General features: G+C 33.8%; 11 protein-coding genes and 1 non-coding gene across 13 annotated transcripts; 7 read left to right on the top strand and 5 right to left on the bottom strand.

Moving 5' to 3' along the window:
- Window positions 1-2,334: 2,334 nt before the first annotated feature.
- LOC130614297 (zinc metalloproteinase nas-30-like) lies at window positions 2,335-6,058 on the top strand. Its single transcript, XM_057435724.1, has 7 exons — window positions 2,335-2,873; window positions 3,165-3,326; window positions 3,403-3,526; window positions 3,817-3,920; window positions 4,495-4,566; window positions 5,195-5,431; window positions 5,868-6,058. The coding sequence occupies exons 1-7, from the start codon at window positions 2,804-2,806 to the stop codon at window positions 5,972-5,974; spliced, it is 876 nt and encodes a 291-aa protein (XP_057291707.1). The 5' UTR covers window positions 2,335-2,803; the 3' UTR covers window positions 5,975-6,058.
- Window positions 6,059-6,734: 676 nt separating this feature from the next.
- LOC130614294 (xaa-Pro dipeptidase-like) lies at window positions 6,735-21,177 on the bottom strand. Its single transcript, XM_057435721.1, has 16 exons — window positions 21,053-21,177; window positions 17,388-17,559; window positions 16,394-16,521; window positions 16,195-16,258; window positions 15,153-15,200; window positions 14,979-15,040; window positions 14,786-14,830; window positions 14,258-14,333; window positions 14,005-14,051; window positions 11,408-11,476; window positions 10,939-11,016; window positions 10,125-10,273; window positions 9,358-9,539; window positions 8,975-9,082; window positions 8,185-8,268; window positions 6,735-7,648 (listed from the first exon to the last, which is right to left on the bottom strand). The coding sequence occupies exons 1-16, from the start codon at window positions 21,061-21,063 to the stop codon at window positions 7,517-7,519; spliced, it is 1,455 nt and encodes a 484-aa protein (XP_057291704.1). The 5' UTR covers window positions 21,064-21,177; the 3' UTR covers window positions 6,735-7,516.
- Window positions 21,178-23,996: 2,819 nt separating this feature from the next.
- Window positions 23,997-29,416, top strand: LOC130614298 (cilia- and flagella-associated protein 418-like). Its single transcript, XM_057435725.1, has 5 exons — window positions 23,997-24,277; window positions 24,678-24,750; window positions 25,807-25,937; window positions 28,059-28,210; window positions 28,423-29,416. Exons 1-5 carry the CDS (start codon window positions 24,012-24,014, stop codon window positions 28,524-28,526), a joined length of 726 nt encoding a protein of 241 aa, XP_057291708.1. The 5' UTR covers window positions 23,997-24,011; the 3' UTR covers window positions 28,527-29,416.
- A 927-nt stretch (window positions 29,417-30,343) lies between these two features.
- On the bottom strand, window positions 30,344-30,415 carry Trnag-ucc (transfer RNA glycine (anticodon UCC)). Its single transcript has one exon. It is a non-coding gene; the product is annotated as a tRNA-Gly (tRNA).
- A 1,449-nt stretch (window positions 30,416-31,864) lies between these two features.
- Window positions 31,865-34,324, top strand: LOC130614299 (basic phospholipase A2 nigroxin B-like). Its single transcript, XM_057435726.1, has 3 exons — window positions 31,865-31,970; window positions 33,164-33,465; window positions 34,177-34,324. The coding sequence occupies exons 2-3, from the start codon at window positions 33,171-33,173 to the stop codon at window positions 34,299-34,301; spliced, it is 420 nt and encodes a 139-aa protein (XP_057291709.1). The 5' UTR covers window positions 31,865-31,970; window positions 33,164-33,170; the 3' UTR covers window positions 34,302-34,324.
- On the bottom strand, window positions 34,252-39,504 carry LOC130613583 (uncharacterized). Its single transcript, XM_057434907.1, has 8 exons — window positions 38,107-39,504; window positions 37,039-37,164; window positions 36,288-36,404; window positions 36,172-36,233; window positions 36,034-36,082; window positions 35,252-35,772; window positions 35,035-35,094; window positions 34,252-34,952 (listed from the first exon to the last, which is right to left on the bottom strand). The coding sequence occupies exons 1-8, from the start codon at window positions 38,711-38,713 to the stop codon at window positions 34,755-34,757; spliced, it is 1,740 nt and encodes a 579-aa protein (XP_057290890.1). The 5' UTR covers window positions 38,714-39,504; the 3' UTR covers window positions 34,252-34,754.
- A 3,773-nt stretch (window positions 39,505-43,277) lies between these two features.
- LOC130614296 (saccharopine dehydrogenase-like oxidoreductase) lies at window positions 43,278-52,696 on the top strand. The gene is made up of 12 exons (XM_057435723.1): window positions 43,278-43,553; window positions 45,790-45,902; window positions 46,066-46,146; window positions 46,504-46,633; window positions 47,840-47,889; window positions 48,009-48,130; window positions 48,817-49,051; window positions 50,099-50,155; window positions 50,621-50,685; window positions 51,624-51,676; window positions 51,820-51,895; window positions 52,352-52,696. Exons 1-12 carry the CDS (start codon window positions 43,388-43,390, stop codon window positions 52,440-52,442), a joined length of 1,239 nt encoding a protein of 412 aa, XP_057291706.1. The 5' UTR covers window positions 43,278-43,387; the 3' UTR covers window positions 52,443-52,696.
- A 9,075-nt stretch (window positions 52,697-61,771) lies between these two features.
- On the top strand, window positions 61,772-68,259 carry LOC130614290 (hemicentin-1-like). The gene is made up of 13 exons (XM_057435717.1): window positions 61,772-61,929; window positions 63,273-63,387; window positions 63,732-63,940; window positions 64,033-64,215; window positions 64,300-64,470; window positions 64,776-64,946; window positions 65,064-65,153; window positions 65,281-65,477; window positions 65,638-65,899; window positions 66,105-66,437; window positions 66,730-67,194; window positions 67,373-67,567; window positions 67,779-68,259. The coding sequence occupies exons 1-13, from the start codon at window positions 61,875-61,877 to the stop codon at window positions 68,147-68,149; spliced, it is 2,817 nt and encodes a 938-aa protein (XP_057291700.1). The 5' UTR covers window positions 61,772-61,874; the 3' UTR covers window positions 68,150-68,259.
- Window positions 68,260-76,228: 7,969 nt separating this feature from the next.
- Window positions 76,229-114,477, bottom strand: LOC130614292 (hemicentin-1-like). 2 transcript variants are annotated; one of them, XM_057435720.1, is made up of 9 exons: window positions 114,415-114,477; window positions 112,562-112,732; window positions 111,552-111,641; window positions 111,215-111,411; window positions 78,503-78,764; window positions 77,932-78,264; window positions 77,225-77,689; window positions 76,852-77,046; window positions 76,229-76,640 (listed from the first exon to the last, which is right to left on the bottom strand). In XM_057435720.1, the coding sequence occupies exons 1-9, from the start codon at window positions 114,467-114,469 to the stop codon at window positions 76,270-76,272; spliced, it is 2,139 nt and encodes a 712-aa protein (XP_057291703.1). In that variant the 5' UTR covers window positions 114,470-114,477; the 3' UTR covers window positions 76,229-76,269. The 2 variants fall into 2 exon arrangements, with proteins under 2 accessions (XP_057291703.1, XP_057291702.1); XM_057435719.1 differs by lacking the exons at window positions 111,215-111,411; window positions 111,552-111,641; window positions 112,562-112,732; window positions 114,415-114,477 and adding exons at window positions 78,925-79,121; window positions 79,221-79,310; window positions 82,440-82,503; window positions 84,828-85,483.
- LOC130614295 (von Willebrand factor A domain-containing protein 7-like) lies at window positions 94,509-98,451 on the top strand. The gene is made up of 4 exons (XM_057435722.1): window positions 94,509-94,873; window positions 95,112-95,441; window positions 96,389-96,868; window positions 96,980-98,451. The coding sequence occupies exons 1-4, from the start codon at window positions 94,645-94,647 to the stop codon at window positions 97,228-97,230; spliced, it is 1,290 nt and encodes a 429-aa protein (XP_057291705.1). The 5' UTR covers window positions 94,509-94,644; the 3' UTR covers window positions 97,231-98,451.
- Window positions 98,992-104,934, top strand: LOC130614291 (hemicentin-1-like). Its single transcript, XM_057435718.1, has 13 exons — window positions 98,992-99,100; window positions 100,774-100,888; window positions 101,049-101,257; window positions 101,346-101,528; window positions 101,725-101,895; window positions 101,966-102,136; window positions 102,221-102,310; window positions 102,389-102,585; window positions 102,659-102,920; window positions 103,113-103,445; window positions 103,572-104,036; window positions 104,207-104,401; window positions 104,499-104,934. Exons 1-13 carry the CDS (start codon window positions 99,046-99,048, stop codon window positions 104,867-104,869), a joined length of 2,817 nt encoding a protein of 938 aa, XP_057291701.1. The 5' UTR covers window positions 98,992-99,045; the 3' UTR covers window positions 104,870-104,934.
- Window positions 108,992-110,232, bottom strand: LOC130614301 (uncharacterized). Its single transcript, XM_057435727.1, has 2 exons — window positions 109,888-110,232; window positions 108,992-109,717 (listed from the first exon to the last, which is right to left on the bottom strand). Exons 1-2 carry the CDS (start codon window positions 110,084-110,086, stop codon window positions 109,497-109,499), a joined length of 420 nt encoding a protein of 139 aa, XP_057291710.1. The 5' UTR covers window positions 110,087-110,232; the 3' UTR covers window positions 108,992-109,496.
- Window positions 114,478-119,136: the final 4,659 nt, after the last annotated feature.

Here is a 119,136-nt window from a genome sequence, read left to right on the forward strand (position 1 = left end):
CTGCATGAACATTGATAGCATCCAACCAAAGAAACTGCAGGTTATCTCGCTTAATATAGCCGTTTTACGTGTTTTGTGACTCTAAATATGCGTTGGCTTCCAGGACCTTCGCCCTTAGACCCCTGGAACTCAGCTGATTCAGGAACTTGCTTCCCTCGTTGATTGTCACTAAAATCTCAAAATCTACCAATGCCTAAGCCCCCCCCCCCCCCTCCACTTTGAAAATTGTGGCGCCGCCCCTGATATGGTTCTTTTAAACAGGTATTATCTTGTCTGGGGGGATAATGATAGTCGTGTTGGAATGGTGTTTGTCATATGGAGTAGCAAATGACCATAAACGCTTTGGGGGATCCAAATGTGATCGTCTATGATACAGGTGGCTGTCTTATACAGGTGGGTGTTATATCAGGTTTGACTGTATGTTTTATATATATATTTTCGGAAGGGCTCAATGAGGGCCATTGGAAGCTGAAATGCGTAAAATAACCACATCCAGCCTCAGCATATTTATTTTTGATGTAATTATTTGGTTCAAAAATGTTTTTGGATGTGAAGACATTAAAGTTTTTATAAAAGTAATACAGCAGCGTCATCATTAGCTCTTTTATTTGCACAGCAACTTTGTGTCTCCGACAGCTTACACAAACTCGCGCCAGCTTTAAATACACATCAAATCACGTCGAGTTGGCTAAATAACAAACGTGTAAATATTTCAATTAAACATTCTTTTTTTAATTTGTAAGCAAAAATTTTGGGTAAATATTTTAGTTCTTTAAGTTAAAAATAACTTCTCTACTTGAGAAAAAATATTCGTGAGCCTTAAAAATCCATAATCCTATCACCCGTCATCAGTGATGTTAGCATGAAATAATAAAAATACTCTACCGTTTTTTTTATTTATTTATTTATTTTTTTTTGTTTATCAAAGATTTTTAGCTGATTATTTGAAACGGTTTGTCTTTTTCTTCGTCACGCTGACACAATCACGATCACAATACAATCACAAATATATTTTTATCGGGATGGTTGAACAAAATAAAAGAGACAAAAGTCCTGGGGACGAGGTGACGGGGTGGTGTATAGCAAACTGAGAAGGTTAATTAAGATAATTTTAATTACGTTTTAAAATCCGGGTTATGGTGGCAATTGATTTAATTTTTAATCATAAATGTATGGTAAAGTGTTCACTACCGCATGACCCGTGTTTTGGTGACGGATCAGATAAACAGTGACACACAGATCGAGAAAGTACATGCCAAACTTTAAATTTAATTAGGAAGGAAGTTGGGAAGGGAGGTTGGAAGGAAGGAAGGAAGGAATTATTTCACGTTTAAATATTTCACACAATGAAACATCGTTTTTTTAGAGAATAGAAAGTATTTGGAATTGGTCGTCCACACGTGCTTGTGGTTTCATTGTTTGACTATAATTAAGTTTAGGGAAGAAAGGGAAAGGATGGTGCATAGACTTGACGATTTGCGTATGCATATCGATTTGTGAGTTACCCGACGAATTTACTGTCATCACATCATGATTCAGAATCGTTACCACAACTTTCATCCAAACAACACTTTAATTTTTGTTGTCACACCTGTCGCGTAGAACTTTTCGCGATTTCGCGATTTTTGACCCAAATTTCTACTTATTTAAAACAGGCTTTTTTAGTTACACTCCGAGAAAGCTTCAGAATGTCAAAGTGTTATTTAGTAAGTTTAGATTAGGGGAAAAATATCAACAAAAAGTTGCTTGAATTAATTGGCCAGAATTTTTTTTTCCATCATGACAAAAAGAACAGTAAATCTCAAAAAGAACAGCAACCTCGTCCCCAGGGTCTTGTGACGCCTGAGCCGTTATTACCGTTATTTTCGCTGCTACCAACTTATCAACAAGGCAAAATGCCCAGTGAACGAGGTTGGAAGAACAGCAGCATGTGTTATAATGAGTGAATTTGATCCCCAGAGTACTGTATCGGAATGTAACATTAATTCTGGCAATTTTTGAAAAATAATAATTAATTAATCAGTCCTTTCTATAATATATAAAATGTTGTTATTGTAGGTGATTAGGGTCTGAAAGTACAGCCTTGTAAAGCGGCGGCCTTTCGATATAGAAATAGAGCAAATGTTATTAATATTAGGAGATCTGCATACATTCAGTAACCAACCGTTTACTTCACTTTTATTTAACATTCACAACATCAAATCTATGACGCGTGACCCCTTTCCCGCATCCTCGTTGGTCACCTTATAACATCATTAGGAAGGGAAGGTTAATTTTCAGTAGACTCCGATTAAAACGATGAAGGAGGAAGGTGTAATCCAATCAGCCAAAAGAAATTGTCAATCATGGTTAAATGGAATAGATTTGTGCAGAAAAAGCGTTTTTTATCCAATCTAGGAGATCAAATTTTAAAATTTACCCCTAATAACCTTTCGCAAATAATAAAGAAATAAAAAACATTGTTGTATGCTACGGCACTGTTGATCATTGACCTAGGACCATCAAATTAAAATTATATGCACAAGTTTCCTGAGCAAACAAGAAAACAACATTATTCTTGTTAATTCAACTTGTTTACGCTTATAGTTGATTCAGTTGTTTACATCAATTGACAATAGATGTGTTTGAAACTTACTTCACTGAGCTTACCTTCCTGTTCCGATTTTAATAATTACAAAAAGCGCTTTTGTTTACCAAACCTTTTATGCAGTGCCAAATGAACAAATATTTATTAGTTAGTAAATGTATATAAGGCGTTCTCTACCATCCTTCATCCCACAGAGCGTCGAAAGTTCTTATCAAGATGAATATCGCATGTGTTTGTTTACTCGTTGCCATGGCGACGTTTGCCAAAGCCAGTAGTCCGGAGGAAGGTATGAATAGGGATATATCAAGTTCGTTCTGAGAACATATTCTTTTTTCTAGCACTAACTAGGAAATAAAGGAAGAAAAAACTTTGTTTTCCTTCCCATTGTCCACCCTCCTTAACACGATGTGGATGCTTTTCTTATAGTAACTTGCTGAATCAAAGCAAAAAGAATTAGGGGCTTGCGTTTTAAAATCTCAGAATCTTAAACACCTCGTCAAACCTGTAATAAAATGCATGAGTTACTCGTGAAAGCTATTCAAAACACAACCAATTAACCTTTTTTGTTTCTTTTTAGGAGACATGTTTGAAGGAGATATGATTCTCTCACCTGATCAAATGGCTGCACTGCAAGAACAAAACAGAAAGAAAAACTCGTTCGCTTCGATCAAAGCAAGCCACTGGAAAGACAAAAATGGAAAACCCGATGTGATCAAGTTCTACGTTGACAACGCAATATGTATGTATGTTTTATAGAATAAAAATATGCACGCGGTTAAGACCCGAACCAACGACCGCTCGCCATTTTCTTTTAGCCAAAGCACGTGGTGTGATACTTGAGGCTGTTGCAGAATATCAAAAACATACATGCATAAGATTTCAAGAACTTGGTTATAGACCAACTAACGAGCCGCATCTATATTTCGCAACTGGAAGAGGGTGAGTATAAAATTTTTTTTTTAACAGCAAAGATACACGAACTGTTCCATGCACTCTCCTCCTGGTGGTTATTTTACATTGGTGCGAAGAGTTTATCCTTTTCATCACTTTTTTAGACATCTTTTGAGGTAAAATAGAGTACTTATGTATTATTCTACTTATTTAACTTTCGTGTAAGTCGCTAAAATCAGCAGTAAAACTCCGTTTCGTACCCCTTTCTGAATATGTGAGATGACATGCTTTTGTCTTTTCTTTGTTGCTTACTTGCTTATTTATTGTTAATTTTTAAGTTGTTCTTCACCTGTGGGGAGATGGAGAAGTGGCAACAGAATTTCTTTAGCTACAGGATGCTGGACAAAGGGAATTGTTATGCACGAGATGGGTCATAGCTTAGGTATGATATGATGATTAAAATTGAGCTCATTTTTGGGCGTTTATGCTTACCAGCCTAACTTTTTACAATTCAAGGTCAATCAAAAAATTAAACCTTGTGAAATTAAACTAACCGTCTATTCTACAACCATCTACATAATCTTTGAGACAAACTAGAAATTCTATCAAAAAACCAGAAATGGCCGTTGACGCAAATGTCCATTTTTCCAACTGAGACGGTTTAATCATGTAAAAAGCTATAAGAAGCCTATAGCAGCACTCTAAGCTTCGCACTAGTGAACTTTTCGGTCTTACTAGTTGAATTCAGAATTTCTTAAGTCGAAGCTAAAGTTGAAGTTCCGTGAGCCTGGAGGCATTACGTCGAGTTTAAGAAGACTTGTGGTACGAGTTTGTGAATTTTTTTTTTGTCAAAAATCGAAAAGTCTCAATATTTATGTGGGTGATTGTAGGTATAGAAGTAAAAGACCCTGGAAACGAAATTACCCTGGGTGTATAAAAAAGCACGAAAGCAGTTTAGTTTGTAACTTGGATACATTTAATTGCACACATTTAAGTAACAACATATCTATCTTTAGGATTCTACCATGAACAATCCAGACCTGACCGTGATAATTACGTTTATATCCACTTGGAAAACATCAACCCTGGTAAGAGTTTCTAACGTGCATGATTTTCATTATAACATCGAAACTTCGTTACCAGCCAACTAGTTTCTTTTTTTTTAAATGTTATACTCTACATTCAACGCGGTCAAACTTTATTACACCTTTCCCGAGACCATGAGTCATACTTTTTTTAAACTCGTAAAATATGAATACCATATTTGAATTCAGCATAGTTTGTTTAATTTATGTGTAAAAGTTTAACTTGATACGCCAACAGAAAGTGCTATTTTGAGGAGATATATATCACAGTTAAAGTCTTCCTAATGCTCAAGTTACCATTGATCGCCTCGTTTTCAAAAAGAGGTTGGACATGCCATAAATCTTTTTAATTAGAATAGCAGGTTGTTTACTTGCTGCATTATTTCGAAATTTTCTTTGTTTATCACATTTTTGATAAGAAATTCAAATCTGTTGCCCGTTTTTCATAAAACTCAACAGAAAAAGTTGCGGAACATCAAAAGAATAAGTCTCGGGAAAGGTGTATTGACCGAAAAATGATTGTGTACGCTGCGTTAAAAATAAAAAAACACAATATAGCCGGATTTAAAAGGGTAAGGTACAAAGTTTATGTTTAGAAACTTTTTTAAATCTTTTTTGCTTTTTTCTGAAGGTTCTCGGTTTAACTTCAACAAATACACAACTGATACAATCGATTCACTTGGTACTCCCTATGATTACGAAAGTTTGATGCATTATGGGAAGAAATATTTCACCACTGATTGGAACAAATTAACAATTCAAACACACGATCCAACTATGCAAGATAAGATTGGTCAAAGAAAAGGTTTCAGTAAGGGTGATATAATTCAACTGAACAAAATGTATTGCAATGGTAGTGGAACTGGAAGTAAGTAGCATTTTTTACGTAACCAGCAACCTCATCCCCATCGCAACTTATATCTTCTCTGACATCATAATTGCAATTACTGGTAACGAGGTTGCTTGATCAGTTCTTTGTTTTTCGGGGTTGTTTCTTACCAAAAGATCCGTCCAGATCAGTTCCATACGCTCCATCACAAAATTCAGCATATTTTTGCGGTTAATTATTTTAAATTAGGCATATCTCTATCTTTATTCTTGCGACGTTTTTAATTTCCCAAGCATCATTTTTTGGAAATAACACTTTTTCCCCAACCTCGATCCCAGGACCTGTTGTCTCTTTTTGCATTTAGTTCAGACCCATCATTAAGCGCCGATGAGAGATAAAAAGTCCTGGGAACGGGGTTGATTGTTTTGCCAATTCCTTTTATGTTTGTTTACTTATATTTTTTAAATCTGTACAGGTTCGTCTTGTCAAGATACAGACAATGGATGTAAAGATTGGAAATCATTTTGTAGTTACGACCCATACACCATAAAACATTGCAAGAAAACATGCGGAAAGTGTTGATCATGTGATCAGCTTCAATTTCGTTCTCAGTACTTTTTGTTAGGTACAAAGGTGTTTGGTTTTGTTAAATATATACTTCATATTGCTTACTCTTGTATTAATTCTTAAAACTCTTCTCCAGATATTTAGGACGGCATAATTTTACCAGGAAATTTCGGAAGCAAGAAAAATTATAAAAAAAAATTTCAGAGCATTTTATATAACGTAATCTCCTACTCCCAACCTCGTGCCAAGGCCCTTAATATATTTTTGGAGACATTTTCAAGGTAGCCGTACCCTTATTCAATGTTTATGTATCATAGTATGGTGTGATCCACGAAGAGGTCTTTGTGGATCACACCATACTGACATAGACCGTCTTGCAAGAAAAAGGTTAGGGTGAAGCAGTGGTCACTTATTCATTCTCCATGGACGCTCGAAAGAGTAAAAGCAGTGAACCCCATTGGTGCAAAGTCAATCATTTCTCCAGGGTTCAAATCTAATAAGCACCAGGGAAGAGGATAGCAGTAGTGATATAAATAAAAGCATTGGATCCATTACCTTATTGATAAAAAAAAGTCGGCAAAAAAATTAGTCGGCAAAAATGTTAGTCACTTGGACAAAATTGAGTCACTTTTTGCCAACTACATTTTTGAATTTAGTCACTATTAAAAGTGGAGGGTTCAACATTGTGGAGAAGAAAACATCAATTAGTACGTGATTGTGTGGCATGCCCAACCCTGGTTTCGTCGTCACTGGCTAACAGATAAAATAACCGATCTTGTCTAATTACTTTTCGTCACCAACTAAAAAATCAAAACTAAAATTCTCTTTACGTACATTCTCAATTAAATTTATATTATAATTCTAAAAAGTATACAAAATTTGTTTCGATAAATCCAAGAGAACGAGATATGCACTCGAATGCTTAGTAATTTTTTTTCAAAACAAAAACAACGACAAGGTAATATTCAAACATTTAAAGACAGCTTTTGTTGGTAATATATATTACTGCTTTTTTATATTTCCAGAAAACTATTTCATCAACTTATTTGATAAACGAATTCCCACGTCTTCGTTCCCAGGGCCTTTTTGTCTCTCATTGGCGCTGCGCTTATTTATGTTCGTCTCGCCGTCCGATATGCAAAAAGACAACAGGTCCTGGGACCAAGGTTGTGAATTTGCTAGAACACGTTACATAAAATTTTAGATTCGAAAAAATATATCGTATGATAATCAATTTTTGTGTCTGTAGTATATGCTTTAAGGAAAAAAAGTGTTTGGGAAAAAATTTCCACCCACTAGCTTTCAATACATTTTGTCTTGCAGCTGCAAAATTCTTAGAGACCATTTAAAATTGGCACATATCGGGGGAAAAATTTTCGCGGTTCAAAATTAATCTTACTTTTTTTGCATCATCGTAAAAACGTAATATAGAAAATTTTGATTTGGAAAATATTAATTATATTGTAGGATATAATTGTGATCAAGTTGCTGGTTTTTTTTGTGTCTGTAACAGTACAAGATTTCGACAACATGGCATAAAAAGAATACGTCAGCTCGTTATAAAAGAACCTTTTCATTCGCATTTCGACCTGCAGCCATATGCGTCTCGATTTCTTCAACAGTACGTGGAACATCAGTTAACAATCTACAACCAGTTTCAGTGATGACGATATCATCCTCAATTCGAACCTAAAATTCGAATATACACAATTAGAATCATAAGTGATGCCTCTATAGTGTGGAGAACGTCAAAGGTGAATTTCAACTTAAAAATTAATTAAAACGGTAGGAACAAACAATTTTGCTTTCTGGAATATGATTTGTTAATCATTTATTAACCAATCAATTCCAGAAATCACCTTCCCAATCCTTTTCGATCCAAACTGAAAGTTGAAATCATATCAACTTTTCAGACAAAAGAAAAAAGGATAATGGAGTTAGCTAATCAAGTTTATGTTCTTTTACGCTCTGAAACAAACAAAACTGCGCATGCTCTGTACATTTTCGCCGGCGAATTCGCCGTTTAAATCGCTTCGTGAAAATCCCTCTTAATATGTAGGATGTAGATATGTACATTCGGCAGTATCTGTGTTGCAGGTTTAGCTTGGCAGCAAACATCATTTTCAACAACCAATCAAATTACCAAAAATGCTACCATCTTAACTATTATGGTCAAGGTATGTATTTTACCGTCTAAGGTAAGGTAATTTAACGTTTCAACTTACCCCGCCAAATCCGTAGTATTGTTCCACTGCTTCTTGCACGATGAAACATGCTCGCGTAGGATCATTTAAAGCTTGTCTGATGATCTAAAGAAACGAGGATATTCAAATATCTGTTTCGTTTAAAGGTGTGTTTACATCAGGGCTTTGAATTTCTTACGTGGTTCATTTTCGCAGGAAAAACATTTTGCAGACAACAACAAGAAATTCAGGTCGAATGAAAAAACGACTATTGATTGTTATTTTGATGAACGACATTTCGTTTTCTGTTTTAAAGTGTTGCGTTTAGAACATACCTGCTTCAACTAGCTAAATATCAACAACAAAAACCTACTTTAGCGGGGGTAGAGATAAAGGCGGAAAAGAACAAGAACAAAATTGAGTTGTGTGTGAAAGATTAGAGAAGTGACTTTGGATTACTTAAATTAAACCCTTTTTTAGGAGAAGGTACTGGGGTTAAGTTTTGGGAAAAAATACTAAGAAAGATATATAAAAGATATATAAAATTAATAAAAAAAATTAGTTTGCCACAATTTTATGAGGAAAGAAAGAGTTAAAATTTAGAAAAGAATATTTTGGGTCCAAATTTTTGGCCCCAAAATCACTCCTCATAATGCAAAGGAGGGAGGGGTGGACAAATTCTGTAAAATTCAAGCTTATGTACTTTTAAATGCTGCACAGTGGCGGTTTCAAGTTTTAAAAACAGATTTCACATGGACTTATTTTCGCAAATAGTAGCTTCGTAAAATTCGAAAAGAGAATTAAAAAAAATATAGTTCGAATTCTCACTTACAGCTTCAATAAAGTAAATTCCAGGTTCAATAGTTAAAACCATGTTTTCTTTTAGATTTCGAGTTGTACGAAGACTCTTCAATCCATCTTCTTTTTTGCGTTCAACTCCCTATCAAAACAACAAAAACAAAACAAAAATAATAATCGTAGTTTATCTGAGAATTTTAATATGGAACAAAAAATTGATCTGATCGTCAGTTTACCATATAAATTTAATAGATAATTTTAATATTTATTTATTGTAGAACAGAAGATCAAGCAACAATCAAATATTATAAGTCAACCTCATATTGTGTCTGATTTACAATACCCTTCAATCCAATCACCCTAAAACGTTTTTGAAAGATTTCAAAGATGAGGGTTGTGAGTGACAACTACACTTACCAGGTAACCACCAACATCATGAACGTCTAAACCAAGAAAGTGTCCCAATCCATGTGGCATGAACAGTGCACCTAACCTGACTTTCATCATTTCTTCCACATCACCCTGCAAAATACCAAGTTTCTTCAACTCTTCCAACTGAATGCGATCAGCTAACAAATGCATATCAACCCAACTCACATCTACAACAAAAGTAAGCTTATCTCCTTCAAGAAACAACTACCAACAAGGTTTGGAACTTACACACAAATATATACAACATCTTTCGTATTTAGGCTGGACAAGACATTTCAAAAAGACTGCCCAGGACAAATTAACTAATGTTTCAAGTAGGTCTTGATGTTTTCAATGATAGGGTTAAAAAATGTTATGTACTAGATGAATCAACACCTAATTAAGGCTGTAATAATTATATAATGGTTTTAAATTACAGGAGTATACGTAACCCATCATAAGCCAGTAATTAGCATTCAATAGCACAAAAAACAAAATATTGAGAGGGACTTTTGGCCAGGATTATTATTGAAAAAGGTCTGTTTTCACATTTTCTAGGACTAAATACTATATTCAAAATTTTCCATGGTTTACTTACGAACCTGATAGCATTCGTTTCTCAACACGTTATGTATAAACAAATCAGCCAGGATGGATTTGGCTGATTAATTTTAGTATCTAAGACTAGATGGGAAACCACAAAAAAATAAAAACAAGCTTCACTGCACCATATAAAGATTCAAATTACACGGTTTTAGTAAAAATACACTTACCAGGCTTACAAGCCTCCATTACTGCTCTGTTTGATTTCAACACAGCTTCATAAATACCCTTTTGTTGTTCCGTAAACACGCCATTGGCGGGGAATGAGCAAGTTATATCTGACGTGTAGCAATAATATTCACCACCCATATCGAATAAACTAAACAAAGAATGAATTCTTTCTAGACAGAAAAGCTTCATACAGAGCACAAGCAATATTAGAAAACATACAGTGATTTTAGGATGATTTCATTAAAGATTTACTCGAAAATCGTCCAGAGCTCAATGTAATTTGGGGACCTTGAGAAGAGGGTGTTTATTCGAAGAAGGCAATTTTTCAAAAGAGGTAGTCATTAAATAAATTGAGGAGAAAAACAAACCAAGAAATAGCTTAATTTAGAAATTTTAGGTTTGGCTGAAAACCTTTGCGAGACACAAAAAATGGTGGATTAATTCGTTGGCTTTAAATGAATAGTTCTTAACATGCATTCGAAGCACTATTTAATTGAATAAGTCATCAAAAAAAATTTCAGTCACTTGCTTAAATAACTTAATTCAGCATTTTGTTAATTTAAAATTTTTTTCTATTTCCTCTATTTTTTTTTATTCTTTGAAATAACTGCATACAAAAATAAAGCCTGATTAGTTTTGAATTTTTTAAAAGACCTGCCGAAAATATCAAAAATAATTACATCAAAGATCAATAACTGTTATTAAATTGCTTTGCAGCAACTTCAGTTAACTATTTAAAAGGTTTCTGAAAAGCTTTTCACGTTTCTTTAAAGGAAAAAATAATTTTTGGTTTTTCAAGGACAAACTACATACCACATATCGCCATCATCAATGGTTTTATCATTTGGAGCACCAGCATGTCCATAATGTAATGTAGAAGCGTTATCTCCACTAGAAAACGTAAATAAATGTTCTAATGATCTAAAGCCGAAAATTACCCCAATCTCCTAGCTAGAGCTTTTGATATTATGGCGAAAAAATTAATGTCACTAAATAGACAAGATTAAACATTATTTTAACCACCGAAATACAATATGAAAAAAAGATGGAAGCATAGGACATATTCTGTAAGCAGAAACAAAACAACAACTTTATTTTACTAAAATATTTCATAATAATGCAGGCTATAGTTTTCGTCTATCTAATAAAAGTATCGGTACTGAAAATGAGAGACAAACTATTCCTGTAAAAACATATAAACATCCAGCTACTGTCAGAAACCTTTCCCTATCTAACTTCATTTAACGTTGTAATATAATTGATGGGTGCATTAACATCTTACCTAGCAGCAATGCATGTATAACAAACATGGCGGCAGCCACCTCTTGCATATACATAGTGTTGAAATAAACTGAAATAAGAATATATAGAGAAGAACATAAGGTGAAATTAGATAGGTGGGTTTACTTATTTAAGTGTTGATTGGTTGATGGATTTATTGATCAAACAATCACACAGCATCAAAAGTTGTGGTTAGTAGTAGTATGCACATTTGTGCAAGTTAGTTATTTTTAATTTGTGAAAAGTTGGCAATTTTAATTAAAGAACTGTGAGACAATATCACAATAACCTTCGCACTTTACTGGTAAGAGAGTTGCATATTGTCCTATTAGTGCAATTGGGGACTACTTGTTTCAGTCCGATTGCGCTGTATACGCTGCATATGCTGCAATCTTTCTTTTTACAAAAACATTGTAATCATAACCCATTAAATTATTTGTTTGATTCTTGTCATGTGCACATCATCATATATCAAGTTTGTTAACAATACGGTTTTAAAGGAATTAGTGATAATTTCGGCCTGGCATTGAAGGCCCAGTGCAGTGCCTAATAAGAACCGCAAATGTTTTAGTGCAATTATGCAGTATGTTGTGAGTCTAGAAAGGCGGCCACAACATTTTAGTGTTTCGGTTGCAATGCACTTTTTAAAATACTAGTCGTTAGCCCGTGGAAAAATCCAAGGGTTCACCGGTCCTTTTTATACAGCATTGCGTGCGATTCACTAATTGCGCAGCTAAGCAACCATTTTGCGTGACAGACAGAGGAACAGACGTATACGGGTATTATAATATAGACTAGTTGTTGGTCCGTGAAAAAATCCATGGGTTCGCCTGTCCTTTTTATACCGCATTGCGTGCTTCATGCTACTTGGGCAGCTCAGGTACCATTTTGCGTGACAGACAGATGGACAGATGTATACGGGTATTATTATATAGTTCTTTGTATATCGCATTTCATGTTTCCGTAACAAAAAGACAAACGAATGCACGGACAGACAGACGGAATACTGCTATTATTAAAGAGACTAGATGTTAACCTGTGGAAAAATCCACGGGTCGCCGTCCTTTATATATCGCATTTCGTGTTTCCGTAACAAAAAGACAAACAGACGCACAAACAGGCAGATGACGGCTATTATTATAGAGATAACTCTAGCCAAAATCAAAACACAGTTTACAACTCATTGGTACTCAGTCGTAGCAGAAACAGTTGGCCAATCTTTTTTATTTTTCAAAGAATGTTGCTGGTGAAAGTTTAAAAATGAATTTTACTTCAGGCTGAGCACTGAGTACAAATAAATAATGTTGCACATCCATAAAGGAGTGATTTCCTTTCCCGAAAAAAACTTTAACGCAACTTCAATAGTACAGGGAAACCGTGTTGCACACGGTTTATGCTTAATACCCCTTTAGCACAGTTAACAACCCGTTGTTACGCCGTCATACCAAAAAAATTTTTCAATATTATTTTATTTTGCAGAATAACTTTCAGTAACCGCTGGACTGAGCACCTAAATGTGTCACACAAAAAACTTATCACAACTGCAAATTAAATAAAAACACACAAAACAGCCCATTGTTAACACCAGGTTGAACTTTTATTACAGGTAAACCATGTCACACATGAGAAATAGGCGTAATACTATTAATCAAAACACTTTAAAAAAAAACGGTTTAAATAAAAACACAGGAAACAGCCAATTGTTACCCTGTCCAGGTAACAAAATTTACTTCAAGGAATAAATTTTCATTGCAGTAGTAAAATGTGTAGTTAGTTATCAACTACATAAGCATCAAAAAAATTATTGAATAAATTTGTTTTAGCTAGCTAAAAACTGCATTTGGCTACTTTCACTTTTTAGCCAGAGGTAGCTCAAGAGCTAGCAAGATAGCCACAACCTCCACATAAAAATAGATATTAATATACCAAATTGAATAAAAACTTTAAAAGAATGGGAATTAATACAGCCAGATATATAGAGCTAGCTAGCATCAGCAGAATGCTGCCTCAAAATGTACATTCCTATCTTAAATCATAAAATTGATTCATGATTTATACATGGCTAGGTAACGTTCATCATATTCCTCTAGAGTTATGTGATAAGCAGCTATCATGGAAAATATAAAGGGGTGGAACGTTAAGGTGTGGCTAAGTGCTTTAAAGGAAATAGGAAAAGAATGGAAAAAGATGAAATGTGTGAAGCCATGTAAAACCAATCCGTCCTCATGGCTGCACATGTAGAGTCCGGTGCAAAAGGGTTGATAGACTTGAAAGATAAAAGGTGAAAAGAGACGTGATTTTAAAAAGATGTATAAAAAGGTTGGTAGGCTGATAAAAAGGTTATGAAAAAACCCGAATACTATGGTTGTTTCAGCATTGTTCAGCCGTGGTTAGAGGGAGTTACCATAAATATGAATGTAGAAAAAAAAGTAAAGATTATTTTACACTTGGTCAGCGATTCATCTGTTTTTTTGAATTAATCGTTTGGTGTTACAAAAAAAACAAAGCTTAAAAGCAGGATTGTTAATTATTAAAAAACGATTATGATTAGATAAAGACTAGATATCAGTTTTTGTTGGGTCAGAAAGTTGAGCCTACCTTTCCAACTGATATTCTTTCATTCCTGGCCTGATATGCGTCATGATCTAGAAAAGAACAAATGTGTTAATTCCATGTTTTTTTATACACACTGATATGTTTATATAGATAAAAGGCCATAAGTTAAACATATATGTTAACTTTTAGCTCCTGTACTTTACAAGCTATATAGAAATGATTTTCATCATTAACGAGATAAAAATAAGTTAACATAGTGTGTATTCTTAACCGTAATTCTTAATGTTTATATTACCTCTTTATGTGCTTCACTACTGATTTTGTTTGCATACTCTATAACATCGATTTCTTTTGCTGTCTTTATCACACGACTAAAAAAAAATAAAATGATTGTATGCACATTGTAATTTCGTGATGCATCTGCATTGCAGAATTTGTCTTATGATAGCATTTGTGATAATAGAGTACTGATTATTTCAAAAAATCCATAAGTCATGTTAAAAAATTCAGACTTGGCCAAGCTAATTTTAATAAGTAAAGCTAGGCAGCTCAAACGTTTTCAACAAGCTCACAGGCTATCCACTGATGGATTATAAAGTCTACTTTGCGATGGAAAGAAATGTGCAGGAACAGATTTTTACTTGAAGAAATTTAAGATAAGACAAGGTAAACAAATAATGTGTACAATTTTTTGCTGGTTTTCGAATCGTAAAATTGTGTACTGCTATGATAAATTGCTTAATTTAGTTCAGATATGGATGTTATACTATAAATTAATAGGAAAAATAAATAAAAAAATGGATGCCCAGTGGAAAATACTCACAGTTCTGTGATGATGGGAAATAATATTTCATTATTTACTGTAAACCTAAAAAAAAAGACAAAACACAAATTCCCATTAGACGTTCTTTTCTCGATTTAATTAATTAATCTCGCTTAAAATTTTTATTTATTCCAGGTACAATTTTTATTGAGTTTGTAAGTCTAATGTAAACTTGATACAAGCAGAGACTTACTCACTAATTCCATCAAATGCAGCTTCTCTTGTGTGATTTCCACTATCTGTATTTAGACCGTGCTATAATAAATATAAAATTGTTATTCGAACAAGACTTTGTAAGTGCATTATAACCGAATATCTGACCACATTTCACAAATTTCATTCAACTTTATATAATTTTTACACATACCAAAGTTAGCAGTGATTTTGGTTTAAGTTTTTCGAGTTTTGATGCTATCTATAATATAACATGAAGAAAGTATATAATGAAATGTTCAAAATCAAGTTCTATCAGATTACCTTTAATAGAAGTGTTTATGACACAAACAGACTATATTAAAAATTGTTTCTAAACATAAACTTTCTAATGTAAAAACATTTAATAATATAAAAAACAATTTAGTCTAGATTCTGAAATAAAAATGCATATAAATAATTTATATAAAATTGGTTATGAACATGATCATTAAAATTAGGCAGCAATGTTGCAGGTTAAAAAATCACAAAAAGTCTTTTTTGCCCATAATTCTGGTTGTTATTCCCAAATGTTACACGATCTGGCGCACTTGACAAATATGTCAGTTTGTATGGGCTAGGTTAAAAAATTTTAGAAAGCATCAATTCATTTTACATAAGTTTATGATAAAAACACAACATTGCTAAACAACTGCTTCATTTTATGATTGTTTGAAGATTTTTTTTTAATTTTGCTTTCCTGATAAATTTTCACAGATTAAAAAGTTACCATTTTATCACTTTCCTGCTTTAAATAAAATGAAAAAAAAGGTTTGTATTAAAAATTCTAGCTTTTAAACTAATTATATCAAAAAATTAAAAAAAATGATAGTTTTCGTTGTTTCATATTACTTTGAAGATGACATAATATAAAAACTTATTCTTAGAATGTGTATATTTTTCACTGTATAATATCTTCATGTGCAGCATGTATGAGTTTTGTCTCATCTTTTTTTATTAAAATGGACCCAGAGATACATTTACAATGTTCTCCTTTTATGATAAATTTTCCTAGATCTTTGTGAAATATTCACAAGACCATTTATTCCTCTGAAATGAAACTTCTAGATTTTAGTAGATTTTTTTTACATTACACTTGTAATGTTGGTCCCAACTAATAAAAAAATAAAAATAAAGGTGTGGTTTGCAGCATCTGCAAAAAACTGCATCATTCTAATGATCAAGCTGTTATAAAATAAGACATTATATGCAATGACCTGATGAGTGTAGTGAACTTCATCGACAGAATACAATTCTTTAAAATGTTCACATGGATGTATTCTACAAAAAATCATTTAATACCAAGTCATTCAGAAGTTCAACGCGACATTTTGACTATTTGTAGCCGCAAACTGATATCAGTAACAATGAATTGAAACAAAGGAAAGATTTATTTCAATAAAAACATATTCTTACTTTCCCATCCACACAAGATACGATTCTGGAAGCTTTGGAACAAACAAAATAGATTTTCCTGTGTTGATGTCTATTGCACCATAACAGTCAGGTTCTTTCACACCAAACAACCAGTGAAAATATGACTCCTGCATCAAAAACAGAAGGCTCATAAGATATAAATAAATATATAAATAAAATATATAATATACATAAATAAAATATCATATGCCAAAAGGCTTTGACTGTTAAAGGTGGCAATAACCCTTTTTAGCTGTCAAATCAGTCGCATTATTTAATCAGTGTTTATATGTTATATATATGTTTATGGAATACACAAAATTCAGGAACAAAGTTACATTATTTTAGGATTTTATGGACTAGTTAGATCAAATACCGAAAAAAAATTTGTTGCGTTAACTTCCCTTTTGTTGAATATTGTTAAAACTGAATATTTTTGCTGAATGATAGTATAATAGCTATAAAATTGTGACAAAAATACTAAAATCGCGACAAGAGTGTTGTAAAGAAAGATATGATATAGACTGATAAAAACAATTAATCAGTAATTAAAAATATCCAATTGGGTCGTTATGCCTGAAAGACTCTCACAGAGGATGACACATGGTGGCGTCCTAAGAAAAAACTTTGAAGTAACAACTCAGCTTAGAAGAAACTTTCCCACTGTAATTCTTTGTCACATCAATTAAAGAATTTAAATCATTATCAAGGTTGTAACTCACCTTCAATTTTGTTTTTAAATTTTGTAAGCAAACATATCAATCTTCATAATTTTATGTTTAACAGATGCTTTATTTTTGCATGCTTCAAATGAAAAATAGAATTTCTGGTTCACTTTGTCAGGCAGGTTTCAAAAATGAACAAATCAGCTAGACAACAGGGGAAAATTGGGGAGTCAATTAGTATTCTTAATTGGTAACTGTATCTATCTAAGAGACGAAAAAAACAAAAAGTTTTCCAGAATAAATAAAATTTAGCACAAAAAGGTGCTTACTTGTCGAAACAGACGTTCTCTGTCTGTACTATGCAATGTCTCAGACTCTCCACCTTGGATCAGGACAATAGAGCCTGCAGCTTTGGATTGAAGCTCTGTCACCAATCTTTTTCTGTTTTCAGCATGTAAAGACATTGGTACTTTCATGGTTTGAAGACCAAGGTGAAAATTCCTGAAAAAAGGGAAAATATTAAATATTGAAGGTTAAATATTGGAAAGCAACTTCTAGCTATGTATGTCCCTAAAATTTCATATTTCTAGCACTCTATTTTTTGAGATCTACTTTACTGTATTTATGCAGGTTTTGACTAAACATGCATTTGTTTAGTTAAAAGATAATTAATAAAATTATGAAATTAAAAATTGTAAGAACCAAAAAATAAAGATTCCTATACAACTTTTCAAGCTTTTTTATACACCAATTGGCTTGTTGACAGCCATTTCAAATTTCAAATGATGAGAATGATTGGAGCAAGGAGTAAAAATACACTTTCTTGTAAACTTTTTAAAGCAACTTCAGCTATACCATATTTCCAAAGTTGAAAAACATGCTCTACTGCACAACTATTTAGAGGCAGCCAAAAAGTTTGGAGAATAAAGCCTTTGTGTGCCATTATTGAGATTTTTGGTTACATATAAGCTTTAGTCATAATAGCATTCACAAATACCTACTACGGAACTCCTACTTTAGAAAATTGGAACTTTGTGAAATAAAATAGTTTAGAAATGACATTGTTAAAGGTGCGTTTTATCTATTGGCCAATTTTTTTGAGGTCCCTATTTTATTGTAAAAGCTGAATAGATAAGAAAACATTATCCTGAAAATTTTATTAAAAACTAAAGATCAGAACATGGTCAAATGTTTACTGAAATAGTGCTACATTTTATAGTGCTAATTCTTATTAATTCTTAGACATTTTATAACTATTTACAAAATTAAACTTTGTCGTAATAATTTACTTTTCTACTTTTTCTCTTAGATTCGTTTAATGAGTTTTGTGTCAATATGTTCAAGAAGATGACGTCGTTTAATTTAAAGAAAAGATTACCAAAAATAGAAGAATACAGCATGTTGTAAACACAAGATAATGTGGCTTTATATTTGCTCTATTATTTTGAATTATACTTAATAAATATTAAATTACTAATTCTTAATATATATAGTACAAACAGGATAAGATGAACATTTTTGTAAAGGGGATACTTTAAAGCCCTAATAATACGACTACAATTATATCTTCATGAAAAAGAAAGAAACAAAAAGGGTGACAAGACATTCATTTTGCAGTGTTGCGTCCAGCATACGAAGCTAGGTTTCAACTAGTCTTTCCATTGTTATTGCTGTTGTGTTATATTTGTGTTTATTATTTTAGTTTAGTTAGTAATTTTGGTTTAATGGTTTGATCACACGTAATAGTCATTTTGACGAAGCTTTGTATTGACAGAACCAGCAAGACATTGTTATTGAAATATATATTCACAATTGTCTCACTTTATATACAAACTTTACGATTTTCACACGGTTTGTAATGGTTCCCAGATCTTTAAAATTGACAGGTACCCAAAAATTTCCATTGTATGGGATATTCTCGTTTATATTTATAGCTCGTATATCATATTATTGTGAGAATGATTATTATGTACATAAACCTACAAAAAGTGTTTTTTATTATGTTAACCAAGGAACACACCACAACCATTACTATCATCTAATAAGTCAACTTCAGTTATTAGTATTGTGGTGTTCAAAATATTGAATTTTTGCATTTAACAATTATAATACATGATCAATGTGTATCCGGACATTTGTGATTTGTTGTGATCAATCCACCTTAAATGGTGATATTTGATCCTTTCCTCTTGCAAATTCATGAATATTTAAAAAAGTTCCTCTTGCAGCAAATTCTTCCTCAATTAAAAATCCTCTATCCGCCAATACCATATCTCAACAAGCTAACAAGTTTAGAAAATCACTTTTGATAGTGATCACTTTGTCAGAGACTCTTTCTTTCCATCCTCCTAACAAAGAGCATACCAAACCGGAGGTGTATGCCCAACTAAGTATTTCATGGTGTTAGTATTCTTATGGCTAGACAGACTTAGCATTAAAGCAACAGCAACTTCCTTAAATCTACATCATTGAGCAATTTCTTAAATACGGCTTGTGCTTTTTCTTTCTTTTTTTGTTATCCCTTTTCCTCTATAGGTAAATACAGAGGGAACATAATCTGGGTTTGTGTGTGTTGGTTCTTTTGACTTAGCACATACAAAAACAAAAGTTTCGACAAATGAAAACTCTATAACTAGCTAGTTAAGTTAAGTTTTATGATATTATAAATTAATATTTTAAATTAGAAAGTTGAATTATCAGGTAGGTAGCACAATTTAGCATTTTTATCAGTTTGTCTGACCATTGGATTCTTTGGATTGCAGTTCACCCTCTTGTGCTGGGAATTTTGTAGAATCCACCACTATATATCACATTTTCTTTATCTGTTAGTGCAATTAGGAACACAGTAGCAAAAATTGTTATAAAACTAACAGTTTTTTAAAAAAAAATAGGATTAATATAGCTAGTATCACAAATTTGATCCATATTCCTACAGTAACTCTTTACAAGAAGAAAAAGAAGAAGAAGAAGAAGAAGAAGAAAAATGTATACATTTCAGTAGTTAACCATGTTACAAGTACCATATAATATATATATATTAAATTTATATAATTAACTATATTTTGTATATCTAACAACTATAGAAATATAACTTTCACTATAAAAACGTATGACCAATTCTATAGGATAAATATACACTAGAAATATTTAGTTCAAAGAAGACAACATATTTAGGCTGTTGATACTGAGAAAAATCTTGAAAGATTAAACAAGCTCAGTACCAATTTGTTTTTTTCATGCATGGCGCAGCGAAAGCGGTTGTGTGATGACATGGGTCAAAGACTGACTCTAGTAAAAGTCTGTAGTAGTGTTTTAGAATGTAGAAATATGTTAGGAATACAGAGTAGTTAAAATGAGTGATTACAGTGATATTTGGTTTCAGGTTTTAATTGATTTTAAATCGTTGTAAGAAGATGTTGTTTGTAAGATTTCTTAAAAGTTTCAAGAGAATTTGCAAAAGAAAAGTGACATGGAAAATGTTTTGTCTGTAGACTTTTATGCATGTGCACAAATGCCACGAAAATGTAAACATTAAAGGTGTCGTAGCTTATCCCTCTGCCTTTTTTTAAAAATTTTGAGTTTAACTTTTTTTAACATTTTTTTTTTATATTGTTGTTGTTTTTGAAAAAGTTTGATTTGCCCCTGTGTAGCTACCCAATATATAATTATCCCAATATATAATTATCCTGTACTACTGGCTAAATTATCCTGCAACAAGCTAATATTATTGGTTCAACCTGACAGTCTGACTTATATATATAAAGAATAAAAAAGACGTTACTTCACCTAGTTTCTGCATTTTTTTGCTACAATGGAATGGTAAATCTAGGTATGTTTTAACCTGAAAAACGTAAACATTGTGGTATAGCTAGCTAGCTGGGCTTTCTAGCTATGTGTTGGAACTGCAAGATATTTTCCTATACTTTTCCGATAAAGCATTAAATTAATACCCTTTCTTTAAATTTGATAGCGTAAAAAATTTCAAGTAACTCACGCCTCTGCCATTTCTGTATCTTTTCTCTCTGTTGCTGTTTTGGCTGCACTTTTGCACCTTCACTTTGTCCAAAAATTCTCGGAAAAGAAGTTAACTCTGGTCACCTGACAAATTCATGTAATCCTTGAGTACAAAGCGGGGGTAAAATACTTAAAACATTATTTTTGTACATTATTTTTGCACATATATTCTAAACTGTATTTTCTTTTAACTTTAAGCTTATTAGTTTTTTAAGTAAAGTTTAAACTTGCAAGAAAATACTTTTTCATAAACTGTGGTAGTCACATTATTATTTATGCTATGAGCCCCCGGGTAAAAGTTATCGGTGTCCCGTCTTTTCTATCGGAATACCGTAGCGAAGAAAACGGGATCCAGAAAACAGAGAGAAACGAAGATAGAGATGAGTTGGCTATAGTTACAAAGCTGCATTCCCTTTTAGGCACTGCCGGGCACAATGCAGCGGGTGACTTTCTTTAAATGCATGTGATGTGATATATTGAACAATTAATGGTTTAAAGCTTACCTCCCGTCTTACTTTTTTGAAAAATCTTGATTGATTCTCAAACATTTTGACTTAAAAGCTTTGATTATTATGCTTATTAATGTATCACGTCATGTATTTGTAAACGAAGTTCTGTTTTAATAGTTTGTTGAAGAAAGGGGTGATGTAATATGTTTTTACCTATTCAGTATTTTCTTATATAATAATACGGAGTGTTTGTGACGGTCATAGTGGATATTGTCATTTTCCTTTGATGTTGCCGAAATTTTCTTTCACGTTGCCAAAAAAAGTATGTCTCAATTTTGTCCTCAAATTTTATGACGTTATGGCGTGACGTCAATAACACTACTTTACATCAATAATTATTTCATGGCTTTTATGGCTTCATTAAGTTAATAATTATTACCTTAATGAAGCCATTACAGTGCACTTAAAATTTTGAGGCCAAATAACTTGGAAACGAGGTGGTGACGTCAATGATTTTTTACTGCGTGGATAACTAGGGACGACTCAGGACCAATTTGGGTAATTTCCCCAAACCTGGGTCCCCGAATATGTTTCATAATAAACGGATTGATGACGTCATCAAAAACATTTAAAACCACAATATTTCTTTAACCGTTTGTCAAAAGTACATGGTCATATACATTTTTTGATCAACGTTTCAAGATCTATAGCTATAAATTTTTTTGTGTTTTTACGGGTCTTTGCTGACATCAGCAAAGTTTTTAAACCCTTATTTCTCCTGGGGCGTTTGTTGAAAACAAATGATCTTATACATTATTGTGATCAGCTTTTCAACCTCTACACATTACAGGCAACAGTAAACTAAATTTCACCATTTTTTTTGCATCTCTACTGCTGATGTCAGCAAAAAATCTGAAACATCCTTTTTTTTTAATTGTCTGTCTGACTCAGCCCTTGAAATTAGAATTTTTTTACGTCGGCAATAAAACTGCCGACGTGAGATACATTTCAACTGATTTGCGTCGGCAATTTTTTTTTAGTGAAATTTTTTAGCTGGCAATAACTTTCGTCATTCACGTTTTAATAGAGGTAGACCTCTCATAATTTTGATGCATTGATCTCCTCAGACAGTGAAAAACAGGAATTGCCATCAACTTCCAGATGGTGAACTTTGTTAGTTTAGTCCACTGCCAACTGGCTTTTTATGTTTCGAGATAAATTCCAAGGTTAGAGCATCATTAGGTTGTATATCGCAGAAGTCGCCAGTGACATGCTTCAAAAATGCTTGTCAGCGGCACAGTTTAACATGAAGCAAAACTGTACAGGAGACTCAATTGTTAGAGTCTTCGCAGAACATCTCTTCTCACAAAACCAAGGGCAGGGCTGACTTATTGCCTGCTGTGTCTTGTGGGAGAAAGAACTTCTGGACTTCTTTTTAATACGATGTACAATTTTTTCGATTATTATTACTAAACATATTTGATTTCTCTTTCCTCTTTTAAAAGGGTTTTTTAAAATTTATTCAACATTTTTTTTTCTTTTTACATCACAAGAACATTCGTCCGAAAGCTGTATTAAGGTACACGACACCTAACCTCTCCCATGTTCTGGTTATATTTAACTTGCATGGGTGCGCACTTTTCTCGCAGTATTCTCTGTGATGATGAAGGTCGGACTGACTTGTGGCATGGTTCCAAATGGTCTTCCGTCTTTCGTTCGAGTCTCAGTGTAATACACCAGCCAAGCATAAGAGTGTCAGCATGAAGGAAAGGGGCCGCAACTTTAATGTTCTCTATACCTTACGTTCTTCATAATAACACCCACCATTTTTAATTTTGACATTTATAAGCTTTTTGATTTGAGTGAAAGAAGCTCAAACAAAACCAAAATTATTGTTATTTAAAAATTTCACAACAAAATTATGTCGGCAATTTTTTTGCCAACGCAACAGCGGTATCTTCGTATTTTACGTCAGCAATTACGGCGGCAGTGCCGAATGCTGACGCTAATTTTAAGGGCTGCTGACTAAGTGGAGTTCTCCACGGGTCTTATCGACTAGTAATTTAATAATATTTTGTTATCCAGGTTACCATTTGTACTAGCAATTGTTTCTCAAGGTATGTCATAATTTTGGATAATACACAATTTACAGTTTTAGTTAACCATTATTTAAATAAATCTCACTTTTGTTACAATGCTCTTATTGAGAATTGAAAAAAAGGAAGAAACTGTTTTAATTTAAGAAGGCTCTAGCTTAAAGAAAAGTGATATAATCTTTTTTTTTTGACAAGTTTTGAAAAGAAAACAACAATTGCATAACAATTGCTTCACATATGTTTTAAGTAGGGTTTTCAGCATTAACAACGAGGGTGCCAACTCTCTGTATGTTATGATGCTCAGGGTTTAAAATAGTGCTTTCAATTTCATTGACTTGGCCACAAAAATGGCAACCTATAAAGTATTACAGAATCGTGTGACTTAATTAACTACATGTTTATCAATCAAATTGTATCAAATGAAGCCTGTTTGAAAACTCCATGTCAACAGTCTTTTGACAAAGCTTTTTATGATACCATTACAGTATATAGCCGACATTTAAATTACAGTAAATTACAAGCTTTCCTTCTTATAAACAAGATGGGTGATATTGATGATCTTCTTGATGAGGTAGAGTCAAAGTTTTGTTCAGATGGTCAATCCAGCACTAGTAAAGTTAAATCAATAAAGCCAAAGAAATCCTCAACATCCTCAAATATGTAAGTTCAGTTATTAATAACTTATCAATATATATACTACATGCGTAATATGTATTTATTTAAATGTCAAATGTTCCATAATAAAAACATTTGTATATATAATAAGACTGGACATTAAAATGGCTATAGCTGCTGCAAATACGTAAGGCTGGTCAGGATTTTTTTTTATATTTATATATAAAATATTATTTTATATTTGTAAGTTAGAAACATTTTTTCAAAGTGTATCTACCAAGCACTCCAATTTTTCTTTTAATTCAAGGGTAAGGCATTTTGAATATATAAAGTAAAATATTTATTAATAAATATTTATAAATAAAATTTATATTCTTCCACTTTTCTTTAACATCTGATATTTAAACTAGTAGTGTTTCTTAAATATGTTTAAATTTTATTTTAGAAATGCGGATAATCTTGATGATATTATAAATGACATTATTGAGGATGATGGTCTGGAAGCAGTTTTGAAAAGGGTATGATTTTTTTAGTCTGTTAATATAGTGTTATGCAGTATTTACTAGTGTTAATTTGGCTAAAAAAATATAACATATATTTAAGCCCTGGGAACACAATGCAGTAATTCTCTTTCTTATAGTTTTATTACTTTTGTCAAAGAAATTTGATATATCCATCAACCCCTCTGTAAAAATTAAGTCAGAGAAAACACATTTCAACATTTTCCACAACTTCGCATATTTTTACAACCACGTGTGAACTTACTTGCTTGCAACCACTCATAGTTTGTTTGGAAAAAAAATATTTCTATAAATGTTTTATTAAAAATATTTTTTTAATAATAAAAATATTATTCTCATTCAATTGTATTTAGAATTAAAATTTTGGAGAATTTGTTTTATCATTAAAAAACTCCAAATATTTAACTTTGCTAAAAATGGTCTTACAGTGCCCTAATACTTTTCTTCTTTTGTTTCCAAATTTCTAATGAGCCATGCACAAATACTCTTTTGTGCTTAATTGTAGGGGGGGGGGGTGAATAAGCAGAGGGGAGGGGGTACTCCTGGGAAAATTTTGGGGGAGGGGTCATAATAAATTGACCTAAGTGGTTATTACGAAATTTTCTGTAAAATGGGGGGGGGGATAAAATGACTAACTATAAATAAACTAACACTAGTGTAACAACTAAAAATAAAGATAACAATGCTTTTGACATGTTTAAGGAATAAACTGTGGTGACATTTTGTTGATATTTGTCATTTTTAACCTGTAAATAGTATTTGTTCTTGAGATTTGTTCCAAAAGAGAGTTGTGTTTTGATTATAAGAAAAGATGCTGCTTTGTGATATCCAAAAAACTTATTATGGAGGGGGGGGGGGGGGGGTGATAATAAAATGAGGAGGTGGGTCTCATTCTCAAATTTAATAAAAGAGGGGTCATTATAAAATGATTTTAGGGGTGAAAAATTCGAAAAAGTGCAATTTGACCCCTCTACAATTAAGCACAAAAGCACAAAAGAGTAAACTTGTCTGTACCTACTGCATTAAATAGTTTAAATATTTTAATAATTTTAGAATCGAAGCGATTCAGCATTATCTTCCAACAATAGTTTAAACTGTAGTGTTGATTCAAAGTTAAAATGTGTCAGTATTTACATTGGTGGTTCAACAAAACGTTTCGGGGCTGCTTCTGGTGCACATCAAAAGTAAGTGTTTTTCTAAATAGTAAATACACAGTTGCGTTATTATTTGTTTAAATCTTGATTTAATAATAGTATGTGCTATACATATAAGAAATAAAATTGCACTGAAAGCAAATTGGAACAGAAAAGTTTTTCGTTTTTTCTTATTTTACAAATTTTTTGTCAATAAAACAATGTGCAATAAAAATAATTATTTTCAGGAAACATTTTTGTGAAGGTACAATTGCTGAATTTTAGATAACTGGAAGGGAATTGATTAAGATATTGTTGCAAACCGTTGATATATTTTTCAGACAAACATAACTAATCAAAAAGCCAGTCATGTATTTTCAGCAAGCAATCCAAAAAACTTATAAATCATGCTTCATGAAAGTTTATCTGGCAAAAACTTTCCAGTTTTTTTTCGCGAAAGTTTTCATCACAAAAATTATTACTTTTTGAATTTACTAATGTTTACCTAAAAAAAAAATTTACAAGTAAAAGCCTATTGCAAGGTTTGGCCATCCTTGTCTACAACTCTTTGGAGTGGAAAAGGGAAGTTTCATCTGTTGTGGACTTGTGCACATTTTCTAGTAAAGAAAGTTGTGGATATTCCGAAGGAAAAACTTTAGTCATTTTTATTTAACAGAGCACCTCGTTTAAATAATTATTTGAGAAAAATTTTTGTAATTGGAACAGAAGATTCAAATTAATAATTTGAGGAAACATTTCTGTTATTGAAACAGAAGATTAAAATTAATTATTTAAGGAAACATTTCTGTAAATGGAACAGAAGATTCAAATTAATTATTTGAGGAAACATTTCTGTTATTGAAACAGAAGATTCAAATTAATTTTTTGAGGAAACATTTTTGTAAATGGAACAGAAGATTCAAATTAACTATTTGAGGAAACATTTCTTTTATTTAAACAGAAGGTTCAAATTAATTATTTGAGGAAACATTTCTGTTATTGAAACAGAAGATTCAAATTAATTTTTTGAGGAAACATTTCTGTAATTGGAACAGAAGATTTAATTTAATTATTTGAGGAAACATTTCTGTTATTTAAACAGAAGATTCAAATTAACTATTTGAGGAAACATTTCTGTTATTGAAACAGAAGATTAAAATTAATTATTTGAGGAAACATTTCTGGAAATGGAACATCATCATCATCGTCAGTTTAACCTTCGTTTTCCATGCTAGCATGGGTTGGACGGGGTATATTAATGACCCTCTTCCAATCTGATCTAGACTGTGTTAAATCTAAACCCAACTTCCTCTGTATCAAGTCTGTCCTTATAACCTCCTGCCAAGTCTTTCTTGGTCTGCCTCTGGGCTGTGCCCCAGGAACTATCAAGTTTCTACACATTTTTACCTCATTTAAATTATAACAGAAGATTCAAATTAATTATTTGAGGAAACAATTCTATAAATGAAAGATAGCATTACACAAATGTTTGACAAGGTTTAATGGGGCGTCTGAAAAGGTTCAATCCAGCTTTGTGATAAAAGATGACACACAGTGGAGTGGAATACCAATAAAGCAAATATTTTTTAAGACGTCTCCGCACAATGAAAACCGTATGCTTTGCTTTGAATCTATCTTTATATTCTTATCTTTTGAAATTAAAACATTCGAAATTTATGCAATTGTTTTTTATGTTTTCTTTGCTTCATCGAAGCGTTTATATTTTTTATTAAAGAAACGAGAGAAAGCTAAACAATAAGATGCTGCTTTGCGTTTTGTTTTGATCAAGTTCCATTAATTTTTTAAAAAATTAATCGTCCCTAAAAAATGTTTCCATTTCTTGTATCCACAACAGTTTCAACCACAAAATATTTCACCTCCTTAATTTGTTTTACGACCTAACGTTTTGAGGTCTTTATTGTTCATTTAACATGAGCTTTTTTACTGAAAGCTGTGGTGGGCACGCAACTGATTTTAATTTTATTAAAATTGCTAAATATAACTAATAAAAATTACTATTAAATTTTGCAAAAATATCTTGTGCTTATATTTTTCCCCGTAAGGTATTGCAAAGAACGAACGTTTTATTGAGAAACAATACATGCTAATTAATAATTATTTAATTATTCCATATGAAACAGGCTCAAATTATTTGAAACAATTTTCTTTCAGTCCATGCGACAGACTGCATTGCACATCATGTGATAATAAGATTGTAACATTTGATGATTTCAAATGGGCGGAAGCGGACTGCAATTATCTGGTATTTCGGAATAACTATCCAGACTTCAGTAGATTAAAATCTAAACTTCTACCGCGAAAAGGTAAGTTGTACTTGTGTTTTTTTGTTGGAAGTGAGAATTGTTAATCTTGTTGCAATAGAAAATTTTTTCGAGAGTCAACAATTGTGTTGGAGATTACTCTCAGATGATATAGTTAATTTTCTTCATCTAAGTCTTATATCGTTTTAAATCAAATTTTTTATTCGCGAAGACTGAAATAAAATGAAATAGATTATGTGCTTTTATGGTTTTAGGTTTTCGTTCCTATTGCTGTCAATGTAGCTGGTTGTCCGTAAAAGATTTACTTGAATTGAGATCATACAAGCCTGATTTTAAGTGGGTTTGTAGAAAACATTAGACATTTTTGTCTACTCTGTACATATTTTGCATGTTATATTTATCGTGTAGTATACTGTAAAATTTTTTAGATATATACTGTAGATTTTTAGCAGTTTATTAAAGGAGTAAAAAGTGAAACTACGATTTAGGGTTATTTTCAGTGTTTTAGACCGTCTATATAAAAAAGTGACCGAAAAAAACGTTAATGGAAAAATTTGTAGAAGGTGGCATTAAAATTAATTGAAGGAAACAAATCTTGTTTTGAAAATTTAACTTCGCGTTAAAAATAAGAGGAAAATTTGACCTTAGTCGCGCTAAAATAGAGGGTGGGGGAATACCATTTTTTTAAGTTGTTTTTTATATTACTTTTATCTCTTTTTTTGCATTGATTTTCGTTTTTCCTTGGGCTTATTTACTTTTGTTACGACTGCTTGTGCCATTTTATTAAGTAAACTTTGATTCGAACTCGAGGAAATAAAGAAAAAGAAAGTAACATGTTCCCTAAATTATCTGGTTCGCAATCTAATAAGAGACAAATCCGACCTTAGTTGCATTAAATTAGAGGAAAAACAAAAGTAAATTTAGAGAAATGACGCCTTGGAGAAATAATGGTATAAAGCTTTGCTAGAACTTTCGTCTTCGCAAAGGCCAGTATCACGTGGTACAACTTTCTCTGGAGTTTTTGATTAACACCGGTCGTGTAATGGAAGAAATTATAATTTTTACATCACAAAAATCATCCTTTACTTTAATGTTTCCCTTAAACCATACTGGCTAACTTAAAAATATGAACCTGTGATTGATTTACAAGTATCAGCCGATCTATGTATATTTATATTTATATTTTAATTTTAAATCCAATGTAAATCAGGATCCAAAGCTGTTATTGATCATAAAACTATATAAATACTTTACGTTGTTGTTGTTCACCCTGGATATTCCCGTACCCTCTCTGAATTCTTTATTTTAACAAGGTTTTTGAACGAAATTTCTTTAGTTAAGAAAAAACTTTTACCTCATGTTGATGAGAAATTACAGGCATCACGATTGCGCCTTAAAATTATGGTTTAAAACGTTCTAAGTCAAAAAATCTCGAAAAATTGCAATTAATCTCTCAACCCAAAAACATGATGTAAGAAGAAGTTACTAAAAGAAACGATTGATCTGTTTAATCATATGGAAGAAGTCATGAAGCCAATCTTACTCATCTCAGCGCCTGTGCCAATGTATAGCTAATCCTCGATACAAAAGGTTTAGGATATCAACATGATAATACTTGTCCTATTTCAGGCACTTTGCCAAGAAGTGATGTTTTTTATAAGGTTATTATGTGTTGTTTAATCAATTTTTAATTGTCTATATATACGCATGCTCTGTGTATGAGATCAACAATGCTTCCAGCTCGTTTCCCTTCCACAGCGATTCTCAATTTCCACAAAGTTAGGACTGACAAACTAGATCTGATCGAAATTGCCAACGCATTTGTTCAATCGGTCGACAACAGAAAGCGAGTATTCGGAAAATTTACAAAGGAGGGCTGGTAGTTGTCATTTTACTATAGCCTTTCTCTGCATGATATTTATTTTGCCTTCTATGTTAATATTGCTTATTTTGAAAATATTTCTTACATAAAATTTGGCGTTTTTATATTTATATATATAATCTCCTGCATTTTGTGAAGGCCTGGAGCGCAATATTTCGGAATTTGAATTAGCCAATCTAGGGCCCGAAAGTTAAAACATTTTCTTAGACCGTCGCCTGGTGGGGCCTCCTTTGATATTAAATTAATTAGGTCTTTCTTTATAAACGACCCGAATTAAAAAAAAATAAAAATTATGCGTCAGCCGGGAATCGAACCCGGATCTATTGCTTGGAAGGCAACAATGCTAACCTTTACACCACCGACGCTTGTTGTAAAAAGAAAAAAAAGTAAATATAACCGGCATTCATAAATCAGTTCTTTGTTTCCGCAGTAAAGAGTGTTTTTATGAGCATTATCTTTATGAGCATTTATAATAAGTTAGTATTATCAGCAAATAGAATAAAAGTGTCGATGTATAAGGCAAATCATTAACATATATTGAGAATATATGCTATTTTTAGTGGTTATTTTGTAAAAATTGTTAAGAAAATGGTGGAGAGGAAAAGAACGCAATGTAAAAACAAGAGGTTGTCATCAATTACAGACTTTTTAAACATGTTTAATTTTATCAAGCGTAACGATCAATAAAGTAAAGAAGTGAGCCGGACGGCGCCATTGGAACAATGCTGGTGCGTGCGAACGCGAATAGCGGGCACGAACCAGCGATTTTACGGAATGTGATCCATCAATAACGAAGTATCCAATTAGCTAAGCCAGCCCGTTGTAAATATGTAAAACACTTGGTTTTATAATTTTTAATGACCTGGTTTCTACATGGTGCAATGAAAATAACATCAGTATATTCGTATCTTCAAAACGATGTTCTGTTGTGCTACAACTTGTAATATAAAGTCCCTGGAAATAAGCACACCCAGAAGTACTTTCTTCCTTTTTGCGGTGACACCGGCCTCAAGTACTTTCTATGAGCGGTGAAACGTAATTATTTAAACGAGGACATAAATATACCCTCGGGTGCTTAATACAAGGGGGGGGGGGGGCGGTCTTAATAGCTGGGGGGTCGGAATTTTTTTGGAGAAACAATAAGCAAGGGGGTGGGTTAATAAACAGGGAGGTCAGAATTTTTTGTGGCTTCCTTTCAAATCATATTCGCCCATACGACAAAATTATGTGATACAAAGTAGATACAAATGCAGTGCGTAACAATAAATCAATTATGGTAAGTAAATACCAGCAAACACAAAATGCATGGACGTTGAAAACAAAAAATAACTTCCCCAAAAAATTTTTGGAACATCAGGAGCTTATTCATTGGACGAAATTAAGCGGGGGGGGGGGGGGGGGGGGGCATAATAAGGTGTGGTTGTTGGGTGGGAAAAAATCAGAAAATTAATAAGCGTCCCCCCCTTTGTATTAAGCACCCAAGAGTAATTGGTTTAAAAGTTGACGAAGGGAATTTGTCCGCTGTTTGACTCTATTATCCTCTTCTTTACTTTGACAAGAAACAACGAAAAATTTCACAAAGCTACGTTATTCGGACCAACATTGTTATCATAAACAATCACACACGTATCTCGTGTCTCCATCGTTGTTTGTCAGTTGCTATTTCTTCTCGCGAAAGCTGAAACCGACTATTTAAAAGTGGAGAGAAACAAGGGTAATGTATGCTTAATAAACAATTGACATTGTATCTTAACTCCCCCCTTCTTGTTTACACAATACAATAACAGCGCACAAGAACAGGGATTGTATCCAGGGGGTTCGTTAGAAGTAAATAATTACATCCACGAGCGTGAAGTATACACGCTTTATGTGACAAGCATATCGAACGTCAAAAAGAGAAGAGTCATTGTTTTTAGAAGGGTGATAATTTTTATTTTACTCACATTTTATTAATTTATTTATTTCTTCCCTATTTCTTTTTTTAAAATTTTCACATCAAATATATCATATTCAATTCGTTTTAAATCAGACGCATTTTTACCGTTAATTTAATGTGTTTTTGTTACATTTCGTCAATCTTGGGTGTCGCTGAAAGTAGTAGGTATCGTTGAAAGTAAAAAGCTCTCTCCCGTTCTTTAAACTAGGAGAAATCTTGTACAAACTTCAACATTTTTTAACAAGATTTTATTTTTAACAGTTAACAACGTGTTGGCTTTAACATTTTAACGAATTATTAACAATATCGCAGAATGCTGGAATTCAAACTTAGTAGTCGCTAAGACCTTCTATGATCCTAGCTAAGACTAAACAAAATCTCTCGATACTTTTTGAAGTCGCTTTACTAATAGTTTAATTCGATCTATCTTGATTAAAATAAGTAAAAAGACTAGCTATATAGCCCAAATTAATAAGCTTGCCGTCACATACATGTCCTACTAACAAACTTTAGAATACACAAATACAGTTGTGCAAATATTAAAATATTTGTTCATGCAACATATACGAAATTTCATTCGTGAAAACAAGGTTTTTTTATGAGTGAGACCATTAATATAAGAGGATTGTTTGTATAAAAAGAAGATGTGTCTAAGAAAATAATGACATCGTCATTGCAGCCTTAGGTGTTGATGTGTTTTGGTTTATGTTGAATAAGTTGCAAGAAGGAAAAATCCACTTCCCGCGTTTCCTGCGAAATTACTAAAACGCGCTTTTGCTGTGTTTTTAAAAACCCAGTGTTGCGCGCTGTAGGCACTCTTAACTGAACGCGGGAAGTGTTATAAAAGCGCGTCTGTGTCTCACTCTGATCATAAGTTTTCTGAGTTTCATACAAGAGATCGAGGGAGTGATGGTTATTCTATAGTCAATTATACATCAAATTGCATTTCTTTAAAGGATAAATAAATGAAAATGGAGAGCAAAAACGAGAACGATAAATGGAATTATTAAGGAAACGAATTTGTAGTGGGAAAAAACATGTTTCACGATAGTTCTATAATTCAAAACAAATCAAAATAATAAAAAAATAAATAAAAAAAAAATATTGATCTGAGAAAAAATTAATACCATTTCCTCGTTTTTTATGTGGTATTCACCACACCATTGTGATTTTTTAGACAAAGTATGATGCTGGGAGGTGTATTTAGTCTTCTTTCCATCATTTTTCTCTTCTCTCCGACAAATGGTGGACTGAATCAACTTTGTGAACTTATTGATTTCTATGACAAAGCAAAGCATACTGCTGAGTGTATTACCTACGATAATTATGGATGCTGGTGCGGTTCAGGTGGGTCGGGTAAACCAGTAGATGCAACAGATAGATGCTGCCAAAGACATGATTTTTGTTATGACAGAATACTTCAAAAGAATGAATGTAGTCCGTATCTACATCAATATGAGCACAGCAATGGAACGTGTTGTAAGTCTTGATGGATCATATTTTGAAAGCTTTATTTTTGCATATCTATCCAGTGATTGAAATTTCGTTCTTTACTAATTCTTCGGAAACATATAACATCTAAAATAAACAAAAAATATTTCCTTGTTTAGTGTAGTTAAGGGACAAAAGAAAGCGAGTTTTAACTGGAAAAATCTAATCTGTATGCAATGCAAGTTTTCGTTTAAATATGGAAGACTTTTGTGTTTGACTTACTGTTGACACTGTTTCAAATCACCTCGTGCATAACAATAATGCATTGTGTTGTCATGCCGCTACATCAGCAAACGGTGTCACTCTTTCTTGTGACTTTGATAGTCCAATATGTTAATTGTAATGAATATTCTCCTCTTACTTCCACTTCCTTGTTATTCAGTTGTATTTGTTTCTGGATAAATTTAAAGTGCTCAGTACTGCAAAAAAGAGGAGATAGGGTGGCTAAATTCTCAATGAAAATAAGTTATTAGGTAGATAGCAAATTAAAAATTAGTAGGCGATTTGATCAGGAAAAATAAGATAGAGCAAAGTAAATAACAAAAAGTACAATAGCAGTAGAAACAATAAGAAAAACTCGACTTTCTAAAATCTCTTATCGAACACATAAACAAATTCAAAATTAATCATTATTTCTTTATTTCGGATTATTTCTTTTATTTCTTCTAATATATTTAACATATTTTTATTTATTTTTAGATGACCCTGCAGGCACCTGCCCATACAATACATGCGAATGCGACCGCAAACTTGCTATGTGTCTCAGTAAAAGTCCTTACGAATGGAGATACTGGGGACATCGTTTATGGCCAGGAAATTGTTGAAAAAATAATGTTATTTGAAAATATTATCATTGTTTTTATTTTCTCCGTTCGGATATTAATGATCAAATGGATGTTTCTTTGTGTACTAGTCCCTTCTTATGACAACAACAACTACGAAGATAGCTCAATAATTTATGTTATGTTCATGGGCGCTATTTTCACTATATCAGGCACTGGTTCAGCATCAATACACATATAGCGCTTCGTATATTTCTATTAGTGAATACCCATCTCACAATTCTTCTATGAATTAATTAATGCGCTTAAACTGTTTTTCTTTGTGACAGTGATCTTTTCGTTATTATGTATCTCAACAATTTTCAACCTGCGCTCACTGTGCGTTCTTGTTCTTGCACCACAGCATAATCAGAATGTCCTGTTGTTATTCTTTTTCCTGCAAATGCTAGCTGGTAAAGCTATGCACATCACATATTCAAAATCAGACGGAAACCACTACAGAGGTTGGAACACTCTTTCTAGCTGCACCTCCATAGGTCTCATCACGTGGTACTCGTAATGAACAGGATCAGTACGTGACCTGGCACTTCCGGTTCCAAATGGGTATGAGTCCGTGAGAGGATAGATATCCAGCACATCGATACCAGCTTTGCAGAATTCATTTGTAGCATATGCATTGTACAGTTGGACACGCTAAAAACAAACGTATCAAAATAGCTTGTACTAACGTAATAACATTCTGTCACAACGCTTGTTATCTTAATAGCTATGTAACGTCAATACGACGTTGAATCAACGTTGACGTGCCCTGTGGGTTAACTGTGTAAATATAAAACTACACCAAAGTTAAAAAAAAGTTAAAATAAATGCCAGAGTAGATACTGCGAGGTCGCAATTGATTTGATTAAAGGATCAACGTGCGTAGGGAATTTATTTCATTTACAATACCTTTCTTGTACATGAGTAGAATAAGAGACCTGATATCGACCTACCTGTGACGTCATGAACCTTCTAGAATGCAGGTTCGGCATCGAATATTTATGTCGATTTAACGAAGTCGTCGTCCGCCATATTATTTTACATTTGATCTGATCTTTTAAATTAACGACTTCCTTTATTAACTTTTTAAAGTTTGTGAAATTTGTGGCTTCGGTAAAATGCAGACCGTAGTTTAAAAGAATCGCACTTTTTGAGTCCATAGAAGGATTTAAAACAGCTTGTTGTAATTCCTTTATCACTTTTCCAGCATCAAAGTCTAGATCGTTCCACAATTTTTTCTCAACCGTACTATTACGTCGAACGTATCTCTTAAGAGTGAGATTGTAGTTTTCCAGGCTGTAAATCCAGTTGTATGAATACATACAATTTTTGAATATCTGTTTACAAATTCTGTTTCGTTTAATACTATGATAGAACTGTGATGAAACGGAGTCGCCAAATATCCATAAAATTCCTTCCTTGTGTCTGGGATAGCGAGGTATTGCTGCACCTTTGAAACAAAATAGAACTTTGCCTAAGCATTTTTTTAAAATGTAGGAAATACTAAAAAATAACATGGCTTGTATGAATCTGTCAAAAAATCCCTGGGAAGAAACTTGTGAATTTTTATGTTAGCTGAAGTAATGCATACAGTCATGGTAAACAACCAATCTCGTCTCCAGGGCTTCTTACGGTTTTTTTTTTATTTAGACTTCGTCCAAAAATAAACAAACAAGCTCTGGGGACGAAGTTGGGTGAACAACCATTTCCGTCCACAGAGCTTTTTAAAACAAACCTCGAAAAATTGTAAACAACGGCATATTAATTTGCAAAATATTAAGCAGCTGTAAAAATACAAAAATTTGGTGTGAGAGAACATATTTTCCTATCTCTTCCATCCGAAGCTACGATTGCACTGTCTTGTTTTTATTACGCATAAAATCATTCTGCATCTTGTATCCATCATTTTCATTACCATCAAGACACACAGAGAAACTACACAACACTCAGACAAGCTACGTAATTCAACCTATTAGATTATGTACTCACCAAAACACAGTGGTTGCCATGTTGTTTTATTCAACCATCCACCAAAACCATTCCATAAATACTTACAACTACTTACTTCATCTGCAGCACACATTTCGTCCATTAAAAATGATGTTTCTAAGTGAAAAAAACAATTATTCAGAATGTCTACTTACTTATTGCATTTCATTGCTGGTCGTGAAGTTTCGTCACAAAGTCTTGCAAGCAAGGTTGAGTTTATTTAGTACGAAAGTCATTAGTATGTGTAGACTATCTATGTTTAGACTAGCTACAATGAGTCAGCTAGTCTACAATAAACAGGTGACGAGCGACGAGCCAACCTCGTCATGTTTTATCTCACTGTTAAAACTATGTGAGAACAGCCAAATTAATTAAAAGAGGCAATTTAATAAGAACTGTGTATAAGGATTTGTTTTTAATAATTTTCTCAAAACAGAGGTTATAGCGTTAGATTACACTAACACAACATTTTATAATACAGTCCAACTGTAGGGACAAGTTATGTCCGACTTATCGAAGAAAATTTCACCTCGTTTGAATTTTCATTTTTTGTTGAGTTGATTATCTACTATCGCATATTACCTTGTCGTAAGTGTTGTAACTCATAAAACAAATATATTCATTTTTAAAACCATGAAAAACAAACTGTCCTGCCTCAACCGTGTCGACGGCCCTCACACATCACATGGATGTCGGTGATCCTCTGCTCAAAATCCCTAGTCAGCAAATTTTAATATAGTTAAATGCATACCTTTTGCTAACAATCTGTTTGAAGGAACGTAAAAGTTGATCTCTGTTCCAGACCAAAGTGTTTTGTTGATATACGGCATATCGTGGAATAATATACCATGTTTTTGTTCTTTTCCTTGAACATTGCCTTAAAAAAATTGAATGCATATTATATTAAAAAAACATTGATAGTTGGTTCTCTTTTCGTATATCCATGTTCGACATTCATGTAACTCATTGAAAGGAAAATAATCATCCCGTTTCGCCAGCCCTTCAAAATAGACTTAAACGATGAAACACAAAGTTCAATGGATGCCTTGGTAGCATTGGTTTTTGCGATATTTTATTCAGAAATGTTTACAAAAAACTCAAGACGGTTTAATAGACCTTTGACGCGTGATTTCGTCTGGAGATAGTTATAAAAACAGTTACCAATATGGTTCAATCAACGCCTGGAGCGAATTTTAAACTCGTTGATACCTTTTGCTTACAAAGTGTGTATTGTAGATCTTATCTATATTATAATACCCGTATACGTCTATCCGTCTGTCTGTCTGTCACGCAAAATGGTAGCTTAGCTGCGACAGGCGAACCCGTGGATTTTTCCACGGGCTAACGACTAGTGTATCATATAATGACTATTTCTTACGACAGATTCTAATCACATGTAGAGAACTTATATACAATTTTAAAGTTTAAAGAAAGGTTCTTATTTAAGGGTGCTTAAAAAAAAAATGACTTTTTACAATCAGATATTTTCATGCGTGAAATATGCAGAACAAATCACAACACCATAAAAAGAATTGAGTTCAACTTTGTTTTTCCCGCCAAACTTGTCATGCTTTGCATCTTTTTACAATTTTGCACCTCATTCTCGTCCCCAGAACCCTTTAAAGTTTATCTTAAAGCGCTCTGGGTACGAGGTAAATTGCAACGTTTATACCATTTTGCAGTAACATTAGTTTTTAAATGTTTTTAATTAATTAGTTCTATTTTTTTCAAGTTTACACTCCACAACTTGGTTTTAGCGCCAACACAAAATCTTCCCATTAAAAAAAGTGTTTAAATCAAGCTGATTTCAAATAGAGACCTTTTCTAAACCAATCATCTGGCGGTTCTTTTATACCATCGCACAATGTGTATTCCAAACTAATATCAAGTTTGTAGGAACCACTTAAAAGAGGAAAAAATTTGAATTCGTAAGAACCATTTCCTAAATCGGTTTTTAAAACTGGAACGGACGAACTTCCTCTAACATACACTCTCCAATAATCTCCTCCATAGAGTTTAATAGTGCCATTAGTAAACTGTGTTTGCAATACTACCCTGCTAAACTCTCCAACAGGGTTGATATTCCAGATTGATATAAAACTTTTATCTGAACAAGTTCGTTCTAATTTTTTCATCCATGGTATAGCGTTTTGCTTTTTCCAAGTCATGTTACAGCCATTATGAATTCGTGTAAAGTTAGTCCTCGAATTTATGAATTCTGTCCAATCAGTTATGAACTGTAATTTCGCAGTCATAGCATCGCGCTTTGACAAAGTTTTATGTTGTCCAGTGTAGGTTGGAAGATAAAATTGCGTATTCAAAAAGTTACCACGACTGATCAAAATTCTGTATGATAAACCTACAAAAACACCGATTAGTATAATGGCAGCTTTCCTGCGAAGTAAATCTCTTTTTAAACACAGCATTTGAGCTCGTTTAAAACTAAACTATTTAAAAAATACTAATGCACTACTTTCCCACCATCTTTAAAAAATATCATGCTCAATTATACCTTTATTTTTTGAGCTTTAGATTATCACACGCATCGACGATTTGGCGGTATCTTATGCATACTGAGCAGCCATATTTTTTTCTAAAGCTTCACTCATGCAAAAACCCGTTTAATTTTTACACAACGGATAATGCTACTCCCACCAGTGCAAATTTTTATTAAGAACAACAATTTGCGTCACCGAACTCAACATTCATAGTTCTAAACCTTTAACGTATTTATTATTAATATTATGGGGATAATTTTATGGTATCGCTTGGGAAAAAATATGCTTCTAAAATGTATAACTAAATCCCATACTTTAAAACAACAAAACAGAAAAGAAGGCAAAAGCTGTGTGATTGCTCTATAACAGAGAATCTGATTTATTTTAAGTTGCAAAGAGAAACAATGAATTTTTTGAATATATTTATTTACTGATTTGTCGTGCGTTTTTCGCACCATTTTTTAAAACGGTGTTCTAATTTTTGCATATACACTAAATTTAAATGAGTTGATCATTTCTCTAAGTCTTCATTCACGTCCAAGTAATGACGAGACGTAGAGCTGGCCTGACAGTTGATAGGACGATCGTGGAAACGGGATTTAACATTTGATTTTGTGTTACAAATATAAGAACTCAAATCATTTACTGATTCAGAATAATTAATAATATGAACTCTGTAAAGTCATGCAAAGTCAAATATGCGAAATGGTTGTCTATGGAGCATTCTCTTTTAATGTTTTTGTTCTTTTTTTGTTAATTCAATTCACACACTTTTCCCCCCGAATTACATGTTTTTTACAATTTTGATGTTTTGCCTTAAAGATCATATTCATTATTCCTGCATTGGTGTGTGTATAAATTTTGAAATTAACCCGACATGTAAAAATGCTGTTTTAGTGAAATTAACGCTTGTACTAACTAGCATCGGTTTTAAACAGAGATCAATTAGCACAAAATTAAGTTTCAGCTGAGGATTTCAAAAACAACATTCATTCTGTTCAAAACAGTTGAGAAATAGCAGTGGTACATGAAAAAAAGGTGTATTGTGACAATGTTGTGTAAGATAAATCAAAACATAACACTGAATTTTTTTTTCGGTCGTAAGATTACATCTTGTCAAAACTTTGATCCACGGAAGATAGATAGATAGATAGATGTGCATATTTTACATGGCTAGCCTCACAAATATCGAGGGATATACCCTGTCTATTATTTCCAGGAGGGGCCATGGCTTAGATGGAGAGTCCTAGAGTATTTAATGCTCATTTTGAGCGACGCAGACCCAATTAGGGCCCGCGCTCTACTAGACAACTCCCGGCAACATCCAACGGCCCACACAGTGTGCCATCTTCCCAATTTCCCTCACATGGCTTGGGTTAACCCGGGGCTATGGTAACATTCACTCGCCCATGTTGAATCGCCGTCAAGAGGAATCGAACCCCGGTCTCCCGCACAGAGTACGAGAGCTATAACCACTAATCTACGGCGCCACATCTAAGGCAACACAATGTCAGTATTTTCATTAAAACTTTGAAAAGCGCAAAAAGATTTTTGTAAACGAACTATTTTATAACAACGTAAAACTCCCAGATTTTGCCGAAAAGTAAAAAACAAAAGAACAATCTCGAATCAGAACAGATTGAAATCTTTGATCTCTAAACTTGAAACACTCAAGTTTGAACGTTACGATAACATTTTAATCATTCAGTTATTCTGTTAGAATTATATCTCACACGAAGATACCTTTCTCGGTTCCTTTCTCAGCTCAGCCATTCTTAGTTTTAATTTTTTTAGTTTTATAATAGGAAAAACACGATGTGTGCCATCATCGAAAGGGAAATCATCAAGTTTCCCATTTAGCATTAGAACATATCTTGTTCGAAAAATCGTTCGAAATAAAGAAAGAACGGATAACAAAAACTCTTACTTGTTTGAGAATGTCGACACCTTTTTGCTGGAGTTTTTTATTTTTATTTTCAGTTTTATTTTGCAGCAGAAATGTTTTATTTCAAGAAGACATTGTGAGTTGTTCTTCTTCAAATTCCATTCAAGAAAAGACGTTTAAATTGAAAGAATTTCAATACATGTTTACATATTGCTGGCGAGATCAAAAGTTATGTAAAAAGTTTAGCTCTTTTCAAATGAATGCACTCATATCAGGTATATATGTGTTAAAAATCACCGAAAAATTCGTGAAAGTTCACCTTTGTCCTCTAAAATATTTTTTGGCAAAAAAGAATTTTTTGTTTTCAAGTATAATCATTGCAAGTATACATATTTTAGAAAAAGCAGCACGAAGGTTTCTGCGCTACCGACACCCAATAAGTGATACGTGCATGGAGGGTGGTTATCAAGATATTGAAGACAGGGAAATCAAAATGAAGAAGCCTTTCACTGATCTACATGTACATATTTGTGGTAATTTGTTTTGCATAGAAAAATAAAAACATTAAATTTATGAGCAATACTTTCAATTATTAAGCCAGATATACAGAAATGATATTTTGTTACGCCTGTAAAAAATCAGTAAAAAAATAAAATAAAATTGGAATCGAAATCGCGCCAAATGAGGGCAACGCTGAAATTAACCCTCTTTTCTTGTTCGCGTTTTTGGTCATTTTCGCGAAAATAAAAAATATGAATCAGCGAAACGTGAGTTTTTTTAAGGCGAAAGATTTTCCCTTTCAATTGAATTAATTTTTGATTTTCGCGAAAGTTAATTACGCGCAATTCGTCTAAAACTTTGTGCCCCAAAAGCATTCTTGTCCCCAGAGCTCTTTGTGCATCTCAAAGAGCTTTGGGGTCGAGAATGGCCCCAAAAAATAGTTCGGAATTGAACAATTAATACATGTTTTTTTTAAATAATAACAACTTATAAAACCTTTAAAGCGAAGCAACTTTTAGGCCACATCCAACTCGAAGCAAAAATATATACAAAAGAAACGACCTACCTCGTCCCCAGGGTATCTTGTATCTTTTCTGACATCGGACGGCGATACTAATGTTCGTCTCGCCGTCCCGGTTATAGAAAAGAGACAACAGGCGCTGGGAACGAGGTTGAGAAACAACAAGAATTTGCTTTCAGACACTTTTCTTGTCCCAAAAATCATGCGAGTTTCATCTAACAACAAATGTGATGAAAAGTTACATTTCTGATTGGTTGCACAGACCTAAACTAAAAAACCAGACATGTGAATTTGTTCTTTCCGGGAGTAGATATTCAACAATTGAAATTTAATCATAAAAAGGACAATAGATTTTAAATAGATTTAAAAACTGGCTATCCTGTATAAATATATTTTTTGGACAGTTACAAATTAAATCCTTGAATAAAATCGAATTTTATAGCTATTATTTCATTCTCGTCCCCACACGTTTTTGAAATTAAAACCCAGCTTTATCTCTTAAGAGCTCTGGGGAAGAGAATGCTATTATCTGACATTCACCCCCGTCCCAACATTTTTTTTGTTTTTTGATTTATGGGAGAAGACGACGAAAAATATTTTTTGACGCCATCTTTTATATCAAGAAGGCAAAAACCTGGGGACGAGGGTGATCTGACATTATGAAAAGAATTAGGCAGGAGGTTAGTTAACTTTTTGTGAGCAAAACAAAATAACACTACTCTCCTCATACAAAAGCACATGTTCAATATTTAAATTTCCAGGGCTCTTTTTTCGCTTTATTTTGATATGTGGCCTGGCAGCAACCTCATCCACAGGAGGGCATCTTGTACCTTTTCTAACAAAGGAAGAGACAACGGGTGGGCTGGGAATTAAGTTGGACAGCTTGATGTCTAAGGCACCCAGTAATCCACACTCGATCTAAAAGCCCAATGTGTTTTTCGAAGAAGGTTTTCACGCTAAAAACGACAAAAAGTTACCAATCAATGATCTGGTTGTATTCTGACCGCAAAAAACTGTTTGCCGTTTTAATCCAACCCTTTCATGAGGCAAAGAAATATGCCAGTGGAAATGCGTTTTTTAAAAGCCCCTTTTTTCCATTCGAATCAGCTTTATTCACGAAATTGAAGCGTGGTGTGTGGTGGCTTGGTACAAGCCCTAGACAGTTCATGTTTGGTAACGTTAAATAGTGCAATTCATCCAACCTCGTTCCCAGGGCTCTTTTTTCACTTTTTATGGCTGAGAGCGCCGGCAGCCATAAAAAAGTGAAAAAGAGCCCCGGGGGAACAAGGTTGCCAATTTATCCTTCTCTTTCTTAAACATGAGAAGCACTCTTCATTTCTCTTTTCCTCCAGGAGCTATGGCGTTCCAACGATGGGAATGTTTTTGTCCGACTATCGCCCGGATAATTCTAAGACCCGTTCTTTAAAGGGTTGAAAAAGTTCTAAAATCGCTAAATCTGCATATATCGAACAAATTTCGCGGAGGTCAAGAAAAAGCATGATGACGACCACGTTTTATGACGTCATTGTCTCGCTTATCTGTAAATGATACAACGCATTCACCTGAAAAATAGAAATAAGCGAAACCGAAAGTGATCCGTATTTATGTCGCAACAATATCATTTGATTCCATAGTTGATGCATTTTGCATATCGTCAGATTTGAAAACTGAAATCTCCTGTGAATTCATCCAAAGAATGGATCATCGACCATACGACATAACTATCTATGGAGCTTCTGGATTTACTGGTCAATATGTAGCTGCGGAGGCTGTAAGGACATGCAAGGAAAAGAAAATTGCAATTGCTGGCAGAAAAAAAGATAAATTGGAGAAGGTTCTAGAATTTATTAGGAAGGAAATAGGTTTGTTAACTTTATAAAGTCTTGATTAATTGTTTGATGAAGTATGTAGCTATCTAACTGTAATTATAGTTTAGTTGGTTAACCACGATCTGGCAGCTTTTGGCTTTTCACACATTTCCAAGAAAAAATCGCAAAAAATCTTTGTTCAGAATGGATAGTCTACGCGACCATGATTCCAAAATTATCCCTCGTGCCTTGATATGTCCGCACAACTAAGAATTATGTTAAAATGAAATATATAACCTAATTAGGTTAAGTGTCGCCTATTTAGGTGACGTTTTCGTCCGCCATATTTATTTTTTCCCTGCGGCATGAATGGCTGAAATCCATTATTTATAGCAACAAATAGTGCCACACGAGGTTTGGGCCATAAGTTACCAGCGCGATGCAAATAAACGATAATTGGTCAAAATTATCTGCAAAGTTGACAGATTTGATTCACATAAAAATTGTGGTGCGAAATGCAATGATTTCGACGTATTTACAAAAGAAAGTTTTCAATCGCCTAGTTAAACTACGGTAGCCTAATTAAACTATATCATGTCGCCTAACTAAACGACTCGCCTAATTAGGTCATGCCGCCTAATTAGGTGTTTACCCTGACTGGGAGAGAATAGTCTATTTAGAAGATGGAAAATTTTAATAGACTGTAATAAGGTTGCAAAAATGCCTGTGAATGCGACAGGCCTTTGCATAGGATCGAGCAAAAAGGAATCAGCTGAATAATGTTGTAGTTGTGTGATTTGTGTCTCAATAGATGTTTGAGAACTCATAAACACTCCTATTCACACGGGAACAAATCCATGTGATACTATTTAAACTAATCACAAACTGGTGCACAGAGATTTAGTTGCCGTTCTGATTCATTGCAATATAGGTGTCTTCATGCCTTAAGCGTCAGGTACGTTTCCAAGATTACAATGATTTGTATTAACACATTACTTGCCTAAACGGCTGACAAAGGAGGCCCAGCATACCCAAATTTCTCCATATTGAGAAAAGGAACAAAAAGAAATCATTAATTGTTACAATTTTCCATTATGGCATGATATAATAACACAATAATAAATTCTCATATGTAATTGACTGGCAACGGCCATATCAAATTGAACTGCAACGGTAGTTCTAAGGTACATCTGAAGAACTAGTGCAGTGTGAGGTGTTGGGGTTTTAAAGGCAGGTATAATAAATCAAGACAAGAGTAGGGTCTAGTTTCTTTGCAAGCAAATGAGACTAACCTCCCTTGCAACCTTTAGGATCAGGTCTAGAAACTACCCCCCCCCCCCTCCCCAAATGTGCAAGGCTCTACTAGCCATTTCCAATGACTAAGGTAAACCTATTGTATACTAATCACAAGTGCTAAAGAACTATACTTCTGTCACCACAATTACCATGAGCAAAACTGGCAGTTTAGCGTCAACTATTGCACATTTATACAAAGCTATTGTGTATGTTTAACAAGTTACAGCTTATGTGCAGTCTGCACAAGCCAAATATCGAAAACTTAGTTTCATTGCAGATGGAAATCTTTTTTTGGGCCTATCTTGTTTCACGTCTATGTAAATCCTGAACTTTAGAGGCTTTGATTTCTGAGGCTTTGATTTTTTATTTCTGCAAATTAAAATCTTTTCCGAATCAGAGGAGTAATTTTTTGCTGTTGGTATAAATTTTTTTCTTGACACAATTTTATTAATGAATCATTGTCAATAGAGGAAATATTATTTCCAGCATTTTGGTTTTGACTAACTCTGCTGTTAGTTAGTACTTCTTTTATCCGTAGAAATAAGAAAAATAATAGGCATTGCATGCACTTATTTTTCAAATTCATTCTACAGGGTTTGAATTAAAAGAAGAAAAAAAAAGTCAGTTTGCAAAAATTTGCAGACTGTAGAGAAGAAAACTACTTTGCAATTGTGTGGGAGCACTGTACACCACTTGCTATTGATTTTTTGATAATGGTTATATTTTGTTGCAGTGATCGTTATCGAAATGGTGAAACAAATGAATGTTTTAACATTTCCTTCATAAAGTAATTTGCAAAGTGGGCATTTTGATTCGCAAATTGTGAAATGTGACCTTTGATATATATCGTTTTTTTTTTATCTCTCTTGTAGCACTTTTATGAACATTGTTTTGATTTAGAAAATGTTACTGTTCACGAGTTATAAACATATCTTACAAGTTGCTTATGCATATTGAGATATTTTCAGAAATCTAGTTTATTATTTATTTGAAGGTACTGATGATGCATTGAATAATGTTGGGATTGTTATAGCAGATAATTCAAACAATGATTCTGTAATGGAAATGTGTAGACAAAGTAGAATTGTAATCAACTGTGTTGGTCCTGTAAGTTGTATATTTTTCCTTGATTTTAAAAGTGATTAAAACATTAGAAAGGCACTCTTTCCTTTTTGATATTGTGGGAAAAGGAATTATCCTGTTTTATCTCCCTAAATGGCAGAATTTTAGCAAAAATAATTTTACATTTTAAGGTTATTCTCCTATTTAGTTTCGTTGGTATGGTGAACAAGTCGTACGATGCTGTGTTGAGGCATCGTCAAATTATGTGGATATAAGTGGTGAACCAGAGGTAAATATATTAATATCATAATCAAACTTATGTTTGCTACTACATATGTTAGACTGTCTGTTGCACCTAGTAGAAAAGTCTTTTGCAAAGCAGATGTTTTCAATTTTTTTGCCATTTTACTCATTCTCGGTGGTCTCAACCCATTTAGGTGTTTGCATATTTTGATGTCAACGAAATATATTGTTAACTGGTCTCTAGTTTTTTAAATTTTTTGCCTTCTTTATTTTTATGTGTTGATCATTTTCATTAGTTTTATATTTAATGTTTGTTTTATATATTATATAATAATCAGCCTACAAATTTATTTTATTTTTATCAATATTTTTACTATGACAATAACCTATTGTATCTTTGCAGTTTCTTCAAACTTGTCAAATAAAGTATCACGAGGAGGCTAAGGAAAAGGGGATCCACATAGTTGGTGCTTGTGGTTTTGACAGCGTTCCTGCAGATTTTGGGCTAGAGGTTTTACGTGATAAATTTCCAGGTCTGTTATCCTTCCTAATCCAGAGGTGTATAACTTGGGATGTGTAACTTGGTTTGCAAAAAAATTTTCTGTGTCAGCTTATATAGGCCCTATATGTTTACTCACAAAATTTAATTGCAAAATAACATGCAGATCCTAAGTTATGGGGTCATTAAAAAAATTAAAAGGTCTGGGATGAAGAAACAAATGTCACTTTCTTAAAAAAAATTATGTTAATTAATTCATCTTTATAATATCTATACATTAATAAAGTTTGATTGTACATACCTTAACAGGTCTAAAATTACTGATGACAGAAAATGTCAAAATTTGTTATTACTTAAATATGACATCATAATATATGCAACATAATTAAATCTTAAATTTTTAAATGTGAATATTTTAAGAACGAAAAGAGCTTTTTAAAAAATTTGAAAAGACGTTTTAAGCTCTATAATATTAACCCAACATTATTTTGTACCTCGCGTTCCCTTTAAGTAATAAAGCCAAAAATATCAGGAACTATAAGGCTATGATTAATATATCATTATTTCCCACACAAACTCTACTACTGGTCATGTCACAGGTAGCCTGATTTTAAATATTATTCACTTATTCTGCGAAACAAAGTATGAATGTTTAAGCAGCAAAAATTGCCTTTGATGGTACTATAAAGACGGTAACAGCAAAAATGTGGTTTATAATTAAATAAGAATTTAAAAACTCATTTATCGTAATTTATACAATAAATGCAAATGCCTTTCGCAATATTATTTAGGTTGGGTTATTTGTAGTTCAAAGTTTATGTTATGTATATACATAGTCAAAATTAATTAAAAGCATAACTTATGCTTGAATGTAGTTTTGACTCATTGAGTTTTGTTTACTGCCATCACATAATTTTTTTACAAAAAAATCTTTGATATTCATTGGCTTGTGTCTGTCCGACTTTTAGTTTTTGCGAGAGATTCGTGTTTGAAACACTCAAATAATGGCAGAATATATAACGTTTTCTGTAATTTGAATCTTCACCAGGCAAAAATGAAAGTCAGAAACGTTTTTTGGCTTTCCACACCTTTTCTGTTGGATACTGACTTAGGTTACTAGTGCGTTGGGTGAGTTTTAAAAACAGTATGACTGTTGAAACTGTTGAAACTGTTGAGCTTTCTTGTTTTTAACATAAATGCTGTAAATGTTATTAAAAACCAGTTAATTCTTATATTTTAGGTGAATTGACTGCAGCAGAAAGTTACATACATTTGTATGGTGCAGGAAAGGTATAAATACACAGTAGTAGAAAATTAAAATCTTAGTCAAGTTATCTTGGTCCTTAACACTTTGTTGTTGTTGTTTTTTAAAAAAGGGCATCTTTCAAAAAATGATACGTTTTTCTCAGGGAAATTATGGTACATACTTAACAATTATTCACAGCATCGTAACTCGTGCAAATGTCAAAGCCCAACAGAAAGTTATCTTTAAAGAAAAGTTGAGTTACACTGGACCCAGATTGAAACTAAGGTATTAAGTTTTGCTGCACAACTTACTAAGCTTCGATCTTTTTTTCTAAATGAATGTTTTCTCCCTAACATGGAAGGGTGCGATATCCCTAACATAGTGGGTTTTTCTGTCCCTAACATAAAATTGGGAATTCCCAACATGGCAGGGTTGTGTGTCCATCACATGGCAGGGTTGGATTTTCGAACATAGGAAGGTTGGGTCTTCTTAACATTGCAGGGTTGTGTCTCTGACATAGGAAGGCTGAGTCATCCCAACATGGCAAGCTGGAATCTTCCTAACATGGTGGGTCTCGTGTTCCTAACATAGTAAGATTGGGTCTTCTTAACATAGCTAAGTTGGGTCTTCCTTACATGGCAGGGTGCGATTCTCGGTTTTGTGTGTTCCTAACATAGCAAGGTCGGGTCTTTCTAGCATGGCAGGGTCTCTGTAAATTGGCAGGGTTGAAATTAGCCACATAATTACCTGTGGTTCAACAGTTGTTTTTGATTTTGATTTGGTAAAAAATTAGCTAAACATATAGCAAAAATCTATCTGATACAGGTGTATTGCATGTCAAGTGTGGATAATGTATATAAATTTTTCTGCGAGCTAGATTATTGTATAAATAAACAATATTAAGTTTGATTAACATAATTATTTGTTCATTATTATTTGTTCTTTGTAAAACTATTTCTTTTTTCTTGAAGAAATCCTGGTTTCAGTAATTCCGAGAATAAATGGTTTGTTCCATTTTTGGGCGCTGATGCATCTGTAGTGAAGCGCACACAGTTGCATGAATCAAGCGTGCACAACAAAACACCAGTGCAGTATGCAGCCTACATGACAATGGGTTCCATACTCCACCTTGTATGTGGATTTTTGTTTGCATTAGTGATGTTCGTGTTAACAAAATGTGCATGGGGAATTAAACTTCTTGAAGATGTAAGTGTAGATTTACGTAAAGACAAAGCGTTAGCAAATATTAAGTGTTGTCATTCAATTATTCACTAAATATATACTTTGATGTGAGGAATTTTGTCAAGATTTATTTTTCTGTTAAAATGCAACTTTACAAATCATTTCCAACAAATTGATAACATTGATTTTGTTGATAAGTTGTGTTTCGCCAACAAATTGATAACATTGATTTTGTTGGTAAGTTGTGTTTCGCCAACAAATTGATAACGTTGATTTTGTTGGTAAGTTGTGTTTCGCCAACAAATTGAAAACATTGATTTTGTTGGTAAGTTGTGCTTCGCCAACAAATTGAAAACGTTGATTTTGTTGGTAAGTTGTGTTTCGCCAACAAATTGATAACGTTGATTTTGTTGATAAGTTGTGTTTCGCCAACAAATTGATAGCGTTGATTTTGTTGATAAGTTGTGTTTTGCCAACAAATTGAAAACGTTGATTTTTTGGTAAGTTGTGTTTTATTGCCAATCAACACATGCACTTTATACGCTTTTTACTGCAATAAGTCTGACATCAAGGAAATATTTTTTGCTCTTTTGAACTGTTGAATTGGTTCAAGATATGTTCATGGTCATCCATACTTGTTGTTCACTTATTACGTGCAACAGATATGTCTAAATGTTCATTGAGAAGTGACAGTTCAATCATTAAGGGTTATAATATTTAGGTTAGCTAAATCGTTTTAATAAAAAGGCGTGCTTAATTATTACAAGTTTTTATTAATTTTTATTAATTTAATAACTCGTGAGGAAAAAATCAGGCTGGTATATCTAACAAAATCAGATTAATATATCTTACATATTCACAGCGGTTCTTATAATTAGTTAAGATTTCTAGTACTTAACGTAAATGAAAAAAAAATTAAAGTTTGAGAAAAAAGCGTTCATTCAAGAGGAATTAATTTAACACAGAAAAAGATCCTTTAAGTGAAATTTGTTTCCATTAATTTTATGAAGACATTTTATTATATCAACTGATATTTTCTTCTTCTAAACTTTATGATTTTCTTATATTCAGTACCCGAAATTATTCTCGTTTGGTGTTTTCTCCAAAGATGGCGTCACTCCAGAAGAGGTAAGTGAACTTCAAGTTATAATTTTAATTAATTTATCAATATTAGCTACTTCTTTTGGTATTGCTACTACGGAGGGCACAATAAACAGGCTTCAGTCACCAGGATTGCAAAAAACTGCGAGTAATAGTAACACCTTAAAACTAGCCAAAATATTGAGACATTTTACAAAGTTCGCAAAAAAAAACATCAACTCGTGATTTCTAACCTACACATCTTAAAAAAAAAACTTCTACAGCCTACCACCGGCGAAGAATTCGCGAGTTGATGCTTTACGATCGAAATCACCCAAATAACCTATGATCCTAAGGCCCCTCTAAACATTGATAAGTGGACTTTACAAGTTCAAATTGCGTGAAACTAGTATAGAAAGAGCCTATATAATTATTTGTGGGCACGAACTTTGGACTCTGCCAGCTTGTCTCTATATTTTATATTAAAAAAGTGTTCCATTTTTTGTTTTTTAGCTCGCTAAAAGTGGGTTCAAAATGGTGTTTCATGGAAAGGGATACAGTAAGAAGCCTGAATCGAGGTAAACGTGTTTTACAAGCAGGATTTAATGTTTGATGAAAAAGAGAAGTTGTTTTTCATCTTTCGAACTGATTTTTTTGTAGTTTTTTAAATTGAATACAATCCCTTGTTTTTATTGCCTCCATGTGCATGCGCATATCGCTCTCTCTTTACTCCTTTCAGCCTGGTTTTAACTATGAATAACGAGCCAACCATAGTAAGCATGATACGCTTAGACATTAGCCAATACTGTGAACGTAAAAATACCTGCTTAGTCCACACTGTGAACGTAAAAATACCTGCTTAGTCCACACTGTGAACGTAAAAATACCTGCTTAGCCCACACTGTGAACGTAAAAATACCTGCTTAGTCCACACTGTGAACGTAAAAATACCTGCTTTGTCCACAGCTGAACTCATCGTGAGCTCATCGTCAACCAAAAAAAATACAAAGAAAGTTTGATTTAAAAAGATCGGCTAACGGCAAACTTTAAAGGAAGCCGACAAAAATCGTGCTGAAAGTGATTAATGTTTTTAAAAATATTAGCATTCCTAGTCGGTGTCCCGTGAAAAATGCACGGGTTCGCAGGCAGGTAGGCAGGGCAGGCAGGCAGGCAGGCAGACGTATACCTAGATTCGTTGTAAGAGGTCATTAAAACGGCCAGACAAAATTAAAAAAAATGATCTTTGAAGAACAGCTGCCCAGGGTGAAGGAATTTTTTATCAAATTTTTAAGAATGGAAAGTGCAAATTGGATATAATATTTGTTGATTTCGGCTACATAATGTAGTGTAAACGGGGAACAAATACATCTGTAGCTCTAAAATTAAATTCAGCTAACTTATGTAAATGGTTCGCTGATTGTTAGCCCATAGTTAAATCCAGGCTATAGAACCTACATTAAACGTTTTTCATAAGCCTTTTTTGTTTTTATTGTTTTTTCTGTATTAACTTCTGTAGCACGTCAGCTGGTCGTCCTGATCGAAGCATGTCAATGAAATTTTGTGGTCCAGGTATGTTCACATCTTCGCTAAAAAACTTGTTTCACATTTTTATGGTCAAGACTTTTTCGGTTTAGTGAAGAGGCCCAGCAATTACTTGTGTCATCAATTTTAAAAATTAGGATGGCTGAGTTAACAGTGCTAAATTCTTTTAGAAGTTGGATATATATTTACATCCATTAGTCTTGTGGCTGCTGCGAGTACCATTTTGGATGATTCGCTAAGAAACAGGTAAGACAAGTCAGCATTTTTTCATGATGTAATTTCTTTGTTTGAATGGCAAGTCGGGATTTTTTTGCGATCTGATCTTGTAACCTTTGCGAGTTTTAAAATACCTAGTACGCGTTTTTGTAAGAAGCCTCTTGACAACCAAATTTGTACTAAAATTCAAAAAATAAAAAAAAAAGAATTAGAATCCACAAAAAAATAATTTTAAAAATAATTTTAGTCATTCTTCTTATGACAAAAATTTGTTTTTTAGTTTACTCTGCCAATACTTTCTAAAAGAAAAGCAGTAATCTGACACAACCAATTTGCGAAGGAAGACAAAAATATATTTAAAAAGCTCATTTACCAAAATTACAGGATAAAAGAAAGGGTTTTTGGAACTAGACCTCTTTTTGAAAAATGTAGGTTGTACAAAGACGTATTAATTCATAATAATATAAAGTTTTTTTTGTTTTTCAGTGGTGGTGTACTCACTCCTGGGTCTGCATTGAGAGAAACTCAGTTTTTGGAGCGATTGACTAAACGAGGCGTTAAGATTGAGATAATTTGAATAACAGAGGCAAATATTTCTACTTAAATTATTGATTTATTTTGATATATGTGTAAACCGTACTTAACAAAATCTGGCAGCTTCCAAACTTCTCACCAGGGCCCATCATTTCTTTTATATTGGTTCAAGAAGTTTGTGGGTTTGGTTACTTCAAAACAAATTATTTTTTATCTTTTTCTTCTTATTCTGTGCTTTTTACAGTTCTATTTTCTTGTAGGACGCGATCACGTAATATATATTTCTAATATTGAAAATTTGTGTTCTATTTTCTTGAAGGGGTGGGGCGGGTGTGATAAATCCTCAGATTTGCTCGCACCTAGAGCAAAAGTACTGATACAAGTCTTCCTCTTAAAGACAGTGCTTCAAGGACTCGAAGATATGTCGTGAAGTAATTTGTTTAAAGTGTAAAATTGAGTTTAAACCAACACAATTGCAACAAATAGACGGTTATCTGTCTGACTTGTGGCGTTGTAGCGTACTATAATGTTTTTGATTTCCGCCAGCGAAGACGGAATTAAAAATCGACTGAGGAGATAGATAGAGAGATAGATAGGTAGAGAGACAGCGCAGCTAGGCTGGACGCCCGAAAATTATCCAGGCTAAAGCCTAAAGTTTATATGTTATCAAAAGTTAAAGCTCGTGTAGTGTAGCATAATGAAGATCGTCTATATTGCGCCATCTTTGATGTTATTAACGTTTCCCTTTAATAAATACGTCTTTTTTTCAGCTGTTAAACAAGGTCTGCTGGATCTTGGAGGAAAATTTTTTTTCTTCAAGTCCGCATATAGATGCTAGACATCAATTACTTTAGTTTATAGTATATATAGAAGTATATAGAAGTAGTCAGTTTCTTGAGTGTATAGTATTTTTAGTCAGTTTCTTTTTTATCCCAATAGTGTTTAAGTACGTGTATGTTGAATCAGTCCCAATTTCGATTTCATTATCACTCTGTTGCAAATTCTTCTGGATAACACAAAATGATTAAAAAAAATTATGAAATGACCAGCAATGAATGCTTATATTAATTTGTCATACATTTTGATATAATTTATACAATCTTCAGACTAAAAAGAGTTAAACATGATTCTAAATATTTTTTCATTTTTAATTGACTCTCGTTACAATTTTTTTTATAGGCAACACTTTAGAATTAGAGATTTATTTTTGCGAATTGGGCCTCAGGAAGTAAATTGCGGGATTTAATTTTGCGAATGTTTATAAAATGCAAAAAAATACGATATTTTTTTGCGAAAAGGAGGTTTCAAGAGTGTGCTAAACAAAGATCAAGGGTAACATTTATTTTTTTGAACTGTGTTTTCATAATCTTAAAATTCACATAGAGTCATCTAGAATTACAAAAATCTTATCAATTGGGGGTTTCCCGTCTCTTCGCCCGTGGGAAATTAAATGTCTGCCCAAACTGATTTATTATAATCGAATCTTAAAAATCCCTATTGCCGGAACCGACAAATGTAAACATAAGACTATTTATAAAGGCGGACACGCACAGTCCCTAACATTTCCCCTTTAAAGTCCCAACCCAAGCGTGTACTGTCCAAACATAACCCAGCACGTCCATATTGAGTTTCAAACGACCCATCCAGTTCATAATGTTCAAACAAAACTTGACACGTCCATTAAGTTTTAACACGAGAAATTTATAAATTTTCGTAATCCACGGGTATTTTCTTCTTCAGCGTTCGCCCGTAACGTGTGACATATTCTTTTACGACTTCTTCTCGTTCGTTTTTGACCTCGTTCTCTGCTCTGTCTTCCTCTTCTCCTTCAACATACGGTATGGTGTTGTCAGAGGCGTCGCTTTCATTCCCATCCTCGTCTGTGATTGTGTTGTCCGAGGCGTCGCTTTCGTTCCCATCCTCGTCTGTGTTGGGCTCCACGGGCGGGTCGTGGTTTATGATCCTCTGTGGTGGTTTGTTTGGAGGTTGGTACGCTGTAATGGTGTAGACTTTACGCAAGTGCTTTTCGTTACGATGTATCTTGTTGCCGGTGCTCAGTCGTAATTCGTACGAACGAGGTGCAACTTCTTTAATGATAACTGCTCGTTTCGACCATTCTCTGGTGACTTCATCCTGAACAGCGACGAGTTGACTTTCTTTAAAATTGGCTTGTCGACTGTGTCTGATATTTCGGTCATACCACTGTTTCGTGTTGAGTCTTTCCTGCTGCAAGTCCCGTGCTGGAATTGTCTGCTCTCTTCTGCCTCCTGTTACGTATCTTGGTAGGTTGTCTCGGAGCGTGGTTTTAGAAGTCTTTTAGAAGCTGTGCTGGAGATTGTCCACACTTCAGCGGTGTGTTTCGTAACGTCAGGAGGCCTTGCGAAACATCTTCATTCGAACGGATGCACTTTTTCAGTAAGCGCTTCACAGCCTTCACGGTCACTTCGGCTAGTCCGTTGCATTGTGGATATCGAGGACTGCTTGTCTTGTGTGTAAATGACCAGTCTTTGGCGAAGCGTTTAAATTTGTAGGATGCGTACTGGCTTCCGATGTCACTGATGACGTACTCTGCGATGCCATGTCGAGAAAATGCATCTTTGAGTGACTCGATCACTGTTTCCAAGTCCGGCCGTTTTAGTTGATAGACTTCGGGCCATAAGGAGTAATAATCTACGATGATCAGGTAGTTTCGATTTGCCAATGGAAAAATGTCTGACCCCACCTGCTGCCACAGTTTGGTCGGTAGTGGATGGCTCATCTGTGGTTGTGACGGTTTCGACGGTAGTAACTTGCTGCATTCTTCACATTTCCTGACCATCTGTTCGATGTGTGAATTTATACCCGGCCAATATACGGTAGATTGATGGGACAGTGTTGTTGTCTGGCTGGCCATCCCTCTCTTATGATTCTTATTAAATCTGATAGGACTGGATCCTTAGTGGTTTCTGTGCGAATTCCCTCCAAGCGTTGATCAGTTGCTGGTAAGTTTGTTAACACCAAAGAAACATGTGCGGTGATGTCCTTTTCGGCGATTTCATCTTCCAGTTCCGGCTGGCAAGATGGTGATCGTGATAAAGCATCTGCGTCTGTCATTTTACTTCCACTGACGTGTTCAGCATAAATGTCGTACTTTAGTAAACGCATTCGCATACGCTGGTTCCGTGGAGACATCTCGGCTAATGGTTTGTAATTCAAGATAGGGACTAACGGCTTATGGTCGGTTTGCACTAAGACCTTCGACATTCCATGAATGTATCGAGACATCTTTTCGCAACCCCATGTAACAGCAAGCATTTCGATTTCAATGTTGTGATAGTTTTGTTCCGCTTTAGAGAGGTACCTTGATGCATAAGCGACTGGTTTCCATTGCTGCTGTCGGTGTACATCATAGTGTGCTAACACTGGTTGGGTCGATAATGTGTCCTTAATGCGGCTGAATGCCTGCTCATGAACTGCCGTCCAGGTCCAACTGTTCTTTGTACTTAACAGGTCCCGTAATGGTTCTGTGGCTTGTGCTAAATTTGGGCTGGATTTAGCCAGTTGCTGCGCCATACCCAGGAATCTTCGAAGTTCGGTAATATTTGTTGGAGCTGGGTATTTCTGAATTGCCTCTACTTTATCCGGTACTGGCTGTATCCCTTTTGCTGTGATTCGGTGTCCCAAAAATTCTACCTCTGTTTTCCGGAACTCACATTTGTCAGTGTTGAGCGTAACACCTGCCTCTGTCAGTCTCTTTAGTACGGCTCTCAATTTCGTATCGTGATCCTCTAAATCTTTACCGAAGACTAGTAGGTCATCAGTGCTTTTCACTATCCCCGGCAACCCTTCAATGATTTGGTCGAGACGTTTATTGAAGATCTCTTGCATTGATGTTAGTCCGAAGGGACCTCTTGTTGGGCAGAATCGTCCGAACGGTGTGATGAATGTTGCCATCAGTTGGCTGGAGTATCTAATGGCATCTGCCAATATCCCGAATCGGCGTCAAGTTTTGACATCACGTGGCATTGACTTCCGAGTTTCGCAAGAGCCTCATCAACACTCTCTAGTTAGTGGAATTCTCGCTTGATAAATGCGTTTAACTTTGTGAGGTCAATGCAAAAGCGCATACTGCCATCCGATTTCTTGGTTAAAGCAATTGGGTGGCACCAGTCTGTTGGTTCTGTAACTTCTCGTATGACTCCCATACCCCTCATTCGCTGGATCTCTGCTTTTAAGGGTTCCAACAGTGGTAATGCTACATGCCGTGGTGCTGTCAAGTGGTAGGGTACTGCATCTTCGGTTAATTTGATGTTGATTGAGTCTCCGGTGATACATCCTAATCCGTTAAATAGTGTTGGGAATTCTTGAATAATGTCTTGATTGTCCTCAGATACTTGTGACACTGTGCTATTGACTGGCTTGTTGAATGTGAGTATCTCTAAACGTTTTATAGCCGGTTTGCCCAATAAGGGCACTCTCAAGTTTCTTCAAACATACACTACCTCGTTTGACTGTTTATCACCCCATTTTAGCAGCGTTGTTATATATCCAAGGCATTGTAACTTTTCTGCTGATGGACCGGTCAGTGTCTTTCCTGTGCGTCTGATGTCTTTCATGGTTCTTCCGAATTGCTTTAGCTGTGGTACGCCTACGGGTGTGACATCCGCTCCAGTGTCTACTTTGAATTTTTCCATTTTTGACCGTTATATCTGTTTCCCATGGCTCATCCTGAGTTGACAACCCTTGCGTACCCTCCACTGTTCCAAGAAAAAGGCTGTTCATTGCGGCTTCTTCTGCTTGCATTTCCTTCACATTTCTTCCTCGGGATACTTTACTCTGTGCATAATGGTTTAAGTTTCCACAGGTGTTGCATCTTCTTCCCCAGGCTGGGCAAAAATTCCGTCCAAATAAGTGCTGTCTCAAGCAGAACTTGCAGTTGGTCCCGTTGCTCTTTGCTGCTGCAGATTTCTGCTGCTTCTGGTCGTATCGTCTTCCTGGTGGAATTGGTTTCCCCAATATTGCGTTGATATCACCCTGTCCCTGGTCAACAGCTGTGGCTGTCGTCTTGTATGCACCTATACCTTCTGTCGCTTTTTCACTCGCTCTACACATCTCTTCCGCTGTTTTTAAATCTAAAACCTTTTTGCTGAGCAGCTTTTGTCGTAAATTGTCATCCAAAATACCTCCCACAATTCTGTCTCGTATTATTCCTTGAACGCAATTGTCACAATAGTTACAGTTTTTGACCAAAACTTTAAGGTCTGTGCAAAAATCATCGAACTTTTCTCCTTCCTGTTGTGGTCGATGATTGAACGTATGTCTCTCCATGGTTTCATTGATGGCTCCCTTTTCAAACACTTCTAAGGCATCGATAATGCCCTTTGTAGTGGCCGCTGCTTCCGGCGACAAGGTAAGAGATTCGTAAATGTTACTTGTTTCTGGAGTAAAAGTGAAACGTAGCATCAGTTTTCCAACAATTTTCAATTTTCCCTCGTGGTGCTTTCTACTCGCAGCGCCATGTTATAATCGAATCTTAAAAATCCCTATTGCCGGAACCGACAAATATAAACATAAGACTATTCATAATGGCGGACACGCACAGTCCCTAACAGTTTCCCGTCTCTTCGCCCGTGGGAAATTAAATGTCTGCCCAAACTGATTTTCCATAGCCAATACACCACTCTGGAGGACAGAGAAACGTCGAGTGGCGAAATAAAATTTAATCAGCCTGTTTAAAAAAATACTTTTTTGCGATACTTATTTTTGCGAATGCAAGTCCACAGATATTTTTGCGAATAGCTTGCCAAATGTTTTTTGCAGGAATTAACTAAGGAGCAAAATTCGCAAAAATTCATTCTGAAAAAATCAATTCCGCACAAATATACGAATATATCTCGCATTAATAAATAAACAAGGTATGATACACAAAACAATTTTGAAATATAAAATATATTCATTAATATCACACGACTGTAACTCAGTCTTAACGCGATGCCCAGATCTTCACAAAACGAAATTATTGCTAAGCAACAGTAATCCTAAAGTGGCTAAATAAAAAAATCAAACAAACAAACAACAGGATTACCAAAACAGCGATAACGAGTTTAATTATCGCATTTGCTAGTCGAGCAACTAGAAAATAAAATGCAGAACTTAAAGGGGAGGCGAACAGAAAATTATTTTGTGGCTACCAGAAAATAAATTTTAAGCGGGAAAATATAATGATTTCTAAATCTATATTTTTTTTTGCAGAATTTTCATGATTTTATAGAGTGAAAATAAATAGGTTTTTGATTTACTTACCAGTAAACATAAAAAAGATCTTTGACTGGAGATATATATAATATATTTGAGAATATTTGACGTGCTATAAAATAGTAGCAGCATTTGATAACTTGTTTAAAAACTTTTTGTAACTCAAGAAATATTTTTGCGTAAACAACAACAAAAAATTTTAATACTACCAGCTTCAAAGGCTAAAGTTTTTTTGTGATGAGATGGCGCCAAATTTGATAAATATACAGACCGGAATCATTGAACAACAAATCGATTTTTCCCATGTCGGATGAAAAGTCGGATCGGTTTGCGTATGTACAAAAAAACAAATTTTTTTAACAAAAGGCAAAAATCAGTTCGGATGAGGTCCGATAAAAGTTTGTTTCAGAACAAAATTTTCATCTGACTTTATCCAACAAAAAAATGAATAAAAGTGTAATGGATAGGATTGGTGTACCATTTCGTCCGTTTTTTGGAGTCTTTCTGCACAAAATCAAAAAATTTGCGTTTCAAACGATTTGGTTGATTTTCGAACGCGTGAAAATTTGAATTTCTTCAAAATAAAAGTCTTTCATCGTGTTCACAACGTGAAGAAAACAAAACGTCTAGTAGTTCACGCTCCTTTATCCAACTTTATGTTTTTCCTCTGCATTATTTTTCGTCATCAGAATCTGCAAGCTCGTTTATTTTAATACAATTACCGTTGCGAGCAAAGTGCTGTCCTCCATTTTGAAAATTTAAATTACTAAACTCACGTGTCGGATAAAATATGATAACGTGAAACTCAATTTCATCCGACATTCGAATTTTTATCCAACATTCCATCCGACCTTCCATTTCTAAGTCGGATAAAAAGTCGGAACAGTTTGCGTCGACCTTTACGAATCTTTACTTATCTTCTTTATTCCAAACTTTGTCTAGCAATTTAAGTTGTATAAAATAATAAAAATTGCTCGCCACATGTTTTTCAACATTTTTGCTATTTTGATCTTTAACTTTCTTGTTTAATTATTTTGTGTGTATTGACCAATTCAGCACTCACAAAGATGTAAACAAATCTGGTATTTATAACAGACTATTTTTTTTTTTATTTTTTTTAAGATCTACGGTTTTGTTGCAAATTTTTTAGGTGAAAATTGACCGTTTTTTAGATACACAAATATCAAACTTTTATTTTTCTAGAATATTTTCAATATCAAAACAGTCTTAGTCTTTGGTCCGGACTTTTTTCTTATCATGATAGCTGCTACGTGCAAAATAATAGTTAAGACTTTTTGACCAAGCCAGTCCTTCTTCAAAATCAACACTGGTATTATAAGCATTTTTTCAGCATCCGGCGCCTCTCCTTTAAAAGCAGTATTAAGTCTCATCCAAAATGTTGTGTTGCTTAGAAAACTCGTCTGTCACTGCTATTTTCCAACGGCGGAGAACTGGAGTGATTTTAATAACAACTCAATAAAATGTTTGTTGACAAAACTCATAAACTTTACTTCTTATTGATCTTTTCGAAGCTAACTGTAAAAAAATATCGGAAGGATTTAAGAACAGCTGTGGAAACATGTATTGATGTTTTTTCTTTTTTATTGACGTTTAACGCATGGTTTTGATTGCATGAAAACAAGATTTAAGTTTGATGTAATGATATCAAAAGTTCATGTGAAAATGTAGACAAAATGGCCACTTCTTTCTTTGCGTAATGTTACCGCCATAGTTTGTATAGGTTTCATTACACAATTAAATTGAAATTAAAAGAAATCTCATACACCTGCTGGATGAGTCTTGTTGTACTTTAATCTCCAATATTATACAAGTTCAACTGTCGCTTCATTTTTGGTTGAAAATTAATTTCAAGTATTTGCTTGCTGAGTTAAGTCACGGAAACACATAGCAACGTGTTCAGCCGATAGTAACAAATGCAATTTGGTTTTTATTATAGAAAATCTGAATTTTTTTTTTCGAAAAAAAAACTTTTATATTTAATTCGCGCAAATTTTTAACTGGGTACGTCCTGATCAAGCACAACTTTTATTGTAGCATTGTATGTAGAATTGTCAGTTTAATCTATAGTTGTTGGTGAATGGGGAAAATGTAATGGGCACGGTGTACTGAACTTGCAGTCGTAAGTTCATAGCCTCGACCGACACTCTGGCTTACTTCTAATGTCGCACTGTGTAGTCTGTTGTAAGTCATCAAGTGCATGTTTTATGTAAGCAAAGACACTGCTTTGGCGCTCATAAGCTTCTATTTGTGTTCTATCTGCCAGCGTACCTTATTCTTGAAATTTATTGTTTTTCAAATCATTTTTTCAGTCAATAATAAAATCACTTTTGTTAGTTTTGTTCAAAAAGCGAAATGACGTTTTAACCCTATTCCTGCTGGCCTTTTAGGGGCTCTTCAATGCTGGGGGTAAGGGGGGGGGGGCGCTGATTCGAAACAAATACGTGACACACATCCATACACACAGAAAGCGTGTTATTTTAACCGACTAGCCTTAAATCCGTGACCGAATTTTTAATTCTTAAGCTGCACCAAGTGAAATTTAACCCAAGACAAATGGTGAATTGACTACGTCTAGTTGTTGCTGTTTCCATGTAACAGCCTCTCAAAGTTTACAAACAAATCATGTCTGTTTGACTAATATTACTAAGTTAGTGGCGCCCAGGGAAACATTCTTTGCATGAGAGTGTGAATTACTTGGAAACTAAGTGTTCCGGGTCTGTCTGAAATTTAAAACATGTCTTCTGTTTAAAAGTGTATTTTTTATTGGTTATTTTTTTACTACATTTAATACCTTCTTTTGTACGTTACGTGAATTTTATACTTGATTTTAGAGATGGAGAGTGCCTCGTTTGCATCATCTCATAGAAATCAAAGTAAAACGATTAGAGAATGCTAATAAAAATGGATTTGTTTACGTGTTAAAAATAATTCAGTCAATATTTATTTTGCGTTTGCAATAAATTAATTCATTCTAATTTCTTGTTGCTATCCTTGAAAATTTAGTTCCTTGGTGATAAGACAAGCAACGGGGGTAGTAATGGTTTGCTTAATAAGATATCACGACATCTAATGGCACTATGTATAAATAAAACAGAACTTGTTCCTTCACCATAACCCCCTGGAGGATGGGATCACAAATGAACAAGCCAAGCCCACTTTTCCACGCTTATATAAGGCGTGAAGCAAACGGTATCAAGTACGTTGTCGTTCGGAAGTCAACATGAAGTCTACACACTGCATCATAGCTACCTTAGTGCTGGTGGCAGTAGTCTCAGGTAATATTTTTTATACAACTCATTTTTAAGGGAATTCCGGGCAAGGATGTTGCTTTTAAGCATTTTTCATTCTTTCTTTTACAGTAATTATAACGTAAGGGAAATTTATAATAGAGATTTTTTAGTAACAAATCCAAAATATTTTCTTTTATACTTTTATATATCTTTTATTTTAGCTATTATTTTCTTTGTAATATATAATATATTTTAATGGCAAAAATTTTATTTGCGTGAGAGTTTTTCGTGAAATTGTTTTTTGTGGAATTTTCATAGCTTAAATAACGTTTTGAAGTGGATTACTAAACTCATTTTGCTTTTGGAAGTCACGTATGCTTACATATTAAGAAACCTGACCGCTTAGAGAGTTTTTGCGGACTCAACAAATGAATGCGTCTCTGACTTTTCAAAAACAAGTTTTAAGGAAAAGTTTTCATCGCTTGTTTTAAGTTTTTTCTACTTGTTTCAAGTTTTTACCGCTTGCTTTAAGTTTTAATGCTTGCTTCAAGTTTTTGCTGCTTGCTTCAAGTTTTTACTGCTTGCTTTAAGTTTTAATGCTTGCTTCAAGTTTTTACTGCTTGCTTTAAGTTCTAATGCTTGCTTTAAGTTTTTACTGCTTGCTTCAAGTTTTTACTGCTTGCTTCAAGTTTTTACTGCTTGCTTTAAGTTTTACTGCTTGCTTTAAGTTTTTACTGCTTGCTTTAAGTTTTAATGCTTGCTTCAAGTTTTTACTGCTTGCTTTAAGTATTAATGCTTGCTTCAAGTTTTTACTGCTTGCTTCAAGTTTTTACTGCTTGCTTTAAGTTTTACTGCTTGCTTCAAGTTTTTACTGCTTGCTTTAAGTTTTAATGCTTGCTTCAAGTTTTTACTGCTTGCTTCAAGTTTTAATGCTTGCTTCAAGCTTTCACTGCTTGCTTTAAAGGTTCACTGCTTACTTTAATTTCTTACTGCTTGCTTCAAGTTTTTATTGCTTGCGTCAATCTTTCACTGCTTGCTTTAAATTTTCACTGCTTACTTCAAGGTTTTACTGCTTGCTTCGAGATTTTAACGCTTGCTTCAAGTTTTCACTGCTTGCTTCAAGTTTCTATTGCTTGCTTCAAGTTTCCACTGCTTTTTTAATTCTTCAAAGCTTGCTTTGAGTCTTAAAAACTTGCTTTAAGTCTTCACTGCTTCTTTGAGGGTTTTACTACTTGCTTCAAGTTTTTTATGCTCTCTTCAAGCCTTTCTTGTTTTTTGAAGTTCTTACTGACTTTCTACTTGTTTTCTGCTTGTCTTAAATCTTTCACTGCTGCTTTTACCATATGATAATTTTATTCTAATCTAACCTATATTTCTATTTCCCTTAGGATGCGAAAAAAAATATAAAAGCTTAGGCTGTTATTGGGAAGATAAAGATGGAGAAACTCTTTTCAACGACAGAGATAACATTGATTGGAAAGACTTTTCTGGATATTTAACGAGGTAAAAACATTAAAAATGTATGGAAATGATTTTTTTTCTTATTCATGATTCACCAGAAATTACAACACACTCTGCACATCGGCAAAAAGCAACATATTTCGTCCTAAGCGGGAGATGTTTAACTATGTGTTTTTTTCCTTTATTCCTGCGCAAATAAATGTGCCTAACGCAACATTTGTATATCATATATCATATGATAGGTGCACAAAATTCGAAAAATTCCCTCACGTACCGAGTATCGCTTTTATTTTTATGATATCAATTGCGGATTCCTTTATTTAAATTTATTTAGTAACGTGAAAGTATCATATTGGTGAATTGAACGATATGTTTATATTTTATAGAATCGCATGCAAATGCGACAAAGCCGCTAAAGAAAAAGGTTATGACTTCTTTGCTCTCCGATATTATGGTATTTGTGTTGGTCTATCTAAAATTGGTCATATTGAAAAACGCAAAGGAGCTTGTATGAATGCAAAATTCAAAGATTGTGATGATGCTGCACCAGGCGAATGCATTGGAAAGGACTTTGCTGAAACTATATATGAAATTGGTATGTATTGCAAACTCTACCTAAACTTTCTCTTTTCCATGCCATACAATAAAGTGTAATTCTATCATACGCCATAATGACCTGTTTTTTAGGCGTCGATGGTGGTTACGGAGAATGGGAAAAATTCGGAAAATGTAGCGTATCTTGCGGTACTGGCCAACAAACAAGAACACGGCCATGTAACAATCCTAAGCCCATTGCAAATGGTAACAAATGTGATGTTCTTGGTCCTGCTGAAGAAACAAGAGAGTGCGACGCCAAGAAAGATTGTCCAGGTATAACCTTTTTTGTTTCACCTACTTTCATAAAGTTTCACCTGCTTTCATAAATTTGAAATCCTCTAACTTTTTTATGTTTAGTCAATGGTAAATTTGGTGAGTGGTCGTCGTACGGACCATGCAGTGCTAAATGTGGAGGAGGCTCACAAACAAGAACCCGAGAATGTGACTCACCCGCTCCTGCTGGAACTGGAAAGAAATGTGTTGGTCCCACAACAGAATCACGAGAGTGTGGAAAGGGAGATTGCTCAGGTGTGTAGCATGTGCAGTAACGACAATAACATTTTATGTTATCCTTACATTAAGGTTGCAATTAGAAGCACTCGCTCAAGTTTTTTAAAAAAACTAGCTTCTTTAGCTATGAAATGCTATTTTGTGAAGTGATAGCTTAAATGTAAAAAAAAAATGTGAATAATGTACGACAATCTTAAAGTAGTTTGCTTATCAAAAAAATGACTTTACGCGCTTGTGCCAATTTAAGAAGATCACCTTGATTACTGCTTTTGTCTAAAATTTCAATATGTTTTATTCTTCCATCTACTATTTATTAACTTTAGTTGATGGGGGTTTCGGTGATTGGTCAAGCTACAGTTCATGTTCCAAAACATGTGGTGGAGGTGTCCAAACACGTACCAGAGAATGCAACAATCCAACTCCACTGGGAAGTGGTAAAGACTGCGCTGGTGCGCGAGAAGAAACCCGTGGTTGTGCAAATGACTTCTGCAAAGGTGAGCAAGTTTACTTGTCAATTTTTCTATAAAATGCTGAATGTCGATACACGCAATATGCTGGTAATCTCTAATTAAAACCTTGTTAAAGTAATTGCGTTCTTCTTCTGTTTACAGGACCAACTGGTGTTGCAAAAGCTCAGGAACTTGTGGAGAAGTTTCTCAAGAGTTTTCATAAAACTGAATATCCTGACAAGACACCATCAGGTAGCTAACAATTCATATCATTTGATTAATTGTTCTCAAAAGCGTAATACTAAAATTTAAGATTGATATTTATTTCCAATTTTAAAAGATCAAATTAGAGGAACTATGAAAATTACTTTATTCGTAGGTAAATTTTACAAGGCAATCTTTGATATCCAAAAAGCAGTTGCTGAAGAATTCATTTCAGTTGATCCATCAACAAAAGGAAAAACAGTTGAGGAAAGATTGAAGGATTTGGAAAGCTTCTTGAAAGTGGCTACAGAAGGTGGCAGCATTGATTTTGCTCGTGCTACTTTAGGAAAAGGATTATTCACTTTTATGAAGGTAGGACGGTGTTACCAAAAGCTTTCTGTACTTGTAAATTTACTAATTTTATTCCTCTCTGAAACAGAACATACCTATTTGAAGGATAACGGAGAGTAATTTTGTGACTGCCCTACATTGGACATAGGAGAATACAGCATATATTTCTTTTTCGTTATAGAAAAAGATCAAGGACGGTCTTCCAATTGACGAGATCGATAAAGCAGCCGATGGTTATCTGAAAAGTATTAAAGATGAAATTGGAGAGCAAAGTTATAACCAAATTATCTCTAGTCAGGGAGACAGCACATTGATGTTTGCCATGGATACTACTGGATCAATGAAAGATGAAATCACAGCTTCTAAAGCCATTGCAAAATCTATCATTGACGCAACTCGTGATTTTGAAGTTGACTACATCTTGTCACCATTTAACGATCCTGGTAAAATTTATTTCCTCATTTGGCCCTAATATGACCTAAAATATCACCAAAGTTGAATTTTGTGAGAGGGTAGCTATGTATGTTTAATAACAAATAAAGTAAGACAAACTGAAAAAAGCGACAATTTATATAATATATTACAAGAGAATCAGATAGATGTGCAATTCACATTAATCAAGCTAATTTTAAAATTAATATTTTTTAGGAACTGGACCAGTCACTTACAAAAGTGAGAAGGAACGTGCTGGATTTATCACTGCCATCTCGAACTTACGTGCTAGAGGTGGAGGAGATTGTCCTGAACTTGCTATCAAAGGTATGCTTAATGCTTTGGATCAAGGACCTAAATATGGAAGCCCCATGTTTGTGTTCACTGACGCAACAGCTAAAGACGACTCAGCTGAAAATTTGGAAGCTTTGAAGTCAGCTGCTGATATGAATTCTGCTACGATTACCTTCTTTACAAATCTTAATGGTTGTACTGGAAGTGGAAAAACAGGAATTGACAGTTACAAGGATATTGCTTCATACACGTCAGGTACGTCGAGAATTATATAGTGGAGATCATTGCAACATATATGATGGTTTTATTAAATGCGTCACATAAACAGCAATCCTATTATCATTTTGGTATATGTTTCCAAAGGATAGTTTATTCGGAGATACACAAAACGTTGCACAAAACTGATGATACTCATGGAGTTTCATGATTTTATATCAACACTCTTTCTGTTTTTTTTGAAGACTTACTTTCAATAATTTACAAACACGTTACTAAACTTAAAGTTAAAAATGTATAAACTAACTATTGAAAGTATTTTGTTCAATAGGTCAAATTTTTCCCCTGAAAAACGAAGCTGAACTTTTAAAGTTCAAAGACTATGTTGCGAGCAGTTTGAGTCGAGACACAATGATTGCATCAGGAGGTACCATCAAAAGCAAATCAAAACGATCTGTTTCGCCCGGACAAAACAAATTCTCAGTTGACGATGGCATTGCGAAGTTAATTGTTTCAATAGCTACCAGCGCTCAAAACACAGCACAATATGTTACACTGACAGACCCAGCTGGAAAAACTGTGACTGCATTGAACACAATGTCAATGATCCGTATTTTCCAAATCGACAATCCACCAAGTGGTGTATATAGCTTGGTGTTCCCATCAGGAGCTGGAAAGTATGAATACACGGCGGAAGCTGTTTCAAAAGATGCTATTGAGTTTGCTCATAACTTTATGTATCAAGAAAACCCAAGAAAAGAATCTCCACCATTCTCATTGTATAATCCTATTACAGGTAAACTTTATCCCCAGGAGCCAAAAACATTTTTAAAAATAAGAACAACTTCCATCAATTAGTATTTACAAGGTGCAACAATTCTTAATTCATAAATTACTTTATTGTCGAACAGGATTCTACACCATTTATCCTTAACAGCACAATTCCATAATAACATATTGGTGTCATTTTATAGGTGTTGAAAACCAAATGATCATTCGCCTGGGTGGTGTACACAGAATTGATATGAGCACAATTCGAGTTGATCTTGTGGATCTTCATGGCAAAGCTTTGATGTCCAACTTAAAGCTGTCAGATTTAGATGCTGCTGATGAAGTACTCAGCACGATGCTGACACCACCAACAGAATCATTCAGAGTCAGATTAACTGGTAGGCTATTGATAGTAGTATTATCTACAAAACTATAGGCGACGAGAGAAAGTAAAAATAGATTAAGAAACATTAAGACAGGTTTTCAGAAGACATTTAATTGCAACAATTAAGAAAGTTAAAAATTCAAATGGAATTTGTTATTCTATTTAATATTGCATTTCGCCTTCATGAAGATTAGTAAAATCTGTTCAAATTTTCAACTTTACAGGTCAAACAAAGACTGGTGCGCCATTTGAACGAATCTCTCGTGGGGTATCAAAAGCTTCTAACGTATTCGTCCGACCAATGTTTGCTGGAGATGAGTTTACAGTTACATCAGGTGAAAGAAACGTAGCTGTTCAAGTTCAAGCTCTTGTTTTTGGCTCAAGTGAATCTCAACCTTTAACATTCACAGTAAAGGCAAGACGTGGAAGCATCACAAGATCTGCATCTAAAAATATTCGCAAGATGGGTTACGTGAAGTTGATCTACAACGCACCAACTGGTATGAAAGGAAAGACGGAAACTATTGGAGTCACTGTAACCAACACAAGAACAGGAGAAAAATCGACCAATCTCTTTTCCATCTTGTTGAAATAAACAACGAACTTTTTACTTTGGTTTAAACATTATAACCTTTATTTTCGCTTAATTTTTGTTTATGTTATGTTTGTCTTTTAATTTCAAAACAATAAAAAACTGAAATGAAACTGCTGTATTTTATTTAAGACGACATCCCAAATTATACCCAAATTATGTCGTAAATGTATTTCGATCTTTTGCCAACCAAGTCGGTTCTCTTACCACCAAATATCTATAAGTGAATTTTTTACGGACCATATACCTAGTTCATACGATAATAATACGTTTTATTAGGTCAGACAAGTTGAGTTTATCATTGTGTGAAATCCCTCTATAAAGCACCCCAGCTCTCGTTTAAAATCTCTCGAACCTTTAATTCCGAAACACGCCAACTGAATTCATAGAGCGAAGTTTAGAAGCAATTATTAACTCTGCTGTAAACTCATTTTGTTGACGTGTACTTGTTAGGATCTCAGGCTATTTGGTGACTTTCAAAATCTTAACCTATGCTAAATATTACTGTTAGCCCGGCCTGTACCCTGAGGTTTTGAACCTATTTGGGCAATGGAGCAGATTATTTCATAATGCGGATATAACGGAAAGTGAAGCTGGCGCATTTTCGGCGTTGTTTATCTGGTAAAAAATGTAGGCTAATGTTGTATGAACTAATATACTTTTTTGTGACCTAAGAAGCAATGCAGAATGTCAAGAATCAATCTATAATAAATAATCTGAGTGGAATAAAACTTGCTTAAAAAAATTACTAGTAAACCTCCAGCTAGCGCAAATTAAAGTCTTCGTGAATATCTTAAAGTCATATGCTTACACTGTACAGTATGGAAATTTTGTAATAACCTTTTTCTGTATGACTTGGCAATATATGTTGGATCTTTTTAATGTCTTTTATAATTTTTTCCCTGTTGTGCTTCAGGCATGGCAAATCAAGTATAAATTTTAGCAGATTTCGTTTTTTACGTAACGGTCGTTAGACGCCTTTGATTTTGTTGGACATTTTGTATCTTAATTTTACTTTTTTTGGTGCACCTGCTTATATTTTTAAACGTTTTGGTTTCAACGGGTATAAATATAAAGTAATGCAGACTGTGAGAAACCTCGAGCTTTTTTTCTCTTTTTGCCTCCCGTTATATAAAAGAGACAAAGAGCAGAGACTGAATTGTGAATTTTGAAAATTTAAATTACTCTGCTGTTTTTGTTTGGTATCCATTACATGCATTTAATGATAGATTCAGTGGATTCTTCCACAGGAATTCAGCTAGTCTACGTAATAATTCGTTCTTTGTGGGGTAAAGCGAAGTTTAATAATCGTAGTAAAAAACTAATTAAACTTTTGTCCAGAGAACGATAGCTAGCGAACTTCCGAGAAAGCCAAAGTAAAGCAGGTGCATTGTTTAGAGTATCTGGTACAAAAATAAATTTAGGTGTATAACGATTTTTACCTATTTTGACTTTTAGAGCTAAACTTTCCCTTAAATATTAGGTTCCTTGCTATGTCTTTAGCCTGAACATATTTTCTTAACTCTCAAAAGTGAGTCAGAACCTAAGAATATCCTAAGAATGTCCAATCTTGAATGTTTGCTCTAAATATAAAAAGAATTTGCCGATAGCTATAGCAACTTACAGGAAGCCTTACTTTTTAAGGCATATATTTTCAGACCATAACCATGTTACGCATATACTAAGAATAATGAGGATAGGATTTGTCAAGAAAGTTGAGAACATGTAGGCTGAAACACACTATTCCTATAAAAAAAGCGTGTATATCCTAGAGAAGAATTTATATAGCTTAAATGTAAAAAGTAATTTTTCTGTTGTTACTGTTTTTAACGCTACGAAGTAAGTTATTCACTGTTGATGTCGTTATAATACACCTTTAATTGCAAACGAAGTTAAATCAATATTACCATCTGATACGTTACAATCTTTTGAAATATATTCGATTCTTAAATTCGAAAACGCTGCATTGTTATCACGCACGTTTTCGCTGTTTTCTTAATACATGAAATGAAAAATAATTGATTTTCTTGATTATGAGTTTAGGTCTGTTAGGCAAAATGCTCTTTTAATATTTTGAATTGAAATATTACAGGAAATGTACATATACCGAACTGAACCAAGTTTTTATATTTCTTTTTTATTTGTTATTAACTATTGGTTATTTTGTGTAAAACATTGAAAGGGTTGCTCTATGCCATAGGCTTAATAGCTAATTTGGTATGAGGCATTACAAACTGTACATTGTGGAAATTTTACAATAACCTTTTTTGTGTGACCCAATTATGGTAGCTGGGTCTTTCAGACAGGAAACAAAAAATCCAACCACACAGCTGATTTACTCATGTCATATAAAATAAATACAATTGTAGACGATAAAACACAATCATGTATAAAAACAAGAACTAAGAACACAGAAAAAAGTAATAAAAAGGAAAGAATCGAGTAGTATTAACACAACTGAACACAAGAATTAAAAACTAAGAAACAATATACAATAACTTACTAAATCGCTTTGTATGAACCACAAACCGCACAACTATCCACACGCATGCACACAGGCGATAAATATAAGGAACAGACCGCAACGATCGAAGAAATTAAGTTAAAAAAGCAACTTACTTTTTAAAATAATTAAAACCTGTTCTTAAAAAGAGGAAATGATAGTTATGAAAAAACAATTCAAGCTTTTTTTAAATCGTTTATTCCTTAAATCTATAAATTAAAGGAAATAGTCAATTTTCTGGTCCTTCTTTTATTGTCTGTAAGTAAATATAAGGAACTTTGTAAACATTCGCAACTTACCTATATCTAGAGCTAGCTAGCGTGGCTCTAGCTACAGGTTAAATGTTAGCCAATCATCGCTGTGGCAAAGGTTAAAGCTACCGTTGTAAAATTGGAGAAGCTGGACAGTAATTGTTTTTCTGTTTTTCACACTAATTTACGTTTCATACCAAATCTTTTTTTGATAATTTGTATAGACTAATCCAGTCTCTAGATTTCAAGTTTGATGTGTTAGGACTTTCACAAGCATAACATTTAGGTAAGACATTTAACTCTCAAAGTCTACCAGATAATTATCCTTACGAATACATAAATGGGAAGTCTTAAAACTCTGGATGTGGCCTATTCATCAACAGTGACTTAAAATACAAATTAAGAGATGACTTATCATCAAGTACAAATAAAAATGCAGAGGAATTTTGAAATGCTTCTCATCGAAATTTTAATTGGTAACTCTTAAAATGCAATCATTGGGGTTATTAATAGACATCCTAGCGGAAACACAACAGTTTGAATCTGACATACAACATCTTCTACAAAAAATTACCAAAAATTATCATCATCCTAAGTGACTTCAATATTAACCTTTTAAACTTTAAATAACGTAAAGAAACAAATAGTTTTCTAGAAATCCTACTTAGTAATTTTTTTTAATTTTATATCATTACAACCAACAAGACTTAACAATAACTATAAACACACCTTAACTGACAATTTTAAAACAATATCACAGATGTTTGTGATTGCCGTAACTTAATACCACAAATATCAGACTACCTAATTCCCTAATGATAAAAAATGTTAGCACCAATCGCGCTACAAACCGTAAATATATGAGAGATTACTCCAACTTCAACTAGCAAGACTTTCAATGTGATCTGGAGAACATCCAATTTGCAGGATGCTTAAAACAGGTCAGCAAACGCATCTCTTTTCCAGATTGTGTTTACAAAGCGAAGTTCGCTAGTTAAAATCCAGCTCTTCTTAAATAGTTAGAACCATTTGTAAGGAACGGCTGTTGGTTTTCGACTTGAGTGACTTACACGAAAGTCGACCTGGAGGCGGCGAAAAACAAAAATGGTTATTTTTCCGGCATGTATGTAATTTACAGACTCAAACATATAGATATATCTAGAATTTTTATCTTCTCCAGCCTTGGTCATGTTTTTATCCAGAATGAGTCTTGCTGAAATATTTCTTTGTAATATACTTTTCGAAACAAAATATTGAACCAGCGAGCAATAAACGTATTGCGCAAAACGCGTTTGCCGGATTTTTAATATGTAATACCGGTTCGGAGCGCCTTTAAATATGATTATTTAATATCATAAAATGTCATATAATCATAACTCTGTATTATAGTGGAAAGATGTATTCAATGAGGAAACTGGTTTGTGACAATTTAATTTTTAATGTCCCAGCAAGTGTGTCGTAGATGTTGATCATTTTCTACAAGATTACAAGATAATCTAGAATTAAGAGTTTTTAGAGTGAGGAAAACAAAGACATCGATTTTGTACCTGATATGATGGAACATGCCCATGTGAGGTTAGTATAAGGAAAAAGTATACTGTCTCAAGTAAATAGAATGTATGAGATAAAATATTTACACTTTTTGTTTTTATGCGTACATGTATGTTTACGGAATGATTCTTATAAGAAATGTAGAAGTTATTGCTAAGACCAGGGGCGGATTTAGCTCTATATACTGGTGCAAATACACCAGTAAAAATTTCTTTTCAAAAACATAAGGTGTATTTCTGCAAGAGTGTTGTTTCAATTTTACGCCCGAAGACTACAAAAAGCAGGGAAGCAACCGTGCGCACGCCTTGGCGTTTAAAGGGTCGTTTTTGGAGTCCTAACTCTCCGCGGCAAATGCGATGGTCTTGGTTCTATCAAGAAATACAATTCGCAGCTCTTTTGTCCTGAAAATATTTGATATTCCATGTCGGTGCCGACTTCAGTATTAAAACCGATTGTGCTGGTGTCAGCTACCATCTGGTTAGGCAAGAATTTCATTGGTGTATTTCTCTAGTGTGCGCAACTGGTGTAAAATGAATTTTGTTCTTCCATACAGAACGGTTAAGCAAATTAAATGTTTTTGTTAGCTTTATAGGTTTTTAGTGTTTTTAGTTTTCAATTAAAATTGACTTTGGTTTTGAAATAACGTTTATTTCGCCTCACATGTTGATTAAAAGTTTATTATGATTTTAAAATATCGTGATTGGTTCAAATTTTCATCAAATCAAGCTGATTGGTTTAAAAAACAATGTAGTAGCGGAATTAACTGTGACTAATTTGATAAACAATGCCGCTTTTTTGGTCTTTGGTTTCGCATTTTTGTGCAGAAAATGCCGCAGAGGCTTCAGGTTACATTCAGAAATGTGTTGTAACCATCCATAGGCGTTAAAGGGCGGGTGTAGGGCTCAAAACGTCCTTCAAACCCGTATTTGTTTTTAATCTCGCTGACAAGCAATTGAGCCTCCCCGGGAATATTTTACACCAGTTAAAAAAGTCTTAAATCCGCCCCTGAAGACTTTCGTTATAAATATAATCAACATTGTCACTTTAGGCTGTTGGTTTTCAAATGAATTCCCGCAGGGGGATAATGGAAAGTCAACAGAGTCTAAATTGTGTTTAGTCAGAAAAGTGGTGGAGTGCAACGTTTCCAAGCGTTTGTGCTTGCAAAATTGTTCTAAACGGAAAGAGGATGGATGAAATGAATCCATATTCCGGCTTTCATTAGCTAATTGTGCGGGTTATGAAATAGGCTGGAAGTTTGTTGATGCAATAAAAACAAGTGGTCAAACGTTTAGCGGTTTTGTCACGGCTAAGAATAACAACTACATGAGAAGGAATCACGGTGCCCAAAAGTATATGTCGTCCTATTTTTTACTGATAGGTTCTTCGCATGGGTGTCAGCTATGCAAATTGAATTTTGTCAGCAGTGTGGGTTGTGTGGAACCGAAAGAAAATTATTAATTAAGGTAACTTTTTTTGACTCTAACTGTGACAGTACAAAGGTAGTATTAGGTGTTAAAGATGCTTTTGTTGATCCTATCGAAAGTGCCGAGGTTTGGGAGATTTTGGAGCCAACATTAAAACGGCTTAATCGTTGCTTTATATTTAATACCCCCGACCATGATTCTCGTGATTTCAGTCAAGCGAGAAATTTGCTAAAGAAGCAGTTCCAAAAGATTATTTATTGCGACCCTAGTGTAATTAAGACAGGAATTAAAGAATTTATGAGTGAGTATGCTCGACCTGTGTATCAAAAAATTTCTAGCAATTAAGATAACAAAGAACGGTATGCATTGGCCAAGTTTCGTTCTTTTACTTTCATCCGACGCTTCAGTAGACACTGTGTTGCCATTTCGTTTTTGTCAAGACGTGTTAGATTTTGTTCAAAAGATTACTGATGAGGAATTAACAACTGCCGACCTACGATTATTTTTGTACGAACTGAGGTTTTATGCTCCTGAGTTATCTTCCTTGTTATTCGCATCCTCTATATCGTCACCGACTGAACTTCCAAGCAACGATGTTATATTATTACTTAGATACCTGGTGGCATTTATAAAAAATATACATACTCATGATGAACCACCAGAAGATCCAGTTTCTATACCGAAAACTTACAATCCTGTTAAATATGGATGCGCATATTACTTTAATACACATGGTTGTCAAGTTCGTAAAATGCAATATTTTGATGACCCACCAGACAACGCATGTGAGAAACGCTTTCCATCAGTTTCAAAAAAGAGAACAACCAACGTATTTTTTGGCTTTGTCCTTTGCATGGACATTGCTACGGCTTTCATTCAATTCCGGGGAGCGAAAGACGAAAGGACCCTCCTGCAGCGTCGCTATTAACCCATATCACCAGCGCTCCTGACGAAATCTTTCACGATTTTCCATGCAGTCTTTCAGAGTATTGCAAAAATTGAGAATCTTGATTTTTTGCAAAACAAGGTTCTTCCACGACGTATTTCATGGTTATACGCACAAATGCACCAACGCTTTCAAGTACAACCGTCTCCTTGATTCAAGTGCGATGAGTTCTTCCATTTGTGAACAATTTCATAGTTATATTCAAAATATAAATTCCTTTTGTAATTTGATGTCCCAAACGCATTTTGCATTGCATCTGCAATTTTATAAAATTACTTGTGAAATCAATATAAAGATAAATCACATTAGGAAAAAGAAAATTGCGCTATCTAAAAAAGTGCTGATGATTGAAATTTTTTTTTTGTTTGAACTGTGTTTTGTATGTATATGGGTATGTGTATAGATTGATTGTTCAACTGAGAACTTTCCCCTAAGTGATTTGTATCTCTTTAATAATAGTTGTATCTTGTCTGTGTGTCCGCGAGAGCAGCGTCCCGTAACGGAATCACGAAATTTTTATAATGTGCACCAATACCAATTATTATAATATAGACTAGGCTAACGACTAGTCTATATTATAATACCCGTATACGTCTGTCCGTCCGTCTGTCTGTCACGCAAAATAGTAGCTTAGCTGTGCTGGTAGCGAGACGTACGCAATGCGGTATAAAAAGGATGGGCGAACCAGTGGATTTTTCCACGGACTAACGACTAGTTGTATATATTGCGGAAGTAACCGAATCTTATACTTATGGACTGTTTTAAAAAACGGAATTCCTCCTAAAAATGTATTGCAAAACCCTTATTTACAAATGCCAACTTAAATCATGCCCATGGATTGCTTCTTGAAATAAGAATTCTCTCTTAAGTGCTTTGGATAGGCATAGGACTTATAAGCAAATAAATATGTAATTAGTTTTAATAATTTATAATTTGAAATTATAATTATATAACTTATACTTGTTATTTTATAAATACAACAACCAAGTAAATGTTTTAATAACATTTGTTAATATTTTTAATAACAGTTTTTTTATAACTTAACAATGTCGGAATGATATGTCCCTGGTGTGCATCTGGTGTTGGAAAAGCCAGTATACAGTTTTAGCAGATTTAGCTTTTTACGTAACTTTTGTTAAACACCTTTGATTCTGTTGGATATTTGCATTTTTTTTGTTGCACCTGCTTATATTTCTAGACGTTTTGTTTAAGCGCTTATATATAGAATAATCAGATTTTGACTTTTAAAAGTTCAAATTACCGTGTTATATGTTTTTGATCGGTATCCCATACATGCATTCAATGAGAGAGATACAGTGGATTCTTCTACCGGAATACGGCTATTTGGGTAAAATTTGACAGGAGTTCAATATCGGCATACCGTCTTAAATAAATACAGAAGGTAAGTAAAGGTCATAATTTGTAACTCAAAGTAAAAAGTTCGTTGCTTATTTCAATAAGAGGGAAAAGATATTGGTGGATTTTTCTCCTGTTCTTGTGTTGGTTACAGTGACTCCAATAGTTTCCGTCTTTCCTTTCATGCCAGCTGGTGCGTTGTAGATCAACTTCACGTAACCCATCTTGCGAATATTTTTCGACGCAGATCTTGTGATGCTTCCACGTCTTGCCTTTACTGTGAATGTTAAAGGTTGAGATTCACTTGAGCCAAAAACAAGAGCTTGAACTTGAACAGCTACGTTTCTTTCACCTGATGTAACTGTAAACTCATCTCCAGCAAACATTGGTCGGACGAATACGTTAGAAGCTTTTGATACCCCACGAGATATTCGTTCGAATGGCGCACCAGTTTTTGTTTGTCCTGTAAAGTTGAAAATTTGAACAGATTTTACTAATCTTCATGAAGGCGAAATGCAATATTAAATAGAATAACAAATTCCATTTGAATTTTTAACTTTCTTAATTGTTGTAATTAAATGTCTTCTGAAAACCTGTCTTAATGTTTCTTAATCAATTTTTACTTTCTCTCGTCGCCTATAGTTTTGTAGATAATACTACTATCAATAGCCTACCAGTTAATCTGACTCTGAATGATTCTGTTGGTGGTGTCAGCATCGTGCTGAGTACTTCATCAGCAGCATCTAAATCTGACAGCTTTAAGTTGGACATCAAAGCTTTGCCATGAAGATCCACAAGATCAACTCGAATTGTGCTCATATCAATTCTGTGTACACCACCCAGGCGAATGATCATTTGGTTTTCAACACCTATAAAATGACACCAATATGTTATTATGGAATTGTGCTGTTAAGGATAAATGGTGTAGAATCCTGTTCGACAATAAAGTAATTTATGAATTAAGAATTGTTGCACCTTGTAAATACTAATTGATGGAAGTTGTTCTTATTTTTAAAAATGTTTTTGGCTCCTGGGGATAAAGTTTACCTGTAATAGGATTATACAATGAGAATGGTGGATATTCTTTTCTTGGGTTTTCTTGATACATAAAGTTATGAGCAAACTCAATAGCATCTTTTGAAACAGCTTCCGCCGTGTATTCATACTTTCCAGCTCCTGATGGGAACACCAAGCTATATACACCACTTGGTGGATTGTCGATTTGGAAAATACGGATCATTGACATTGTGTTCAATGCAGTCACAGTTCTTCCAGCTGGGTCTGTCAGTGTAACAAATTGTGATGTGTTTTGAGCGCTGGTAGCTATTGAAACAATTAACTTGGCAATGCCATCGTCAACTGAGAATTTGTTTTGTCCAGGCGAAACAGATCGTTTTGATTTGCTTTTGATGGTACCTCCTGATGCAATCATTGTGTCTCGACTCAAACTGCTCTCAACATAGTCTTTCAACTTTAAAATTTCAGCTTCATTTTTCAGGGGAAAGATTTGACCTATTAAACAAAATATTCTCATAGTTAGTTTGTACATTTTCTACTTTAAGTTAGGTAACGTGTTTGTAAATTATTGAATGTATAAAGCACGAAACTCCATGAATCTTACAAGTTTTGTGCAACTTGTTGTTGTGTTGTAGTGCTTCTGCAAATAAAGCATCCTTTGGCAACATATACCAAGAAATATTTGGATTGCTATTTAACATGCTTCCATTGTTTCCACTATATAATTCTTGACGTACCTGACGTGTGTGAAGCAATATCCTTGTAACTGTCAATTCCTGTTTTTCCACTTCTAGTACAACCATTGAGATTTGTGAAAAAGGCAATCGTTGCAGAATTTATATCTGCAGCTGACTTTAAAGCTTCTAAGTTCTCAGCTGAGTCGTCTTTAGCTGTCGCATCAGTAAACACAAACATGGGGCTTCCATATTTAGGTCCTTGATCCAAAGCATTAAGCATACCTTTGATGGCAAGTTCAGGACAATCTCCTCCACCACTAGCACGTAAGTTGGAGATGGCAGTGATAAATCCAGCAGGTTCTTTTTCACTCTTGTAAGTGACTGGTCCAGTTCCTAAAAAATATTATATTACAGCTTGATCAATGTTAATTACACATCTATTCAAAAAATCTTTTTTCCTGGTAGTATATTATATAAAATCGTCGTGTTTTTCAATTTTTCTTACTTTACTTCTTATGAAACATACATAGCTACCCTCTTACGAAATGGTGATATTTTTTAACAAACCTAAGGCTTAAAAGAAATGTCCATGTTTTGGTCATATTAGGGTAAGGGAAGAGATAAACTTTACCAGGATCGTTGAATGGTGACAAAATGTAGTCAACTTTAAAATCACGAGTTGCGTCGATGATAGATTTTGCAATGGTTTCAGAAGCTGCAATTTCAGCTCTCATTGATCCAGTAGTATCCATGGCAAACATTAATGTACTATCTCCTTGACTAGAGATAATTTGGTTATAACTTTGCTCTCCAATTTCATCTTTAATACTTTTCAGATAACCATCGGCTGCTTTATCGATCTCGTCAATTGGAAGACCGTCCTTGATCTTTTTCTATAACGAAAAAGAAATATATGCTGTATTCTCCTATGTCCAATGTAGGGCAGTCACAAAATTACTTTCCGTTATTCTTCAAATAGGTATGTTCTGTTTCAGAGAGGAATAAAATTAGTAAATTTACAAGTACAGAAAGCTTTTGGTAACACCGTCCTACCTTCATAAAAGTGAACAATCCTTTTCCTAAAGTAGCACGAGCAAAATCAATGCTGCCTCCTTCTGTAGCCACTTTCAAGAAGCTTTTCAAATCCTTCAATCTTTCTTCAACTGTTTTTCTTTTGGCCGATGGATCAACTGAAATGAATTCTTCAGCAACTGCTTTTTGGATATCAAAGATTGCCTTGTAAAATTTACCTAGGCAAAAATAATTTTCATAGTTCTTCTACTTTGATCTTTCAAAATAGGAATTAAATTTCTTTGACAATAAGTAAAGTGGTATAAAATGTTAGCTACCTGATGGTGTCTTGTCAGGATATTCGGTTTTCTGAAAGCTCATGAGAAACTTCACGACGAGTTCCTGAGCTTTTGCAACACCAGTTGGTCCTGCAGACAGACGAAGAACTGTAACAAGGTTTTATTTGAGGATTCATATCGAATCTCTTGACATTGAGCATTTTTAGAAAGCTTTACAAGTAAATTTACTCACCGAATCCTTCATCCACTAAGTTTGATAAGTTTTGGATTAAAAAACAAAACAGTAATGTCAGGTTTTACAAAGCAAAATACTTCAAAATTATCGTACTTTAATTAATTAATCTTTACATTAAAGCTATCTTTCTAAGCACTTTATTGTAAGAATATACTCTGAACAATGGGTCAGAAGGTAAGAATATCCTAAGATTATGCCCAAGTTTAATTGATTGTTCAAAATTTGAAAATTTGAATGATGCACAAAATTTAAGTTCTTTTTTTTTTGCATATTAAACAAACTGAACTTTTTTATGTCCAAAGCAATGGCCCTTTATGTGTAGCAGAATTCGCCATTAGCTAAAGCAACTTATAGCTGGCTTTATTTAATTAAGGCATTACATATTTTGAGGCCATAGTCATGAGTTTTGGTCTGTTAGGCAAACCGTTTCTTTAATATTTTGAATTGAATATTGCAGTAGATATACAATATAACGAAATAATATAAGTTTTTATTTTTCTATTATGTGGTAAAAATTGTTAATTCTTATATTTTGTGTAAAACTGTGAAAGGGTTGCTGTATGCAATAGACTGAATAGCTGATTTTGTTATGACGTGTTACAAACTGTACAGTGTGGAAATTTTGCAATAACCTTTTTGTATGACTTAACATAATATGTTGGATTTTCTTATTTTCTGGAATACTTTTTGCCTGGTGTACTTATATTATTTCTATTTTCTTCTTTATCTATTTATTTTTCTTACACCTGCTTTTATTTTTGAACAACTACTAGAGCTTATTTTGATTTTATGTATCAAAGAAACAGCACAAGCATGTATAGGCTTTGACATGAATAGAAAATAACCCCCCCTGTATTAAATTTTAGCGCAACGCCACGCTTCGTGGAGACAATCCGTGAGCTGTGAGAAAGTGCCCGAAAGTGTGTGTGTGTGTGTGTGTGTTTGCGTGTATACGACTTATGGGGACTTCTGTGCGTTGCGAACTAACGCTATGGGGACCTGCTGCACTGTGGGACAAATTTCTCTGGCCCATAATACATTTTCCTTAAAAACAATTTTAAACTGCAAAATAAGGTTATTTATCCTGTTTACAAGCAGTGTCCCCATAAGTTGTGTCTGTGTCTGTGTGCAAACTTATGGGCCATTTTGTGTGTCATGCACTTATTAAAATCCTGTATTGTGGGGACAAATGATACACAAATTTGATACATTGTGTTTTTGCTTCTTGTTACTTTGTTCTTAATTTTATAAAGTGATAGATTTGCTACTAAATTTGTACTCGAATTTTCTATACACAGAAGACACAAGTGTCAGTACGCGTTATGGGACAATTGGATACTGTTTTATGTCGAGGATTGTTAAATTGTCATGGACTAGATTTTTTATGTTGCGGTTAGAATTTAATTATTAGTAGCGATATATTAAATGAAAAAATCCGCAAGTCTTGACATTTCTTTACCTGCGTTCCTAACAAAAGCACATATGAGTTGACTAATAATTTGTTAAATACAACAAATGCTATCTCTGTCCCATAAGTTGTGTGTGTCCCATAAGTTGTGTGTGTCCCATAAGTTGTGTGTGTCCCATAAGTTGTGTGTGTCCCATAAGTTGTGTGTGTCCCTATACCCGATAAATGTTGATTTTAGCCGCTATGGCCCGGGAGTGGGGGTGGGGGGAGGAGGGGCGGCAGAAATCTTTAAAATAATCTGATAAGATATGTTTACATTACATACTTATATAAAGAAAGACTGCAAAGCCGGGCTCAAGTTGTTGGTATTTTTAATTCCTAACCAATTCAATGATCAATCTGAACACGGATTGCAAATAATCACCATGGGCCGCGCTTGAAAAGAATGTGTTCTTCACGTTGTCAAACGTTTAACTTCTGGAAATTTTAATTTCTCAAAATCCAATAAAAAGCCTCTTTTCATTCTTATCCAATTATTTGACCAATCTGAATACAGATCGAAAATTTAACTTCGTGCATCAATAACACTAATTTAGCGTCAATACCTTAAATTAAGGAAGCCATTACAATGCACTTAAAACTTTAAGGTCAAATAACTTGGAAACAAGGTGGTGAAGTTATTCATTTTAAACCGCACAGGTAACTAGGGACCACCTGGGACCAATTTGACTAGACTGACGACTGACTGCCGTCATCAAAATGCAAATGACGCTTCTTTTCCATTGTTTTTCTGCCTAAGTGACTGTTTCCACGGGCTTTACTGACTATCTTTAAGTCCGTAGCCAAATTTCTGATTCGATAGCTACACCAAGTCAAATATGATCTAAGATAATAATTTGGTGAAATAGACTATATCAAGTTGTTGCTATTTCCATGTAACAACCTCTTGCAGTTTACAAACAAACCGTGTCTGTTTGACTAATATCCACCTCTGTATTAGGCCAGACAGGTTGAGTTTATCATTGTGATAAACTTTTCTGTATATCACCTCCCGATAAACCAAAAAAATTTTTACGTTATTATTTGACCATTGCTCCCAATGTGTAGATCTTGAAACGCTGATCAAGAAAATGTATAGGATAACTTTTGACAAACGTTCGAAGATATATTAGGTTTTAAATGTATTTCGGTTTTGGTACTTACCCAATTTGGTCCACGGTGGCCCCAGTTACCTACATAGTAGATGATGTCAGTTATTTCTATCAGTTTCCAAGTTATTAAGTCTCAAATGAAAAAGTGCTTCGCTAATTTAAAAAGTGCTATTGGCGTCAGTCTAAAGTTTATCTACGTCGTGCCGTAACGTTAATAAACAAATTGGACAAAAGTTTTTGGGTGCATTAAAGAAAAATGCAGACATTCACTTTACCAGTAACAGACAGACAGACAGACGGCAGTAGCCTATTGATATAAGGCGATACGTTTCTCCTCTTAGCTAAACACGTTGGAAATATATTTTATGCTTATAATGATGTAAAGTTTAAAGTATTAACGAAATCCTTTTTTTAAAAAAAAGGTAAAGAAAATTAAACATTAAAAAGTATTCTAAAAATCATACCATCGTAGATGTTCTTGCTTCTTTCATATTCGCAGGGCTCTTTAGCTCCACAATAAGAAACTTCCTAGAAAAACGTACACACATGTTAATACATGTATGTTTTCAGCGTTAATGTTTAATATTTCAAGGTCTAAGAATGTTTTCAAAACAATAATTTAAGAAAAGCCTTCTTCTTAGGACGTCTTCCAGACATTATAATACATCTACTTGCTTGTTAAAAAGATGAAAACACCTGACAATGACACTTGACAGGAAAAATAAAACCAATTCAGCTAACTCCAAAGTAAACCTAAAGTTTGTCTTAAAATCAATCACCTGCATCCAATTACTTTTCATGTATTCAATGTACTGGAAAACAATGGAGAATTGAATAAATTCGGGGACTTTGAATTCGATTTTCGTATCAAATGTTCGTTGTTCTCCACCATCTGGTGATTTTTCAGTGCAAGTCATCGTTACCTCCTTCTTAATGAACAAACACTCTGAAACCGCTTTTGACCTGTTCCGCTTTAACATATGATTTGTCAAACTATTCGTCATGTCGACATCTCAATGGGCAGACTGTTCTTATCTGCCGTTTTGAAAATCTTTTATTTTTTCCCTTTGTGATGGAATCAACGTCATGTATGTTGTAAAGGTACTCTTTTGTTAATATATATTTGATGCAGCAAGTAAAAAGATTAAACTTAAAGTCCACTGAGAAGTTAAAATTGCACGTAAAATTATTTTTTTTGAATTGACGTCAAAGGTTACCAGTTGTAGCCAAAAATGTAACCAATGGGGGCAGAAGTATGATGAATACATATGTTGAAAACTGACCAATAATAACTGAGAAATTAGTTTCTAGACCTATTTTCAACATTCTTAGCATACAATTGTCTTAACCCTATTCCTCATGGGCCTTTTAGGGGCTCCTTAATACTTGGAGGGACTAATTCGACCATCCCCCAGCATTAAGTGTATTTTCTACAATTGTTTTCCGTTGGACTTGAAACTTACCACAAGTGTTGTCCAGGTATTAATAAAAAATTTAATGTAAATTTTGATGATGTCAGCATTTTTGGTGATGACGTCATCAAATTCGGTGGCATATAGAAAAAAAAGTCGGAATTTTATTAACGATTTTGAATTTTGTATAATTGCGATGAATTTAGTACCAACACAAAATAATATAACAATATAAAGCTTTTAAAAACATGTAAGTATTTTTTAGTAAAAGTTTTTTTTTCAGAATTTTACTCAACATAAATAGGTGTTGCGAACACTTCCGCAAAATTTCAAAAAAGGCTAAATAAAAGTTAGGAAAAGTCACAAAATTTGAAGGTGTAACTATAAACACATAAAAAGTTATTAAAAAAAATTTAGGAGAGGGGCTAAATCCGCCCCTCCTCCTCCTACCCAGCACGAATAGGGTTAAAATCACACGTATTTTTTCAGTGAATATAGTCAGTCGATTTATGTGGTCGATATGCTAAATATAGGCTTGTTTTCAATCTTCAATCATATTCAACATTTACATAAGAAATAAGCTAACATAGCCAGCACGGCGTCGGTTTACATTTCACTTAGCAAACATGTTAAAAATTGATATGTTTTTCTTCATCTTGTTAAGGTAAAGTATACATTTGAAATGAATTGGTGAACGTCAGAAAATGTTTTGAGAAACTCAGTTGTAAAATAACTTTTTTAAAAGATATATATAACAGTAATAACACAGGAAGAAAACCCTTGCGGTTGTAACACTCGCCCCTACTGCTCGCAACGCGTAACACTATATGCCCGAAGGAAATGAATATCGCGTGTAAAAAACAATGAAGAAAAGAACTGTTCAATTTTTAAGCGTTTACGCAGCAAATTTGTTATTATCTGTGCAGATTGACCCTGGTCGTGTTTCAATATTTGTACACAATTTGAGAATTTTTTTATCTTCACGGATATTAGTATTTTTATGTGTTTGGTCAACCTCATAAGTTAAACTTTCTGAAAAAAAAATTTTTTTTCGACGAATACTATTTTTGCACCTTAAAATTTAGAGCTGCACCAACTTCGTGCCATAAATTGGTATGTGGGAAGGATAATTTGTTCTAAAAGATAAGGAATAAAATATACACTCGCACAGGAAGTAACCCTGTCCCGTTTAAGCAAAAAACCTAACATACTTGTCAACATTGGTTTTATTATATCTATTGGTAAAAATTGGTTAATATCCTAATCTTTTCGCGTATTTTCAAATTTTTGCTAAATATTTAACAACCTATATTCTGTATACTTTCCATTAAAATTTTACTCCACAGAAATGTGTTAGAGCCAGTTCTTCACGAAATAAGAAAGTCGCTATTAAAGGAGAATTTAGACCTTGTTACTTCTTTTTTTCCTTATAAATTTTACCTGAAATGATTCCATTTCTTCACCATTTGATATGTGCTTCATTTGCAACTCATCGTCATCACCTTCTTTGACAAACCAACACTCTCCTATACTGTTACTACCTTTGTCTGCTTTGAAATATACTTTGTCGCAATTTTCATTGTTACGACATTTCAGCAGACAAGCTGTTCTTATAAATCCTCTAGCATGCTTTATGATCCTTCCCTTTGTAATGGAATTGACGTTGTGAATAATGTGAAAATAATTATCTGTAAAAATGTATTTAACAGCAAAAAACAATATGATTAAAGAGAAAACTTTAAAACCCATCATGTTACAATCCGACGCGATGGTGAAAAAAACAAATCTTGTCCTATGTGAAACATCATAGATAATTTAAAAAAACTAGTTACCATTGACGTCACTAAATGACTATTTTCGAACAAATATGTGTTTTTCTAATCACGTGTAAAACGCTAACCAATCATAATTGGTACAGGAGCATGCGCAGTGAAGCGGAGACATGTATTTAAAATAGAAATTTAAAAACGTCCAGTGAGAGCTATCGCTAGTGTGCTTGAGCAGAGATCAGAAAAATATGGGTACTATGAATGTGACTAGACGTATCACGTGGCAGAATCCATTGAATCTCTTATTAAGTGCATGAAACCCCCAGCAACCCTTCTATTCCAAAGTTTTACACAAAATATAACAGCTATCAGCTATCACTCATAAAATAGAGAAATAATATATTTTATAGTACTTCAATCCATAATATTCAAGGAACATTTTGCCTAACAGACCCAAACTCATAATCAAGAAAATCAATTATTTTGCTTTTATGTATCATGCACAGCACGTGCCGTGCATGGTAATAATACAGCGTTTTCGAATTTATGAATCGAATATATTCCAAGAGGTTGTAACGTAACAGATATAATCAATCAGTAAATCAGTATATTTTCAACTCATAAAACACGCTAATACAGAGATTCGTTAAAATAGTGCGTAAAAAAAAATAGTTCGCAAAAATAAAAATAGTTCGTGAAAATAAAAACAGTTTGTAAAAATAAAAATAGTTCGTAAAAATAAAAATAGTTCGTAAAAATAAAAATAGTTTGTAAAAATAAAAATAGTTCGTAAAAATAAAAATAGTTCGTAAAAATAAAAAAATGTACGTAAAAATAAAAATAGTTTGTAAAAATAAAAATAGTTCGTAAAAATAAAAAAAGTTCGTAAAAATAAAAATAGTTCGTAAATATAAAAATAGTTCGTGAAAATAAAAATAGTTCGTGAAAATAGAAATAGTTCGTAAAAATAGCTTGAAACAAAATATAGCGAAAAATAATTATTTGGTTTTAAAGCTATAGATTAACCGTTTACTTCAGAAAGCCGTGGTATCTACATGGAAAATGCCTTTAGTGATGACATGTCTATAAATAACTACAAAGAAATTATATTTTAGGGTGGTTGATTATTACTTTTACAGAGGATATTTTAGGGTATTTATAGGGTATTTTAATGTTCATGCCGTTCCAAGCTAGAATAGCTTGATTAGCTATGGAGAATACACCAAATTCTGAGCGAAAATTTTGAGATTTAATAGAGTGTGTAGGAGTCAACTTTTAGCCACATATTCTGAAGTTTAGATGTTTAGTGATGATTCTATTTTTACTTCTAAATATTATTAGTTCAGTTTTTTTTTGCGTTTGATGAGAATTTTTTGCACCTAAGTCACTGAGATATTAAGCTAAGATCATGGTTAATATGTTTGTTGATTACCTTCAGAGATTTAATGCAATATAACAATTGTGTATCATCTGCATCTCAGAGTGTTGTATTGCCATGTGAAGGTCGCTGATGTAAATTAAAAATAAAAGTGGACCTAGTTTGGATTTAATATTATTGAATTCAACATATTTAGACCTGCCTAAACATTGATTCCAACGAAAATTTACTTTCTTTAGTTTGTATAAATTATTTTCTAGGATATATACGCTATTTTTATAAAAATAGTGTGTTTTCGTTTCACCCTCAATGTTAATTAATTTTTTGACAAATACTGCCCCCATTATTTTTAATATGTTCTGTAATGTCCTGATAAAATAAACCCTGCTATAAGTTACTATAGCTGATGGCAAAAGTAACGGCCAATTGCTTGGCAAGAAAAAGCTCAGTTTGTTGGATATACAATAATAAATTAAACTTCTAATCAATTTTGTGCGTGATACAAATGTTTATGTTTAGAACAAACAATCAAGCTTACACATATTCTTAACTTCTAACCCATTGTTACAAAAAGTGCATAAAGAAAATATTTTCCGGTTTAAGACACAACAAGAAACTTAATATTTAAGGGAAAATTTAGCTTCGAAGTTAAAACGGATAAAAAGTCGTTATACACCTAAATTAATTTCTCTACCAGATAATCTAAACAACACACCTGCTTTTCTTTCGCTTTTTGAGTAGGTTGCTTGCTAGCCTTCTCTGGATCAAAGTCTAATCAGTTTTTTAATTCGATTACTAAACTTCGCTTCATCCCAAAAAGATCAAATTATTTGACATTGATACAAGGATCCTCTGTTTTGGTACTCAAGCTGGATTGCTTGTAACCTCTGCTGGTCAATGTGTATGGTTATTTCCTGCTAGCGTGGGACACAGAAGTTAAATGGCATTTAGTCAACAGCGCCGATATATTCGACCATTTGATCTAAACAAATATAGACACTAATTATCCCGAATGAATACTGTCTGTACATCCGAATGTTGCCCAGTTTTGGATGTTTCAATGCAAACAAATTATTTCAACTTTATAGATAAATTTTTTACATTAACGAAACAAAAAATCAGATTAACGGCCCCCGGCGTGTTTACAAAAATTACTTCCAGAAATTTTTAATGTCAAAATTTTAATGTCCAGTTTTCCTTTGCTTTCAATGGGGTCGAATTAAATTTATTGAGATAAGCAAAATATTTAATTCATTTGAAACGAAATGCATATTAGAATTCAAGTCTTTTTTAACGAAATCACGTCTTTGTCATTATAATCACCCTCAGACAATCTTCAGTTACAATTGTTCAAACGGTTATAAGTAACGTATCTAAAAGAGCAGAGGATCAAACAATGACATATAGTGACACCAAACCAATTTTTTTAACTTACATAGTTGGAAGAACTTCTGCTGATATGGAAATGTGGCCATCTTTCTGATCGTCAAAGCTAACGAGCGTTACTCACTTTTTTAAAAAAGGTACCAAATTTATGGAGTTCCGTTATGCATTTCATCTTTAAAATTGAAATTACATTACGCTCATTTTAAAATATATTTGTCTGTCAACATCGATTTCAGGAAATCAATATATAAAGAATTACGGAGCGGGAACCCTATGCCTATTCTGACTCAACGATTATTTGGTCACTGAGCGCTCATTAAAAAGTTTGGAGAATATGCATTGTAGTACTTAGACCTATTTGAGGTAAACATCGAAAAACCTTTTTTGTGTAACATTAACAACAACAACAACAAAAACAGCGCATAGTACACACGAAGCATCATGCCTGACATGCAATGCAGCGTCTTCTAATTTGATTTCTTTGTTATGTTTTTATTAGATAACAGCAACAACAATGAACTACCCTGCGTGCGTTGACTATTGAAAGTATCAATTAAAACAGAGAAAATGACATTTTATTGTTTTTCGATAAACTAAGTTAAATTACAAAACAAAACAAAGGAAAGGTACAAAAAAGGAGTTTCAAACATTTTCTTTACCAGCAAGGAAGTTTAAAGTTCTTTACAATATTTTTGAAGAATATTTTTATACTAAAACTATCCATTACTGTCGCCATCGTACTGGTTGCTTCTTCTAAAATATAAAAGAAGGTTTCATTTTTGTGAAAAAAGCAGGTTCGGAAGTTTGTTGGTAAATTTCGTCAGGTAGTTATACAAAAGTTAAGTTCAAAGAAGATTAGTTCTTTACGTGAGATAGTTAAAGTATTATTGTTATTGTTAGTGTCTTCCTTGAAATACGCCAGTAGGTAAAATACTTTTTAATCTGGAGGTCATAAGCGCAAGTCATAAGTCGACCACTAACTCTTCCAAAAATGTTTCCAGGTAAGAAATAATTCCGCTTGCTCAAATGGCAAATGGGCTTCGCTCACTGGTTTAGCTCCGCAAAAAATACATACATTTACGGCGGTTTTAAACAATATATTTCCTTAAAGTAAAGACATTCCGTAGTGATTTTCACATTTGTCATATTTGTATCACGAAATTTCATCCTCAAGTTTTGTTTAACCGCAGTATGCCGAACTCAAAATCTCCGCTGTAAGTCATTTATCAATCATTAACGTAGTACGCCCCTCTGAAAGCATTGTTGATTACCCACAATGTTTATAAAAGCCTTTAGATTAGTTTTTGTTTTCATCATTCGTATCCGGTTTCCACGTTCGAAACCTCGCGCTGATGTTATTAATTAAAGGTATGGACTTTCAGTTTTAAAGAAATTAGGAAAGAAATTATTATGTACTAACTTTTTCTTTACTTTATCGTTGTTACCACCTGGGTTCAGATCTCGAGAAATTCCATGTGAAGTATCTCAGTTGAAGATTATTATTCTCGGAGGGAATGGATACCCTTTAAAGGTTTTTTGAATTCTGTATCAGAATACTCAGGAGCAGAAATTACGAATCAATGGAATCAGTGTCTCTTGCTCCCAAGAAAGAGTTGGTCTTTGTTTTAACTTTTCTTAGGTAAGATTTCTTTACAAATTAGAACAAATTAGAACGTTTGCACCGTTTGTTTTGGCAAAAATTAACACATGTGATTTTAAACTTCCAAGAGGAGGCTAGGTAGCTGTTTTGCCTTTAAGGAGAGATGCCCAAATCATTACGTCCCAGACTCGTTTACTGTTTAAGTGTAGTGACTGCAACGCCACCTATTATGGCAAAACTGAACGCCATTTTAAAGTCTGTATATCTGAGCACGCATGTATTTCTGCACTTACAGGTAAACGCGTTAAACTTGGTCCGTCGTGTTACAACTTCTCACTAATGGCGGAAAAGTCCAATGATTTTAAACTCACTGTGATTTGAGAGTTTATTAATTAAGCGTGACTGTCCTATTTTGGATAACACGGTTTATGCCTTTAGAATTTTTTTGATAGTTTATTGTTACAATTTTATTTAGTATTTTATCTTTAGTATTTTATCTTGAGCATGGAACATGAAAGTGGGAACATGGGTGTTGGCGAATGCTTCCTGAGAAGAGAATAAATTTTGGATACATCGTACATTTTTAGTTTTTATTTCTCAACATTAGTTTTTTTTTTAAACAGAATAATATTTTTGTGTTATATTAAAGGCGTGGAAACTGGAGACGACATAATATTACGTCATAAGTCAAAATAGTCTGTAAGAAGATGTAGTTATGCGGCCATTGCTAAACACAAGTCTCAAAGAGAAAGATTTCGTTTTGGTTTTGTGGTATTACAAGTATGTTTTTATAAGATATGGTTAAAAAATGTTGCTTTGGGAGTTCAGTTCACTTTAATATATGTTGTGTGTTTGCAATAAATTAGTTCATTCTAAATATATTCTTGTTATTTATCTGGAAAATTTAATTCCGTGTTGGTAAGAGTAATTCTAGGGGCAGCAATGGCTTCTATATAACAACCAAAAAATGAAATTTATGGCACATGATGTAAAAATACGCAGTCAGTTTCTTCATCATAACCCCCTGGAGAATAGAAACGAGCAAGAATAGGCCAGGTCCGTTCTTCCCGCTTATATAACTAAACGAAATCCAGTACGCTGTCGTTCAAACGTCAACATGAAGTCTGTTTACAGCGTTATAGCTACTTTAGTGTTGGTTGTCGTAGGTTCAGGTAAAGAAAAATGAAAATTAGTATATTCAGGTTCTATTTTACAAGGTTTTTTTAAATAGACCTTATAGAATATGGTCTTTAATATGGCACAGTTTAGACTTTCAAAATCTTCCCTAAATCAAACCTTAACAGTGCCTAAGGATGCGTATTAAATTAAAATATTAATAAAAATTTTTAGATACAAATATATAATTTTCTTCTTTCAATTTAGTCGATGGAGAATTTGGTGATTGGTCAAGCTACACTTCATGCTCCAAAACATGTGGTGGAGGTTTCCAGATACGTACCAGAGAATGCAACAATCCAACTCCAGTGAGAAGTGGTAAAGACTGCGCAGGTTTACGAGAACAAACTCGTAGTTGTGGAAATGACTTCTGCAAAGGTGAGGAAGTTATACTCAATTTTATTTGTTAAGACATATATCCTTAAAATTTACAATTTGCACTGCTTAATTTTAACATCTTCTCAATTTGATTTCTTGTGCTAACTGTATCACATAGATTTTAATTTACCACAACGTTAAATTGAATAAGAGCTGCAAGTTGTTGCCATCCCAGTGGGCACAACAACGATTGTTTTAACGTTGAATTAACGTCACTCTGTAACGTTACAACACTGTTAAAAAAGGGAATCTTGGAACAAATTTGAAGTCAAATTTGAACGTTAAAATAACGTTATCAACAAATGTTATTTAAACGTTAACATAACGTTGTATTAACGTTAATATACGTTCCTATGCGACTGTGTTTTAACGTTGTATAAAAACGTTATTTTAACGTTATCATTACGATTAATCAACGTTCATATAACCTTCTCCAACGTTCGTATACGACGTTATTTGCTTTACTTGGGAAAAAAGAGGACTATAAGGAAGCAGTTCTGAAAATAAAATATATTATCTTTAAATATATACATAAAAATAATAAATAAATATATAAAAGTTAAAAGATGTCTTGAGATATGTACATAAAAATATGGTTAAACAATGTCTTTAAAAATATGTACATAAAAATTCGATTAAAAATATCTACTTGAAATGTCTGTATTTACTGTTGGGTTTTTCTTCAACCCTTCTTTGCTCGGTCTGCTCCATGTTTAATGAATTAAGTTAACCAAAGGAATATTCTCTTTTAATTTTTTATTGTTGCTGTACCTTGACATCTATGAATTACGATGTTAACAAGGAAACTAGTGTTACCAACAAACAAAACTCATCAACTCAAAAGAAAAATATAGTGCTACGTTGAATTCTAGACATCAGTTCACATCAAGTGCGACTTAATAACTCGATTCTTGCAGTAATAACCCGAAGTGCCACTTAACAAAACGCATTGAACATAAAATCGGGTAACAATCTCTACAAATGGGTATATAACGAATACTGATATGAAAAAACCCTCAAAAAATGACTGTTACAAGTAAATCCTGAAGATATTTATAAATAATAATACTCTTAGGTTGCGAAAAATGGTTCACGCCATTATAATGTTAAGGTAACGACGAGGTAACGAAACGATTGTTGCCCCCCAAATTTCCTGATCTGCCTGATTGGTGCCTAAATTTGTTTTCATTATAATTGATTGGCTCTTTTATTTTGGCTTTCAATCAGAAAAATATTTAAGCAAGAATCCATCTCTTAAGAAAACATGGGACAGCATTTAAAGTCTATTTATATGATTAAAGTAATGACGCCAAGCTAGCTAGCTAGCTAGCTACTAGAATAAAATATAGCTAGCTGGATAGCTAGCTTAAAAGGAAAGGCCTTGCCTTGTTTCCCGCGGAAATTGTTGACAACTTCATCCGCAACAAACAAAATAATGGATTTGATTTTCTTGTTATTATAGAATTTGTTTTTATATAAGGTTCAGCTAGATAATAAAGGGGGTACTGACCGGTTTTGATGTTGTAATTAAGATAAACTATATAATTCCCGTCTTTTAATTTAGTGGATGGGGGATTTGGTGATTGGTCAAGCTACAGTTCATGTTCCAAAATATGTGGTGGAGGTGTCCAAACACGTACCAGAAAATGCAACAATCCAACTCCAGTAGGAAGTGGTAAGGACTGTGTAGGTTCACGAGAAGAAACTCGTAGTTGCGCAAATGACTTCTGCAAAGGTGAGGAAGTTTTACTTGTTAAGACATATATCTTTAACATTTACAATTTGCACTGCTTAATTTTAATATCTGCTCAATTTGATTTCTTGTGCTAACTGTATCACATAGATTTTACGTTATCACAAAGTTGAATTGCGTAGGAGCAAGTACAAGTTTTTGCTATTGAGAAATAAAATAAAAATTCAACGCTATGTAGCCAAGTCAAAATAGTAGTCATGTAGAGTCCTTCAGGGTAAATTGCATACAAATAGTGATCCATTTGCTTTTCTTTCCAGTGAGAGAAAACAGATCTGTCTTATCTATGATAACAATTGCACAATCTTTAAGGAGGCCATTATAGACTTTCACCTCAGAAATATTTATAGAGATTCCATTGAGGGCACTCAACACCCTTCTCCACTTTTTTAGGACATGCTAGTAAGATGTCTAACTTATGAATTGTTAACCGTTTACTCCACACCTAGGATCATCGTGCATTACACGCAGCCCAAGACAAATTTACCTAAAATAAGATAGATTTATTGGATTTCGAGAGGCTAGGACAGCCTCTCCCTATCCATGGTTTTAACTTTATCAAAGTCTCTATTAAGGTTGTCCTCAAACTATAACAAAAATCTTAAAATAAGAGGAGTAAAAAAGTTCCTTATTGTCGACATTTACAACTAGAATAGAACAGATGTCACAACTGAATGAATATCCACAGTATATTATAGATTCCTATCAAAAGTGCTAATTAAGCTTAAAAAACCTTCCAGATTTCGCGATCATAATTCCAAAGGAAAAGGATGTGAAACAATAAAAAATAATAAAAAACACACATTATTTTACGATATCAATCTTGGTATTTCACATGTATTTCTCACTGGCTTTTAATATTCTAGTACCATGTATATAGCACACATAGGGTGTTTTAATTCCATTACTAGTGACCCATGTTTCTCTTGTTGTTTGTGTTTTCAGCGAATTTACGGACCTGGCTTTCAATACTTTCAATTGAGCCATGGCACGACATACGACTTCTTTTAAAGCATTTAAAATGTGTCAACCGACTAAATGTTTGTTATCATTAACTTTTTAAGTTTCTTCTCCCTTTTACTTGTGTTTTTGTGTTTTCTTCGCGTTCACAAACACAGCGTATTGGCTAAATTCATTATCATGTTCTCTAAGGCAAAAGTTTAAGGATTTTGAAAAATAAGGCCATAACACAAGTCTTATACTTCGAGGTTTACGACCTAGGTTATAATATCTTATAAAACTGTCTTGTATTTTCGTCTTTTTACAGGACCAACTGGTGTAGCAAAAGCCCAATCACTTGTCGAAAAATTTCTGAAGAACTTTCATAAAACCGAATATCCTAACAAGACACCATCAGGTAGGTAACATTTTATACTAAGAGAATAATTGTTAAGAAATTCTATTTCAACATTCAAAAAAAAAAAAGAAAAGAAAAAAAGAAATGTGAAGATTTTTTGCAACGAGTGCAATTCCACTAATTTCTCCATTTTTTTCCACCCAGGTAAATTTTACAAGGCCATCTTTGATATCCAAAAGGCAGTGGCGGATGAATTCATTCCAGTTGCCCGATTAGCTAAAGGAAACACAGTTGAAGGAAGATTGAAGGATTTGGAAAACTTCTTAAAAGTGGCTACAGAAGGGGGCAGCTTTAATTTTGCTCGTGCAACTTTGGGAAGAGGGTTATTTACTTTTTTAAAGGTAAGTAACGGTCAATTAAGGTTGCCTGTACTTCAAAACTATGAAGAAGCTTACTTATCTTAGAGCTAAATCCTTTTTTATCATTCTAGAAGAGCATCAAAGACGGTTTGCAGAGTGACGAGATGGTTAAAGCAGCTGATGTTTATTTAAAAAGAATCAAAAATAAAATTGGAGAGCAAAATTTTAACCAAATTATTCCAAGTCAAAGGGATAGTACCTTAATGTTTGTTATGGATACTACTGGTTCAATGGGAGAGGAAATTACTGTTTCCAAGTTAATCGCGAAATCTATCATTAATACAACTCGTAAATTTAAAGATGATTACATCTTGTCACCATTTAGTGATCCAGGTAACTTATATCTTGAGTGTATTGTCATTCCTGCGTGTCCTTTAAAGGCTACCGAATTTTTTTTTTAAAAGAAATACTGCAGCGGAAATTAGACTGTGACTATGTTCGATTGCACGTATTATATGTATAGTAAGTATGAAAATATTAATAAATGCGGTCCTTTTTGCTTATTTAAAGATAAATGTACAACAGAAATTAGTTGTATTGCTCAGAATAATCCAAAAATAATATTCTTTAGAAACTGGACCAGTTACTTACAAGAGCGATAAGGAACGTGCTGGATTTATTACTGCCATCTCAAACTTACGTGCTGAAGGTGGAGGAGATTGTCCCGAACTTGCCTTCAAAGGTATGCTTAATGCTTTAGACCAAGGACCTAAATATGGAAGCCCCATGTTTGTGTTTACTGATGCGACAGCTAAAGATGACTCAGCTGAAAACATGGAAGCTTTAAAGTCAGCTGCTGATATGAATTCTGCAACGATTACTTTCTTCACAAACACTGACTGTGAGAGACATGGAAAAATAGGAAATGACAGTTACAAAGAAATTGCTTTACACACCTCAGGTATATTAAGAATTTTATAAAAGTCACACTATGATTTTAATTAACAGGTCACAAAACAGTAATTTTAAGAAATATATACGAGGTCCCAATTAATATTTTAGTTAAAGTATGTTTGTGTGGACATATAACTTGATGCAGTAAATTATAACGAGAATGGGATGGACATTTTTAATTACAGATATCTCGTCCAACCTCTGTGGACATTATCAACGTATAAAATTTAACAGCGCAATAGTTCACTATTATATGTTCGATTATTATACACACATTATATACACATAATGAAGTTATCATGACAACACCATCAGAGATGTAGCAAGAACTCCCATGTTTGTCAACATGCGGAGAGGACAGGTCATGAACGTACTTTAATGGGCGTACTTCAATAGATAACTTTACAATTTTAAATAGAAATTGTGGAAGATATAGACGTCGAAAAATTGATGATGTACATTGACGCGATAAACCATCATTGAATAAACAGAAACAATCTTTAAAATTATCTTTGTTTAATTAGTTATCAGCAGAAGGGAAGAGATATTTGTATGTCTAGCGACTTTGTTATCCTTACTAGTCTTTCAGGTAGGTTCCATGTAACTAGGTTGTGCCGTGATCTATGTTATATTCTGTGATAGGTAGAAAATTACTATACCGTAATTCCTTTATCTATGTATCTATGTGCTATATGCTCTGATAGTAACTTCATTATGTGTAATATAATGTGAGTATAATAATCGAAGATATAATAGTGAACTTTTGCACTGTTAAATTTTATGCGCTGATAATGTCCATAGAGATTGGACGAATTATCCGTAAATTAACATGTCGATCAAACTTTTTGTTATAATTTACTGCATCAAACTTTTAGTGCATTTTAGTATTGTTAAAAAAATTGTTTGAAGTTATTATTATTAACAGAAGTATTGTTAGAATGTTCTTTTAACTAGGTCAAATCTTTCCCCTGGCTAAGGAAGCTACCCTTTCAGAAATTCAAGGCTATGTTGCAAGCAGTTTAAGACTAGACACGAAAATCTCATCAGCAAGTACTACTAAATCTAGATCAAAACGAGCAGCTAATTACCCTAGCCTCAAAATCTACAAATCCTACGAATTCTCTGTGGACGATAAAATTTCAAAGTTAATTGTTTCTATACCTACGGACTTAAAAACAGCGCGGAATGTTGAACTGAAAGATCCATATGGAAGAGCTGTGACCACATCGGACATCATGTCTAAGATGCGTATCTTCCAAATCGAAAATCCACGTAGTGGTGTATATACTGTGGAGATCCCACCAGAAGCTAAAAAGTATGAATACACGGCTGAAGCTGTTTCCAAAGATGCTATTGCTTTTGCTTACAACTTTATGTATCAAGAAAATCCAAGAAAAGAATCTCCCCCATTCTCATTGTATAACCCTATTACAGGTAAATTTTTTTATCCCCAGAAGTAAAACACATTTATAAAATGATAAATCAATCAATCGTCTATGCTTAAGAACAGAATTATACAATAGCACACTGCTTCCATCTTTATAGGTGTTGAAAACCAAATGATTATTCGCTTGGGTGGTGTACACAGAATTGATATGAACACAATTCGAGTTAAACTTGTTGACCTCCATGGTGAAGTTTTGCTGTCCAACTTAAAGCTGTCAGATTTAGATGCTGACAATAGAGTGCTCAGCACGATGATGACACCACCAGCAAAATCATTCAGAGTTAGATTAACTGGCAAGTTGATAATTGCATTTAAAACAAACCTGTGGAAAACAGTAAAAATAATTTGAAAGCCATTTGATTAAGATAACTTTGTGAGAAAACACCTAATTACAACCTTAAATATTAAGAGAATTTATCGGGACAAAAAGTGTAGCAGTCTGTCTTTTTGATTTTGCACAATTAGCGCCCCCTGATATATTTAAGAACTGTTGTTGGTTCAATCCAAGGCAAAGCTCGAAAAACTATATTTAATTAAAAATCACAACTTTGCAGGTAAAACAAAGACTGGTGCACCCTTTGAACAAATCTCTCGCGGAGTATCGAAGGCTTCTAACGTTTTCCTTCAACCAATTTTTGCCGGGGAGGAGTTTACAGTTTCTTCAGGCCAAAGAAACGTACCTGTTCAAGTTCGAGTTCTTGTTTTTGGCTCAAGTCAATATCAACCTTTAGCATTCACAGCAAAGGCAAGACGTGGAGGCATCACAAGAACAGCATCGAAAAGTATTCGTAAGATGGGTTTCGTGAACTTGATCTACAACGCACCAACTGGCATGAAAGGAAAGACGGAAACCATTGCAGTCACTGTAACCAACACAAAAACAGGAGAAATATCCAGAAACATCTTCTTAATTTTGTTGAAATAAACAACGAACTTTTTACTTTGAGTAACACATGACCTTTATTTTTGCCTAATTTTTGCTTATGTTGAGTTTGTTTTTTGTCTTTTCAAATCAAAGCAATAAAAAACTTAAATGAAACTGTTGTATTTAAGACGCCATATCCATGCGTTGACATCCTCCCAAAATTTGCCCAAATTATTTCGTCAATGTAGTTTTATATTTCACTGGATAAGTCAGTTCTCCTACAGTTAAGTGTTTTTAAGTGCATTTTACACTCGGAACATACAGCTAATTCATACAATAAGGGTTTAACTCTGTATTAGGACAGGCATGGTACATTTATCATTGTGTAAAACCACGCTGTAAATCACCTCCCGTTATCATTCAAGATCTATTAGATCTTCAACTACGAAACACGCCAATTGACGTCATAGGGAAGTCATTATACTGATATGCCGTATGTAACTTTGGACTTATTATACTAGAATAGACGCAATGTTTGAATTTCGTCTTCAAGAGCGAAGTTTTTAAAAAGAATTTTCAACTTTATTTGGAAGGACATACCTATACTGAACTTGCTACCGTGTACTTGTTAATGGTCGCTGACTGAGTTAGGTTCTTAGCTTAATTGGTTACTTTCAAAATCTTAACCTGAACTAAATTTTAATGACGTCACCCTGACCTGTTCTCCGAGGTTTTGAACCTATTCGGAAAACGGATCAGGTTATTCCATAATGCGGACATAACGGAAAGTGAAGCTAGCGCATTTTTGGCGTTGTTTACTTGGTTAACAAATGTAGGCTTGTGTTGTATGGACTGATATACGTTTTTATGACCTATGAAGCCCTGCACAATGTGGAAAATCGGTCTATAATAAAGAATCTGAGCGGATTAAAACTAGTTGAAAAAAATTACACGAAAACCTCAACTGCCACAATACGTGAACACCTTACATTCATATTTCATTTAATGGTTAATTTACTCGATATGATTGTTTGCTCGTTGCGCACGAAATGTATTTCTAAATCGCTATAACAAATTATGGGGGTAGTGACGTTTACTTCAATAAAAGAAACTCGTTTTTCACAATTCATTTGGGGTTTACAGATACTTAGTATTTTCTATAGGTTATTTTTACAGCATCAGTCTTGAACTTGTCACCCTGGTTTTAAGTACAAACAAGACTAAGTCGGGCCCATTCTTCCACGCTTATATAAGGCGTGACCAGAACGATATCCAGTAAGTAGTCGTTGAGAATTCAACATGAAGTGTGCACACTGCATCATAGCTATGTTAGTGCTGGTGGCATTAGTATCAGGTAACATATTCTTTAAGTCCGCGAATTTTTGACACACATTTAACTGCATTTAACTCTTGTAATTTTAAAAATAGTTATATAAGATGTTCTTAAAGTATAATATACCCTTCGTTCTCTTTTTTTACCATCTGTTTCTCAAAAGTTTTGTAGTCTTTCTAACATGCGTAAGTTAAATATCTCCATGATTCAAACAAATTTAACCTCAGTGTTTAATTTTTCTTTTGTAATTCGAGTGAAAATCGCATAAAGCGAACGAAACAAGTTACTTTCGAAAAATTATATGTGTAATTCAAATTACTGAGTTAATTAATTTCAATGTTTTTGAATTTACAAGAGACTTGTTATTTTAAATGGAAAAATTGAGTCGCGGGTTAATGTACATCAGAAACCTGTGTTTTCTTTCGTTCTATTTTGCAGTTTAAAGTGTTTTCAGAAAACTTTCTTAAATTCGAATCCCTCTCTAATTTTAATTTTTATCTTAGCGTATATTACGGTTACGGCGAAAATAAAAAATAGAACTTTGTTCATCGCTAAACGTTTTGGTGTATTTCTCACGCCATGATCACTAGATTGGAACAAATGGAATAACAATTCGAACGTCTCCAGATGATAAGATGCAACGTTAATATTAACATCTAGTTTTAATAAAAAGTTTGTTCAAAAATCAATATCTTAAGGAGCTATAGAATGCATTTATTTGTAATTTTATTATTAAGGACGAAGAAACTGAGACGGGAGTGTACTTGTTGAGTTGTGGGTTGCCGATAATATTTTTACGGTTTCATTTTGGAAAATTGAAAAAAGTTTGATCAGGTTGTTCACAGATATTTGTCTTCAGGTGAAGAAACAAATTTTCTTTGGAAGTATTAGACTTATCTTGCTCGTTGTACATGGAGTACACTGCGCAGAAAGCTCATCCTTTTATGTTTAGAAACTTACATCTGAAAACCCTCTGCTGTTAGTGAAAATCTTATTAAAAGATTATTGCAACGGAGAAGAGTGACAATAAACTTTTGTATTAAAAATCACTAACTGTTAAAAAGATCTTAAATGTTAATGTTGCATCGTATCCTCTGGGGATATTAAATTAACTATTACAGTTCTCATGGTGAAAGAAATTTACCGAAACGTTTAGTAAAAGCTTTGAAATTTTACTTGTTTAATTAAATTAGCGTACGTGCTTACATCTTACCTCTCAATTCAAAACAAATTAATCTCAAAATACTCGAACATATTTAAGAGCTTTTATTGCCTCGTTTACTTTTTTTACAAGCAGTACGAACATAAAATAAAAAGGTTCAAGCTTCTTGCATGCAAATCCGATCACCATTTTGTCGCCAAACATTAAAGTCATTTTGACGTATTACGTTGCTTGTTGCCAGCATTTGATCGAACTTTAGGGTATGAAGAAAATTCATTTATATACCAAAGTCGGTAAAATGAGTTTGGATTTGTCTTTGGAAACAAAAATAGCTATAAACCCTTATCGCTTGACCCTTTTATGTAACTAGCGCAACGTAATCATTTCACAAACGGAGTAAACCCGAAATAAGTTTAAACGAAAAATATTTCAAAGAAGGAGAAGAAGTGACTTGGAAAAACAAAGTTAAATTTCTGGTTTTTGCGATACTGTTAGTTCAATTTTTCTTAATACATAATGTCTTTTCTTTTAGGATGCGAAAAGAAATATAAAAAACTAGGTTGTTATTGGGAACATAAGGGTGGAGAAATTCTATTTAACGACAGAAATAACATTGACTGGAAGGATTTTTCTAGATATTTAACGAGGTAAATACAAAGTACATTTTCTAATTTTTGAACCCAGGAACGACGTTGTTTTTCACACTATCAATTATACTCCTTTTTGCCAAGATTCGAAAGTGTTAAAAATCATGTGCTACGACACAATTTTTAATGTTTAAAAATGTGAAAAGTTTATATTTTACAGAATCGCATGCAAATGCGACAAGACTGCTAAAGAAAAAGGTTATGACTTCTTTGCTCTCCGATACTATGGTATTTGCGTTGGCTTGTCTAAAATTGGTCATATCAAAAAACGCAAAGGAGGTTGTATGAATGCAAACTTCAAAGATTGTGATGATGCTGCACCAGGCGAATGCACTGGAAAGGACTTTGCTGAAACTATATATGAAATTGGTATGTATTGCAAACTCTGCCTAAACATTCTCTTTTCCATGCCATACACTAAAGTGTACTTCTATCATACGCCATCCTGTTTTTATAGGCGTCAATGGTGGTTACGGAGAATGGGAAAAATTCGGAAAATGTAGCGTATCTTGCGGTACTGGCCAACAAACAAGAACACGACCATGTAACAATCCTAAGCCCATTGCAAATGGTAACAAATGTGATGTTCTTGGTCCTGCTGAAGAAACAAGAGAGTGCGACGCTAAGAAAGTTTGCCCAGGTATCATTTTTTTGTTTCCCTTGCGTTCGTTAAGTCGAAACGTCACAGCCGTTAGTTTGCATATACTGTTCACTCCCATCCTCACCTGGACTATATAACCATTTTTATGCTCTTTGTGATATTTAACGCAATTCTGACCCGACGTTGATAAGGTAATTATGGTACGTAGTTTATTAACGACATGTTTCATGTTTAGTCGATGGTAAATTTGGTGAGTGGTCATCGTACGGACCATGCAGTGCTAAATGTGGAGGAGGTTCACAAACAAGAACCCGAGAATGTAAGTCACCTGCTCCTGTTGGAACTGGAAAGAAATGTGTTGGTCCCACAACAGAATCACGAAAGTGCGGAGTGCGCCAATGTTCAGGTATAGTAACTTTGGCACCTGTTTTTGTAAACAAGTAACTTTTATTTTATCACCCAGAATTTTTTAACAGTGGATGGAGGATTGGGTGATTGGTCAAGCTACACTTTATGTTCCAAAACATGCGGAGGAGGTGTCCAGACGCGTACCAGAAAATGCAACAATCCAACTCCAGTGGGAAGTGGTAAAGACTGTGTTGGTCAACGTAAAGAAACTCGCGGTTGTGCAAATGACTTCTGTAAAGGTAAACATGTCTCTTACTACTATTAAAAATCCACATGTTTAGTTAAGAATTATTATTTTTAAAGTATTGTTTGTTTTGCTAAAGGACCCCCTGGTGTTGCGAAAGCTCAAGAACTTGTCCAAACGTTCTTAAAGAATTTTCATAAGACTCATTATCCTGAGAAGTCACCATCAGGTAGACGTCTTATTATATATATTATAAGAAGTTCATTGCCCTACTATGAAGTGTCAGTCTAAATGTGTGTATTTTTAGGTAAATTTTACAAAGCAATTTTTGATATCCAAAATGCAGTTGCCGAAGAATTCATTTCAGTTGATCCATCGGCCAAAAGAAAAACAGTTGAAGAAAGATTGAAGGATTTGGAAAGCTTCTTGAAAGTGGCTACAGAAGGAGGCAGCATTGATTTTGCTCGTGCTACTTTGGGGAAAGGATTGTTCACTTTTATGAAGGTAAGTGATAGAAAAATTAATGGGGTGTTAAAGTTTGCCAACAAAGTTCAAATTTGAAATTCCCATCGTACAGCAAAAAATCACGGACGGGCTTCCAATTGACGAAATTGACAAAGCAGCTGGTGGTTATCTACAAAGCATCAAGGATAGCATTGGAGAGAAAAGTTATAACCAAATAGTCTCAAGTCAAGGAGATAGTACCTTGATGTTTGTTATGGATACTACTGGTTCAATGAAAGATGAAATTACAGCTTCTAAAGCCATTGCAAAATCTATCATTGACGCAACTCGTGATTTTGAAGTTGACTACATTTTGTCACCATTTAACGATCCTGGTAAATTTTATTTCCTCATTTGGCCGTAATATGACCTAAAATGTCACCAAAGTTGAATTTTGTAAGAGGGTAGCTATGTATGTTTAATAATAAGTAAAGTAAGAAAATTGAAAAAAGCGACAATTTACAAGAAAATCAGATAGATGTGCAATTCACATTAATCAAGTTAATCTTAAAATTAATATTTTTTAGGAACTGGACCAGTCACTTACAAAAGTGAGAAGGAACGTGCTGGATTTATCACTGCCATCTCTAACTTACATGCTAAAGGTGGAGGAGATTGTCCTGAACTTGCTATCAAAGGTATGCTTAATGCCTTGGATCAAGGTCCTCAGTATGGAAGCCCCATGTTTGTGTTTACTGATGCAACAGCTAAAGATGACTCAACTGAAAATATGGAAGCTTTGAAGTCAGCTGCTGATATGAATTCTGCTACGATTACCTTCTTTACAAATCTTAATGGTTGTACTAGAAGAGGAAAAACGGGAATTGACAGTTACAAGGATATTGCTTCATACACGTCAGGTTCGTTATTTTTAAAAATACTTGTCATTACAATTTCTGTATCTGTAGGCTCTGTAAGGAAATTAAGCCCTACATACATTATACGAAATTGTTTTTAATATTTTAATGCAGTTTTTGTTTACACAGGTCAAGTTTTCCCTTTAAAGAATGAAGATGAACTGTTGAAGTTCAAAGATTATGTTGCAAGCAGCTTGAGTCGAGACACAATGATTGCATCAGGAGGCACTATCAAAAGCAAATCAAAGCGATCTGTCTCGCCTGGACAACACAAATTATCAGTTGACGACGGTATTGCCAAGTTAATTGTTTCGGTAGCTACAAGCGTTCAAAACACGGCGCGATTCGTTACTCTGACAGATCCATCTGGAAAAACTGTGACTGCATTGAACACAATGTCAATGATCCGTATTTTCCAAATTGACGATCCAAGTAGTGGTATTTATAGCTTAGTGTTTCCATCAGGAGCTGGAAAGTATGAATACACGGCTGAAGCTGTTTCCAAAGATGCTATTGCTTTTGCTTACAACTTTATGTATCAAGAAAACCCAAGAAAAGAATCTCCACCATTCTCATTGTATAACCCTATTACAGGTAAGCTTTTCGAGTTCATAATTACCAAAAACTAAACATGAAGCCTGCAATATCTTTCCCGTTAAACGAGAAACTCTTGAGCAACTTTGTTAAAGCCACATTGTTGTCTACTTCCTAACATCCGCTGCAAGAAATTTTTGTTTAATTTATTAATTCTGCTTTCAACATAGGTGTTGAAAACCAAATGATCATTCGCCTTGGCGGTATACACCGAATCGATATGAACACAATTCAAGTTGACCTTGTGGACATCCATGGAATAACGTTGATTTCCAACTTAAAGCTTTCAGATTTAGATGCTAATGATAAAGTACTCAGCACCATGTTGACACCACCTGCGCAAACATTTAAAGTCAAGTTAACTGGCAAGTGCATTTTATGAATTACTGGTCACAAAAACAACAACAAATAACGCGTGTTGCCATAATATACATAACCATTTTTTGTTATTTTGATTCCTAGGTCGAACGAAGACCGGTGCGCCATTCGAACGAATTTCTCGTGGTGTATCAAAAGCTTCTAACGTATTCGTTCGACCAATGTTTGCTGGAGACCAGTTCACAGTTACATCAGGTGAAAGAAACGTAGCTGTTCAAATTCAAGCTCTTGTTTTTGGCTCAAGTGAATCTCAACCTTTAACATTCGAAGTAAAGGCAAGACGTGGAAGCATCACAAGATCTGCATCGAAAAATATTCGCAAGATGGGTTACGTGAAGTTGATCTACAACGCACCAACTGGCATGAAAGGAAAGACGGAAACCATTGCAGTCACTCTGACTAACACACAAACAGGAGAAAAATCGACCAATCTCTTTTCCATCTTGTTGAAATGAACAAATGTGCAATTTTTTTGTAATGAATTTTTTTTTGCAAATAAATCTTGAATTTTGTGGAAAAATTAACTATGCGCGAAAATCGGGAGACGCAAACTTTACACCAATCCGACACAGCATTCTACCATTATCAATTTTAACGTGTTTTGGACCTAGTCTGTAGTTAGTTTTGGAAGAAAAAGTTCGTACCGCTGTGTTTTTCCTAAAGACAGCCGATTCTTCGGCTTTACAGAATTATTTTTGTGAATTTAAGTGAAATTCAAGAAACTTCTAAAAAAATAAGCCTGAAAATTGCTGAACATAAAAATAGATACGATTATACCCCTATTTCCAAAAGTGGCTCATAGACAGACAGCGAGTATTATAGATAATGTATTTTTTTTTATTGTTCAACATCATTACTTTCCACAAAAACTTTTTCTTTGCTTAACTCAGCCTGCCAATGTTTCTTAAAATTTAGACAATATGAGCCTCATGTTTTTTATAAAAAAAAGACGTGTTGTAACTGAAGAAGCTTTACTGGGTAATGGTAATAAATTAATAATAGTAACATTAAATAGTATGTTTTTCATAGTAAAAAAAGCTGAGCAATGCAGTATTATATCAAAAACATTTTTTATCGCAGGCTGAAACAAAACATTCTCACTTTAAAGTAGAAACAGAAGATTTGGATGGTCTTGACAGGCGGGAACTACAGAAACCAATGTTATACGCTGTGGATGGTGCGCACAGTTCAGACATCAGGCACAGAATTTATAAAAAGAGTTCAAAACACTGATTCTTTTATCAAACTTTTACTGGTGCGTACTCCAGTACACTATGACTGAACTCGCACTTGCAACGGATGGATAACATTTCTGTGTGAAGTTCATGGTTTCAGATGTTTATTAAAATGCTCCTAAAGCATCAAATCGACAAAATGCTACGTTATTTCCCTGCCGCCATGTGGAAAACTTGGGTTTCAAGTTTTGGCATCAATTCATAACCAAATCAATGCATTCATACATAAATGTTGCTTTTAGGTTGGGAAGATATGCAACTAATGAACATTCATAGGGTTATTATGAGAGAGTTGGCACAACGAGGCACCTCCTAGAAATACTAGAAAGTGTATATCTCTAGATATTTGTTAGACTAGCCATGTAAAATACGCACATCTATTTATTTTTCAAAACAGGAGTCAGTTGGCACAGAAGTCGGTTGGTGTGTCTGTAAAAAATCTATGTAAAAAAACAGAAAAATTATGCTGTAACGGGTTAGCAAAACGTATTCTTGAAATAAACCCTACTGAAGTGCCAAAAACTTCAGCTAAAATAGCTAGCTAGGTTCGGTACCTATAGCTACCTAGATGGTACATTGATTGCTAAATAAAATTTAATTGATTTGTGATGGTTTTATCAAAAGATGCAACAACAATTAGCTTACTGCCATTTGTCTGGTGAATGAAAGTGGGATAAAAACCAGAAAAAAATCCGACATCCCGTCCAATCCAGTACAGCTGGTTATTTTGTTTGTTTCCCTTCGTCAATTTAACAATGTTTCACCTGGTATAAAGAACAACATTGATCGCACAATTCATCCACTTCTCAATTTTTATCCATTGATGCTCCGCAATTTCTGCGAATTTTGTTTTAACGAATTGAACAACTTCGATCCTAGTGTCTGTAGCGTTTTTTGATATGCGTTGGATTTTGGATGGACACTTCGAAAATTAAATACTGAAAAATTACACTTCTAAGCTAGGTGTCTACCAAGAACATTTTTTATCGCGAAAACCCCAAAATAACGTTTTGTTTATAAAGAATGTTAAAAATTCGTAACAGAAAAATTCAGGTAAGTTTTTTTAAAAAAAACTGTTAAATCGCAAAAATATTTCAATGTTATTGACTTTGATTTGATTTTGACCATTGCTGGTAATTTTATTCAAGGATGCAACAATGGCGAATATTCCTAAAAAGTAATTTGATTATTTATTTTCTTTATTTTAATAAAGGTAAAAAAAGAATATAACATTAAAAAGTCAAATAACACGGCATAAGTTTTGTTTCGTTTGATGCTAAAAGGACTGGGAACTAAATTATTAGAGTTCTGTCCTCTTGCTGACAATATATTTTGTGAACGCCACAAATCGCAAAATTTTTTAATCTGATTTTTTTAAATGTTTGCACTTTCAATTGTCCTAAAAGTCCCAAGTTTATTTAAGTGTGTTTTTCAGTCTTTATTTTTAATAAAATAATAAGGAAAATAAATACACAAATAATTAATAAAATGCTTTTTTATGATAAGATTTATTCATTCTCATCGTTGTCATCTTCATTTGTAGATGTAGGCTAAGTACCTATGATATGATATGACAGATAGATTGATAACCGAAATTTTAATGTAAACTAATCCAGGATAACAGGACGACGATCGCAACTTGACAAAATAAAGTAACTGCACGTACTAATTTAAAATTTTTATACATAATTAGTCGTTAGCCCGTGGAAAATCCACGGGTTCGCCCGTCCTTTTTATACTGCATTGCGTTTTTCTCGCTATTGTGCAGCTAAGCTACCATTTTGCGTGACAGACAGACAGATAGACGTATACGGGCATTATAATATAGATTACTATGAAATAAATTATGATATCTTGTATGAATATGGCAGATCTTTGAAAGAGTTTTACACTACGGGAATTGAAAGTTACTGCTCCTAGTAGAAATTTTTGCTGGGGTCTGCTGTTGAAATCAGCGTTATGTGCTACTGAAGTTAAACGAAATTTACAAAACATTTAGTTTAGAGAGCAGGTTGAAACTCTTGACCTTTATCTCATCACGAATTATTTGATTAATGAGCAAGACGATGTATAGCTAATCCAATGGTTTTCTATCAAACCATAATCATTTATTATTTTTTTTTGAGTTTGGAAGTTAAGATTTAAATGATTATAAGAACTCTAGACAAATAGATAGTACAATCTTTAACTTTTACATGTACTTTAAATGCAAGCAAAAAATTTTGCACATATATACAAAAAACACACAGTGCAGAAAATTCCTAAGTGTTCGCAACACACCAAGTTGCGGCTACTGTTGAAAAAAATATGGTAAAATACGGCCTTGCACGTGCATGACTGGAGTGAGTAAACTGGCAATTATGTTGTGCCGATGATATTTCGTGTTGAGTCTGCAGTAATGTTGGAGCTAACCATTTCAGCTACTAGTATAAGCTAGAACAGCTAGAACATAATTGTATTCCTCCAAAATAAAAGACCTTTAACAAAATTTCATTGTCTGACTTACCGAAAGCTGTTAGAGATAGACCAATTGTTATTTTATTGTTTGGGCAGCCCGTTGTGATATTATATTGGTTCTGACAGACAGAAACGGTTGATAAACAACCTTCAACTGATGAATTACAATAAAGAGCGTTATTTAAGGACAATAATAGGGCCCGTGGAAAAAATTACACAGTCAAAAACATCTGTCAATTTAAGTAAGATGACGATAGCAATTACCCACCCATATACAAAAAAATTATTGGAAATTTATATAATTTTTTTTCTGTAATATATAAAACTTGAAATGCCGATCAAGAAAATGTATACGATTGTATGCCCTTTCGACGAACGGTTGAAGTAATACTGGGGTTTAAAGGTATTTGATGATATCATTAACCCGTATGTTTCAAAACGGATAGTTTTACGCAGCTGTAAGAAATTAGTTTCATTTGTTTCCTAGATATTCACATAGAAGTTGACGTCAGTTATTTCCTCTCGTTCCCAAGTTGTTTTGCCTCAAACATAGAAGTACAGCGCATTGGTTTTACTAAATATTCTTTGATCAAATTCTGTAAACAAATTATTTGAAATTTTAAAATTATTTTTTTAAATTTGCACATACTTCAAGAGAAAATAATGGCTTTGGAACGCCAAATTTTGGCAAGGTTCGGTATTTTCAATGACAGACAAAGTTTGTTTATTAGGATTAAGAGACTAATTGATGTTTTGTCAAGAAAATAATGTATTTAATGTAAATAATGTACTTTATGAAATATCCCTTACTTCAAATTCAAAAAATAATTCCCTAATATAGAAGAACCAATTGACAAACTTTAGGAAAAACACCACTAGCGGTAGTGTTTGTATAATTTTTCTTCTTAAACTAATTAGAGGCTAGGCCATATAAAATTTTACTTCAACAAGATGGAAAAGGTGTGTGTGGAATTTTCAGCTGTTCTTGTGTTGGTCACAGTTACTCCAATAGTTTCTGTCTTTCCTTTCATGCCCGATGGTGCGTTGTAGATCAACGTCACGAAACCCATCCTGCGTATATTTTTCGATGCTGTTCTTGTGATGCTTCCACGTCTTGCCTTTGCTGTGAATGTTAAAGGTTGAGATTCACTTGAGCCAAAAACAAGAGCTTGAACTTGAACAGCTACGTTTCGTTCACCCGATGTAACTGTGAACTGGTCTCCAGCAAACGTTGGTCGAACGAATACGTTAGAAGCTTTTGATACACCACGAGAAATTCGTTCAAATGGCGCACCAGTCTTTTTTTGACCTGCAAGTCAGAATTTAAATCAAAGTACTAAGGTATACTATTGCAATCCAAGTTAATTTTTTTGTTTTCCTAACCAATAATTCATCTACAACATAAAATGCACTTGCCAGTCAATCTGACTTTAAATGCTTGCGTAGGCGGTGTCAACATCGTACTAAGTACTTTATCATCAGCATCCAAATCTGACAGCTTTAAGTTGGAGAGCAAAACGTTTCCATGTATGTCTACAAGATCAGCTCGAATTGTGTTCATGTCAATTCGGTGTGCACCTCCCAAGCGAATAATCATTTGGTTTGCAACACCTATAAGATAAAAGCATTAACTATCATTAAAACAGAAACTTCTTCGAGCAAATGTTAGGAAGTAGACAACTAAGAATGTGGCTTGAGCTAATTTGGTTTGTAAAACTTTTGATGTCCTATGTGGAGGCTTTATTTTTAGATATTGGTAATTATAAACCGATAAAGAGTACCTGTAATAGGGTTATACAACGAGAATGGTGGGGATTCTTTTCTCGTGTTTTCTTGATACATAAAGTTATGAGCAAAGTCAATTGCATTCTTCGAAACAGCTGCAGCGGTGTATTCATACTTCCCAACTCCTGATGGGAACACCAAGCTGTATACACCACTACTTGGATTGTCAATTTGGTAAATACGGATCATTGACATTGTGCTCAATGCAGTCACAGTTTTTCCAGCTGGATCTGTCAGAGTAACGAATTGCGCTGTATTTTAAACGGTTGTAGTTACCGAAACAATTAACTTTGCAATACCATCGTCAACTGAGAATTTGTTTTTTCTGAGTGAAACAGATCGCTTTGGTTTGCTTCTGATGGTACCTCCTGATGCAATCATCGTGTCACGACTTAAACTGCTTGCAACATAGTCTTTGAACTTTAACAGCTCAGCATTATTTTGTAAGGGGAAGATTTGACCTGTATGTTGAAACAAAAAGTATATAAAAACTTTTATTACTGCTTCATACAATGTGTAGACGGGCTTAGTTATCCTACAGGACCTATCTAAGTTAGGTACTGAAATTGTAATGAGAAGTATTTGTAAAAATAGCGAACCTGACGTGTCTAAAGCAATTATCCTGTAACTTTCAATTCCACGTCCACAGCCATTTAGGTTTGTGAAAAAGATAATCGTTGCAGAAGTAACTTCGGCAGCTGACATTAAAGCCTTCATGTTGTCAGCAGAGTCGTCCTTGGCTGCCGCGTCGGTAAACACAAACATGGGGCTTCCATATTTAGGTCCTTGATCCAAGGCGTTAAGCATACCTTTGATAGCAAGTTCAGGACAATCTCCTCCACCTTTAGCATGTAAGTTGGAAATGGCACTGATAAACCCAGCTCGTTCCTTATCGCTCCTGTAGGTCACTGGTCCAGTTTCTAAATGAAAGTTGACGTATTATTTTTGTGGTAGTAAAATATGAAGATCTGATTTAATATTAAATTACTTGGATCGTTGAATGGTGACAAGATGTAGTCAACTTTAAAATCACGTGTTGCACCAATGATAGATTTCGCAATTGACTTCGAAGCAATAATTTCACCTGCCATTGAACCAGTAGTATCCATAACAAACATCAAGGTGCTATCTCCTTGACTTGAGAGAATTTGGTTATAATTTTTTCCTCCAATGTTATCCTTGATGCTTTGTAGGTAACCACCAGCTGCTTTGTCAATTTCGTCAATTGGAAGACCGTGCGTGATTTTTTCCTGTAACGATGGGAATTTTAAATTTGAACATATATCTTTGTTGGAAAACCTTGTTAATTTTTCTATCACTTACCTTCATAAAAGTGAACAATCCTTTTCCCAAAGTAGCACGAGCAAAATCAATGCTGCCACCTTCTGTAGCCACTTTCAAGAAGCTTTCCAAATCCTTCAATCTTTCTTCAACTGTTATTCCTTTTGTTGATGGATCAACTGAAATGAATTCTTCAGCAACTGCGTTTTGGATATCAAAGAATGTCCTGTAAAATTTACCTGGAAAAGAACTATGTATATCCTAATTGAGTAGAATTTTTTTATTTTTTTTTACTTTTTCTTTGATATTTTAAAGTTGTAATTGAATTTATGTTACTTTTCTAAGAGGAAATAGTCTAATTGTATAAAAGGTTAGTTACCTGATGCTGTCTTGTTGGGATGTTCGGCTTTATAAAAGTTCCTCAGGACTTTTTCGACAAGTGCTTGGGCTTTTGCTACACCAGTTGGTCCTGCAAAAATACAAAAATCGATTCTATTTTTACAGAGCTTAATGGGTCGGAGATAAACTACGTGTCGCATCTAAGAAATATGATAATCTATACCGTAAAGCTGGAAGTATTTGTTTTATTAACTTATCTGCGACTTGACCAATCTACAGTTTTGCTTATCGTCTGTACAGAACGTTGAAGAAGTGAGTATATGGATAGACGTTTCATAACAGACAAAAAAAAAGAATAAAGAAGCACTCCTGCATAAAAACAATATAACTATATTAAAGGAGGAATAATAAAAAAAGGTTTAGTCATATTTTAGTCGTTCCTTGGTAATCCGTATCCATCAAGAGAAATTTATCACGAATATCGTTAAATAATATTGACCTAATGATCTTTGCTACCATCTAGGGTTTTGCACAGATCATATCTCAAAGAGCAACCGTTAAACTTCTGCCTTAGAAAACATGATGACGAGTTTAGTCAATACGCTGTGTTTGTGAAAGCGAAGAAAAAATTATGGAAGACAGATAAAAAGGAACAGGAAAAAAAAAACGTCGATGATAAGGAACATTGCTTGACATACTCTAGATACATTGGCAGAAATCATATGTCCATCGATGGTTCAATTAAAAGTATCGAAATCTATGTGTGTCAACTTACTGAAAACACAGACAACAAGAAAAACATGGGTCCTTGGTGATAGAACTAAAACACTTTACATGTGCTATCTACATGTTACTAGAATTGTAATAAGCAGTGAGGAAAAAATTCAAAATATGTGAAATACCAAGATTGATTTTTGCAAAAAGTGTTTTTTTTGTCTTGTCTTTAGTTAGCAAAAGACATTAAATAGATCAGATATTATAATCAAGTAGTGCGTGTTAAATTTAAAAGATATATGTCTCAACAAGAAAAATTGATTATAACTTGCTCACCTTTGCAGAAGTCATTCGCACAACCGCGAGTTTCTTCTCGCGCACCAGCACAGTCTTTACCACTTCTCACTGGAGTTGGATTGTTGCATTTTCTGGTACGTGTCTGGACACCTCCACCACATGTTTTGGAACATGAACTATAGCTTGACCAATCACCCAATTCTCCATACACTAAATAATAATTAATGTCATTGAAACAAAAAAATTATATAGTTCATATTAAATATGAAAGATTCTCTTGTAGATTTTGCCTGGGAAATACATTGTTTTGTTTAGCTAATTACAATTTGAGTTTTAAAAGTTTTGGTAAAAATATTAAAACTTAGTTTGTTCTGCTTGTTAGTAATAATAAACTTCTAATGACTTGACTTTCTTGGAATTCATTTGTATGGCAATAAGAAAAATACTTGATGGTGTCTTCTCATGATAGTTGGTTTTATGAAAATTAAGACGCTAGTCGCCCCGATTGTTTGCTCTTAAAAATAACTTAATAACACAGAATAAAAGAACAGAAAGCAGTAAACTGCAGCAGATACATTTGATCAGGAAATGTTGCGAAATTGAGACAGGCTATGATCTTTGTAAGAAGGTAAAAACGATTTCTGACACCCGAAGAAAACTCTCACAAAATCAATGAAACAGACATTCGAGGCGTGCACTGGATATAAATAAATTTGTATCTCTTTAATAATAGCCTTCGTCTGTCTGTGTGTCCACAAAGGTGCGTCCTGTTACGGGAACACGAAATGCAATATATAAAGGACGGGCGACTCTGTGAATTTTTTCACGGGCTATCGGCTAGTTTCTTTAATAATAGCCGTATTTGTCTCTCTGTCCGCGATAGGCAAGTCCCGTGGTGGAAACACGAAATGTGATATATAAAGGACAGGCGACCCCGTGGATTCTTGTGGTTAACGGCTAGTCTATGGTATAATACCCGTATACGTCTGTCTTTCTGTCTGCCTGTCACGCAAAATGGTACCGCAAGTAGCGAGAAGCACACATGCGGTGTAAAAAGAACGTTCGAGCCAGTGGATTTTTCCATGGGCCACCGATTAGTTTAGCAAATTCCTGTAATTTTAATTTAAAGGGGCTACGAAACGATTCAATAAGCTCAATCCCCGCACATTCCGAAAAATGGGGTGTAATAAACGGTGGGAAATTATACACACTTTAAAACCGCACGTCTAGACAACCTGTTAATGAATAACTCCAATTTTTTTTGATGAGTTTGCTACTTTTTTATTTTTATTTTTCCATCAGTATTCTTTCTAGCGGTAAAACATGCTACGATCTGTAAAATATATTAAATATCGGTAAATCGAAAGTTTGTTTTGACAAACAGAAACAACACATGGAGCTGTATTTGTTGAAAAATGCTACGCTACTAGCTTTAAGAAGGTAATTAGTACCTCTAAAAAGATTTAAAAGTCATGTGCAATAAACTTGTACGTTTCTATGCAAAGATATAGTTAGCTAGCTAGATCAAAAAGTTTGAAGTTTATTTGAATAGAAAACTTGAGTTAAAAGCAAGGTAATTGCTTATATCGAATAAATTATGGATATCCAATATATGTAGAGGACCTTTCTGTCATTTTTAGCTATATTTTGATGCCCAATATTATATTTAAGATGTTATTTTCGTCCTCAGTGATCATAAATTTTTCAAACGCCATTAGCTTGACTTTTGTGTAAGTCACTAAGGTAGAAAACCAACAGCCGTTTCGTAGCCTCTTTAATATACCTCTTAAAATCAGCGTCACATTTAAGGAAGATTTGGAATGTCTGAATGTACCAATTATTTATTGTGTGTATAAAAAGAACTTGTATTAAAAATATAAATTTCTTATTACCTGATACTAATGCTATAAGCACCATGGTAGCTATGATGTAGCGTGCAGACTTCATGTTGACTTCTGAACGACAACGTGCTGGATATTGTTTGGTTCACGCCTTATATAAGCGTGGAAGAATGGACCTGACTTAGTTTGCTTGCTTCTATCATCCAGGGGGTTATTATAGAGAATCTCACAGCTTATTTCCTTATAATCTACAATAAAATTATTTTCTTTTGTTTCTTATAGAAGCCATTTCTTCCCATATAACTACTCTTTGCACCTTAAGAATAAATTTTCAGAAAATCAGAATGAAGTAATTTATTGCAAACATATTAAAGGCTGTCTAACCCCCACAGCAACATTTCTTAAAAAGCTCAAAAATACCATAAGAGAGAAACCACATCTTAGTCGTAAAAACACACTTGTAATACCACAAAACAAGTGCAAATTGTTCTTTTTAAGACATTAGTTTAGCAATGGTCGCATGATACATCTTGTTTCAGACTTTTTTCACTTGTGAAGGAATATTATGTCGTCTCTAATTTCCACGGCTTCAATATAACACGAAAATCATATTCTGTTTAAAAAAAGACTAATGTCATAATCTTTAAAACTTAAATTAAGCTCTACCAATTCTAACCAAGTGGAAACCGAATTATCTTCCGGTTTACGTAAATCGGAAGATAATTTACATATGCAGTATACGCTCCAATTAACGGACATCATCGGTGTATGACCGAAGTGTCTACCTTTTGGAAAGTTTCACACTTTAAGTCGCAAGTTAGAAAATGAAGACGATTTTTGTATCACAAAGCAAAAATAACAAATGATAATATAATATTAACATAAAAATAACGAACCAAACTTTCATTCTTTACAAATCTTTAAAGTCTTTCAAACAAATTTTAGCAAATGATGATAAATGATTAAAGATGTTGTCGAGGTTCCAACTTTCTCATTTTAATAAAACCTTGGATTTTAGGATTTAAATAAAAAAGACAGTAAAAACCCTACGAAAGTCCTTGCCCGGATAAGAAATTATTCTTACTGTTTCATCAAATTCTATTACTATCTCAGATTATTTAAATCTACTGTCTTTGTTGTCATCGCTCGTAAATCATTTCAGTATCTCAGTGAATTTTCGCTAGCAGTAAAATCCGAATTTTCAACAGGAACAAGCATTTGTAATAATTATGTTTTTTCAATAAATCTAATTTCTTTAATTTCACTAATTGATTTACATTCTGACCTAAAAACTCCATCATCATTTATAAATACCTTGCTTTTCACATAATACATTTTATATTGTGTTCTCCCTCATGCATACAATTCACTTCTAACAAATCTTCCGTGTTCAGACAATCTCGTCTTTACGTCTTGTATCCAATTGACGTAACACACGAATGATCCTTGGGATCTAAAATATCTCTGGTATGATATTTCCAAAACCTTTTCACCTTTAAAGTGACAGAAAAAATTGTTGAAACCTTTGCAAAAATTAACTCTTGTAATCTACCTGAGCACGCAAGAACTCTATCACCTGGACATAAGTCTTCTTTTACTTTCTCTTCTAGCATTATAATCATTTGCTATTTATATCCCGTCATTACCTTTTCCATTCGAAGCATATTATAATTGACCGGCATGTCCTCATTGCTCAGACATACATGTTTTTTTTATAAGCAATTGAGATTCGAATTGAGGCTTTCAGGTTAAGAAAATGCTTAGGTTATGCTTAATGGCAAAAATATTTATTGGAATATGCTTATAAAAACACATGATCAGGCTTAAAATATGCTTAGGTTATGCTTAATGGCAAAAAGATTTATTGGAAAATGCTTATGAAACACATGATCAGGCTCAAAATATGCTTATTTGAAAAAAAAATATTGCATTTGAATTCTAAACATCAGTAATCATAAATCTCAATACATACTGGTTAATTCAGACAGAAAGAATAAAAAGAAAAATTGCTCACAAAACAAAAAACATAAAAATTTCACAACATCTTCTTAATCTTCACATAATGCTTAGCATATACCTAAGAAATGACCAAATTTAAGCCTATGGATGCTTGTAAATGTTATGCTTATAAAAAACATGTACCTTTTTAATAATGGAAGGTTTATTTTTCATACTTAACCCTTTTAATGTTGTCCAAATAATATGTAACATCTTCCAAAACTTGTCTATTTGATTTCAAGGAGTTATAATGCTTCTAATTCGACATCAAAAAACAAATTGTCATGCAAACACATGGCAATTTGTTGTTAACTGAAACATTAGTATGTTAAATTTAAACGAATGATGATGTCTTGTTTCTTTTTTCTTTTCTATACTCTATGTGTATCATCAGTTCGTCGAACGACATGGTCAGATCAACTTTATCAACACGAGACGACTAGAACGTGAGGCCTTGTTGACACCCTTAACCTTGGATGGGAAATGGCATTGGCAGTAAGAATATGTTTTCTGCCATGGATGCATTTTTGTAGCCCAAAGAAATCTTTCATTTGCAAAGTTTATACGCTGTTGTATGGACCACAAGAACCAAATACTTTGATTTAAGTTGTGTTTTTTTCTCTGTGATGGCTGGCTATGTTGGCTAAAGAATTATAATTCCATGTAAGGTGAAATTTAGCATAGAGTCATCGAAATGGACATCCCGAGTCTTTTTATGTTTTGTTATGTAATTTGAGCAATAGCTTACCATATTTGCAATGCGGTAATTTTACTAATAAATTGTTACTGTTTTCTGTTTTCATAAACACATTTCTGTCGCTACATATTTTTTTAAAAAAAAGATTTCAGTTTTTCTTTATCACTGTTAACATGTCTTATACCTCCATTCTTTATGTCAATTCCATTTCATTTATGCGATTTTTGTGTTTTCGATTCGATCTGTTTACTGATAGCCTTGCGTCTTTCATCTAAGAAATCAACAACTGCTCCCAACGCTCTTTTTTTGCACCCTTCTTATTAAGGTTTTCTTTATTCAATATCTAACAATTCTTTAATGAGGTTCAGGCCATTGTCTTCTTCTGGTTCTTCAGGGAGATTCAATGCATCATTTTTGGCATAATATATCGATATTATTAATACGCAATGTTTTTCTTTGGGAATACCAAACCACGTCAAAATTCAGTTTTCAAACCGTTTTTTCTCCTAAAGGATGCGCAAAATCGAAAAAAAAATCTATTTTGTGTATCAGCTAATAACATTACGTAATTACAACGATTGGTGTCAATAAATTTATTTTATTTAAAAGTTCTTCAAGTGTATTTCAACGGTATTTTTTAAACTCCTAAGGGATTTCGCGATCTTTAAAACAGCGTATTGACATCAAATTCTATTAGATTCAAATATATTTTTGCGATTTTTTTCCAGATTCGAAGATTGTCCAAGCAGGCCCTGGGATCGAGTTTGTCTAAAATCACAAAAATAGGTTCCACAGCACATCATTGCGATCAACGTTTCCATTTGTACCAAGTGAAATATTGTTGAATTGTTGTCAAGTTTTTGCATAAAAGAGCAACAACAAAATAACCAGCTGGACTGGGATGTTAGATTTTTTTCCTGTTTTTTGTCCCACTGCGTAAAATGTTATGTCAACAGACAAAATGGCAGCAAGTGTACTAATTATTGTTGCATTTTTAATAGAATCATCACAAATCAATGATACTCTGTTTATTTAGCTTGCAAGATATTATTTGCTAGCTAGCTATAGTTACCAAATCTATAGCTTTTAGCTACCCTAGCTAAGCTATATTCAGGTAGCTATAGATTTAGCTTTTAGACGACTGGCTTGTGATAAGTTTCAAGGTATCCTTTCATCATTGTTCCATTTATGTGGCACTTTTTTTGAGTGGATTTCTTTCACCTGCCAAAGGCTCCTGTGCCCAACTGACTCCTGTTTTGGGAAATTGATAGGCGTCCATATTTTGCATGGCTAGCAAATATCCAAGGATATACCCTGTCCATCATTCCCAGGTGCCTTATATCCCGGAATATTTAAGAACATGGCCAGTACATGGTACCGGTTCTTTATAAGCTCAAAATCTCTTAAAGAACTGGTAAATTTAAAAATGCCATGTGTGCAACGATATGTAACAAATTGACATGATATTTGTTAACTGAATGAAGTATTACACCATCTGAATCTCAACAAAGCAGTTTTTTGCTAAATAATCAATGTTAATGGCGTAAGGAACTAATGGTTCTTTAGGCTGAAAGCGTTCTGAGAGTGCAAGATTTTTTGCAGTGATACTTAGGAAACCGTTTTTTTTCGTAACAGTTAGTGACAACAGTTTTTTTTGGAAGATACTCATTAGACTTAGAGTGTCAGTTACTTTGTACGAGACAAGGTTACCTTTAGAGTGTCGTTTTTTGTAGAAGACAAGTTTACAATTGGAGTGCCGTTTTTTTTTGTGGAGATATTACGACTCATTAGGATCGCAGTTTTTTTCGTGCTATTCAATACACTTAAAGCACTGTTTTTTTAAAGATACTTAGAGTGCTGGTTAAAAGTTTTTTTAAAGAAGGTAAGTAATCAGTAACTTATGAAATAAAAGTCGATATTGGAGTAAGATACTATCAAAAAATGCAATAGAAAGAGAACATTCTAAAATTAGAATTATAAAAACATAAATATATTATTCACCTGTCATGCCATATTTCCAAATACTGTTTTGACCCTTTCCTGTGCTGCTTTTATGGTTCTAAAATCGCGTATCCACA

Source organism: Hydractinia symbiolongicarpus, chromosome 11, assembly GCF_029227915.1.
Source record: "Hydractinia symbiolongicarpus strain clone_291-10 chromosome 11, HSymV2.1, whole genome shotgun sequence".
NCBI lineage: Eukaryota > Metazoa > Cnidaria > Hydrozoa > Anthoathecata > Hydractiniidae > Hydractinia > Hydractinia symbiolongicarpus.

Bases quoted from the DNA above. Each gene is read 5' to 3' on its own strand.
- LOC130614297 (XM_057435724.1), top strand. From the start codon at position 2,804: ATGAATATCGCATGTGTTTGTTTACTCGTTGCCATGGCGACGTTTGCC. The intron at 2,874-3,164 runs GTATGAATAGGG...GTTTCTTTTTAG, and splicing joins AGCCAGTAGTCCGGAGGAAG to GAGACATGTTTGAAGGAGAT. The intron at 3,527-3,816 runs GTGAGTATAAAA...TTAATTTTTAAG, and splicing joins TATTTCGCAACTGGAAGAGG to TTGTTCTTCACCTGTGGGGA.
- LOC130614294 (XM_057435721.1), bottom strand. The intron at 15,041-15,152 runs GTATGTGTAAAA...TATTTATTATAG, and splicing joins CAAAATCACTGCTAACTTTG to CACGGTCTAAATACAGATAG. The intron at 10,274-10,938 runs GTATGTAGTTTG...TTCTTTGTTTAG, and splicing joins ATTGATGATGGCGATATGTG to TTTATTCGATATGGGTGGTG.
- LOC130614298 (XM_057435725.1), top strand. From the start codon at position 24,012: ATGTTTATCAATCAAATTGTATCAAATGAAGCCTGTTTGAAAACTCCA. The intron at 24,278-24,677 runs GTAAGTTCAGTT...ATTTTATTTTAG, and splicing joins TCCTCAACATCCTCAAATAT to AAATGCGGATAATCTTGATG. The intron at 28,211-28,422 runs GTAAGTTGTACT...TTATGGTTTTAG, and splicing joins TAAACTTCTACCGCGAAAAG to GTTTTCGTTCCTATTGCTGT.
- LOC130614299 (XM_057435726.1), top strand. From the start codon at position 33,171: ATGATGCTGGGAGGTGTATTTAGTCTTCTTTCCATCATTTTTCTCTTC. The intron at 33,466-34,176 runs GTAAGTCTTGAT...ATTTATTTTTAG, and splicing joins GCACAGCAATGGAACGTGTT to ATGACCCTGCAGGCACCTGC.
- LOC130613583 (XM_057434907.1), bottom strand. From the start codon at position 38,713: ATGCTGTGTTTAAAAAGAGATTTACTTCGCAGGAAAGCTGCCATTATA. The intron at 36,234-36,287 runs GTGAGTACATAA...AGTGTTGTGTAG, and splicing joins ATGGCAACCACTGTGTTTTG to TTTCTCTGTGTGTCTTGATG. The intron at 36,083-36,171 runs GTAATAAAAACA...GTATTTTTACAG, and splicing joins GATGCAGAATGATTTTATGC to CTGCTTAATATTTTGCAAAT.
- LOC130614296 (XM_057435723.1), top strand. From the start codon at position 43,388: ATGGATCATCGACCATACGACATAACTATCTATGGAGCTTCTGGATTT. The intron at 46,634-47,839 runs GTCTGTTATCCT...CTTATATTTTAG, and splicing joins TTTACGTGATAAATTTCCAG to GTGAATTGACTGCAGCAGAA. The intron at 51,677-51,819 runs GTATGTTCACAT...AAATTCTTTTAG, and splicing joins AATGAAATTTTGTGGTCCAG to AAGTTGGATATATATTTACA.
- LOC130614290 (XM_057435717.1), top strand. From the start codon at position 61,875: ATGAAGTCTACACACTGCATCATAGCTACCTTAGTGCTGGTGGCAGTA. The intron at 61,930-63,272 runs GTAATATTTTTT...TATTTCCCTTAG, and splicing joins GCTGGTGGCAGTAGTCTCAG to GATGCGAAAAAAAATATAAA. The intron at 67,195-67,372 runs GTAAACTTTATC...GTCATTTTATAG, and splicing joins ATTGTATAATCCTATTACAG to GTGTTGAAAACCAAATGATC.
- LOC130614292 (XM_057435719.1), bottom strand. From the start codon at position 85,139: ATGATGGGTTTTAAAGTTTTCTCTTTAATCATATTGTTTTTTGCTGTT. The intron at 79,311-82,439 runs GTATGATTTTTA...GTCTGTCTGCAG, and splicing joins AAGCAAGAACATCTACGATG to GACCAACTGGTGTTGCAAAA. The intron at 76,641-76,851 runs GTAGGCTATTGA...TCAACTTTACAG, and splicing joins ATTCAGAGTCAGATTAACTG to GACAAACAAAAACTGGTGCG.
- LOC130614295 (XM_057435722.1), top strand. From the start codon at position 94,645: ATGGTTAAAGCAGCTGATGTTTATTTAAAAAGAATCAAAAATAAAATT. The intron at 95,442-96,388 runs GTATATTAAGAA...TCTTTTAACTAG, and splicing joins AATTGCTTTACACACCTCAG to GTCAAATCTTTCCCCTGGCT. The intron at 96,869-96,979 runs GTAAATTTTTTT...CCATCTTTATAG, and splicing joins ATTGTATAACCCTATTACAG to GTGTTGAAAACCAAATGATT.
- LOC130614291 (XM_057435718.1), top strand. From the start codon at position 99,046: ATGAAGTGTGCACACTGCATCATAGCTATGTTAGTGCTGGTGGCATTA. The intron at 101,258-101,345 runs GTATGTATTGCA...CTGTTTTTATAG, and splicing joins TGAAACTATATATGAAATTG to GCGTCAATGGTGGTTACGGA. The intron at 101,529-101,724 runs GTATCATTTTTT...TTTCATGTTTAG, and splicing joins CGCTAAGAAAGTTTGCCCAG to TCGATGGTAAATTTGGTGAG.
- LOC130614301 (XM_057435727.1), bottom strand. From the start codon at position 110,086: ATGTCAATGATCCGTATTTACCAAATTGACAATCCAAGTAGTGGTGTA. The intron at 109,718-109,887 runs GTACTCTTTATC...TTTATCTTATAG, and splicing joins GTTGTATAACCCTATTACAG to GTGTTGCAAACCAAATGATT.